The sequence below is a fragment of the Microcaecilia unicolor genome, chromosome 2 (genome assembly GCF_901765095.1).
Source record: "Microcaecilia unicolor chromosome 2, aMicUni1.1, whole genome shotgun sequence".
NCBI lineage: Eukaryota > Metazoa > Chordata > Amphibia > Gymnophiona > Siphonopidae > Microcaecilia > Microcaecilia unicolor.
In genome coordinates, this window is record NC_044032.1 from 339,840,391 (window position 1) to 339,984,569 (window position 144,179).

General features: G+C 46.5%; 1 protein-coding gene and 1 long non-coding RNA gene across 9 annotated transcripts; one reads left to right on the plus strand and one right to left on the minus strand.

The window, feature by feature from the left end:
* The first annotated feature begins 3,949 nt into the window (after positions 1-3,949).
* On the plus strand, positions 3,950-109,268 carry LOC115463679 (alpha-1,4-N-acetylglucosaminyltransferase-like). 8 transcript variants are annotated; one of them, XM_030194391.1, is made up of 4 exons: positions 3,950-4,148; positions 11,210-11,353; positions 54,459-54,926; positions 108,492-109,268. In XM_030194391.1, exons 3-4 carry the CDS (start codon positions 54,489-54,491, stop codon positions 109,080-109,082), a joined length of 1,029 nt encoding a protein of 342 aa, XP_030050251.1. In that variant the 5' UTR covers positions 3,950-4,148; positions 11,210-11,353; positions 54,459-54,488; the 3' UTR covers positions 109,083-109,268. The 8 variants fall into 8 exon arrangements, with proteins under 8 accessions (XP_030050251.1, XP_030050258.1, XP_030050253.1 ...); XM_030194398.1 differs by lacking the exon at positions 108,492-109,268 and adding an exon at positions 70,907-71,460; XM_030194392.1 differs by lacking the exon at positions 3,950-4,148 and adding an exon at positions 6,636-6,689.
* Positions 38,103-54,538, minus strand: LOC115463680. The gene is made up of 3 exons (XR_003941060.1): positions 54,457-54,538; positions 50,112-50,119; positions 38,103-38,113 (listed from the first exon to the last, which is right to left on the minus strand). It is a non-coding gene; the product is annotated as an uncharacterized LOC115463680 (long non-coding RNA).
* Positions 109,269-144,179: the final 34,911 nt, after the last annotated feature.

Genomic DNA, 144,179 nt, shown 5'->3' on the forward strand with positions numbered 1-144,179 from the left:
TTCTCCCCTCCTTTCTCCTCCTCCAGTTCCATTCTCTCCTCCCCTTCCTCCCGGTCTAGGGGCTCCTCCCTTCTCCCATCTGATTCCATCTCCCAATCACACCCCGGCTCCTCCCCCCCTTGCATAGATTCTTCTCCCTTCCCCTGATCTGTCTGCTGGTGCTGCACTGCCTTCTGGGGCTTGTAGTTTCTTAGCTCCTGGCTTCTCTGACGTTGCCCTGCCTTCTGGGCTTTGTAGTTCCTTGGTTCTGAATCTCTCTGGTGCTGCACTGCCTTCTGGGGCTTGTAGTTTCTTTGCTCTTCACAATAGGCATCATGGGTGGAAACTGGGTAGCGGGCACACACATCTATGATCTCCCCCTGGGCGTCACATACCACTTGCATATTCATCGAGTGAAATGCTTTTCGGTTTCTGTAAGTGGCCTCTCGTGCCCGGGGGGGGGGGGGGGGGGGTCTCAGTGCAATATGTGTGCAGTCGATCACACCTATGACTGAGGGGAAGTGAGCTACAGAGTAGAAGGCAGCCATGTTGTTCTGCAGGGCCTGGGGGGTGCTGGGGAAGGTGATGTATTGAGAGGTGTGGGTAAGGAAAGCATCAAGGAAGACAGTTTGAAATAGAAGCCTGGGTGAGACCTGTGTTAACAGCTAGTACAGACTGGAAACTCCCAGGGCCAGATGCACTAAACTTTAACGACCCTTTTACAACCCTTTAACGAACAAGTTTTAAACAGTGACATGCTTTAAAGGCCTTTTTCCGAAGACGACAGCAGCTAACGAAAACGGAATGCAGATGAGCAAATTGTTTAGAAACCCTATTGGAATGATATGCATCAAAGTTTACCGCTTACCCTAATGCAGGAAAACCACCGGAAAGCTAATGAGAGGTCTGTACCTCTCGTTAGGGCTGCCCAGCTGTAATGTAAAAAAAAAAAATTGGGAGGGAGGGGGCAAAAACACTCGTCAGGAGCGTCCTTGCCCCCCCACGCCCGAGGCGGGAGGCGGAGCTGGGGAGAAGAGAGGAAGGGAGGGGGGCCGGGGCAGCTTAAAGTTTTGATTTTTGGGAAGCGGGCGGAAGCGGGGAGCTCCTGACGAGCGCCTTTGCCCCCTCCCGAAACACACGTGTTTGTGTTTTGGTTTTTTTTTTGGTTGGTTTGACATTTGTGGCATGCGCAGAGCAGCCAGCATAACGCTTGGCTGCTCTGCGCATGCTTTACTACTACTACTACTTAGGGACCAATTACCGATGGGGATTGCACCAGTTTAATGCATTGTACTTTACAATACCGCACCGAACATGTGCGATTTGTTTTTTTGGTGCATTCTTCGTTTTTTCAAATTCGTTAGGGACTTTTACGTTTTATATTTTTTTACGTTTGGTTGATGCATCTGCCCGCCAGTGGCCAGAACAGAGAGAGATACGGAGGGGCATAATCGAACAGAAACGCCTATCTCCATGGGCGTTTATCTCCGAGAACGGGTCCGTGAAGGGGCGGGGCGGATCGTATTTTTTAAAAGAAAAAGACGCCCATGTTTTATTCATCAAGGTGTGAGCTGGGCGTTTTTGCTTTTCAGCGATAATGGAAAATGAAATCGCCCAGCTCAAAAACGAATAAATCCAAGACATTTATTCGTGGGAGGGGCCAGGATTCATAGTGCACTGGTCCCCCTCACATGCCAGGACACCAACCGGGCACCCTAGGGGGCACTTTTACAAAACCAAAAAAACAGGTAAAAGAGCTCCCAGGTGCATAGCACCCTTCCCTTGGGTGTTGAGCCCCCCAAATCCCCCTCAAAACCCACTGCCCACAAGTCTACACCATTACTATAGCCCTAAGAGGTGAAGGGGGGCACCTACATGTGGGTACAGTGGGTTTGGGGGGGTTGGACGACTAGTAGCATTAAGCAGCACAATTGTAACAGGTAGGGGGGGGATGGGCCTGGGTCCACCTGCCTGACGTCCACTGCACCCCCTAACAACTGCTCCAGGGACCTGCATACTGCTGCTTGGGAGGAGGGTATGACATTTGAGGGTGAAAGTAAAAAGTTGTGAAACATCATTTGTTGTGGTGGGAGGGGGTTAGTGACCACTGGGGGAGTCAGGGGAGGTCATCCCCGACTCCCTCTGGGGGTCATCTGGTCATTTAGGGCACTTTTGGGGGCCTTATTCGTGAAAAAACAGGGTCCAGGAAAAGTGTCCTAAATTCTAGCTCAAAACTGTTCCATTATCGGCGAAGGGCGCCCATCTCTGTTCGCCCGATAACCACGCCCCAGTTCCGCCTTCACCACGCCTCCGACACGCCCCCGTCAACTTTGTCCGCACCCGCGACGGAGTGCAGTTGAAAGCGTCCAAAGTTCGGCTTTCGATTATACCGCTTTATTTGTTTTTGTGAGAAGAACGCCCATCTCCCGATTTAGGTCGGAACTTGGGCGTTATTCTCGTTCGATTATAAGCTGGACAGTGATTTAGAGGTGGACAGGGATGGGGTTATTCCTACGGGTCCTGGGCTAAAGGAGGGGTTGGAGCTGCTCACAAAGCTGCTGAATGGTAGCCCTATCGAAATGGTACCTTGTCAGACACTGCTGGTCAGTGAGGTCTAGGAAAGTGGTGTGGGCCCTGAACACTCGGGCACAACAGAAAAAAGAAGGGTGGAGAGGGCCCAATGTCAAGAGATCAGTCACCACACTCAAGGGTAAGATGCTCCAGAAAAGCCTTTATTAGGTCCCAACGCGCCGCGTGTATTTTTTAAAAATTTTGTTTACATTTGTCAGCAGTGCGATACACGAGGCGCCTGTCAAGGCTTTATGTGACTTTTATTAATTGATCAGTAAATGCTCCATCAATCAATATATTACAGAACATCCATTGATTGACCCCTGAGGAAGGCTGATACAGCCGAAACACGGACCGTGTTGGGTCCTAATAAAGGCTTTTCTGGAGCATCTTACCCTTGAGTGTGGTGACAGATCTCTTGACATTGGGCCCTCTCCAACCTTCTTTTTTCTGTTGTGTTCGATTGCTGTGGACAGGGCCGTCCGGACGTGCCAACACGGTAAGCCAGGTAAGCGCCGCAGGGGGACGCCTGCCTTCAAGGGCGCCGTCGAGTTGAATTAAAAAAAAAAACCTTACCGCGTTGGCGAACTGGCGGGCGGGGCACCAGTAGTAAAAGCAACAAGCAGGCACGCTCGTCTCAGTCTGCTTCCCTGCCCTCTCAGTGTCCATCAGAGGAAGGCGGGACGCAGAGAGGGCAGGGAAGCAGACGGAGAGACGAGCGTGCCTGCCAGGGCGTAGCCAGACACCCAATTTTTGGGTGGGCCTGGGCCCAAGATGGGTGGGCAGAACTCTGCCTTGTCCCACAAGTGATTTGGTCTCTCCCTCTCTCGCCTGCATGCCATATGGTCTCTCAAATATCCCCCTCCCCTGCACAGATTTAAAATAGCAGATTTTCACTGGCAGCGAGAAGCAACTCCTGCTCATGTTGGCCTCACAGCCTTCCCTCTGATGCAACTCCTGTTTCCAGGAATACATCAGAGGGGAAGGCTGTGGGGCTTGTGCGAGCAGTATGTATCAGTTGCTGCAGGCGAAGATCTGTTGGGGAGTTTTCAGCTGGTGGGGCTTGGGGATACCTGCCAGCCACATCATAGGTGTGTTGCTACTGGGTGGGCCTCGGACCACCAGGGCCCACCCTTGGCTACGCCACTGGTGCCTGCTTGCTGCTTTTACAACCTTCCTTCCTCGTGCACGTATTGATGTTACAAAACTGTGACTCACAATAGGAGAAAAGTTGCTGCTCTAGTATTAGGTCAGATCAGATTTCAGTTTCACAGGCTGCTTGCAGCAGGAGAGAGGCTGCCTGCGCCTTTAAGTGGTTCAGGAAGTGTGACGCACAGCCCCCCCCCCCCCCCCCCCCCCCCCCCCCCGTCTTTACTTCTGTGTTAACAGAGAGTGCTGCTGCTGCTGTGCCCATTGCTAAGCTGCACAGACACAATGTGGCTGTTTATCACATTTGGCATTGGTCCAATTGGTACTACTGCTTTTGAAAGCATGTTTTTCCAGGAAGAAGTCCCTGAATCCATTTGCTTTAGACTCCCAGAGACCTCCTGCATCGCTGGTGATTGACAAATCAGAGAGGAGAAAAGTGATCAAACAAGGTAAATGTCACAGGCTGGACTGGGCACTCTCGTGTCCTGGAGAGGTGCTGATAGAGCTTAAGAAGACGATCATAATTCCAAATCCAAAAAAGTTCAAAGTTGAGGTTGGGGATTATTTCACTTATCAGCCTATTCCTTTCCTTATTGTCTAAAGTTTTAGAAAGGTTTGCACTTGGACAACTGGCTGATTATGTTGAAAGGAACCAGTTATTGCACAGCCGACAATCAGACTATAGACGTCATCATAGTACTGAATCTTTGTTATTGGCAATTGTGGATGGTATCTTAGTGAAAGCAGATCATGGTTGCAGCTTGATTTAACTGTGGCTTTTGATACTGTATTTCATCCCATACTGTTAAAATATTTGCAGGATATGGGGCTAGGTTCCACAGTTTTAACATGGTTTAGTTCTTATTTTACTGATTGCAAAACAAACTGTGCAATGAAACAACACAATTTCTTCCCAGAAAACTTTGTCAAGGGTTGTTTCCCCACTAATATTTGAACTCTATCTGGCATCATTAGCTAAGATAATTGGAAACTGGGAAGTAGAGTTTCATTTCTTGTGATGATATTCAGTTGATTTTTTGTGTAAAAGATAAGCAAGTGCAATGATCCCATGCCGATCCATGGCACGGAGGAGAACGAAGTGCCCCCTGATCATAAATATTTATTTATGTATTCATTTAGGATTTATTTACGCCTTCTAAATTTCATAATTATTTACTATTACTTAAGCAGCTATTTTAAAGAATAAGCATTAATTTATGGTTTGAAGGTACTATTCCCAAAATTTAATCAGTCCCCCATTCTCAAGAGTTAGTGATCAGAAGAAAATTGAAATTATGAAGAAAGGCAGGGCATCCTGCTTAAATAATGAATGACAAGTGCATATAAGAGACTACATTTTACTGTTAGTATGCCAAGGTATTTTGTTTCGGACATATATGGTATAAGCATAGCAAGCAAGCTTTCCTGTTCAATTTTGCTACTTAAAACAACAATTACTGTACTTTTAACAGTGCAATAACTGATTCTACATGATCCTTACAGTTCTGCAGCCCTGTGATTCAGGAAAAAAAGGAAAACAGGTTTTCTCCTTTGCAAAACAAACAGAGCCCAAGGCTGTGATTGACAAAGTAGGGCATTGACCCTGGATGAAACATAGAACAGACACTGATCATTTTAAAAACACTTTACATGTTGATAGTAAGGAAATTTGCTAACACTGCTAGCCGAAATTCACCAAAGTGTGTTCTATAGAATATGCTAATATGCTCCGCCCCATCCTTTGCCCCCCCCCCCCCCCAAATGAAACAGTCAAACTACGCCCATGGCTGCTGCTGCCTTCCCGCACGCAGCGCTCGGCTCTTTGGCACCGCCCAGCTCTTCCACGCGCCTTGGAGCCAGGCAGGTCCGGGGGGGGGGGGGGCGCCCCAACTGATAGTCTGCAGGGGGGTGCCAGAGACCCTAGGCACGGCCCTGGCTGTGGAGAGTGTGAATCCCATTCTGTTTTTCTGTGCCCTGAACAGTCGGGGCCATGAGTCCCTCCTGCGGTGTGCGGCCTCTTCCTGCAACATGCAAGCCACCAGTGAATTTAGTCCCTCCATTTCCCCACCAGTGCTCCCCTCCCCCTACCGATGTCTCTTTGCTGCTAATATGCTGTGGGGGGGGGGGGGGGGAAGGGTTTGTTGCAAGAGAGAGAGAGAGAGAGAGTGAGTGTGTGTGAATGAGAGAGGTTTGTGGGTTTCCTCTGTATGGGGCTGAGTGATGCATTGCTCTGATGTCTCTTTGCTGCTAATATGCTCCGTCTGTGTGTGTGTGTGTGTGTGGGGGGGGGGGGGTTGGTTGAGTGAGAGAGAGAGAGAGTGAGTGTGTGTGTGTGAATGAGAGAGGTTTGTGGGTTTCCTCTGTATGGGGCTGAGTGATGCTCTGATGTCTCTTTGCTGCTAATATGCTCTGTCTGTGTGTGTGGGGGGGGGGGGGGGGGGTTGGTTGAGAGAGAGAGAGAGAGAGACAGAGACTGTGTGTGTGTGTGAATGAGAGAGGTTTGTGGGTTTCTTCTGTATGGGGCTGAGTGACGCTCTGTCTCTTTGCTGCTAATATGCTCTGTGTGTGTGTGTGTGTGTGTGTGTGTGTGGGGGGGGGGGGGGGTGGTTGAGAGAGAGAGAGAGAGAGTGTGTGTGTGTGTGAATGAGAGAGGTTTGTGGGTTTCCTCTGTATGGGGCTGATCTGAGTGATGCTCCGATGGTGCAAGCCCTGAACACTTGGGGCTGTGAGTACCTCCTGCGGTGTGTGGCCTCTTCCTCCAACACATGCATGCTACCAGTGAATTTAGTGCCTCCATTTCCCCACCAGTGCTCACCTCTCCCTACCTACTTAGCTATAGAAATGATAAGTAGTAGAATTAGTAGTCAAACAACAGCAACACACAGAAGCTCACTCCCACCACACCCTCTGGCCACTCACTGGCCAAACAGGAAATGATTGTGTTTAGACACAGAGCTGCAGCAGTACAGAGGAGAAAGAGACAAACAGAGGTAAGGGAATGCAATATGAACTTGGGAACAGTGAATGGTGAGGGGAAGGGGCTGATAGAGGAAGGCGTAGTGGTATCTGGGTTTGGGGGCTAGAAAGGGTAGTAGTAGGGAAAGGTGAAAAGGTAAAACACAAAAGAGGCAGGTGCTCTTCACTTCCCACAAGGGAGGGGGAGAATCAAAATGGGCTCTACCTTAGGAAATGGGATTGGGGGTAAGGATCAAACTTGGGAAAGGAGGATTAGGTGATTGGAAGTAGGGAGGGAGTAATTTTTTACTGTACCTGCCAGGTCCTTGGTGCCAGCTATCTTTGTGTTGTGGCTAGGAATGCACAATATTCTCGGATACAGCAATGCAAAATTCAATTTACTGAGCAAGTCACTAGCCTGCAGTATTGAGGTACTCATATGGTAAATTTTTCAGCAGTAAAATAGCACAGTTTACTGCAGTTTAGTAACTAACTAAACCTTGGAGTAAATAGAACTTTTTATCTTTGCTATTGTACTTTGGGGATTTAAATGTGGAAGTATAACTCTTCAAATATTTTTTCACATTTATTAAGCAGCAGTTATATCTGTTTAGAGATTTATTTCCACAGATTTCAACAGTGGTTTTTTGATTTGATTAATTGTAAGAGTTTTATATTATTTTGTTAAATTGCTTTCTTCTCTTGTCTATAATAATGGATGTACTAGGAAGTTAAAGGAGTGACTCATTACAGGTGGAGCTTCGATTCTTATGTGTTTACTAGTAAAAAAAAGGCCGTTTCTGAAACAAATGAAACGGGCGCTAGCAAGGTTATCATCTAATGGCGAGTATGTTTTTAAGGGAATTGTTAGGAGAAATGTGCTGTGATGTTAAGGAATAATTGGGAAGGGTGTATAATGAGAAATATGTTCCAGGGGTATGAGATGCTGTTGGTTTTTTAAAAATCCGTGTGTTGTGGTCTGTATAGGGCTGAGCGATGCTCCAACGCCTCTGCTGTGCTGCTGATATGTTTGGGGGGGGGGGGTGCCTGAGAGAGAGTGTGTGTGTGTGTGTGAGAGAGAGACAGAAAGAGTGTGTTTCTGTGAAAGAGGTTTGTGGGTGTCCTCTGTATGGGGCTGAGCGATGCTCCAACGCCTCTGCTTTACTGCTAATGTGCTGTTGAGGTGGTGGTGGTGGGGGGGGGGGTTGATTAATAGAGGGAGTGTGTGTGTGTGTGTGTCACAGAGAGTGAGTCTGTGTATGTGTGAAAGAGAGAGGTTTGTGGGTGTCCTCTGTATGGGGCTGAGTGATGCTCCGACGCCTCTGCTTTGCTGCTAATATTGTGTGTGTGTGTGGAGGGGGGTTGTTTGGTTGAGAGAGAGAGTGTGTGTGTGTGTGTGAATGAGAGAGGTTTGTGGGTTTCCTCTGTATGGGGCTGAGCGATGCTCCGATGTCTCTTTGCTGCTAATATGCTGTGTGTGTGGGGGGGAGGAGGGAGGGTTGTTGAGAGAGAGAGAGAGTGAGTGTGTGTGTGTGAATGAGAGAGGTTTGTAGGTTTACTCTATATGGGGCTGAGTGATGCTCTGATGTCTCTTTGCTGCTAATATGCTTTGTCTGTGTGTGTGTGTGTGTGTGTGTGTATGTGTGTGTGTGTGTGGGGGGGGGGGGTGTTGGTTGAGAGAGAGAGAGAGAGTGAATGAGAGAGGTTTGTGGGTTTCCTCTATGGGGCTCAGCAATGCTCTGATGTCTCTTTGCTGCTAATATGCTGTGTGTGTGTGGGGGGGGGGGGGGGTTAGTTGAGAGAGTGTGTGGGGGTGTGTGAATGATAGAGGTTTGTGGGTTTCCTCTGTATGGTGCTGAGCGATGCTCCGATGTGTATTTGCTGCTAATATGCTGTGGTGGTAGGGGGGGTGCTGAGAGAGAGAGAGAGAGAGAGAGAGAGAGAGAGAGTGTGTGTGTGTGTGTGTCAGAGAGAGAAAGTGAATTTGTGTGTGTGTGTGTAAGAGAGAGGTTTGTGCTTCAACTTTGCAGCGCCCTCCCCGCTGCTGTCCCTGCATCTCCCAGATGTCCTTCGCGTACCTCATGCTAACGGGAGCCCACGCTCTTTCCCTATTCACCAACGCGATGTACGCAAGCTCTTCCAGCCAGCTCGTGCGCTCCCCAGCGCCATCGACTCCCCACGTGCTGATGGGTGGCTGGCGTTGCTCGGGGCTGACAACCGACTGACTGTCTGACTGAGCGCCTGCAGGCTGCGACCGAGAGGGAGGGTTGCAGGGGCGGCGACCTCAGGGGAAGTTTCTTTCGTTAGGCTTAGTGTGAGCTAGAGAGAGAGAGGGTTTGTTACAGGCCCTGCCCTCTGACGTAATGACGTTTTCACGCGAGGACGGGGCGTGTTACGAACCCAGCGTGTGCCACTTCATTGGATTCTGTCAGCAGTGTGACGTCACTCTGATCTACCGATGGAAGCAGACCACCTCCGAGGGATCCACGGTCCCAGGCAGCGTCAGAACGTTGGAGGTGAGAATTATGATATAGGATAAATTGTGAATTTAATTTTCATCTGAGCAAGGCTAAAGCAGCCTACTTCTGTCATCGCATTAAAACTACACCTTGCCCATCTAGGGAACTCTTCAGCATTTATAAGTCTCTTACTGTTTCTCCAAATACTTCAGCTGCACTGCTTAGACCTTCAGCAGATGTCTTAGCTCAATTTTTATGTTCTAAAATTTCTGCTCTTAAAGATTTGTTACAGTCTCAACAATCTCATCCTTTGCGCCCTCTGTCTCTTTCTTCTCCTTCTTCTTTTAGGACCACTGGTTCTACCACTTGATGTTTGATTTCCATGTATATCTATGCGGACAATATCCTTCTTTTATATTACACAGATTCAGTTACCTCCTGTGTTACTCCTTTTCAAACCTGTTTGGATGCTGTAGCCCGATGGTTGTTCTTAATCCTAATAAGAATGTTGCCTGTTGGATCATCGGTTATGCTCCTTGCCCTACTGAAGATCTTCATCCACTAGGCACTACTATTACCCCAGTCTAATCCTTTTGATATTAGCAGTGATTTTAGACTCTCAACTATCATTTGATTTCCATATTTTCTCCGTTTCGCAATCTGGATTTTTCATTCTAAGACAGTTGCGATGTGTGCAAAATTTTTGGATCAAGATTCTTTTCACACCTTTGTCTTTATTGATTTCCAAGCTGGATTACTGTAATATTATCTTTGCTGGACTAACACGGGCAACATGAAAAAGCTCCAAACCCTTCAAAATACAGCAATACAAGATATGACTCTATTTCACCTCTTCTCAAAGACCATCACTGGCTACCAGGGCCTTATCGAATACAATACAAAGTTCTTATGCTTGCCTTCAAAGCCTTTTACCTGGGTCTTCTGCTATGTTTATCTTCTTTAACAATTCCTTATTTTTCTACATGATTGCTGTGCTCTATTAATCATCACCATAGGGTATTTCCCATTCCTAAAATTGGTAAACATGAGAGAACACAACACAGTGCTATTTATTTTTTAGCCCCTGCAACCTGGAATAGTCTCCCCTTAGAAATTTGTTGTGAATTATCCCTTCCAAGCTTCAAAACACCTAATTAAAACATGACTATTTAGGCAGGCTTGTGGTCTGTGACTGGGCAGAGTTCTAATGACTTCCATTCTTTCCCTTTCTACCTTTCTTCTCCCTCTGATCTGTCTCCATGGTCTTCCTTGGTTTGTTTGGTATATGTGCATTCTGTTTCTTTCCCCATCTGTCCTATATGATGTTAGAGTTCCTTTTCCTGTCTTTTTTGTTCTTCATTAATATGTAAACCACATTGTTGTGTGCCAGCTAAAGCGGTGTAGTAAGTATTAACAAAGAATAAAGAATTGACATGTTTATTTTCCAGCTCATTAGGTGTTCTTTGAGGGTAAAATAATCAGTGTTTATAGATGTTTATGAACAATAGGTATTGTTGCTGACTACCCTTTCCACTTCAAATATGTATACGTGTGTCACCTTAGAGTCATCAACACAGAAAAGACATAAAAATTGTTATTGACCCATAGACTGTTATTGAGATGGACTTGAGGGAAGCAACTGCTTATCCTAGGATTGGTAGCATGGAATGGTGCTACTAACTGGGTTTCTGCCAGGTACTTGTGACATGGATTGACCACTGTTGGAAGCAGGATATTGGGCTAGATGGACCATTGATCTGACCCAGAATGGCTATTCTTATATTCTTAACTGATTGGAGGATACAAGACAAGCCAAGGAAGGGGTGAGAAAGTACCAGGGAAAGTGCTGTTCTTCCAGTGTTTATCTAATAAACACTTTTTTTTGTTTGCATTGAGTTTTTTTTATTGGTATTTATTGGTTAGAAACTAAAATCAGAAGTCCTAATTATAGGTAGATAGGTTTGGTACTCAGATTATCTATATTGTTTGATGCACGCTACTTTCCAGTTTTAATCCATTTAATTCATCCAGGGATATTATGCATTTCAGAGAGAATTTCTTAATTACTATGTTCCCTATTACTTCTTTTTGATAAGGAACACATTGTAAAAGGCAAAGACAAACAGGTGAGGCGGATTGAAAACAGATGACGGTTGAAGGCAAACTGTAGTATCCAAGAGACAGTGAAAGGATAAGGAGAGGATTTTGAATACATCTGCAATAAATTTTGTTCCAAAAGGGTAAGATGATTTTTCTTAACCTTTGTAATGTTTTTATTGTTTTTTCAAAATCTTCAGATCCAAAAGAGATTGGAGGCCATTTTAGAAGTGTTGTGTAAGTTTAAGTATTGACATTTTATGTGTAAGTTTTTTGAAGCAGGGTGGCATTTTTGTGTTCATGTCTTATCTGCACTGTTCGCTGTGATTACAGTGTAGTAAAGGTTCATTTTTCCTTGTGCACCAGTTATATTCATTTTTTTTCAAATATATTTTATTGCCTTTTTCAAAGTATACAAGAAATGTGAAAACATAACAAGAAAGTTATTCAGAGCCATAATAATACAAAGTGACATATCTATAGGATTTGATTAGTCCAAAACAGAGATTAATTAGGTAATGTGGATCACAACATATTTGGCATAGCTGACAATGAGAAAAGAGAAATGGCATAAAGAACTAAGTAACTAATTCAACCAAGGAAAGGTAACCTAAGTTAAGTGAGACTGAGAGGAAAGATGTCAACCCTGTAGATATTAGTAAGCAAGGAAAAACAAAAACCAAATCATTACAGTATGAAAAATTCTACAATAGGAAACAATTAATACAATCTTAGGAGAAATCTAAGCATACACTGAATAATTACATAATTAAATGTAGTGCAGTAATCAATGTTGGCCTCAACATGTAAATGGAGTGGAGGAGTGGCCTAGTGGTTAGAGTGGTGGACTTTGGTCCTGGGGAACTGGGTTCAATTCCCACTGCAGGCAGAGGCAGCTCCTTGTGACTCTGGGCAAGTCACTTAACCCTCCATTGCCCCAGGTACAAATAAGTACCTAAGCTGCATTGAGCCTGCCATGAGTAGGAAAGTGCAGGGTACAAATAAAAAAAAAATGCTATATTAAATCCAAGGAGGAGGGTGGCATTCTCCCTTGCAAGGCCTCTTCTGGTGATGGAGGATCAATTTTGGTTTGCTTTGATCTGGCCTGAAGCAGGCTAGGAGATTCAGATTTGTTCAGTTTAGATAAAGACATAGAGGGGCATAATTGAACGAAAACGTCTCAGTGTTATGGATTCAGCAATGGCTTCTGTTGTGAAGTGGGATTGGTAGATTAAGGCGATGCCCCCACCCTTTTTTTTTCCTTTCTAGTCCAGTGTAACGTTTTGAATCCTGGGGGGGCATAGGTCTACGATTATAGGATCTACATTGTTGTGAATTCATGTTTCATTAATGAATACTAGTTTGAGGTCTTCCTCTGTAATCCAATCTTTTATGGTTTCTGTTTTATTCACTACTGATCTGGCATTGATGTATCCCACTTGAATTGATTGGTGATTTTCTTCTATAATCGAGATTGTGGAGATTTTTGTTAGTTGTCGATTATTTGTCTTGTTGTTTAGTTTTGCTCCCATTTTTGTTGTCTGCTGTGTTTGGCTCATGGGTGAGTTCTTTCTTTTGTTTGATCTATTTTTACCTTGGTTGGAAGGTGGTGTATCTGGGTGTGTGGTGTTGGTTGTACAGTATGGGTATAATGTTGTGGTTTTCTTGTGGTGTGGCTTCTGTTGTGTTAATTAGTGTTAGTGTGTAGAGGCCTAGAAGTAGTTTTATGGTGTTCATTGTGTCTACTTTTTTATGTGTGGGGTACATGAGGAATCAGCAGGAATGTATTCACCTGCAGTTATGAAAATTTGCCTTTTGTTTTTTGGCTAGTGTGTGAAGAGTTTCAGGTTGGTACATGAAACTTGTCTGAGGACAACATTCTGGCGTACAGTCACCTGCAGGTATGGAAGGTTGCCTTTAGTCTTCAGACTAGGATGTAAACTCTACAGGAGAACAAGACATTCAGCAAATAGAAGTTAGGTCTTTTTTACTTGTCTTGATAAGTACCTGATTTCAGGTTAGTATGTGGAATCCACAGTAAAACCTGTCCTCAAATAGTGATTCTAGATCCATTGTGACCTGCTTGATGTTTTCCAGTTTGTTCAGAAAGTCTGTCGTGCTTTGAAGGGTTTAAGATTCCCCTCTATAAGTCCAGTGGAGTGGAGGAGTGGCCTAGTGGTTAGGGTGGTGAACTTTGGTCCTAGGGAACTGAGGAACTGTGTTTGATTCCCACTTCAGGCACAGGCAGCTCCTTGTGACTCTGGGCAAGTCACTTAACCCTCCATTGCCCCATGTAAGCCGCATTGAGCCTGCCATGAGTGGGAAAGCGCAAGGTACAAATGTAACAAAAATAAAATAGATACTATTGGAGATTCTACATGGAATGTTGCTACTATTGGAGATTCTACATGGAATGTTGCTATTCCACTAGCAACATTCCATGTAGAAGGCTGCGCAGGCTTCTGTTTCTGTGAGTCTGACGTCCTGCACGTATGTGCGGGACGTCGGACTCACAGAGGCAGAGGCCTGCGCGGCCACATTGGTGATCTGCAAGGGCCAACTTCTACATGGAATGTTGCTAGTGGAATAGCAACATTCCATGTAGAATCTCAAATAGTAGCAACAGTGGAGGAGTGGCCTAGTGGTTAGGGTGGTGGACTTTGGTCCTGAGGAACTGAGTTTGATTCCCACTTCAGGCACAGGCAGCTCCTTGTGACTCTGGGCAAGTCACTTAACCCTCCATTGCCCCATGGAAGCTGCATTGAGCCTGCCATGAGTGGGAATGCGTGGGGTACAAATATAACAAAAATAACAAAAAATAAATAATTTCCTTTGTGAGTGTGCCAGTACCAGATATGATTGGTCTGCTGGGTTTCCAGGTTTATGGGTTTTAGGCAGCTTGTAATAAATAGAAATAAAACCAAGAAAATAAAATAGTGATGTATTTTTATTGGACTGATTTTGTTAGCTTTCAAAGGCAATACCACCTTATTCAGATCAGAAATGAATAAATGTTGGCAAAATGTCAATATCTAAGTGAAACAAATCATTCCAATAACAGTCTTACAGGAAGAGGGTGGAGTGAGAAATGGAAGGGTGATCAGAGGGTGACAAAGCAGTATAATTTTATGACAGTTCTGCCTTCAAAAGTTAGTCAACAAATAAGTTAGTCATGGTGTGATTTGCCAGGCTAGCTCTGCAGCTCCTCCGAAGGGAGCCTGAGGAAATGGAGCGTAGAACAAAAAAAGAGAATCTATAAACATTTGGTTGCTTCAGTAATCTGGTGACTATAGGCAACGGTAACGGAATTCAAACATGCGTGGGATAAACATAAAGGAATCCTGTTCAGAAGGAATGGATCCTCAGGAGCTTAACCGAGATTGGATAGCGGAGCCGGTAGTGGGAGGCGGGGCTGGAGGTTGGGAGGCGGGGATAGTGCTGGGCAGACTTATACGGTCTGTGCCAGAGCCAGTGGTGGGAGGCGGGACTGGAGGTTGGGAGGCAGGGATTGTGCTGGGCAGACTTATACAGTCTGTGCCAGAGCCGGTGGTGGGAGGCGGGGATAGTGCTGGGCAGACTTATACGGTCTGTGCCAGAGCCGGTGGTTGGGAGGCGGGACTGGTGGTTGGGAGGCGGGGATAGTGCTGGGCAGACTTATACGGTCTGTGCCAGAGCCGGTGGTGGGAGACAGGGATAGTGCTGGGCAGACTTATACGGTCTGTGCCAGAGCCGGTGGTGGGAGGCAGGGATAGTGCTGGGCAGACTTATACGGTCTGTGCCAGAGCTGGTGTTTGAGAGGCGGGGATAGTGCTGGGCAGACTTATACGGTCTGTGCCCTGAAGAGCATAGGTACAAATCAAAGTAGGGTATACATAAAAAGTAGCACACATGAGTTGTCTTGTTGGGCAGATTGGATGGACCGTGCAGGTCTTTTTCTGCTGTCATCTACTATATGTTACTATATATGTCTATCTCCATGGGCGTTTATCTCCGAGAACGGGTCCGTGAAGGGGCGGACCGAACCGTATTTTCAAAAAAAATAGACGTCCATGTTTTATTCGACAATTTGTGAGCTGGGCGTTTTTGTTTTTCAGTGATAATGGAAAATGAAAGCGCCCAGCTCAAAAACAAATAAATCCAAGGCATTTGTTCGTGGGAGGGGCCAGGAGTCATAGTGCACTGGTCCCCCTCACATGCCAGGACACCAACCAGGCACCCTAGGGGGCACTTTTACAAAAACAAAAAAAAAGGTAAAAGAGCTCCCAGGTGCATAGCACCCTTCCCTTGTGTGTTGAGCCCCCCAAATCCCCCTCAAAACCCACTGCCCACAAGTCTACACCATTACTATAGCCCTAAGGGGTGAAGGGGGGCACCTACATGTGGATACAGTGGGTTTGGGGGGGGGGTTGGACGACTAAGCATTAAGCAGCACAATTGTAACAGGTGGGGGGGGGGATGGGCCTGGGTCCACCTGCCTGAAGTCCACTGCACCCCCTAACAACTGCTCCAGGGACCTGCATACTGCTGCCAGGGAGGTGGGTATGACATTTGAGGGTGAAAATAAAAAGTTATGAAACATCATTTTTTGTGGTGGGAGGGGGTTAGTGACCACTGGGGGAGTCAGGGGAGGTCATCCCCGATTCCCTCTCGTGGTAATCTGGTCATTTAGGGCACTTTTTGGGGCCTTATTCGTGAAAAAACAGGGTCCAGGAAAAGTGCCCTAAATTCTAACTACAAACGCATACTTTTTTTCCATTATTGGCGAAAGGCACCCATCTCTCCTCGGCCGATAACCACGCCCCAGTTCCACCTTCGCCACACCTCCGACACGCCCCCGTCAACTTTGTACGCTTCCGCGATGGAGTGCAGTTGAAAACGTCCAAAATCTGCTTTCCATTATACCGATTTATTCGTTTTTGTGAGATAAACGTCTATCTCCCGATTTGGGTCGAAATCTAGGCGTTTTTCTCTTTCAATTATAAGGTGGATAGCGACCAACGATAATGGCATAGGCGTTGCAGGAGAAAAAGAAGAAAAAATTCTAAAAAAAGGACAGTTTGGAACGATTTTCTAGCATAAACAGGGGAGAGAGATCTTCAAGCGTCCGTTCTCATTGGTGGCTCAACAGCACCCCCACACCAGTTATATTTATTACCCTTCCATCCAGAGTTCCTTATTACTTCTTTTTGATAAGGATTACATTGTCCTTGTAAAAGGCGAGGACAAACAGGTGGGGCAGGTTGAAAACTGATGACGGTTGAAGGCAAACTCTAATATCCAAGATACTGTGAAAGGATAAGGAGAGGATTTTGAATACGTCTGCAATAAATTTTGTTCCAAAAGGGTAAGATGATTTTTCTTAACCTATGTAATGTTTTTATTGTTTATTCAAAATCTTCAGATCCAAAAGAGATTGGAGGCCATTTTAGAAGTGTTGTGTAAGTTTTTTGAAGCAGGGTGGCATTTTTGTGTTCGTGTCTTTTCTGCACTGTTTGCTGTGATTACAGTGTAGTAAAGGTTCATTTTTCTTTGTGCACCAGTTATATTCATTTTTTTTCCAAATATATTTTATTGTCTTTTTAGCAAAGTATAGAAGAAATGTGAAAACATAACAAGAAAAGGAGAAATACAGTGTTAGTATGCTAATACAAACATTATCTATGCAAGAAAGGAGACAATTGTCTGTAGCAAAACATTTGGACTAAAATGCAATTTGTAAAGTTTGTACATATTGTTCCAAAGGGGCCCAGACTTTTCTCTTGGTGAATATTGTTCGATATTTTCCTGCCAAAGCAAACTCAAATTTTTGATGTTGTAGCACAGAATTCCACCAAAAATGAATATTTTATAAATGTGCAGATTTCCATTTTGCAAAACATGTTTTTGAGCAATTGTGAGTAGGATGTCAAATAATTTTGCTTGAGAGTCCAATAAGTTGAACTGCTGACAGCAGGGTTTAAAGATTATTATTGAAGGATAAGAAGAATCTTCTGTATAACACATGAGATTTCCTGCCAGAATTTAAATGTGAGATTACATTCATAAAGCATGTGAAGTAAGGTACCAACATGCTGAAAGCAGAAGGAAGGAGTTCTGCATTAGCAAACTTGCGAGGTGTCCAGTTGGTTTTATGGTATAAGAAGTACATAGATTGAAGTATCAAAGCAGAGGACAAAGGTTTAATAAACTTTAGACCAAAATTGAGACCATTTTTCTTCTGATAATGTATGAGCTAAGTCTGCTCACCAGGTATTTTTGAAGTACTAAGCTGAATGGAGACTTAATCAATTGTTTGTAAATATTGGATGCAGTATGACCATTAACAAGTAAATTTTAAGCATTGGAAATTAGTGAAGGCATCTGATGCTACAATTGAGAAAAAAAAGGTGACGTAGTGATACAATGACAATTGGAGCCATCTGAAGTTTGCAGAGGATAGCGGAGAGAATCTTTCCTTTAATTCTGAGAAAGACAGGATTGTTTTATCTTTAGTTACTATATTTCTTTATTTATTTATTTGTAGCATTTGTATCCCACATTTTCCCACCAATTTGCAGGCTCAATGTGTCTTACATTTGCCGTAATGGTGATTGCCATTTCCGGTTAACAGAATTACAAATGGTATTACATTAGGATGCATGCATACATTGTAAATAAGAATACATTATGGTATTACATATACGTACCTGAGTGATAGATTGGATTGTAACATACATTAGGTCATCAACTATAGGGAAATCATTTTCGACATGAGGATTAAAGTGGTAGTGCTTATTCATTAATAGCAATGTGGTTGGTCAGACAATAATAAGAGTTCGGTTTTGTCTAGTTCATGTACAGTCTTATTATTTAGTATTTAGGATGGATGTTTATGGTATGCCTTCTTGAACAGGTCAGTTTTCAGTAGCTTTTGGAAGGTAGTTAGGTCTTGCGTTGTTTTTATGTCCTTCGGTAGTGCATTCCATAGTTGCGTGCAAATGTAGGAGAAACTGGTTGCGTATGTGGATTTGTATTTTAGTCCTTTACAGTTGGGGTAGTGGAGATTGAGGAATGTGCGTGCTAATCTTTTTACGTTCCTAGTAGGCAGGTCTATAAGGTCTGACATATAGGTTGGGGCTTCCCCGTGAATAATTTTGTGGGCCAGGGTGCAGACTTTGAACGCAGTTCGTTCTTTTAAAGGGAGCCAGTGTAGTTTTTCCCTTAGGGGTTTGGCGCTTTCGTATTTCGCTTTCCCAAATATGAGTCTGGCTGCTGTGTTTTGAGCGGTTTGACGCTTCTTAATGATTTGTTCTTTGCATCCGGCATAGATGGCATTGCAGTAGTCTAGATGGCTTAGCATCATTGATTGTACTAGGCTGCGGAATATTTCCCTAGGGAAGAAAGGTTTGATTCTTTTAAGTTTCCAAATTGAGTGGAACATTTTCTTTGCTGTATTTTTCGCATGGCCTTCGAGTGTGAGATTTTGGTCAATTGTGACTCCCAGAATTTTCAGACTGTCAGAGGCCGAAAGGGTGTAATCTGGGGTGTTTATGGTATTGGGTTTGTTTGTATTATATTGTGAGGATAGGATGAGACATTGTGTTTTTTCTGCATTTAGCTTTAGTTAGAATGCGTCCGCCCATGAGTTCATTATTTGGAGGCTCTGTTTGATTTCATTTGTGATTTCGGTTAGATCATGTTTGAACGGGATGTATATCGTCACATCGTCTGCATAGATGTACGGGTTGAGTCCTTGTTTGGATAGCGATTTGGCTAAAGGTGTCATCATTAAGTTAAAAAGGGTTGGTGAGAGCGGTGATCCTTGTGGTACTCCACATTTGGGTTTCCATGGTGTTGACGTTTGTGATTTTGAAATTACTTGGTAAGTTCTTGCTGTTAGGAAGCCATTAAACCATCTTAGTACGTTTCCTCCAATTCCGAAGTAATCTAGGATGTTCGAGAGTATTTGGTGACTGACCATGTCAAACGCTGGACATGTCAAATTGTAGGAGCAGCACATTGAGATAGTTCAGATTCCCTTATCAATCCATTCTTTCAAAAAGAAAGGAACTTTGTTTATTAATTCATGAGGATTGTACCATAGTGACATACTGAGAGATAAAGTGAAGGGATGTGTTTGTAGCTTGTCCTACTCATTCGTACATTTAACCATAGAAATTATTACTGGATCAAGCCTATGAGATGGAAAGGAGGTAGAGGAGAGCAGAAGAGAAGGTTGAAAAGGATGTTTAATAGCTTCCTCCAACAACAACCAGATTGGTTTATAGTCACAATTTTGATATAACCAATTACAGCCTTTCTGAGAAATAAAGTATTTATGTTAAGTAAGAAAATCAGGAAATAATACACCTCCAGAGTCTCTTGTCCCTTTAATTTTTTAAAGAGCAATTTTAGGCTTTGTTTTTCCATAAAAAGTACTCAGCATCTTATCTATTTGGGCGTACAAAGGGAGAAGAAAAATTATTGGGAGCGTACTCAAGATATAATTAATCTTGGGAAATACCATCATTTTAATAGTTTCAAGATGACCCCACCCAGACAAGATAAGTGGGTGCCAAGAAAGTAATAAAGATGTAAGGAATTTGAGGATAGCGTCAGCATTGTACTGTATAGTATCTTGCAGAGATGTATATAAATCAGTTCCAAGATATCTAATTTTAGGACTTGCCCAAACTAAATCAAAAGAATTAGCAATATCAGGAACAGCATACAAATTAAGTGGGAGAAGTTCATTTTTTTGTTGATTAATCTTGTAACCAGGAAATTGAGAAAAATTAGTGATTAACTGGAGAAGATTGGGTATTGATTAGTATGGATTGGAGAGAATTAACAAGACATCAGCAGCATATTCTGAAAATTTTATTTCTAGATCATGATAAATAGCACCCTTCATGCGTGAATGAGATCTAATAGCAATTAATAGGGGCTCAAGTGTGATATTAAATAGATAAGGAAAGAGGTGGCAACCCTGTCTAGTGCCACGCTTAAGAGTGATTAGGTCTGACAAAGAGTTATTGGCAAAAACCCTGGCAATGGGATTAGTATATAACATTTTAATTTTTTGAAGAAATTCAGGAGACAGCCAAACCAAGACAAAACTATAAAGAGGTACTCCCATTCCACCCTAGCAAAGGCCTTCTCCGCATCTAAAGAAAGGGCCACGACAGGGTGAGAATAAGAAGCAGCTATATGAGAGTTCTCCGAGGACAAGCAGGCTGCTTGTTCTCACGTTTGGGTGAAGTCCACGGCAGCCCCAGGATCGGAAGATCTTCCTAGCAACAGAAGTTTGCTAGCTCTCGTGTGGCCCGCGCAAATCGCGCATGTGTGACCGTCTTCCCACCCGTAGCGCGAACGTGCTCCTCATTCTCTTTTTCCGCAGTTCAGAACAGCCGTGTATCGTTCATTGTCTGCCCCAGAGAGGCCTTCGCTGCGTTCTTCGCCTTTTCGGCTTCTTTCTTCTACCTCGTGTGTTCTTTAAAAAAAAAAAAGGAAAAGAAAGTTTGTCTTCCGTTACTTCATAGAAGTTTTTCCCATAAGTTTCCTTTCTTTGGCGTGAGCGGCTTTTCTCGCTGCCTGTACGGGCCTTTTTCCCCCCTTTTTGGTGCCCTTTTTTCGGCATCATCGCGTTTGACCTCGTTGGCGCGATTTTTCTGCCCATGTCATCGAAGCCTGCCAGCGGCTTCAAGAAGTGCACGTGGTGCAACCGGATGATCTCGCTCACTGATAGGCACGTTTCGTGTCTTCTATGTCTCGGGGCTGGTCATCGCCCTAATGCCTGTACTTTGTGCCTCCAGCTCAAGAAGAGGACCCAGGCGGCGAGATTGGCTCAGTGGAACATTCTGTTCGGAGCCTCGTCCCATCCTTCGACGTCGGCGGAGCCAGCGGTACCAAGGTCATCGCCGGTATCGATGTTGGCATCGGAGGGTGCATCGACGTCCGGAGTGCAGGTGATGGCTGTCCAGAGGTCCCATTCTGGTAGCAGTGAGCCATCGAGTGGGTCTCCATCTGCCTTGAGGGCTCCTGCGGTACAGGCCCCCCGGGACCGACCACCTTCGGACCCGGCCACGAGGAGACGTCTGGATTCCACGTCATCCTCTTCGGTACCGCTGGCGTGCTTCGAGCGAAGGCGAAGAAGCATCGCCATCAGTCACCTTCCCGACACATTACCGAGAGCTCCGGGACACCGAGGGATTCGGTACCCACAAAGCGTCGACACCGGGAGGACCGCTCACCCTCCATACAGGAGGTGACGATGCGCTCTGCTCCGGACAGCCCGGTACTGCCTCCACGCCCCAGGCAAGTTCTGACTTCGTCACCGGTACCGGCCCCACTGCCTTGCTCGACAGCCACTCTGGACGAGCGCCTCGAGGCCATTCTTCCAGGTATCCTGGAAAGGCTGCTGCGTTCATCTGCTCCGGTACCATCGGTGCCTGCGCTGCCGGTACCATCAAGAGATGCGGCAGTTGGCTCTCTGCCCGTGGTGAAGACGGCGACGCCAGTACCGCTTGCGGCATCAGCCTCTGCTGCCACCCAGGTTGACTCCCCATCGACGTCGCTGGAGGGAGCTTCGTCGCCGGCGGCGCGGGAGTCTTCTTCTCGGCATCGCCATTGAGGACCTAGTTCCTCAGCGTCGAGACGGGCTCGGCTTCAGACTGAAGTTCGTGAACTTGTGTCCGATACCGAAGGTGAGGCCTCGTGGGAGGCAGAGGAAGATCCCAGATATTTCTCTGACGAGGAGTCTTGTGGTCTTCCTTCTGATCCCACTCCTTCGCCAGAGAGAAAGCTTTCTTCCCCTGAGAGTCTGTCTTTCTCGTCCTTTGTCCGGGAAATGTCTACGGCCATTCCCTTCCCAGTGGTTACTGAGGATGAGCCCAGGACTGAGATGTTCGAGGTCCTGGACTATCCTTCGCCACCTAAGGAGTCGTCCACTGTTCCCCTTCATAATGTCCTGAAGCAGACATTGATGGTGAACTGGACGAAACCCTTAACTAATCCCACTATTCCGAAAAAGATTGAGTCCCAGTATCGGATCCATGGGGACCCGGAGTTGATGAAGACCCAGTTGCCTCATGACTCTGGAGTTGTGGATCTGGCTCTCAAGAAAGTCAAGAGTACTAGGGATTATGCCTCGGCGCCCCCGGGGCGGGAGTCTAGGACTCTGGACTCTTTTGGGAGGAAGGCCTACCATTCTGCTATGTCGTGTCCAAGATCCAATCCTACCAGCTCTACACGAGCATCCACATGCGGAACAATGTGCGGCAACTGATGGACTTGGCCGATAAGCTCCCGGCGGAGCAAGCCAAGCCTTTTCAGGAGGTGGTCAGGCAGCTGAAGGCGTGTCGCAAATTCCTGTCCAGGGGTGTTTACGACACTTTTGATGTTGCGTCCAGGGCCGCTGCTCAAGATATAGTGATGCGCAGACTCTCATGGCTGCATGCCTCTGACCTGGAGAATAGAGTCCAGCAGCGGATTGCGGATGCTCCTTGCCGGGGGGATAACATTTTTGGTGAGCGGGTCGAACAGGTGGTAGAACAGCTCTACCAGCGGGACACCGCATTCGACAAGCTCTCCCACCGGATGCCTTCAGCATCTACCTCATCAGGTAGACGTTTTTTATGAGGGAAGGAGGAATGCTCCTTACGCTTATAATAAGCATAGGTACAATCCACCTGCCCGCCAGTCTGCTCAGGCTAAGCCCCAGTGCACTCATTCACGACAACAGCGTGTGCCTCCTCAGGCCCCTGCAGCTCCCCAGCAAAAGCAAGGGACGGGCTTTTGACTGGCTCCAGGCGAGCATAGCCGAGATAAAAGTGTCTGTGCCGGACGATCTGCCAGTCGGAGGGAGGTTAAAGTTTTTTCACCAAAGGTGGCCTCTTGTAACCTCCGACCGTTGGGTTCTTCAAATAGTCCGGCTAGGATACGCCCTCAATTTGATCTCAACACCTCCAAATTGCCCTCCAGGAGCTCAGTCTTTCAGCTTCCAGCACAAGCAGGTACTTGCAGAGGAACTCTCCGCCCTTCTCAGCGCCAATGCGGTCGAGCCTGTGCCACCGGGGCAGGAAGGGCTGGGATTCTATTCCAGGGACTTTCTTGTGCAAAAGAAAACAGGGGGGATGCGTCCCATCCTAGACCTAAGGGCCCTGAACAAATATCTGGTCCGAGAAAAGTTCAGGATGCTTTCCCTGGGCACCCTTCTTCCCATGATTCAGAAAAACGATTGACTATGCTCTCTGGACTTAAAGAATGCTTATACTCACATTCCAATACTGCCAGCTCACAGGCAGTATCTTCGATTCCGTCTGGGAACACGGCATTTTCAGTACTGTGTGCTACCCTTTGGTCTTGCCTCTGCACCCAGAATGTTCACGAAATCCCTGGCAGTAGTGGTGGCGTCTCTACGCAGACTGGGAGTGCAGGTGTTCCCTTTTATGTCAACGATTGGCTGGTAAAGAACACCTCGGAGGCAGGAGCTCTGCAGTCCATGCAGGTGACTATTCAACTCCTGGAGCTACTAGGGTTTGTGATAAATTATCCAAAGTCCCACCTTCTTCCAGTTCAAAGACTAGAATTTCTTAGGAGCTCTGCTGGACTCCCAGACTGCTCATGCCTACCTCCCCAAGACCAGGGCAGACCATCTTTTGTCCCTGGTTTCCTGGGTACAAGTGTCTCAGCGGATCACAGCTCGGCAGATGTTGAGATTGCTCGGCCACATGGCCTCCACAGTTCACGTGACTCCCATGGCCCGCCTCCACATGAGATCAGCTCAATGGACCCTAGCTTCCCAGTGGTACCAAGCTGCGGGGGATCTGGAAGACGTGATTCAGTTGTCCACAGTTTTTTCTCAAATCCCTCCATTGGTGGACAATTCGCTCCAATTTGACCTTGGGACGTCCCTTTCAAATTCCTCAGTCGCAAAAAGTGCTGACTACGGATGCGTCTCTCCTGGGGTGGGGAGCTCATGTCGATGGGCTTCACATCCATGGATGTTGGTCCCTCCAGGAGACAGGTTTTCAGATCAACCTCCTGGGGTTACGAGCGGTCTGGAACGCGCTAAAGGCTTTCAGAGATCGGCTATCCAACCAAATTATCCAAATTCAGACAGACAATCAGGTTGTCATGTATTACAACAACAAGCAGGGGGACACCGGATCTCGCCCCCTGAGTCAGGAAGTCATCGGGATGTGGCTTTGGGCTCGCCTTCATGGCATGTTTCTCCAAGCCACGTATCTGTCAGGCGTAAACAACAGTGGCCGACAGGTTGAGCAGGATAATGCAACCTCACAAGTGGTCCCTCAACTCGAGAGTTGTCCGCAAGATCTTTCAAGCGTGGGGCACCCCCTTGGTAGATCTTTTTGCCACTCAGACCAGTCACAAAGTCCCTCAGTTCTGTTCCAGACTTCAGGCTCACGGCAGACTAGCGTCGGATGCCTTTCTTCTACACTGGGGGAAGGGCCTCCTGTATGCGTATCCTCCCATACCCTTGGTAGGGAAGACTTTGCTGAAACTCAAGCAGGACCATGGAACTATGATTCTCATCACTCCGTTCTGGCCGTGCCAGATCTGGTTCCCTCTTCTTCTGGAGTTGTCCTCCGAAGAACCGTGGAGATTGGAGTGTTTTCCAACCCTCATCACTCAGAACGAGGGGGCGCTTCTGCATCCCAACCTCCAGTCCCTGGGTATCGGTCACACACGTCTATAATCTCCCCCTGGCGTCACACACAACTTGCATATTCATGGAGTGGAATGCTTTCCTGTTTCCTGTTCCTATAATTGGCCTCTCGTGCCCGGGGGGGGGGGGGGGGGGGGGGGGTCTAAGTGCGACATGTGTGCAGTCAATGGCGCCTATGACCGAGGGGAAGCGAGCTACGGCATAGAAGTCAGCCATGTTGTTCTTCAGGGCCTGGGGGGGTGGTGGAGAAGGTGATGTACTAAGAAGTGTGGGAAAGGAAGGCATCAAGGAACTGGGTGAGGCAGTTAGAAATGGAAGACTGGGTGAGACCCATGTTCACAGCTAGGACAGACTGGAAAATCCCAGTGGCCAGAAAAGAGAGAGAAGCAGTGATCTTTAGGTGCACAGAGATGGGGTTGTTCCTACGGGTCCTGGCCTGCGGGAGGGGTTGGAGCTGGTCAAAAAGGTGCTGAATGGCAGCCCTATCAAAGCGGTACCTATTGAGACACTGCAGGTCAGTGAGGTCTAGGAAACTGCTATGGGGCCTGAAAACTCTGAGGCGTACCTCCTGCGGTGCCTCCCCTCTTCCTCCAGCATGTAAGCCACCTGTGCATTTAGTACCAACATTTCTCCATACTACAGGTGCAATGCAGTGCCACCAGTGCTCACCTCTCCCTACCAACTTGGTGAAACACAGCAGGAACAAACAGAAGCTGACACTCACTCTGCCACCACCGACAAACAATGCAGTGACAAACAGCAGAGCCACACTGCAAGCACTCCTGCCACACCCTTTAGCCAATCACTCTCCAAGCAGTCTTCACAAACACGGTGCAGCAGTACACAGGACAAAGAGACAAACAGAGACTACAAACAGGTAAGGGAATGAAATATGAACTTGGGGGCAGTGAATGGAGAGGGATGGGGGAGGTTGAGGAAGGAGTAGTGGTGTCTGGGTTTGGGGCCTAGAAGGGGTAGGTAGGGAAAGGTGAAAAGGGAAAACACAAATGAGACTGAAAACGTTTCAACCACAGCACACAGACAAAGGTAACAGGTACTCAACAAACTCTCAGCTTTCTCTGCAAACAACAATTCAGCTCTCCCAACAAGGATCTTGCCATGCTCCAACTCCACAAAATCGCTAATGGGTCTAAAGACGACTTCCCCCTTACTCTAGTTGCTTTTATTTCAGGTCTAATTAAAAACGCCCATGTTCTGACCCATGCGAAACCATTTTGCATGCCTTTATATGCTGGGGGCGCCCATCACGTAACACCGCCCCTAACACGCCCCCTGTGGGGGCGACCATAAATGGGCATCCTTGCATTGAGGACGCCCTTACCACCCATTTTTGATTATTTGATTTGGCCGACCTTCTTTCACGGAGACGTCCATCTGCCTTTTGTGTCGCTTTTTGGCCATCCTTCTCCTTCAAAAATAAGCAGGATAGTTCTTTATGTCGTTTCTCTTTTCTCATTGTCAGCTATGCCAAATATGTTTTGATCCACATTACCTAATTAATCTCTGTTTTGGACTAATCAAATCCTATAGATATTTCTCTTTGTATTGTTATGGCTCAGAATAACTTTAATTTTTCACTTAACATAGTGACATGGAATGTTATTGGATTAAGACACCCAATTAAAAGAAAGAAGGTACTTATATACCTTAAAAATCTTAAACCAGGAATAATATTTTTACAAGAAATCCATTCTCCTAATACTACCCTAAAATATTTTTACAAGAAACCCATTCTCCTATTACTACCCTTGACGCCTATATATTGCAGCACTCAGGAATCTTCCGCAGGTTTGACCGAGGGGAAATCAATGGCGGATGGCTCCTAGGTAAGTGCAGCATGGATCTGCCCAAACTATACCTCCTCCAACAGGCAGCCCTCAGCACTGTCTCCCTCCAACTCACTCCACAACCAACTATTCACCCCCACCTCCACATGGTACCCGCTCCAAACAATACACACTCATCTTTCTCATCCTGCGTCTCTCCAAAAGTGACAGAGGCTGCCCACAGCGGAGTTGGCTCATGACCCCCATAGTGCACCCAAAAAGAAGGTCAGAGGAGAACTACATCAGTAGATATCGACCCACCCGTGGCATCATCGAATGCACCTTTGGACAACTTAAGAACAGGTTCCGATGTCTGGACCGTTCTGGAGGGGAGCTCCTGTACAGCCCCCAAAAGGTGGCAAAGATATTCCTGGCCTGCTCCATGCTACATAATTTGGCAATGCGCAGAGGACAGGCCCTCCCAGAAGAGCCACAGCCACCAGAGCAGCAGGCCCCAGATGAAGAGGATGATGAGCTCCCTCCACCTCCTGCCCACAGAGCAGAGCAGAGTGCACACCAGCTGGGGGTCAGAGTCAGGCAAAGACTCATCGAGACAAGTTTTCTGTGAGAGTAAGATAACATTTATTTATATCACACAGTATTTACACACCAACACCACCACCACCCCCCTCCCACTACCATCACCCGCTGTGTGCACTTTCCCCGCCCCCTCACCTGGCCCCATCCCCGTCCTTTTGGAAACAGGTTTATTGGCATATTCACCATTGTTCTGGGGTGACTAATGACAAACAACTTCAATATATGGTGGTGCTTCGATTGTACTGGACTGCTACCTCAGTCAATACAGAAGGCCTTTGCTGGTGACGGTGTGGGAGGTTGGGCACCTATGAACATCTTTGGTAGGCTTGTGTTAAAATCAAAAGATTTTCAGGCTTATTTTCAAAAGAGAAGGGCGTCCATCTTTCGACACAAATCAGGAGATGGGCGTCCTTCTCCCAGGGTCGCCCAAATCGGCATAATCGAAAGCCGATTTTGGGCATCGTCAACTGCTTTCCGTCGCGGGGACGACCAAAGTTCATGGGGGCATGTCGGAACCATAGAGAAGGCGGGACTGGGGCTTGCCTAACACATGGGCATCCTCGACCGATAATGGAAAAAAGAAGGGCGTCCCTGACGAGCACTTGGGCGACTTTACTTGGTCCATTTGTTTTTACGACCAAGCCTCAAAAAGGTGCCCAAACTGACCAGATGACCACAGGAGGGAATTGGGGATGACCTCCCCTTACTCTCCCAGTGGTCACAAACCTCCTCTCACCCTAAAAAAGTTTTTAAAATATTTTTGTCAGCCTCTATGCCAGCCTCAAATGTCATACCCAGCTCCATGACAGTAGTATGCAGGTCCCTGGAGCAGTTTTAGTGGGTACTGCAGTGCACTTCAGGCAGGTGGACCCAGGCCCATCCACCCCTTACCTGTTGCACTTGTGGTGGTAAATGTGAGCCCTTCAAAACCCACCAGAAACCCACTGTACCCACATGTAGGTGCCCCTGCTTCACCCCTGGTAGTGGTGTACAGTTGTGGGGAGTGGGTTTTGGGGGAATTCTGGGGGGCTCAGCACACTAGGTAAGGGAGCTATGCACCTGGGAGCAATTTGTGGTCCACTGCAGTGCCCCCTAGAGTGCCCGGTTGGTGTCCTGGCATGTCAGGGGGACCAGTGCACTACGAATGCTGGCTCCTCCTATGACCAAAGGACTTGCATTTGGTCGTTTCTGAGATGGGCGTCCTCGGTTTCCATTATGGCCGAAAATCGGGGATGACCATCTCTAAGGACTACCATCTCTAAGGTCGACCTAAATTTCGCGATTTGGGTGTCCCCGACCGTACTATCGAAACGAAAGATGGACGCCCATCTTGTTTTGATAATACAGGTTTCCCCGCCCCTTCGCTGGGATGTCCTGCGAGGACGTCCTCAGGAAATCTTGGGCACCCCTTTCAATTATGCCCCTTCATGTGACCTAATATAGACAGGGATTTCCTGGCCAAACTCTCTGGATATTTGTTTAATGGGGTACTTCCCTGATGGAGTAGAGAAGGATATGAAAGGATGGCTGTAGTCTGATCTTGGAAGGAGGTCCAAGGTCCTACCTTGCAATCCTGGAAACTGGTTTGCGAAGAACTATGCAGGTATGAGAAGATTACAGCAACACTGTGTGGACAGAAGGATAAATATAAGCAAAATGGGATCCAGTCATTTGATTGAGGATAGCCTCATACATTTGTGCTGCAGGCTAATAAATGGAGCTTGCTGACTGGCCTGATCTTTGGAAGATTGTGGGGTAATGAGCATATGGGCATGGGGCCTTCTCAGCAGGTTCCTACTACTGAGTAGTTGCATGGAGGTTTTTTTCCTAGTGTTTTATGCTTTATAATATTATATTTGATTTCTATTATTTATATTTTTCTTATACTTCATATAATGGTTTTGTGAAATTCTGTAGGGGCTCGATGGTGGGAACATTAGGAGGGATATTATCTTTGTTTAGGATTCATTAGGTTTGTTTAGCTGATTATGTTTAGTTGATTTTTGTTATGGTACTATACACTGTATTGCATACCTTCCCCTTCAGCTCAGCTATGACCAGTTCAGTATCTGCATTAACTGAGGCTGCCATCCAAGAGAGGAAGTCAACATTCTGATGCTCCCAGTCAGCCTGGTGCTATCAAACTGGAAAGGTTGAGAACCTCTGCATGAATCATGCATTAGATTCTTTATGGCAGGCCAGCCACTTGAGGGTCCATTATTAAGGTAAAGGGAGAATCCAGCAAATAGTATTTGAAAGATTCCTGGGCCCACTTGACAGCCAAGGCTTCCTTTTCAATTACAGTGTATTTCTTCTCATGAGGAAGCAATTTTCGACTAATGAAAACCATGAGGTGTTCTTCCCCATCTTCTGGTCACACAATTGAGGCTGAGTGGATGGGGGTGGGGAGGCTGTACCTGGGGGGGGGGTGGGGGGGAGTACAAAAAGGAAGTAAGAGAGATTTTGGTTCCCAAGGAGGGGGACAGGAGGGAAAAAAAGATATGCTAGACCCAGAGTGGGGATGAGGGACAGGTACGAAGGAAGAGAGGCTGACTCCTGGGGGGGGGGGGGGGCAGTAGGGAAGAAAAAAGGAGCAGAGATGGTGGCCCTGAGGGGTTGTAGGAGGAAGGGAGGAGTGAGGGGATGTAGAGCAAGTTTAACAAATAAAGGTGAGACATGCCCAGGTGCAGGACTAGGCTGTGGTTTATATTTCCTATGATACAAGAGTCACAACCTTTAAGCTTAAAAACAAGTACTGCTGTAAAGTCATTTTTACAGCCAGTTTGAACAGGTTTAGAAGAGACAGCTAGCAAAGGAAGCACATATAGGAAATGCACATAAGGAAATCAAGTAAAAAATTTTAGTATATGTGCTTAGAACCAGGAAAACGGGCATTGCATGTCTGGATTCCTTGATTAGTGAGTAGAAATTGCAATGCTCCCTCAAGAACCTTCATATACTTGCTTCTTGAGCCTTTGAAACCACTGAATAAGACATGACATAAGCATCACCACACTGGGACAGACCAAAGGTCCATCTAGCCCAGCACCCTGTCTCCGACAGTGGCCAATCCAGGTCACAATCACCCGACAATATCCACGGAGCAAAGCATTTTGTACTGCTTGTCCCAGGAATAGTGGATTTTTCCCTACGTCCATTTAATAACATTCTATGCCTTTTCCTTCAGGAAGCTGTCCAAACCTTTGTTAAACTCTGCTAAGCTAACCGCCTTAACCACATTCTCCGGCAACGAGTTCCAGAGTCAAATTACACGCCGAGTAAAGAAAACTTTCTCTTATTTGTTTTAAACTTACTGCACTCCAGCTTCATCACATGCCCCCTTGTTCTAGTATTTTTGCAAAGCGTAAAGAGACGCTCCATATCTATCTTTTCCACTCCACTCATTATTTTATATACCTCTATCATATCACCCCTCAGCCGCCTTTTCCCCAAGCTGAAGAGCCCCAGCCGCTTTAGCCTCTCCTCATAGGAAAGTCTTCCCATCCCCTTAATCATCTTTGTCGTCCTTTTCTACACCTTTTCTAATTCCACTATATCTTTTTTGAGGTGCGGCGACCAGAATTGAACACAATACTCTAGGTGCGGTCGCACCATGGACCGATACAGTGGCATTATAATAGCCTCATTTTTGTTTTCCATCCCTTTCCTAATAATACCTAACATTCTGTTTGCTTTCTTAGCTGCAGCAGCACACTGAGCAGAAGATTTCAACATATCATCAATGATGACTCCCAGGTCCCTTTATTGTTCTGTGACTCCTAACGCTGAACCTTGCATGACTTAGCTATAGTTTGGGTTCCTCTTTCCCACATGCATCACTTTGCATTTGCTCACATTGAACGTCATCTGCCATTTAGACGCCCAGTCTCCTAGTCTCGTAATATCTTCTTGCAACTTTTCACAATTTTCCCGTGATTTGATGACCTTAAACATCTTTGTGTCATCAGCAAATTTGATAACCTCGCTAGTTACCCCCACCTCCAGGTCATTTTTGAAAATGTTAAAAAGCAACGGTCCCAGCACAGATCCCTGAGGGACTCCACTAACTACCCTTCTGTATAGCGAATAGTGACCATTTAACCCTACTCTCTGTTTCCTATCTTTCAACCAGTTTTTAATCCATAACAATACACTACCTCCGATCCCATGACTCTCTAATTTCCTCTGGAGCCTTTCATGAGGGACTTTGTCAAACACTTTCTGAAAATCCATATACACAATATCCACCGGCTCACCTTTGTCGACATGTTTGTTTACCCCTTCAAAGAAATGCAGTAGATTGGTGAGGCAAGACTTCCCTTCACTAAATCCATGCTGACTTTCTCTCATCAGTCTGTGCTTTAGAATGTGCTCTGTTATTTTGTTCTTAATGATAGTCTCTACCATTTTGCCCGGTACCGACGTCAGACTCACCGGTCTATAATTCCCCGGATCTCCCCTGGAACCTTTCTTAAAAATCGGCGTTACATTAGCGACCCTCCAATCTTCCGGTACCATGGTTGATTTTAAGGATAAATTACATATCAACAACAACAGTAGCTCCACAAGCTCATTTTTTAGTTCCATCAGTACCCTGGGATGAATGCCATCTGGCCCAGGAGATTTGCTACTCTTTAGTTTGCAGAACTGCCCCATTGCATCCTCCAGGTTTACAGAGATTTCATTAAGTTTCTCTGACTCGTCAGCCTCGAGTACCCTGTCTGGCACCGGTATCCCAACCAAATCTTCCTCGGTGAAGACCGAGGCAAAGAACTCATTTAATCTTTCAGCTATTTCTTTATCTTCCCTGAGTGCCCCTTTTACTCCCCGGTCATCCAGTGGCTCAACTGATTCTTTTGCCGGTTTTCTGCTTTTTATATACTATGTGTTTTTGCCTCTACCGTTAACTTCCTTTCAAAGTCCTTCTTAGCCTTTCTTATCAGCGCTTTGCATCTGATTTGACATTTCTTATGCCACTTTTTATTATCTTCAGTCGGTTCTTTCTTCCATTTTCTGAAGGATTCTCTTTTTGTTCCAATAGCCTCCTTCACCACTCTTTTTAACCACGCCGGTTGTCGTTTGCTCTTCTGCTCTCCTTTACTGATACATGGAATATATTTGGCCTGGGCTTCCAGGACGGTGTTTTTGAACAGCATCCATGCCTCATTTTATCATAGCTCCCTTTTTTGAAGTTAAACACCAACATATTTGACTTCCGTTGTCTACATTTTTGAAAGTAGATTTCAAAGCTGAATAAATCTTGCTTGATTTGATTTTTGTTGTAGATCCTATTTATTTCAGGTTTACGAGCCTAGGGTCTCAGAAGGCTTTGTCCACCTTAGACCCTCAACAGGGAGAAGCTGGACATGGGGAGGGATATGGACACAGAGGGGAGATGTCAAACAGAGCAAGAATAAGGACTCAGAGAAGGGAGATATTCAACAGGGCAGGAACACAGATGAGATATACTGGACAGGATGGATAGGGATGCCGAGAGAAAACGAATGATGAATTTAAGAGAGAGAAGAAGGTTTTGGGTGTTAACTTCGAAACCATCATTTCTTTTGAACCACTTGTTAATCATATTGTTCACACTGTGTTTTTTTAACTCCGGCAATTATGTAATGTTTGACATTACTTTAATGAAAGGCATTTTAGTTTATTTGTCCAGGCTCTTATCTTATCACACCTGGATTATTACAATAGTCTTTTCTCTTCTCTCTCAATTAAATTACGCACTAAACTTCAGTTACTGCTAAACTTATTTTTGATTTGAAAAAAATTGACAGTGTTGCTCCAGTATTGATTTCTCTTCACTGGCTCCCAGTTTAAGCCACATTCTTTTTAAATGAACCTTTTTGGATTTTACGATTTTTGATGGAACTAGTCCAGAGTATCTTACTGCTTTACACTTGTTTCCTTCTAACAGTCAATTTTCTAAGTCTAGGGACCCTTACCTTCTGTTTTATCCTTCTTTCTCTGGAGTGAGGTTTAAAAAAATTCTGGAAGACTTGTTCTGATATCAAGCTGTTCATATTTGGCTTTCTTTACCTTTACACTTACGAGCCTCTCCCTCCTAAGAATCTGAGAACTTACTTATTCAAAATATTTTTTGGTTTGACTAATTGAATGTATTCTTCTCTTTTAATATATATATTTCTTTTTGTTACCCACTCTGAACCTCTCTTTTAGTGAGAGTTAGCAGGAGAACAAAAGCCATATTACACAACATACAAGAAATACCAAATGGACCCTGGCAAGAGAGTTCAGAAAAGAAAGCAGAAAGCAGAGACACTGACCAACACAATTAGAAAAATAAAATGTCCAGACAACAAAGTGTCATGACCACAGCACGGTGAGCCTTTGGACTGCAGCCAGAGTTGCGGCAGACAAGTCAGGACTGGAACAAGGCAGGAACTGAGGCAAGAAATGGGCAGACAGTACTAGGCAGGACAAGGCAAGGTAAATGAGACAGGACAGGGCTAGACTCAGCAAGGCAGAACAAGGCAAAGCTAGGCTGGGCACAACTAGACAAGGCAAGACAGACGACAGGAACTGGATCCAGATGAGGCAAAGTAAGCAAGGCAACGGGGTTAGAACTGAACCTAGCCAGGAACAAGGGAAGACAAGGAAACAAGGTTAGAACTGGGTTCAGACAAGGCAGAACAAGGCAGGGCAAGAACTAGATCCAGACACAACAAGGAACAAGACAAGACCAGGCAAGGCTAAATAGGACACGGACTGGATCCAGACAGGACAAGGAAAGCAAGGCAGTGGGGATAGAACTGGATCCCAGACAGGATAAGGTAAGACATGGAACAAGGATAAAACTGGGTCCAGATAGGGATGAGGGCAAGGCCAGAACTAGATCCAGGTGGGACACAACAAGGTATCAAACAAGACAGACAAGGCAGGGACTAGACACAAAAGTCAAAGCAAGGCAGGGCTTTGGAGAAGAGGCAGGGCTCTGAGCTCGGCAGGACCTCAGAGACAAGGCAGGGCTTGGTGCTCGGCAGGAGGTGGGAGACAAAGCAGGACTGCAGCTTGGCAGGAGCTCAGTGACAAGGCAGGGCTGGAACAGCATCAGGAACAGGAACAAGGTAGGAGCTGGACTACAGAAGGCAGGAACAGGATCAAGACTGTAGCTAGAACAAGCCTAGAGACCTTGTTGCGAAGGCATCTGTGGGAAGTAGGAACCTCCCTCAAATACCTATCCTCATCCTTCTCAATCTATCTGCTGCTTTTGACGCTGTTGATCACAGCCTACTCCTTGATACGCTGTCCTCACTTGGATTTCAGGGCTCTGTTCTTTCCTGCTTTTCTTATTATCTCTCTCCTCATACTTTTAGTGTATACTCTGGTGGATCCTCCTCCACTTCTATCTCACTGTCATTTGGTGTACCTCAGGAATCTGTCCTGGGACCTCTTCTTTTCTCCATCTTCCCTTGGTACTCTGATCTCATCCCATGGTTTTCAGTATCATCTTTACGCTGATGGCTCCCAGATCTACCTCTCCACACCAGAAATCTCAGCAGGAATCCAAGCCAAAGTATCAGCCTGCCTGTCTGACATTGCTGCCTGGATGTCTCACCGCCATCTTAAACTAAACATAACCAAGACTGAGCTTCTTATCTTTCCCCCTAAACCAACCTCTCCTCTTTCCCCCTTCTCTATTTCTGTGGATCACACTCTCATCCTCCCTGTCTCATCAGCTCGTAACCTTGGAGTCATCTTCGACTCCTCTCTCTTCTTCTCTGCACATATTCAACAGACTGCTAAAACCTGTCATTTCTTTCTCTATAATATCACCAAAATTTGCCCTTTCCTTTCTGAGCATACTACCAGAACCCTTATCCACACTCTTATCACCTCTCGCTTAGACAATTGCAACTTGCTTCTCATAGGTCTCCCACTTAGCCATCTCTCACCTCTTCAATCTGTTCAAAATTCTGCTGCATGACTTATATTCTGCCAGCGTCGCTATGCTCATATTAGCCTTCTCCTCAAGTCACTTCACTGGCTTCCTATCCGTTTCCACATACAGTTCAAACTTCTCTTATTGACTTATAAGTGCATTCACTCTACAGCTCCTCAGTACCTCTCCACTCTCATCTCTCCCTACACTCCTCCCCGGGAACTCTGTTCACTGGGTAAATCTCTCTTATCTGCACCCTTCTCCTCCACTGCTAACTCCAGACTCAGTTCCTTTTATCTTGCTGCACCATATGCCTGGAATAGACTTCCTGAACCAGTACATCAAGCTCCATCCCTGGCCGTCTTCAAATCTAGGCTAAAAGTCCAACTTTTTGATGCTGCTTTAAATCCTAACCCTTACTCACTTATTCAGCACCCTTATTTTATCATCCTCTCCTTAGTAATTCTCTTATCTCTTATTTGTCCTGTTTGTCTGTCCTAATTAGATTTAAGCTCTGTCGAGCAGGGACTGCCTCTTCATGTTCAAGTGCACAGCACTGTGTACGTCTTGTATCGCTATAGAAATGGTAAGTAGTAGTAGTAAATACCCCACATAATCCAAATGTTAATTATTCAGTTCTGGGTGGCTTACAATAATTAAGACTAGAAATGTGTACAATACATTTTTTTCATAAATGACTGTGGTCAGCTTCTAGTTCTTGTTCAAAGAGTGAGGGATGCTTGATTACGTTACTTAAGTTAAAATATAGACTTTTTTCTTGCCTTTGCAATTATACATTACCAGGGTAACATAGTAAGTGACGCATTACTTGCCTACAGTAGAGCTGAGGTATGTAACCATGTGAGCAAGGGTGTTCTGGACGAGGACAGCCTCCATCGCTCTGACCTTCTTTTATGGAGTTTCCTGGCTTGATGGTGGCTTCCTCTCTTTGGGGTGCTCAACCTCAGTTTTATCTTTTTGCTCTCCAGGGCTCCCAGCTGGTTTCCTCTCCTTCCCTGGTTCAGGGGCTGGATTGGTTGCACCTGGTGAAATACTTCTGCCACTTCCAAGGCAGTTTCCAGTGTCAGTTTGGATTTGCTACCTCAACCATTGTCTTGTAGCCTGAGGCAGCCCATCCAGAAACTGCTCCAGGGGAACTACATTCACTACTTACACAATGGATTTTTTCCTCTGGTTGTAGCCACCTCTATGAAATCTCTTTCAGTCTACAGAAAAACCGCAAGGATTTTCTTTTGCATGGAGATTGCTTTTCTTGACTTGTTGCCTATAGGCTTCCAAAGTATGCCCCACCCACTCTAGGACGGTTAAATTAACATCCTTATAGGCAGCCTAGCCATCAGGATTTGCAATTTGGAATGCATTTTGAGTGCTGCTGGATAATATATTTCCCAGATATAATACATTTTCCAAATATGTAGTCCATGTTGCCTCTGACCAACCATCCATGCAAGCAGTCCTTTATAATTTCACCAGGAAGTGATCTGGGTCATCTTCCAGGGCCATTTTAGGAAACATAGGTACAGGTACATTTGCATTTGCATGAGATGCTAGTCTCTGTAGTGGGAACGTCTGGGCAGCGAATTCTGTTGCAGCTCTACCAACTATTGTAAAACCTGTTGCTGCCACTGTTGTTCCAAGTGCACCGGCATGAACTGCTGCTGTTACTGTTGCTGAGTTTGAAGAAATTCCTGCAGCTGTTGCTGGCCCTCCACTAGGGCCTGGATTATTTTCTCCATATTTTCCTTGCAACCTAGTGCATCTGTCTGACTCTTGCTACTCTTCTTCGGGTCCCTGTCTGTGGGCAGAATTAATCTCTTTAGCCCCAAAGTATTTGTTTTGTACTGGTTGCAAGGTCCAGAGCCCTGGAGACTGAGCATTCTAGCTTCTTCTGTCTTCAAAAGCTGAAATCCCACCACTGACATAATATGTAACTGTTCGGGCAAGAGTGGGCTTGTGAGCCTTGAAAACACAGCCACACAAAGGTTGGAAGGTGAAATAAAAATTGATTTATTTATGTGCAGCGGAATGGGTGACCTGTTGCCTTCACAGGTTAGGGCAAATAAAAACAAAACCCCAGTCTGTATACATATATAACATTTCTCTCTCTCTCTCTCTCTTGAAGCCTTCTCTAGCAAGGCCACAGCATGCACTAGCCTCTGAACTAGAGTCCCAGAGTTAAGTGCTGTATCTCAGTATTCAACATATTTGGGCACAGGCTTAGCCCTTAATTCCAACAATATAATTCAGCAGGGTTCAGGATAAAATGGGCCTACATGAGTAGAGTTTCTGCAGCAGCTTACTGTCCGTGCTGACGGCATAAGGTAGAAGGCTTCTCCTCTGTCCTCTGGGCCTCCCTGACTGATTTGTGTTGAGGGTTTTTATTGTAGATGGGGTATTAAAAAAATAAATAGATAAAATGCTGGGTGTCCCCTGTAAATGAGCCATCCTGGGTCTGCTAGGGCTGCCCCGGAGTCTGCTGGCACTTTGGGGGGGGGGGGGGTTACCTGCAAATGATGTGAAATGGTGCTTGCTTATGGTTTAAAAAAATAGAACATGGATTGGATTCAGGAAAATGTGGCCTGGATGATGGTATAATTCTTATTAAAGTGTAATGTAATTTATCGTGTCTTTTGTGTGGAAATCCATTTTCTCCATACACTTTAATGGGAAAATTTGATTTCAAAATGGAGTTTGTGAAAAGTTTCCAAACTGTAAAACTTGGTTCACCTGCCGCAAGCTAGCGACTGATTGATGCTGCTAGGTCAGATGGCCTAGCTGCAGTCCTGTTGCTAGGGGGAGGCAGAGCTGGATACAAGCAGAGGAACTGAAGACACAGGAGAAGACAGACCTGTGTGTGTAGAAGGTGCTGTGCCTGTGTATGTGTAAGAGTTGATTTATACAGGAGAGAGAGCTTAAATAAAGAGTTGTCTGATACAAGGTGAGAGGAACTGAAGACCCAGGAGAGACAGGACCGGTATGAGAGGTGCTCTGTGTGCTTGGAAAATTGAGTGTGGATGAGGAGGAAAACCTCAATAGAGTATAATTTGACTGTATCAGAACACCTGGTGGTATAGAGAGAGTGGAATTCAGTAAAGCTGAGAGACTGAAGGTACAAGGGAGATATACCTGCATGAAAGATGCTCTGCCCGTATATGTATAAGAGACAAGCTGATAACCACAGCACACCTGACTGGCACTGAGGGAGTGCATATGTGTTAATTTGCTAAGTGGTTATACAGAAAGGCTTGCCTGAGTTGAAATAGGCTATAAGCTGTATAATAACCTGCTGGTAACAAGTGAAGGTGGCTAGTGACAGTGAGTGTGCAGGAAAACTGTTGTGTTTCCGCTGATCTGTCTCAGAGCAGAGTTGTGGCCACAGTGCATTTGACTGACACTTTGAGTGCAATGCATATGTGTTAATGGGTGGTTGTACTGAGGGGTCTGCCTGAGTTTTGAGGGGCTACAAATTGTGTAGAAGCCTGTTGGTGAAGGGTGAGTGTGCAAATCTGGTGTGTTCCCACTGACCTGCCACGAAGCAGGGTTGTGATCACCTTGCACCGGTCTGCAGTGAGACTTGGTGCTGATTAAAAATTGAAACAGGACTGTTGTCCTTAGCTGAACTGCTGTGTATGAGGGCAGTGAGGTATGAAATGTATGACTGGTTACAATGTGTGATTAACATACATGGAAGAGTGTTCCTCATTAGGCAGGGAAAAGTAATAAGGCAGGTCCTGCAATAGGGAACATTAATTATCTATTGATTTACTCTAGATAGGTTGGCCACAGTTTTGATAACAAAAATCCCTATAAAAATTTCCACAGGATAGGGAGACAGGGTTTCAATTTCTTTTGGTTAACCAGAGTACAGGTACAGAGGCTGTTGGGCAACACAGTAGGACCATCGCAGGAGCGACACGTGCACCAACTACCACAAAAGACCAAAGTTACCATCATACAAGAAAGTTCAACTCAAGCAGCTAAGTACAAAAATCACCACCTACACCGTTTCAGAGACTTTAAACTTACATGTAAATACTTACCTGGAGGTTTATGCTGAGATTCAGTTACATTGCAAAGTGAAGGAAGTGGACATCTGTAAGAAAGCAATTGACACAAAGAATCAATTTTCTTGTTAAAATTTCATAGTTAAAGTAAATTCTGAGTAACAGAGAAAGTAATTATTTGTACTACTTATCTGATTTGTAGTGTTGAGAATTTCAGAGGAAAATTTATTGATTGAAAGTTGATACATTTTCTGAAAAGTTAAAAAGAAACATCTTGTGCAAGAAATTATTATAATTTAAAAGTTAGTGTGCAATATTGTCATCATTAAAATTTTGTAATATCTAGGGAAATTCGCTTAACATCTTGAATTGTACACTGTATAATATACAAAATACAGAATTTCCCCAACTTTCTTTGTACCTTCCCTAAGTGGTGAGTGTTTAGCATGGGACCCTTACACCGTGATTTTATTATTGCACCACCCTCTTTTAAAAACCTCACCCATAGGGGATCTACATTATCCTGCCTTGATCATGCCCTCTCTGCTCTGCTCCTGCTGAGCCATCCCTTGCCTACTCTATGCCCTGCCTCTTAAGGTAGCTCTGTATTTGTGAGAAGTGGTAATTTCTTACGGACTCCCTCACAAGGTGCTAATAACTGTTCTACCTCTTCTCCTTTGAGGATTCCTTTTGCTACCCTATAAGATATATCAGGTTTCATTATAAAATGCAGGAGGCCTGCCTTAGAGGAGTCTTGGCTGTCTATAGATTTCCCATTTATCTCTAGCACCTTAGCTCAGGTGTCCCTAAAGGACTTCTCTTCCATATGGGCTCTCTTGAAATTCCTAGGATTTTCCTCCTTACTCCATTCAGGCAAGTTTTCTAAGGGTTCTGGTGTATCTTCAGTGGCCTCCTCTGTATCTTGGTCCCCGTCTATGGCAACCCTAGATTTTGGCTATAACATGATTTCTCTATCTGAGGTTGCTGCTATAGAGCGGTCGCTTTAGAGTTTTCTACATATCTCTGGAATGGATTTCTTTCTCAACTTTTCTGGCGAGGCATTTAGAAGTACATAAGTACATAAGTAATGCCAAACTGGGAAAAGACCAAGGGTCCATCGAGCCCAGTATCCTGTCCACGACAGCGGCCAATCTAGGCCAAGGGCACCTGGCAAGCTTCCCAAACGTACAAACATCCTATACATGTTATTCCTGGAATTGTGGATTTTTCCTAAGTCCATTTAGTAGTGGTTTATGGACTTGTCCTTTAGGAAACTGTCTAACCCCTTTTTAAACTCTGTCAAGCTAACCGCCTTCTCTGATTTGTTTTAAATTTACTACACTGTAGTTTCATCGCATGCCCCCTAGTCCTAGTATTTTTGGAAAGTGTGAACAGACGCTTCACATCCACCTGTTCCACTCCACTCATTATTTTATATACCTCTCATGTCTCCCCTCAGCCGTCTCTTCTCCAAGCTGAAAAGCCCTAACCTCCTTAGTCTTTCTTCATAGGGAAGGCGTCCCATCCCAGCTATCATTTTAGTCGCCCTTCGCTGCACCTTTTCCAATTCTGCTATATCTTTCTTGAGATGCGGCGACCAGAATTGAACACAATACTCAAGTTGCGGTCACACCATGGAGCGATATAACGGCATTATGACATCCTCACACCTGTTTTCCATACCTTTCCTAATACCCAACATTCTATTCGCTTTCCTAGCCGCAGCAGCACACTGAGCAGAAGGTTTCAGTGTATTATCGACGACGACACCCAGATCCCTTTCTTGGTCCGTAACTCCTAACGTGGAAACCTTGCATGACGTAGCTATAATTCGGGTTCTTTTTTCCCACATGCATCACCTTGCACTTGCTCACATTAAATGTCATCTGCCATTTAGCCGCCCAGTCTCCCAGTCTCGTAAGGTCCTTCTGTAATTTTTCACAATCCTGTCGCGAGTTAACAACTTTGAATAACTTTGTGTCATCAGCAAATTTAATGACCTCGCTAGTTACTCACATCTCTAAATCATTTATAAATATATTAAAAAGCAGCGGTCCTAGCACAGACCCCTGAGGAACCCCACTAACTACCCTTCTCCATTATGAATACTGCCCATTTAACCCCACTCTCTGTTTCCTATCCTTCAACCAGTTTTTAATCCACAATAGGACATTTCCTCCTATCCCATGACCCTCCAATTTCCTCTGTAGTAGCCTTTCATGAGGTACCTTGTCAAACGCCTTTTGAAAATCCAGATACACAATATCAACCGGCTCCCCTTTGTCCACATGTTTGTTTACTCTTTCAAAGAATTGAAGTAAATTGGTCAGGCAAGATTTCCCCACACAAAAGCCGTGCTGACTTGGTCTCAGTAATCCATGTCCTTGGATGTGCTCTGTAATTTTGTTTTTAATAATAGCCTCTACCATTTTCCCTGGCACCGACGTCAGACTCACCAGTCTATAATTTCCCGGATCTCCCCTGGAACCTTTTTTTAAAAAATCGGCGTTACATTGGCCACCCTCCAATCTTCCGGACCACGCTCAATTATAAGGATAAATTGCATATCACTAGCAGTAGCTCTGCAAGCTCATTTTTCAGTTCTATCAGTACTCTAGGATGAATACCATCCGGTCCAGGAGATTTGCTGAACTGCCCCATTACGTCCTCCAGGTTTACCGTGAAGTAAGTAAGTTTCTCCGAGTTGTCCGCTTGAAATGCCATTTCTGACACCGGTATCCCACCCAAATCTTCCTCAGTGAAGACCGAAGCAAAGAATTCATTCAATCTCTCCGCTACGTCATTGTCTTCCTTGATTGCCCCTTTTACCCCTCGGTCATCCAGCGGCCCAACCGATAGCTGCAAAGTATGGATAGTCCATACTGCTCTTTGAGCCCAGTTTAACCCTATATGTGATTTTGAAATCTAAATTTAAGTACATAAGTATTGCCATACTGGGACAGACCAAAGGTTCATCATGCACAGCATCCTGTTTCCAACAGTGGCCAATCCAGGTTACAGGTCCCTGGCAAGATCCCAAAACAGTACAGTACATTTTATACTGCTTATCCTAGAAATAAGCAGTAGATTTTCCCCAAGTCCATCTTAATAATGGTCTATAGACTTTTCCTTTAGGAAGCCGTCCAAACCTTTTTTAAACCCCGCTAAGCTAACCACCGTTACCACATTCTTTTTTAATTTCAAGTTGAGTGAAGAAAAATTATCTCCAGTTTGCTTTAAGTTTACTACTTTGTAGCATCATCGAACGCCCCCTAGTCCTAGTATTTTTGGAAAGAGTAGTGATTCACATCTACCCATTTCACTCCACTCATTATTTTATAGACCTCTATCATATCTCCTCTCAGCCGTCTTTTCTCTGAGCTGAAGAGCCCTAGCCGCTTTAGCCTGTCCTCGTAGAGAAGTTGTCCCATCCCCTTTATTATTTTCATCGCCCTTCTCTGTACCTTTTCTAATTCCACTATATCTTTTTTGAGGTGCGGTGACCAGAATTGCACACAGTATTTGAGGTGTTGTTGCACAATGGAGTGATACAAAGGCATTATGACATCCTCATTTTTGTTTTCCATTCCTTTCCTAATAATACCTAACATTCTATTTGCTTTCTTAGCCACCGCTGCACACTGAGCAGAGGGTTTCAACATATTATCAACGATGACACCTAGATCCCTTTCCTGGTCAGTGACTCCTAATGTGGAACCTTGTATAAGTATGTAAATATTGCCATACTGGACAGACCGAAAGACCATCAAGCCTAGCATCCTGTTTCTAACCAGTGGCCAATCCAGGTCACAAGTACCTGGCAAGACGTAGCTATAGTTCAGGTTCCTCTTTCCCACATGTATCACTTCTTGCATTTTTTCACATTAAACGTCATCTGCCATTTGGATGCCCTGTCTCTCAGTCTCGTAAAGTCCTCTTGCAATTTTTCACAATCTTCTTACAATTTACAACTTTAAGTACATAAGTAGTGCCATACTGGGAAAGACCAAAGGTCCATCTAGCCCAGCATCCTGTCACCGACAGTGGCCAATCCAGGTCAAGGGCACCTGGCACGCTCCCCAAACGTAAAAACATTCCAGACAAGTTATACCTAAAAATGCGGAATTTTTCCAAGTCCATTTAATAGCGGTCTATGGACTTGTCCTTTAGGAATCTATCTAACCCCTTTTTAAACTCCATCAAGCTAACTTTGACTAACCTTGTGTCGTCAGCAAATTACCTCACTAGTTACTCCCATGTTTAGATCATTTATAAATATGTTAAAAAGCAGCGGTCCCAGCACAAACCCCTAGGGAGCCTCACTATCTACCCTTCTTCATTTAACCCTACTCTCTGTTTTCCATCTCTTAACCAGGTTTTAATCCACAATAGAACACTACCTCCAGATCTGATCTTTCCCTGCCAAGGTTTGTCGCTACTAAAAAGTAATTTTTTTTAAAACTTGGATTCCACTTGCCTATAGATTGACTGCTCCAGAACTCTGTAAACTGTGTGGTACTACAGGTAGCACATTCTCTCTGACTCATTTTCTTGATTTTATAATTTTGTTTATAATAATTAATTTTCTGGCAATAACTGACTGACTATGCTCTTTCCTGTTTTTAACCTAACTGGAGTTCCTTTCCGTCGTTTATACTGATTTTATGTAAACCACTTTGATCTTTTAAAAAGTAAAGGCAGTATATCAAGCTTTGGAATAAATGTAGACATAGAGGGGCATAATCGAACGCCGCCGGCAAAATAGATCACCGGCGATCTATTTTGGCGGCGACGCAACAGCTGGCCAGAACCTTACTTTCCTTGTCATCAAGCAGATGAAGCCATTACGTATGGGTTATGTCCATCAACCAGCAGGGGAGATAGAGAGCACTCAAACTTTCACAGTGCCCTCTTGGCCAGCTAGCTCCACTGCCTCTTCAGTATTCTCTATCTCCCCTAGCAGGGTGGCTGCAGCTTGTTCGAGCTCCAGAAAAATCTGCTGGGAGGTGGTTCCTGGCTTGCCAGTTGTTAACCGGGGTGTTGGAGGCTATAGCAGCTTCACTTTAAAGGCACATAGGTTAGCCCTTTCCCTGCCTTACCCATACCTCTGTGGATGTGGACATATTGCCTTGCTTTCCCTGTCCTTTCCCACCAACAGGGGATGCAGGCATATAGGTTCGCCCTTTCCCTGCATTTCCCACTCATCTGAGCCTCCGGAGTCTTCAATACCTCTGCTTTCCTCACAGCTTAAAAAAAAAAAAAAAGAACAGAGGTTTTTGATCTGATTTTCATCAGGATCGTAGTTGTACACTAGATCCTTCGAGGTAAGAGTGTTTTCCAACTCCTCCGGGGTGGGCCCGCGATCGGGGCGATTTTGGCGCGAAACCGCCATTTTGGATTTTACTGCTGTTTTTCGGCAATGGCTGCGGACAATGTAAAGCGCTGTTCCACTTGTGGCAAGCGCAAATCAGCAGCAGGGCTCTGTAAATCGTGCTGTACTGGCGTAGGAGCCGGCCCGAGCATGGCGAGCAATGTTTCTTCCCGCTCTGAGCTGGCAGCGGGCGCCATTTTGCTTACACCGCATGGCGCGGCCTCCGTGGACACGGAGAGACCTGAGCCGGGTGGGGCACCTCGAGATGAGGTTATTTCAGGAGCGGCTGGCACCGGACAGGATTTGGGTGCCCAGGGTGAGATTTTCTCCCCGGATTTTGTGCTTTTGCTGCATAAAGCATACATGATGAAAAGAGCCCTTCCTCAGGGGTCGCCTGAGGCTCCTCTGATTGCCCCCCCGATGGATTCTGGCCTGGGACTGCCCAGTGAGGCTTTTTTCCCGGATGCTTGGCCTAAAGATAAGCGCAGAAGGGTTAATTCCCCTTCAGATTGTGGTGCACCTTTCCCCCCCCCCCCCCCCCCCCGTGGTCGGGGTGTGAGGATTCGGAGAACTCTGACAGACGTTCTTGGTCTGAGGAACCAGAGTCAGGTGCGGATTTACCACAGGATCTGGATGATCCCTCCGCGGTGAGGATTTTCCACCGTGATGAGCTGCCAACGCTTATTTCAGATACCCTGCAGGCCCTCTCGATTGAAGATCCTGACAGTGGCATGGCCTCCTCGGGTAATCCCAGGATGGCTAGTACCAAGAAAGCTGCTCGGGCCTTCCCTTTGCATGACTCCATCCTAGAGCTTGTTTCGGCTCAGTGGGCTGACCCCGAGGGACCTTTGAGAGTTTCCAGGGCTATGGGGCAGTTATACCCTTTGCGTGAGGGGCATTTAGCTCGTTTTCAAATGCCTTCAGTGGATGCCCTAGTCACTGCGGTGACAAAGAGAACTACCCTCCCTGTTGAAGGAGGTGTTGCCCTGAAGGATGTTCAAGACCGTAGGCTGGAAACAGCATTGAAACAGTCCTTTGAAATTGCAGGTCTCACTGTTCGGGCGTCTGCATGCAGCTGTTATGCTGTTAGAGCCTGCCTAGCTTGGCTGCAACAGGCAGTGGCTCAGCCCGGAGGTGGAGCGGAGCCCTTCTTGGATGTGGCTCCGTGGATGGAGGTGGCCTTGTCCTTTCTGGCTGATGCCCTTTATGACCTTGTCAGAGCTTCGGCTAAACAAATGGCAGTAGCAGTGGCGGCTCGCCGTCGTCTGTGGCTACGACACTGGGCAGCGGACATGGCCTCTAAGCAAAGGTTGGTGAAGTTGCCTTTTCAAGGACTTCTCCTATTTGGTGAGGAGTTGGAGAAAATTGTGAAAGGCCTGGGTGATCCTAAACCCCAGCGCTTGCCCGAAGATAGGCAGAGGCCTTCCTCTAAGGGCCAGGCGGTCCACTCCTCGTACAGACCTCGCTTCCGTGAAGCTAGAAGGTACCGCCCGGGGCGTTCTGCTGGGTTCACTTCACGTGCCCGTGGTCAGCAGAAGAACTCCTTTCGCTCGGACAAGCGTTCCGCAGCCGGTGGCTCAAGACCAGGAGTTCAGGGGCGACCCTCTCAATGATGGTGCGCCGGCCCTCTCCTCGATGCCTGTCATCGGAGGACGGCTTTCCCTCTTTGCCGAGGAGTGGGCCAAGATTTCCTCAGATCAGTGGGTTCTGGACCTGATCAGAGATGGATACAGAATAGAATTCAACGCCCCAGTAAGAGACGTGTTTGTGGAGTCCCGATGCGGTTCTGCCGTCAAACGGGCGGCGGTGGAGGAGACTTTGCAAGGTCTGATTCTGTTAGGGGCTGTGACCCCGGTGCCTTCCGCCGAGCAAGGCTGCTGCCGATACTCCATCTACTTTGTGGTGCCGCGAAAAGGTGGGTCCTTTCGCCCTATTCTGGACTTAAAAGAAGTGAACAAGTCCCTGAGAGTGCGGCATTTCCACATGGAATCCCTGCGCTCCGTCATTGCGGCGGTACAGCCAGGAGAGTTTCTCACATCTCTAGACCTGAAAGAAGCTTACTTGCACATACCGATTTGGCCCCCGCACCAGAAGTTTCTGAGGTTTGCGGTGTTGGGAAAGCATTTCCAGTTCAGGGCCTTGCCTTTTGGCCTCGCCACAGCTCCCCGAACCTTTTCGAAGGTAATGGTGGTAGTAGCTGCTTTTCTCAGGCGAGAGGGTATCAGGGTTCACCCGTACCTAGACGACTGGCTCATCAGAGCAGACTCTGCAACAGAGAGCTTACAAGCTACAGCCAGAGTGGTCTCAGTACTGCAATCTCTAGGCTGGGTCGTCAATATGGCCAAAAGTCACCTGACCCCTTCTCAATCTCTAGAATTTTTGGGGGCCAGGTTCGACACAGTCTCGGGCTATGTGTTCCTACCCGAGCTAAGGCGGTGCAAGCTTCAGAATCAGGTCCGTCTGCTCCTGAGGATGCCCCGCCCGCGAGCTTGGGACATTGTCCAGCTGCTGGGATCGATGACAGCCACGATGGAAGTGGTACCCTGGGCGAGAGCGCAACCTGAGACCTCTACAGTATTCCCTACTCCGGAGACGGTCTCCTATTTCTCAGGATTACCAATGCAGACTTACTTGGCTCCCTGCGGCCTGACTCAGCATGGAGTGGTGGCTCTCGGACAGCATGCTGTGGTGAGGAATGCCGCTGACGCTCCCCGTTTGGTGCCTAGTGGTAACAGATGCCAGCCTGAAGGGCTGGGGCGCACATTGCAAGGGGAAGCATGCCCAGGGTCTATGGACACCCGAGGAGTCGGAGTGGTCCATCAACCGCCTAGAGTTGAAAGCGGTGTTTCAGGCGCTTCTGGCCTTTCAAGTGACCCTGGAAGGATTGGCTGTCAGAGTGATGTCGGACAACACGACAACGGTGGCCTATATAAATCGACAAGGCGGAACACGGTGCAGAGCACTAGCCGCGCAGGCCGAACTGATTTGCCACTGGGCCGAGCTGCATCTTCAGTGTCTGTCGGCAGCTCATATTGCAGGTCAGAGCAATGTGCAGGCCGATTATCTGAGCAGGCATCAGATCGATCCAGCAGAATGGAATCTGGCAGACGAAGTATTCCTGCAGATCTGTGCCAAATGGGGCAAGCCCGTGATGGATCTAATGGCGACAAGTGCCAATACCAAAGTCTCGTGTTTCTTCAGCAGTCGGAGAGATCCTCGCTCTGCGGGGTTGGATGCCTTGGCTCAACCCTGGCCTCCAGGTCTACTTAATGTGTTTCCCCCATGGCCCTTGATAGGGCGCCTGCTCTTGCAGATTCGGCTGCACCCAGGAGAAGTGGTCCTCATTGCCCCGGATTGGCCAAGGAGACCTTGGTATGCAGACCTCCGACAGATACTCCTGGAGGCTCCTCTGCCGTTACCTCTGGTACCGAACCTGTTGACTCAAGGACCGGTAGCCATGGAGGACGCCGGCCGCTTTGGTCTTACGGCATGGCTATTGAGAGGGCGCAATTGAGGGATAAAGGTTATTCCAATAAAGTTATTTCCACTCTCCTGCAAGCCCGCAAGCGGTCCACTTCCGTGGCTTATGCCAGGATTTGGTGCCTGTTTGAGTCTTGGTGTGCTTCCAGAGCCATTGCTCCAATGCGGGCTCCTGTCTCGCCGATTCTGGACTTTTTGCAGGAAGATGTACAAAAAGGCTTGGCCTATAATTCCCTGCAGGTGCAGGTGGCAGCGTTGGCCTCCCTTCATGGTAAGGTGGAAGGCATGTCTTTGGCTGCTCACCCAGATGTGGCACGGTTTCTTAGAGGGGTGCTTCGGCTCCGACCTCCAGTGCGAGCACCCTGTCCAGCTTGGAACCTGGGGCTAGTTTTGAAAACCCTGCAGGCATCTCCTTTTGAGCTGCTTCAGCGAGCATCGGAGAAAGATTTGACACTGAAGGCCGTTTTTCTGGTGGCCATTACCTCGGCGAGACGGGTGTCAGAGCTCCAGGCGCTGTCCTGTAGAGACCCATTTCTGCAATTTTCAGAGTCCGGAGTCACAGTTCGGACCGTGCCTTCGTTTATGCTAAGGTGGTTTCAGCCTTTCACCTAAACCAGCCCATTTTCTTGCCCTCTTTTTCAGAGGAAGAGTTTCCAGAATCTTTTGGGCAGCTGCACCTTTTGGATGTGCGCAGGACTCTGCTGCAGTATCTGCGAGTTCCTAACTCTTTCAGGACTTCTGATCATCTGTTTGTTTTGCTATCCGGTTCTCGCAGAGGGTCTCCAGCGTCTAAAGCCACTATTGCCCGCTGGCTCAAAGAAACTATCTTTTCAGCTTATCTGCTGGCCGGCAGGGTTCCGCCTGTAGCCTTTAAGGCGCATTCTACTAGAGCGATTTCTTCCTCTTGGGCTGAAACTGGAGCACTCTCTCTTCAAGAGATCTGCAGTGCAGCAACATGGGCTTCTAAGCTCTCCTTTGCCCGACATTACAGGCTGGATGTGGCTGCCAGGAGGGATGCGCGTTTTGGTGCACAAGTGCTAGCGCGTGGTGTGGCTTGTTCCCACCCTATCTAGGGATTGCTTTGTTACATCCCATACGTAATGGCTTCATCTGCTTGATGACAAGGAAGGGAAAATTAGGTTCTTACCTTGGTAATTTTCTTTCCTTTAGTCATAGCAGATGAAGCCATGAGCCCTCCCTGTATGATTGTCTGTATGCTGTGAATCTGTTTTTCAGGTTCTGTTCTAATTTCCTGAAGTTCCTTCCTTGGGAGAAAGTTGGAAAACAATCTTCAGGATTCATGTTCAGTTTAAATTTAGGAGGATGTGTTCATTCCCTCCAGTGTGTTGGGAGGATGTGTGATTCCCTCCAGGAGGCGCGTGTGTTCCCCTCCAGTTCTATAAATAGGAGGATGAGTTCATTCCCTCCAGTGTGTTGGGAGGATGTGTGATTCCCTCCAGGAGGCGCGTGTGTTCCCCTCCACTTATACAATAAGGAGGATGAGTTTATTCCCTCCAGGAGGATGTGCATTCCCTCCTTTATGAGTTCATGCCCTTGTGATGGGCCATCGTTCGCTGTGAGGAAAGCTCTTGTGATTCCCATTGCGGTTTGCCATACTGCTTTGGAAGCTTCAAATACTGAAGAGGCAGTGGAGCTAGCTGGCCAAGAGGGCACTGTGAAAGTTTGAGTGCTCTCTATCTCCCCTGCTGGTTGATGGACATAACCCATACGTAATGGCTTCATCTGCTATGACTAAAGGAAAGAAAATTACCAAGGTAAGAACCTAATTTTCCCATCGAAAACGATGGCCGGCTATCTTTTCTTTCGATAATACGGTTTGGCCCGGGCAAATGCCAGAGTTCGCCGGGTTTGAGATCGCCGGTTTTGTTTTTCAGGGATAATGGAAAAAAATGCCGGCCATCTCAAACCCGGCGAAATCCAAGGCATTTGGTAATGGGAGGAGCCAGCATTTGTAGTGCACTGGTCCCCCTCACATGCCAGGACACCAACCGGGCACCATAGGGGGCACTTTTAAAAATTAAAAACAAAAATACACAAATAGCTCCCAGGTGCATAGCTCCCTTACCTTGGATGCTGAGCCCCCCAAATCCCCCCCAAACCCACTCCCCACAACTCTACACCATTACCATAGCCCTTATGGGTGAAGAAGGGGAGCACCTATATGTGGGTACAGAGGGTTTTGGGGGGGTTTGGAGGGCTCAAAACTTAGCACCACAAGTGTAACAGGTAGGGGGGGGATGGACCTGGGTCTGCCTGCCTGAAGTGCACTGCACCCATTAAAAACTGCTCCAGGGACTTGCAAACTGCTGTCAGGGGGTATGATATTTGAGGCTGGCATACAGGCTGGCAAAAAAAACGTTTTTAATTTTTATTTTTTTAGTGTGGGAGGGGGTTGATGACCATTGGGGGAGTATGGGGAGGTCATCCCCCATTCCGTCCGGTGGTCATCTGGTGAGTTGGGGCACCTTTTTGAGGCTTGGTCAGGAAAATAAAAGGACCAAGTAAAGCCGGCGAAATACTGATTAATGCCGCTTTTTTACCCATTATCCGTGAAAGCCGACCATCTGGTAGCCATGCCCATGCCCGCCCATGTCCTGCCTTCGATACGCCGCCGACACGCCCCCTTGAACTTTCGCTGGCTCTGCGACGGGAAAGTGGCGATGGTGTCAAAAAAGCAGCTTTTGATTATATCGATTTCCCCGCTTTTGAGAGATTGCTGGCCATCTCCCGATTTATGTCGGAAGATGGCCGGCGATCACTTTCGAAAATAAGCCTGATAAACATTTCATCCTGGCTTAAGGAAAATCAGCTCATTTTCAACCCCTCGAAAATGATTGCATGTTGGATTACAGGCAACCACACTCCATTGCCAAGTAGTCTTACATTCCGTGATCATCCAATTACTCTTTTGACATACTTCAGATACATGTTGCATCTTTGACCAGAGCATATTTCATCTCTTTCTGGCAATTCAGGATTGAATGTCCGTTTCTTGACTTTACCTCTCAGAGTACTTTTTTTTTTTTAATTATTTATTTATTAATTTTCATTAAATAACAAGCTGTTACACATGACAGGTAATTCAGAAAGGAAAATTTTACAAAATTTAACCACAGTTTAAAGATAAACAATATTAATTTCTTCTTTAGACCTCAAACATAAAGGAGAGCGTACGGAAAAAGAAGACTTCTTAAATCAATAATATCTATCCCAAAGGAAATATGCTTAACACACTTTACCGGTCCCATAATTCAAATTTCTATCATCAAAACTGGGAAATGACATTAGCCAACATTTTTCAGTTATAAACTCCTTCAATTGTTCCGGTTGGAAAAAGATGTATTTTATACCCGTGTATTTGATGACACATTTACACGGGTAATTCAAATAAAAAGACGCTCCCAGTTTTACCACTTCAGCACTCATAGAAAGAAAAAGTTTTCTCCTTTCTTGTGTTTGCTTGGTTATATCTGGGTACATCCACACTCTTTTCCCCCAGAACAAAACATGCATCTTTTTAAAATACATTCTCTTTACTGCTTCCAGATCTTGTTGGAAGACAAAAGACACTATTAAAGTCATTCTTTGAGAGTCCACAGTTAGAGAGGTTTCTAATAACTCAGATATATTTAATTCTTCCTCTCGTACCTCTGATGGTAATGCTTGAAGGGGATCATCCACTGGTTTTTTTTAGTATTTATGTAATATATTTTATTCAGAGGAGGCAAAGACTCTGGGGTAAAGTTTAAAGTTTCTAGTAGATATGTTTTAAAGACTTCCAGTGGGTTTATTCCAAACTCCTGAGGAAAATTCAAAAAATGTAAGTTCAGCCTACGGTTATAATTTTTGATTTGTTCAAGCCTACGATGGATTATAGTATTGTCCTTAATCACCGAGGCTGATACTCCTTGTAACTGAGAAATGTCTTTTTTAACAATATTAAATTGCTCTGCAGTTTCTTGTTTAGATGTATTTAAAGAGAGTTTTAAGTTTTCAACAGTACCTAATAAGGCTGTAATCTCTTGTGCTGACCTGGCCGTTGTTATTTCCACTCTCTGGAGAGCGTCCCCAATGCTCTCCAGAGTCACCGCAGTCGATCTGTTTTTCTGAGCTCCCGGCTCAGCCAGGGTTTTCCCCAACTCCTGGCCTCCTGAATGGATCGCCTCTCGAGTTCCTCGATCGTCGACCGATACCCCTTCCACTTCCGGGTCGGGCAGGTCTCGCCTAGGAAGACGACCATCGGGTGGCTGCAGTGGATGATAATCCAGAGGGGAGAGTGAAACATCAAGCCCCAAGATTCCAAGGGTGTCTTCCCCCGTGGCTTCAGCAGGGCCCCTCTCGGTAAGTTGGACCGGTTGTCTCGTGGCGTAGCGCTCAATTGTTTGTTGTTGTGGGGACAACGATACAGCAGTCGAGGAAACTGCTCTAACAGTCCCCTTACGCTTTGTATGGGGCATATTTCTAAGAGGAAACAGTTTTGTTCTCCAAACTTTCGAGAGCCCGCACCAAGAGAAGTTAGCATGCCGCCATCTTCGACTTAGTTTTCAGTTTACCTCTCAGAGTACTTTTGATGTCATGATTAGATTACTGTAACATAATATAGTCTGGCTTTCTGCAACATTTGATTCATTGTCTTCAAACTATAGAGAATACCACTATCTGTATTCTCTCGAATGCTACTAGATTTGATCGTATCACCTCTTTACTAATACAACAGCGCTGGCTGTCTATTCCTTTCTGTGTCCAGTTTAAAATTCTCACACTAACTCATAAAGCTATTCATACTGACATATCCTGTTACCCTTCCTTGTTAATTCTACTTTACTCACCTTCCAGGTCTCTCCATTCAGCTAATGATCTACGTCTTCATATTCCATCGGTACATCGTGTTCACTATCAAACCACAAGGGCTTTCTTTTGTACTGTACCTGCATTATGGAACTCCTTTCCTCATTACCTGAGACCTGAACCCTCTTTCCAAAATTTAGATCTTCCTTGAAAACCTATCTGTTTGAGAAAGCCTTAAATTTACATCCAGGTGAATCAGCATCCTCTGAGATTCACTAGTGTCTGCAAGTCCTTTCCCTAAGTTTCTTGTCTCCTTTCTCTCATTACTGGTTGCCTTCTCTTGTCCTTTTGTTTACCATTTTACCCCTCCTCCTCTTCATTTCTACATTGTCTCCTTTGTTTTAAGTATGCTTTCCTGTCATGGTATGGCATTCTTTTTTTCTTGTTTTTAATATTGGTTTTAGTTATTGTTTGAAGGAAAAGCGGTCTATCAAATGAAACAAACCATAAACCATACCAGCATTCCTGAGATTTTAGGGGAAGTTCATATTTCCTAAATGGTTTTTTGAAGTCAGGTACCTATCTTCTTGTTGAGAACCCACAGAATCTCTGTTTTACTTGGGTTCAAACAGAGTTTGTTGGTTTTTTTTTTTTTTTTTTGCCGTTTCTTGAGCTGCTGTTAGACAGGCGGTCAGTTTACTGAAAGCTGTGAGTAGATCTGGTTCAATGAGTATGAGTAGCTGCACATTATCTTGAAGATTGATGATCATTTGTACTACCAATAATCCCTGATTTATTTATTTAAGGATCTTTTTTCATTACACATTGTGGGGTCCTTTTACAAAGGGCTATTGCATGTGTAGTATGTCAAATCGATACTACCGTTTGGTTAGCGTGCCCACCCGGTGGTAACGTCAAAGTTGGCACATGTTTCTCGTGGTAGAAAATATTTTTCAATTTTCTACCAAGGGGGCATTCCCGGTGGTAACTGACAGTACGGCCACATTGGCGTGCACTGCATGAGTACTGCGCATGAGTCCTTACTGCTAGGTCAATGGGCGGCAGTAAGGGCTCATGCAGTAAATAGCCATGCACGGCCATTTACTGCCCCCTTTGAAAAAAATTCTTTTTTCCCAGTCACAGTAAAACGTGGCCCAGAATGTGCCAAAAACACACGCCCATACTACCGTAGGCCACTTTTTACCATGGCTTAATAAAAGAGACCTCTATATATGGTTGTTTAATTGTTATTTTTGTATTTTCTTAAATTTGTATTAGGAGTGTTGTGTTGGGGTACGATGGATATTCTGGAATGGAATTGTAGCTTATTTTATCTTTTTTTGCTCTGTTGTTTTCTGTGCATTGCTGAATTGGAATAAACAAATAATAAATAATATTCTTTCCCAAGAGTTATATACTCAGGTGGGAAAATGTGAGATACAAATGCTGCAAATAAATAAATAAATAATAATTGTCCATATCAATTAATGGCAGTTTTTTTCAAAGGCAAGTATGAATATAACAACCTTTTAATAGGCATTTTTTTATTTCTAATGCTAGATCACTTTCTTTTTATCTCATTATTTGAACAGGTCCCACAGAACTGACTCCAAGAATCAACCATGAAATCAATGATACTGTGTCCACTTCTTTTCTTTTTCATATTTGCTTGTTCTGCTGTCTACTGGATGAAAACGGACTCTTTATGGACATTGCACAGATTCTTAAATAGGCAGTTCACAGCTGAAGACATTATTAAATCTAGGCAGTTCACAGCTGAAGACATTATTAAATCAAACATGGGAATCTTTATGGTTGAGACCACAGAGAAACTGGAGCTTTCCCCTTTAGCAGCATGTGCTATAGAATCAGCAGCTCAGACGTACCCCGACAGAAGTGTTTATTTCTTCATGAAAGGGCTGACCAAAGACATGACTATCACCAAGAGTTCCTTCTACAAGGCCATTCCACTGCTATCATCTATTGAAAATGTCTACATCCTTCCCTTATACTTTGAAGACATTTTTAAAGACACTCCTCTCGATCCTTGGTACCAAAAGGTAACTGTTTTTATTTTTTTTATCATATTTAACTGAACATAGAAGATCAGTGTGAAGCATACAGTATATCTACTATAATAAAATTCACCCTCAACGTTCTGAGGACACTGACGTCAGTGAAGCCAAGCTCTGACTTCCTTCAAAAGGTTCGAAGGTTCGTGGTGGTGAAGCCACCAAAATTGCTCCGGGCCCCGCCCTCGAGGACGGAACAATGGCAGAACAATGAAGGGGTTGGCAGGGAGGGAGGCAGGGAGGCGTGGGGGTGGGACATCGCTCCGGGCCCCGCCCTCGAGGATGGAGCAATGGCAGAACAACGAAGGGGTTGGCAGGGAGGGAGGCAGGGAGGCGGGGGAGGGGTGGGAAATCGCTCCAGGCCCCGCCCTCGAGGGCGGAGCAATGGCAGAACAACGAAGGGGGAGGCGGGGGTGTGTGGGAAATCGCTCCGGGCCCCGCCCTCGCGTCTAACGTCATGACATTGGGGGCGGAGCAATGTCAGAACAATGAAGGGGTTGGCCAGGGAGGGAGGGAGAGGGGTGTTGGCGACTAAAACCTTGCTAGCGCCTGTTTCATTTGCTCTGAAACGGGCTTCTTTTACTAGTTTATTCATAATAGCATTGTCAATTTAGTATAACTTTTCTTAGTTTCAGTTTCTTTCATTCCAGTTCTATAATTTTGTCTCTTTGTAATTTGTTTTAAAAAAAATAGTCCCCTGTAGTGTTCTTTCTACAGTTCTAAATGATGAAGATTCAGGTGTCCCTGTTCCTGATCTAACTTTAGATGTGATGAGATAATGGAGGCTGGGCCACCCTACCCATCAAGGGGTGAGGGTGTATCCTCCATTACTTTAGAGGGAGCCTCCATGGGCCAGGAGTCTATGTGAAAGGAGAGGTGTGGCAGAAGCCCAGGGGAATCAGAAGGCATCCATGGAGGTCTATAAAATAATGAGTGGAGTAGAACATGATCACTTGTTTACTCTTTCCAAAAATAATAGGACTAGGGGGCACGCAATGAAGCTACAAAGTTTTAATTTAAAATGAAGCCGAGAAAAGTTTTCTTCACTCAATGTGTAATTAAACTCTGGAATTCGTTGCCAGAGAATGTAGTAAAAGCAGTTAGCTTAGCGGGGTTTAAAAAAAAGGTTTGGATGGCTTCCTAAAGGAAAAGTCCATAGACCATTATTAAAATAGACTTGGGGAAAGCCCACTGCTTATTTCTCGGATTCGCCACTGTTGAAAACAGGATACTGAGCTTGATGGATCTTCGGTCAGTCCCAGTATGGCAATACTTATGTACTTATACTTATGGGAACAGCCACACCCGATGGTCAGCTAAATCATCTAGCCAGGGAGAACTATTGCCCCTAAACCAGCTACAATAGATTAGCAAAGGAGATGTTTTGCTAAGAGACAGAAAGCAGGAGAAACACAAGGGTGTCTATGCTGGAAAATCAGCCAAGAAGACAGTCCAGGAGCAGCCAGGGTACCAAGAATTTTGGTTAGGAGTACCCAGGGACCAGCTGCCATAGGGTTGTTCATTCTCATTAAAGTGAGTAGAATGGAAGAGGCTCATCTCATCTGTCCTACAGTGGTGAGGTGCAAGAGACTGGTCATACTTGTGCATCCCAACACCTAGACAATAGAATTTTTGAGATTTTTGTTTGCAAGGAACTCCTGATTTTAATTTTTTTGGTAGAAGAGTGCTTGTGTGTGTGTGTGTGGGGGGGGGGGGGGGGGGGGGAATTTTGTGCAGAAAAATGTAAATCTTATAATTTTGTCTCCCTCCTGGAGATATCCTATGCCACAAGTTTTTGGATGCTTTCACTTGACACTGACAGTATCTGATGTGCATTCAGGGCCTTGAACTGTGAGATGTGAGTAGCTTCACAGAATTCACTGATAGCAGGTTGGGGTACCCAGCCTGGGAATTCTGAGAAAAAAAAAGAAGATGGGGAATCTGAACCAGAGCCCCAGAAGAGGAGTTTTAGTAAGGAGGTAACCAAGAAAGTTGCCCCAGAGTCTAAGGATACAAGTGAAGTACTGAGCAGGGGCGTAGCTAGACTTCGGCGAAGGGGGTCCAGAGCCCGAGGTGAGGAAGCACATTTTAGCCCCCCCCCCGGCGCCGCCGACCCCCCCCCAGCCATTATCGACCCACCGACCCCCCCCCCCCCCCCGCCATTTCCGAACCCCCCCCCCCCCCCCCGCCGACGGCCCCCCCCCCTCCTGCCGCCAACCCTCTCCCACCATCGCCTACCTTTGCTGGTGGGGGACCCCAATCCCCGCCAGCCGAGAAGGTCCTCTTCTTCCCCCGAAGGCGTCGTTCTGTTTCTGATGTCCTGCAAGTTGTACATCCAGGACGTGAGACTCACAGAAATAGAATGAAGCCTGACTGCAAGGCTTTGTTCTGTTTCTGTGAGTCTGATGTCCTGCACATACAACGTGCAGGATGTCAGATACAGAACGACGCCTTCGGGGGAAGAAGAGGACCTCCTCGGCTGGCGGGGATTGGGGTCCCCCGCCAGCAAAAGTAGCCCACGGCGAGGCGGGGGAGGATTGGAGGCGGGAGGGGGGGAGTCGAGAGTGTCGTTGGCAGGGGGTCCAGGGCCAAATCTACTGGGGCCCAGGCACCCCTGGCTCCACATAGCTACGCCACTGGTACTAAGTATGGTATTTTGTGTTTTGAGAGCCCTGTTCTATTCTTTTTCTATACCCTGCTTTTGTACTGTAAGTTTTGTTTTTTTGGAGAGCCAGCAATAAAGGTGTTTTTCTTATTTTTACCCCAGGGGTGGATTTGTGGGTTTTCTAAGCTTTTGAGGCTCTTGCATTCAGTAAAGGTCGGAGGCAATTGCCTCCCTCACAGCTTTTTTACTGTCCTTAACTTTATCTGCATATCTATCTGGATAGTGGCTGAATTTTGCCGACTATCTGTAGAGTTTTATGCAATGCCCATGCTCTGCCCTCACTGTGTTGTGACACTATCCATATAGGGCCATTGCTAATTCACAGACAGGGCCACATAGGGCATTTATCCGACTAGTGACAGCTGCTATCCAGATAAGTGCTTTTGAATATTGAGGCATTAATACTTTGTTTGTTTCTCAATTCTTTCCTCCTTTATATCTCTCTCTGTAGCTTCGTTCACCCCACCTTTGGAGCGTGGCTACATTAACTTACATTCTCCTACATAAGTACATAAGTATTGCCACACTGGCCCAGCATCCTGTTCTGTTCTCTGAGTCTGACGTCCTGCACGTACAACGTGCAGGACGTCAGCATGCAACAGAAGAACGAAGACTTTTTTCACTGCAGGACGAAGAGGACGTCGGCTGGCGGGGATTGGGGTCCCCCGCCAGCAAAACCGAAGGTAGGCGACGGCGGGGGAGGGTTCGCGGGGGGAGACGGTCATTGGGAGAGAGGGGTCCAGGAGGAAATCTAGGGGGGCCCAGGCCCCCTCAGGCCCCACGTAGCTACGCCACTGCCCACAACCAAACCACATTGGTGAGGGCCAGGAAGGAGCTACAAACAGCTGGGTCATCTTTTCACAATGAGGTTATGAGCAATGGTATATAGTGCTGAGGAGAAAAGGGAAACCAAGGGTAAAAGCATTAGATGGATGTTTACTTCATCACAATTGCAATATAATACATCAGGTACAGAAGGGCACAGGCTAGGGGAATTATATAGGCACCGGGCTGTAGCCACCTGCAGGTAATTTAGAATAGGAACTGTAACCAGAACCCCTCTCAATCACCATGACTTAAGGGCTCAAGGCCGTGGTAGGCACCAGGGCCGTGCCTAAGGTCTCTGGCGCCCCCCTGCAGACTATCAGTTGGCGGCGGCGGCGGCTCCCCCCCCCCCCCCCCCCGTGAAAATGATCGCTCACCACTTGCCACACTGACAGGAATTGTCAGCAATATTCTTAGAAACAAATTGCTATACATTGCAAAATAAGATAGCAGATGTAAATTCTCAAAGTGGACATATTCCAAACACTAAAATGAAAATAAAATGATTTTTTTCTACCTTTGTTGTCTGGTGACTTTCTTTTTCTGATCATGCTGGCCCAGTATCTGATTCTGCTGCTATCTGTCCTCTTAACTCCGTTTCCAGGGCTTCCTTTCCATTTATTTCTTTCCTTTCCTCCTTTCTTCTTCATTTCTGGTCCTCAGCTTCTGCCTATTTTCTTCATCCATGTGCAGTTTTTCTCCTCTCTTCCTTTTCCCTCATTTCATCTCCTTCATCTCTCTTCCCTCCCCTCTATGTCCAGCAATTCCTCCTCTCTCCCTGAGCCCTGCCCTCCCAATCCATGCCCATCCATGCTCCTCTGTCCCCTGCCTCCTCCATTCATCCCTTTCCAGCAATTCCCCTCTCTCCCTGAGCCCTGCCTTCCCAATCCATGCCCCTCTGTCCCCTGCCCCCTCCATTCATCCTTTTCCAGCAATTCCCCTCTCTCCCTGAGCCCTGCCCTCCCAATCCATGCCCATCCATGCTCCTCTGTCCCCTGCCCCCTCCATTCATCCCTTTCCAGCAATTCCCCTCTCTCCCTGAGCCCTGCCCTCCCAATCCATGCCCATCCATGCTCCTCTGTCCCCTGCCCCCTCCATTCATCCTTTTCCAGCAATTCCCCTCTCTCCCTGAGCCCTGCCCCTCCCATCCATGCTCCTCTGTCACCCTCCATTAATCCCTATCCAGCAATTCCCCTCTCTCCCTTCCATGACCCCCCCCCTCGCATCTATGCTCCTCTCTCTCCTCTCGCTCCCATGTCCCATCATGTCCCAGTTGGCCTGGCCTGGCCCGCCCTCTTCTCCCCTCCCCCTTCGCATCCATGCTCTCGTCTCTCCCCTGCCCTCCCGCTCCCATTGTTCAACTGCCCACCCTCTTCTCTCCCCCCAACATCCCTTTTCTTTTTTTTCTTTTTAAATTTACCTCCGTGGCGGTTCCGGCAGCGCAGCGTCAGTGAAGGAGGCGGCGCTCCCGACGTCTCTAGCCTTCCCTTCGCTGTGTTCCGCCTTCTTCTGACGTCAAGGAAATGACGTCAGAAGAAGGCGGAACACAGCGAAGGGAAGGCTAGAGACGTCGGGAGCGCCGCCTCCTTCACTGACGCTGCGCTGCCGGAACCGCCACGGAGGTAAATTTAAAAAGGAAAAAAAAAAGAAAAGGGATGTTGAGGGGGGAGGGCGAGCGAGGTGAGCATGGTGCGGCGGCGCCCCCCAGAGGGAAGCGCCCCCCTGCCATGCTTACCTCGCTTACCGTGTTGGCACGGCCCTGGTAGGCACGCACCTGTGGCCACCTTGAAAATAGTTTGCAGGATAGAATATAGAAATGTTGTTCCATAACTATGGAGGATTGTAGGACTGTGTTGAATAATGCAGAAAAGACATTCAGGACATATATGCTTCCCCCCCTCCCCACCCCTAACAACCCTAAGAATGGGTGGGCACTTCATAACAGGGGACTGGGGTTCACCATATAAAGAAGGATGGAACCTAGCAGGGAGACACATGAGGTGCAAAGCGGGAGAAAAACTATCAGCTGTGGATGCCCATGAAACTGGTGAAAATAGAGGTAAGATTTGAATACAGAGAACATAGAGAGAATGGGGAACCCTTGACCATGAGGGATGCATACATCCATTCTCAGGGCCTCTTCCCCTCCCCCACCCCACAACTGAGTGTGCCCAATAGAGAACAAGTCATCTGTACAATGAATTGGGTAGAAACAATCATGGCTCTCAGAGTCCAGTATATTACAGTCCACTGCTGTCTCTTGCAATCTTCTTGACCAGCTGTCCTGCAAGATGCAAGAAGTGTTTGTTTAGCACCTACATAGCAGAAAGGGAAGAGGTGGCTGAGAGGTATGAGCTTACCTTGAACTTGTGGTACAAGAATCTGTTGGCTCCAAGGGACCAGAGGCTGCCTGCTTCAACAAAGGAGAGAGAGAATGGGGGGCAGTGAGGGAGCACATCACACAGACCAAGGAGCTCCTGGAGGGTAGAGAATAGAGAGTTGGTCAGATGTAGAAAATGCAGAGTATATGCTAAGCTACCAGCTAACACCCAGTCTGAAACAAAACCCACACACCAGTTATCTTTCAAGAACTGGCAAAAAAAAGTCCCCCCCCCCCCAAAAAAAAAAAAAAAACCAAAACAAAACCAAGAACAAACAGGTGTACAAAAGCATACAGTGGGAAAAACAAGGTTTACTATAACTGGAGCTAAAACGCTTTGAAATACCACCCCATAATGTAAAGAAATACCTCTAAAGTGCAAGACAGAGAAAGCTGTTTTAAAGAGGCGCCAATAAAGCAAATGCAAACTTCCAAATGGGAAGAGCAGCTGCGGATGTTTATCATTATCACCCTTAATCGAAATGAGGACACCGAAAACACAGAGCAGCTGGGGCCGCCCATAGTCCCTGCCTATAATCAAAATTAGGCCGACCATCTCGGCGAAGAAGCTGGGGGCGTTTAAGGATTTTGTCAATAATCGAAATTAGGCTGCCCGTCTCAGAAACGCCCATCTCATTCTCACATGGGCATCCCTGAGAGCGTATTTATGTTTCAACGGTTTTTATTGATGACAAAGCAAGAAGTACTTTCCACCTTAGCATAAGGATGTATATGCAATAATGTTACAGTCACAATGGTGAAACAACAAATAAACACTCTTATTTACAATCATCAGTCTTTTAACCTTATGTACCTTCCCCCCTCTCTATCCCACTATGCTTTGTATCTGATTTCAGCAATAACTCTTAGATGGTTCAATAGTTACAATACAAACGCTAAATTCTAGGTTCGGGAATCTGTAAGGGTCAAACAGATGCCAACCACATTGCATTGTTAGCTCCAGTCACATACTTTTGGAGCCTTTTAGTACATCTTTCCAACATGTACTGTCTTATTTCAAGTGTAATGGTAACCGTGCTCCGATTAGGGTAGCCTACCCCCGTTTTGTGTTCCTTGTTTCCATATGTAAAGATTGGGGGGGAATGAATATATCATATACATTTGCATTAGACCAATGTTTCGTTTTAAGACCAATAAAGGGTTCATGTTAATCCTACTCCTTCCGGCAGCCCGACACAATCTCTCCCCCCTCCCTCCCCCCAAACCCCTTGAGTACTACCATCCCCCCCCTTCCCCTCCATTCATTCTCCATTCATCCCAACTCATTCAAAACCTGGCTTCTAACTTTAGGAGCTATAACATTCAAATATGCTTTCCATATTTTAATAAACTGCTGCCTACGTTTTGGCGTGTATCGAGCACCTTTTGCCTCCCAGAGCATAAGCGCATGTAGTTTATTCCTCCAATACCAGTATGAGGGCGGTATGTCCATCAGCCAGTGATTCAGTATACATTTTTTCCCCAGAATACAGGATTTACTTAGAAATATCTTCTCTTCCCTCGTCCCTGTTATCCACACCAAGGATGAACTAAACATTATCCGCTCAAATGTGAGTTGTACCCTAAATCCCAAAGTCCCTGAAACAAACCTAGCAAGAGCCGTCCAGAACCTCCAAATGGGTCTACACTGCCACATCCCATGTGCCAAAGAGGGCATTCCTTCTCCACACTTTTGACATTTATCTGCCCCTTCCACCCCTGCATGCCATGCTTGTTTGCCCGAGAAATATGCCCTATGTATTGTTCTAAATTGGCATTCCTGCAACTCCGCACTATGTACTATCCCTGTAGCCCCTTTAAGTGCCGCCATCACCCTCTCTTCTGCTATAGTGCCCCCCACCTCTTGTTCCCACCTCCTCACTACTTCACCTATATTCTTTTTAGATTTGAATTCTCCTAATGCTTTATGAAACCAGGATATGGAAGTTTGTCCCACTGCATCCCCTCTTAGGAAGTCCCGAACTTTCCCCCCAAACTCCAATGTGAGTGCTGATCGGGGCAATCCTCTATGATAATGTGCCAACTGTAAATATGCCATCCTAGTCATTGGGCCTCCCGCGCATCTTCTTTCAAATTCCTCGTAGGATAACAATGATCCATCCGACTGGAGAAAACCCTCCAGCAGCGTTACCCCCTGCCTCTCCAGATCCCTAAAAACTCGGTTTTCTCTTCCTGCTGGGAATTCTACATTGCCCGTTATGGACAATAGCACACTGGTTTCCGGATTCTGCCCCCAATGGCCCAATAGCACTCTCCAAATTTGTCTCAAGGGCCGCAACAACACACTATTTTTCACCAGTGGTGGCAGCTTCTTCCCCCCCAAGTGTAATAAACAATTCAGGGACCATGGTTGGAAATATGCTTGTTCCCACTTCATATCAGTATATGTGGATGTGTCCAGGACCCAGTCTTTCACATGCCTTATCAGACAGGCATGGTTATAATCCTTCATATCAGGCATGCCCAACCCACCTCCAACCTGCGTCCCATATACATGTTGCCACCTCATTTTTGATTTTTTCCCCGCCCAGCAAAATCGTGCTACGTGTCTCTGTAGGGCCCTCAGATCTTTAATCAACAATTTAATTGGCAGAGTCTGTAGTACATATAACCATTTTGGGAATATAATCATCCTATACAAGTGTATCCTGCCCATCAATGACAGCGGTAATGACATCCATCTTTCCAATTGTGTCTTAGTTTCTCTAAGCAAGCCTGGGACATTGGTTTTATATAATTGTGTTGGGTCTATTGGCATGTTGATCCCCAGGTATCCAAATGTCGTTTTTGCTTGACGTAACTTTGTCTGACTCCATACCTCTTGTCCTATTCCCTCGTGTGCCAGGGCCTCTGACTTCTCTAGGTTCAACTTGAACCCCGAGAAGTCCCCATATTCTTGTAGGCTCTCCATCAACCTCTCCAATGACCCACGGGGCTCCGTAAGCAACACCAGTAAATCATCCGCGAAGGCTGCAGTTTTGAACTCCTGGTCTTGTATTCGTACTCCCCTGATATCTACATTGTTTTTTATTTCTCGCAGTAATGGATCCAGAGTCAACACGAATAGAAGTGGTGAAAGTGGGCAGCCCTGCCTTGTTCCCCTGCCTATATTAAACCATTCTGAGCACAGCCCGTTTACATTGACTCTCGCCCTGGGATCCTCATACAACGTCTCTATGGCCTGTGCAAAGAACCCCTTTATGCCATATGCCCTTAGTGTCGCAAACATGAAGCCCCAGTCCACTCTATCAAAGGCCTTCTCGGCATCAAAGCTAATTAACATGGTTTGCAAGCCCTCACTCTTCACTCTCTCTAATGCCCCTATTATCCGTCTCAGATTTTTAACTACTTTCCGGTCTTTCACAAAGCCCACTTGTGACTCCTCTAGCAAATCCGGCAAAAATCGAGCCAGTCGATTCGCCAATATCTTTGCCATGAATTTTGTTTCTGAGTTTAGCAGGGATATAGGCCTGTACGACTCTGGTAAATGTGCCTGCTTGCCCGGTTTCAGAATGACCGTTATGTTAGCTCGATTCAAGTGGCTAGGCATTTGTCTACGCTCAATCACCGAATTAAATACCTCTGAAATTGTGTGTCCGATTTCCGGCCGGAGTATTTTGTAAAATTCATTACAAAGCCCATCCGGGCCTGGTGCCTTTCCAAGAGGGCTTTGTTTTAATACCCAGTCTACCTCATCTGCGGTTATTGCAGCGTTCAAAATCTTTAAATCATCAGCCTGCACCCCTGGTACATCAACACTTCTAAGGTATGTTGCGCTAGGTTTCACTATTTCATCTTGTGGTTTATATAACTCTTCATAAAAGTGTTTAAAGATCTCTGCTATTTCATTATCTTTATGTTTCAATTCTTTTTGTCTGTTCACCAGTGTAATCACTTTCCTGGAGCCCACCTGCTTATTTATTAAGTTCGCCAAGAATTTCCCTCCCTTATTGGCAAATTTATACAGTTGATATTTATAATACACTGCTGATTTCTGGGCCTGTTGTTGTAATAGCTCATTGAGGGTTTGCTGCGCCTCTAGCAACCTAGCCCGCAATTCTATCGTCTGATTATGGCCATATTGTCTCCGTAATGCTACCACCCTCCGTTCCCATCCTAACACCTCCCGTTTCCGCGCCTTCTTCTGAAAACTGTTATAGGCTATTATTTCCCCTCGGAGAACCGCTTTAGCGGCCTCCCAGAAGAGGACCGGGTCCTCCCTGTGCACTTCAATCTCCTTCTGGTATTGTGCCCACCTGTTCAGTAGTTGCGAATGAAACTTACAATCCCTGTATAGGTAGGTAGGAAATCGCCATGGGAAGGTTCCCTGTGACTCTCTTTCCAGCCTCAAGTCTACTGATACCCAAGCGTGGTCGGAAACCACTATTGGCCCAATCCTGGTCCCCCTTACGTGTGTTAACATCTCCCGTGCGATCATTATGTAGTCAATGCGTGATAACGTGGCTTGGGCCCTGGACAAGTGTGTATAGTCTCGTTCTAATGGATTTAGGGTTCTCCATACATCCACTAACTCCAGGGCCTCCTCCAACAACCCCAGACCCCTCTGGCTCCTGGAGAGCTCCCGTCCAGTCGGATTAGATCTATCCATTCTTGGCTCTCGTACCTCATTAAAATCGCCCCCCATTATAATAGGACCCTCTCCCATGTTCCGCACTTTATGCAAAAGCTGTTTATAGAATGATTTCTCAAAGTTATTAGGCGCATATATGTTGCATAGTAATAAAGGCTGCCTCTCTATTTCTAGAGCCACCAGGACATACCGCCCTCCCTCGTCCTTGATTTGCTTTTTAATTTTCACATGTAATCCCTTGCGTATCAGGATTATAACCCCACCTTTCCCATCCACTGCTGGGGCCTCCATGATTTCACCCACCCACCAACTCTTCAATTTGCCATGCTCTTCTCGCGTTAAGTGTGTTTCTTGTAAGAGGGCTATTGTTGTTTTTTGATCATTTAGTACTTTTAAAATTTTGTGTCTCTTTATTGGGGAATGTATACCCCCAACATTCCATGTTATAATCTTTATGTCTGACACCTCTCAATATTTGCTTGATCCTCCACCTTCCGTTTCCAACTTTTAATCACTCGAGAGATGTCCCAGCCTCCACCTCCCAAGCTTCCCAGCCAGCATATTTTCTTTTTCTCACCATTCCTACTGCTCCTCATCCGGTCCCAACATTCATACATCTCATTCGTCCACATTCGACACTTCCTTTTATCCCCCCCTGCCCATTCCCCTTATTTCTGCCCGACCCTCCCTCCCCCTCTCCTCCCACCCCCATCCCTTCTTTAATCCCTCTTACATACTTTACCCCAAACATGCCCTAAGGCAGTACGACTTCCGTGTCCCCAGGATTAGGACACTCTCCTTCTGCGCTTAGGGCTCCATCCCCTTGTGTGTCCTTATCACCTATACCAATTTTTCATTATTTGAAAAGTCATACGAGTCTCAACTTCAAAACCGGCACCAACATGTGCAACATCCCTCTGGTAACCTTCTCCAGCCTTCTATTAGTGTGGGTTTAACGTCATCTCCGTCTGGTTCTGCAGGGTCTAACTCTTTCAGCCAGTATTCCCTTCTTGTTCACCGCCTCCTGTTTTTATTAATTTGTCACAAGAGAGAAGCAAGTGGAAACAACGTTTCAAGAGATCAAACCAGGATCAGGGTTGAGATGCTCCAAAAAACTTTATTGAGGACCCTCAATAAAGTTTTTTGGAGCATCTCAACCCTGATCCTGGTTTGATCTCTTGAAACGTTGTTTCCACTTGCTTCTCTCTTGTGTTGAACTTCTGTGGAAACTTTTGGACCTTTCATTGCTACGTTTATTAATTTGTCAACATATTCTTCAGCCTCCCGCACTTTATCAAAGTACATCACTTGTCCGTTGTTAATCACCTTCAACCGCGCTGGATAAAGGAGGCTGAATCTGTATTTATGACCAAACAATTTGGTACAGATGGGCCCGAATTCTCTTCTTGCTGCAGAAACCTTCATTGAGTAGTCTTGAAAGCACAGCACTTTCTTGCCTTGATATTGTAGCTGCTTCCCGGCTCTTAGGCTTTGTAAGATCTCTGCTTTGTGCGCATAGTTCAGTATCTTTAGTATTGCTACCCGTGGTCTGTCAGAATTTTCTCTCCGGGCCCCCAATCTATGAGCTCTCTCAATTTTCAGGTTGCCGACGAGGCCTTGTTTCTCCACCGCTTCCGGCAGCCATTTTTCCAGGAACGTGGCGAGGTTCCGTTCCGACACATTTTCTGGCAAACCAACCAGTCTCAGGTTGTTCCGCCGCGAGCGGTTTTCCAGATCTTCCAGTCTCGCCTCCACTTCTTCCAACCTGCCGATTATTTTCGGGCGCTCCTCCACCACCTTCCGGATCTCTTCCTCTGCTTGTCCCAACCGCTGCTGTGCCTCGTGGAGCTCTGTGACCAACGTGGCCTGCCTCTCCTCCATCCCGTCCAGCTTGTCTAGGATCTGTTGCAGTTTCTGTCCTACTGTTTGTTCCACCGCCGCCTTCACTTCTTCCGTGATTTCGGCGGCCCACAGTGAGCTGGGCGATGGTGAGTCAGGGGCGCCTGCCTCCGCCATTTTGCTGTCTCCTGGGCGTGCTCCTGAGAGCGTATTTAAGTGCCCTTCTCTGTATTTTTGATTCTTTGCATCACATTGGTACAATGGCACCAAAGCAAGCACCCACCAGCAAGGGTAATTTCACCAACCCTGAAATTGAACTGCTGGTTCAAGAAATCCAGAGGAGGCACATGCATCTGTTTGCTCCCACGGGCCAGAGGCTAGCTGCTACAACAAAGTAGCGAGAATGGGAAGCAGGGGCGTAGCTACGGGTGGGCCTGGGTGGGCCCAGGCCCACCCAATCTCAGTTCAGGCCCACCCAATCAGGAGGATCTTCTAGGGGTGCTAGATAGGCAGGCGCTTGTCAGTTCTGCTGCGCCGGTACTGGCAGCAAAAACAGCACCTCTCCCACCTGTGCCTTGCTTCATTTTTAAATCCGGGTCAGAATGGTAAACGTCGGCAGGGAACAGGCTGTTTCAGCCAATCCCGGGGCCTCTCTTCAACCCTCCGGGGTGGGACAAGCTGAAGGAAGGCTCCTGGGATTGGCTGAAGTAGCCTGTTCCCTGCCGATGTATACCCGCGGGTCCCGCAGCACTGCTTTAAAAAAAAAACTGATCGCGCAGCGGCCGAGTGCGTGTGTGCTCGCTTGCGCGCTTTCTCAACTTGCCGGTGTGCCCCCTTGATCACAGCTTTTTTGGCCTGGTCCTCTTGGCTGTGCTGCAGCGCGGAGACAGACGGCGAAGCCCAGATGGAAGGTGTCTGTGGTGGCGGGTCCGCTCCCGATCTGCTCTTATTGTCAGAGAGAGCAGATCATCAGGAGAGAGGGACCTGCAGTGCCACCAGAGAGGACGAAGTCGGAGGAGCCACAGAAAGTGTGAGTCTGGGATGGAGGGTGGAGGGAGCCGGAGCAGATTGGATTGAATAAGAGCTGCTGCTTCCACATTGTTTAATTGTTGGTAGCATTTTTATTTAATTTTATTTATATTTTAAGACATACCAGCCAGCTGCTGCAGCATACGGATGTACTAGAGAAAGTATAACTTTTTATAGGTAGAGTAGTAATTTGTTATAAATCGTAATTAGTGTGTCATTTGGAGGGAGGGGCTGGTTACAGGGACACCCTAGCATGTGTTATATACTTGCAGATATTTTTTTTCTCCTGCTAAAAGGTCCACTAAAACAGACATCATATTATGAGAATCAGGTGCTCAACATTCAGAGTTTCTATCTACTTATTTTTGGTATTTTATCCCACATTAAACATGAATTAGATTGGAACCAGGGAGCATTTAAAATCTTTCTTTTTTTCTGGAGAGAGTAATGCATTGCCCCCTCCCAGGCTCTCTCTCTGGGTTTAGCCAGCCTTGCAATTTGGGGGGCGCAGAGGTAGACTGGGGCCTCTGCGCCCCCCCCCCAACAAAAAAAATTGCAGGCTATACCCGGGGAGAGAGCCTGTTAAAAAATTTACCAGCACACCACTGCCTTGGTACCACCTCTTAGGTATGCAAAAGTTATATAAAAGCCCAGCCCTAATTATGTGCGCTATACTGGTGGCGACAGAAGTGTGACGGGGTAGTGTGCTGGTGGATCCAGCAGGAAGGCATGGGCAACAGAGTAATTAGGGAGCATTTTGAATGAGTTTATACCAATCAACCCCACACTCAACGAAGGAAAGAAATACTAGGTAGGATCGCCTTGCAAAATGAGTATGGTCGCCTGCCTTGCATTCCCCCCCCCCCCCCCCCCCCCCCCGTGCTCCTCAGTGAAGGGCCCACCTTCACCCAGAAACCCACCAACTATAAATTTTAATAAAGGCGAGTTTCTGGGTGGGGGTGGGCTCTACAGTGCCCAGGTTAAAATAAAAAAACAAGTTTTGTATTTAATGTAGGCAGTTTTCTGGGTGTGGGTAGACTCTACAGTGCAAAGGACATTTAAAAACCCAAAATGTTTTATATTTAATGCTGGTGTGCTTCAGGGTGGGGGAGGGGTAGAAGTAGGACAGGGCTGAGGCTATAGGTAGGGGTGAGAGTAGGATAGGGCTGATGCCTAGCTATGGGAAGGATGGTGAGGAAGGGAAAGGCTGATGCTGGGCTATGTGGATGGATGGGGAAGTAGGGGAGAGCAGGGGAGGGCTGATGCTGGGCCAATGGGATGGATGGGAGGGGGGGTAGGGAAAGGAAGGACTACAGGACAAATTTAAATTTTTGGTCCTTTATTTTGTAATTGATAAGGTTGGTCTGTGTTCTACCTGTGACCAAGCAGGTGAGAGATTCTGCTGGCATGTGGTTTGTGTGAGGATCTATGACTTGTCTGGCTATTCCAATGGGATGTGTATTGCTGTTATATTCACTGCTGCCTTTTTAAAGGTACTGTTACTGGTATTCCTATTCAGAATTGGTGTTAAGGTTTGCAGCATAGGCTCTAAGAAGCTTCTTTGCAGGATATAGTGTTACTTCACAAAGTACCTGGCAGTGAAGGGATTTTGTGTTGCTATTATTGAGGTGCTATCAGAATTTGAATACATTTTTCCTATGGAAAGCTGTTAGAGGAAACATTCTAGCTATGTTCTGTATGTATCCCAAGAAAGGCTACTCATAACCTATATACATAGTGCCCACCCATGTTAGCTATGGGCCCACCCAAAATGTCAGGTCTGGCTACGCCACTGATGGGAAGCAGTAAGAGACCGGCTCAATGCGGTCTTCCACTGTGGCAGGAATGTGGAAGACTGCAAACAAAAGTGGCGCCGGCTGAGGCAAGATGTTAGGAGGTAGGCTGGTGCCAACCCCCAAGCAGATGACACCACTAACTTGACCCCCATTGAGCGCATCATTCATGGGCTCTTGCCCCAGGAGGGGATCCATGGCATTGGATCCCTTGACACATCAGCACAGCCTGAGGGCTCAGGTAGGTTCACCATTAGGAAGCTGGGGTATCTGTTGTGCTGGACTACAGTCTGTTTTGCACAAGTGGGGAACGGTGTGGTGCTCCTCAGTAGGGAAATCACTATTCATTACAGATCATGACACAGGGAGTAACAGGGAGGGAGGGGGGAGGGGGAGAGTGGAGGGTTTCTAGCAATGTATATAATATATGTAAGTAATATAGTTAAAATATAAATCTAAATAAAATAATTAAACTGTGTGTAGGTTAGCACTATTTCACAGCTTTGCAGGCCTTCCCCATCACCAAACTCTGCATATCTCCTTCCCACACCTCTGTACTGTAGCCACTGTGTCCTCTGCACTCCTTCCACATTTCTATGTCTACCCACCTGCCTGTGTGGCTCTCTTGCACATCAGTCTCTGTAGTACACTGCGCTCCTTGTCTCCAGCTCTGTACCATGTACAATGACATCTGTGGCTTGCCTGCAGATCCTATTCCTCACCATCTCTTTGCTGGGTATTTGCGTGTGGGGCTATGTATATGAATGCTGAAAAACAAAAGCGGGTTATTTTGATAAACACACTTCCTCCCCTTTTGCTAAGCAGGTGATGACAGGCAGTCGGAGGAAGAAGCTGGCCCTAGTGGCCACCAGCCCCAGCACACAAAGCAGCAAACCAGTGGGCCGGCACAAGACACCACACAGGACCATAGGGTGGAACCACAGAACCCAGCAGCAGCAGAGGCTCTCCCTCCACCACCCGCAGCCTTTGCTGACGATGCAGAAGGGGAGGCACCTTCTCAGCAGAGGCCATCCAGCCAGAGGAGGTAGCTACTGCACCTCGCCACACAATTGCTGGGCCAGAATGTGCAGATGGAAGACTACTGGGGCCAGAAATTGGAGCCCCAACGGGAAGCGCTCCAGTCCCAACGGGAAGCGCTCCAGGTGCAACGGGAAGCGATACAGGCCCAACGTGATGTGATACAGCAGCTCCAATGGCTGGAGCAGAGCATCGAGGGCCTACGCCATGACCTAAGAGCACCTAATACAGCTCTGTTGCAGCAACAGCAACTGGCGTTGACTTCCACCACTGCACAGCAACCACCTGTTAAGAAGTGGAGCTTGAGATCCTCAGCCTCCCCAGCCACTGGTCCAGCAGCCACCACACCAGCTCCCCTTCTGGGTCCTGTGCCCAGGTTGCAGGGCAAGCCACAGAGCGCAAGGTGGCCGGACTTCCACAGGGCAGCCGAGGCAGCAGGCTGCCTTTTGGGCACAGAGGAGCAGAATGGGAGCTCATCAGAGGACTCTCAACAGAGTTCCCCTGTAGCACCAGCTGCAAAGAAGCACAGTAGGAGGGGACGGGGATGGGGCATGCTGGGGGGTGACGGTTGGAGGGAGGGGAATATGCACAGAGCGGGTGATGGTGGTGTGAGGGGGTGGTGGTGGTGGTGTTGGTGTGTAAATACTGTGTGATATAAATAAATGTCATCTTACTCTCACAGAAAACTTGTCTCGATGAGTCTTTGCCTGGCTCTGACCCCCAGCTAGTGTGCACTCTGCTCTGCTCTGTGGGCGGGAGGTGGAGAGAGCTCCTCATTCTCTTCATCTGGGGCCTGCTACTCTGGTGGCTATGGCTCTTCTGGGAGGGCCTGTCCTCTGCGCATTGCCAAATTATGTAGCATGGAGCAGGCCAGGAATATCTTTGCCACCTTTTGGGGGCTGTACAGGAGCTCCCCTCCAGAACGGTCCAGACATCGGAACCTGTTCTTAAGTAGTCCAAAGGTGTGTTTGATGATGCCACGGGTGGTTCGATGTCTACTGATGTAGTTCTCCTCTGACCTTCTTTTTGGGTGCACTACGGGGGTCATGAGCCAACTCCGCTGTGGGCAGCCTCTATCACCTTTGGAGAGAAGCAGGATGAGAAAGATGAGTGTGTATTGTTTGGAGCGGGTACCTTGTGGAGGTGGAGGTTGGTTGTGGAGTGAGCTGGAGGGAGACAGTGCTGAGGGCTGCCTGTTGGAGGAAGTATAGTTTGGGCAGATCCATGCTGCACTTACCTAGGAGCCATCCGCCATTGATTTCCCCTCGGTCAAACCTGCGGAAGATTCCTGAGTGCTGCAATATATAGGCGTCATGGGTGGAACCTGGGTATCGGGCACACACGTTTATAATCTCCCCCTAGGCGTCACACACAACTTGCATATTCATGCAGTGGAATGCTTTCCTGTTTCCTGTTCCTATAAGTGGCCTCTCGTGCCGGAGGGGGGGGGGGGTCTGAGTGCGACATGTGTGCAGTCAATGGCACCTATGACCAAGGGGAAGCGAGCTACGGCGTAGAAGTCAGCCATGTTGTTCTGCAGGGCCTGGGGGTGGGGAAGGTGATGTCCTCAGAGGTGTGGATAAGAAAGGCATCAAGGAACTGGTGAGGCAGTTAGAAATGGAAGGCTGGGTGAGACCCGTGTTCACAGCTAGGACAGACTGGAAACTCCCAGTGGCCAGAAAAGAGAGAGAAGAAGTGATCTTTAGGTGCACAGGGAAGGGGTAGTTCCTACGGGTCCCGACCTGCAGGAGGGGTTGGAGCTGGTCACAAAGGTGATGAATGGCAGCCCTATCAAAGCGGTACCTAGTGAGACACTGCAGGTCAGTGAGATCTAGGAAACTTCTACGGGGCCTGAAAACTCTGGGGTGTGTGTAACTCCTGCGGTGCCTCCCCTCTTCCTCCAACATGTAAGCCACCTGTGCATTTAGTGCCTCCATTTCCTCACACTACAGGTGCAATGCAGTGACACCAGTGCTCACCTCTCCCTACTAACTTGGTGAAACACAGCAGGAACAAACAGAAGCTGACACTCACTCTGCCACCACTGACAAACAATGCAGTCACACACAGCAGAGCCACACTGCAAGCACTCCTGCCACACCCTCTAGCCAATCACTCTCCAAGCAGCCTTCACAAACACGGTGCAGCAGTACACAGGACAAAGAGACAGAGACTACAAACAGGTAAGGGAATGAAATATGAACTTGGGGACAGTGAATGGAGAGGGATAGGGGGAGGGGATGGGGGAGATAGAGGAAGGAGTAGTGGTGTCTGGGTTTGGGGGCTAGAATGGGTAGGTAGGGAAAGGTGAAAAAGGAAAACACAAATGAGGCAGGTAAGGCTGAAAACATTCCGACCACATTACACAGACAAAGGTAACAGGTACTCAACAAACTCTCAGCTTTCTCTGCAAACAACAATTCAGCTTTCTCTCCCAACAACGATCTCGCCATGCTCCAACTCCACAAAATCGCTAATGGGTCTAAAGACGACTTCCCCCTTACTCTGGTCGCTTTTATTTCAGGTCTAATTAAAAACGCCTGTTCCGACCATGGGCGTAGACTGGGGGGCGAGGGGGGCATTGCCCCCCCCCCCAAACTCTTCTTACCGGAAGTCGCGTTTTTACCGGAAGTTGCGGGGCTAGTAGCGCTGCGCTAGTAGAAAATCACCAAAACAGGCAGCTCGACGACTCCGTCCTTCGCTTCCCTGCCCTCAGCGTTCCGCCGCCCAAAGGAAATGACATCAGAGGAAGGCGGGACCGGACGCTGAGGGTAGGGAAGCGAAGGACGGAGTTCGAGGTGCTTCCTGTTTGGCGTTACTACCGCCAGTTCGGAATCGGAGTTCTCACTTCACCCTGGAACGAAGTTAGTGAGCCACAGAGCCAGCAGCAGTCCAGTCCTCATAAGGTAAAAATTAAATATAATCTTTAGTCTGTGTATCCATTTTCCTCCACTCCCCCGCGGGCCGCGCAAACGTCGCCGTTGAACAGCAAGCAAACCTGCTGCTGCCTGCCTGAATCCACCACCACGTGTTGTTTCTTCATTGTTGGTCCATGATTCCTCAGGACGGAGTTGCCAGTTTGGATGTAGATCGGGACGGGGGTTATCTTATCAAGGTATGGTCATTTTTAACCCCTTGATGCAGACAAAGGCTTCATCCATTTCTAAATCTCCTCTGCTTTCTTTAGAGTGGGCAGCAAAACGTGACAGACTGAGACTGGTGAGTGATAATCACATACTTCTGCTGTTTTCCCCATGGAAATCCATTCATGCGGGCCTTATGTTTCACAGAAATTCATTCTGCACTGCATTTACGTTTTAGCAGTAGTCCAGTTTACTGGTCCACAGATTCTGCGTATGTTGCAGGATGCTGGCTGTAGTACTCCATGACTGACTAATAACACATGAGCTACAGTACTGAGGAAGTTTGTGAACCCCAGTGTAATAGCCAAAATTAGAAGTACTTAACCACCATTCTTTAATTGAAACCAGCCTTTTCTTTTGCAATAAGAGGTATAAATTAAACTATTATATATTTAATGAGATATAGAGACATATTTTCAAAGCACTTGTAATCTATGGAACTTTGTAAGTCTTAAGTGCGTAGAAAATGAACTCCTTAGTATACAGCAGGGGTTTCCAACATTGGCCCTCGCCACGGGTTTTCAGGATTTCCCCAATGAATATGCATGAGATCTCGTGCATATTCATTGGGCAAATCCTGAAAACCCAACTGGATTGTGACCCATGAGGACCAAGATTGGACAGTACAGTACCTCTCCACTCTCATCTCTCCCTACATTCCTCCACGGGAACTCCGTTCCCTGGGTAAATCTCTCTTATTTATTTATTTTATTGCATTTGTACCCCACATTTTCCCACCTATTTCAGGCTCAATGTGGCTTACAGTGTTGTTATGACAAAGTCATGACAGGATCTTAGATACATGCGCTTATCCGACATGCACTTAAATGGAGTGCACTGTATATATATTTTTAATGTGTATATATATATATATATATATATACGCACTACTTTCTCATGTTTATAGAAACACTACTTTGTAGCTGCTTGAACCTTTAAAGAATCAGCAGCATTTTTATAAACATAGAAAGTAATGATGATGATATAGAGGGGGATAATCGAACGGGGGCACCCATCTCTAAGGATGGCCCCGTAAAGGGGTGGGGCAACCCGTATTATCGAAATAAGATGGACGTCCATTTTTTGTTTCAGGGACGCCCAAATCATGAAATTTAGGTTGACCTTAGAGATGGTCGTCCCCGGTTTTTGGCGATAATGGAAAGTGAGGATGCCCATCTTAGAAACGACCAAATCCAAGCCATTTGGTCATGGGAGGATCCAGCATTAGTAGTGCACTGGTCCAACTAACTGAATGGAAAAAGCCCTTCCCTTACTGATCCTGAAAGGAACGGGCATGCATGAAGGAAATCGCATGCAAATGAGCTGCTCGCTGTTAGCTCATTTGCACATGATTTCCTTCCTAAGGAGGGAACAGCAGTTGAGGGTGTCCAAAATGTGGATGTTTCCGTGAGAAGGATGTCCATGCCTTTATTATGTCTCAAACTCCCTCTTTATTTATTTATTTGGATGTTGGATCACAAGTAGGAGCAGTGGGATTTGAACTGGCCACCTCAAGATTGCAAGCTCAGAGCTCTAACCACTGTACCACTCTGCCTCTCCTCCACTCGCTTGAAATTTGGCCATCCTTGTGGGAGGCAGTTGAGGACGTCCAAAATGTTTGAACAAAGGAGCAGCAATAACGCCTTTGTTATGCCTCCGCTGACACACATACCTCCCCCCCCCCCCCCCCCCCCCCCGAGGGACCAGCATAATGCCCCACAGGGATGGCCAAACTTCATGGAAGGGACATGGAGGAGTGGCAGAGTGGTCTAGTGGTTAGAGCACTGGTCTTGCAATCCAGAGATGCCTGGTTCAAACCCCACTGCTGCTACTTGTGATCCAAAATCCTAATAAATAAATGAAGAGGGTGTCAGAGGCATAGCAAAGGCATGGATGTCCTTCTCACAGAACCATCCACGTTTTGGACATCCTCAACTGCCATAGCAGGGAGGAAGACATAGCGAAGGACATACTAAAAAAAAAAAAGACAAAACCTTTTGAAGTTTTTTTCGGGGTGGGAGGTGGTTAGTGACCACTGGGGAAGTTAGAGGATGTCATCCCCGATTCCCTCCGGTGGTCATCTGTTCAGTTCGGGCACCTTTTTGATGCTTGGTCATGAAAAAAAATGGACCAAGTAAAGTCGGCCAAATGCTCGTCAGGGACGCCCATCTTTTTTCCATTATTGGCCGAGGACGCCCATCTGTTAACCACACCCCCGTCCCTCCTTCGGTACACTGCCAACACGCCCCCTTGAACTTTGGTCATCCCCGCGACGGAAAGCAGTTGAGGACGCCCAAAATCGGCTTTCGATTATGCTGATTTGGGCGACCTTAGGAGAAGGACGCCCATCTCCCGATTTGTGTCGGAAGATGGGCGCCCTTCTCCTTCGAAAATAAGCAGGATAGTGAGTCACTGGGCTGTGTCTTAGTGTGAAAAGAGTCACTGTCAGACTCCTGTTGTTCATGCATATATTTCTATGTGTTTGGGTTTGAGTGATTATTTGGATTATTACCCCCACTTGTGAATTTTGAGCATTGAAATTTGATTTACAGGTAACATCATCCACAGCACATGGGTGACGCCAGAGAAAGCGACTGACAAAAGAGTGCGACTAAAGAGCTCCTTAGGGCACTCCTTTGTGCGGACTTTCCACACCTTGGGAGTTTGGAATTGGAGTTTCAGGTAGTGGCCATTCTGACTCACTCCCTTCAAGGCATTTTGGATCTCGGGTGGGTGGTTATTTTACTGTTATTCCCACCATGTCTGAGCAGGCCATGTTTGACACTGGTATGTTACAAATAGGTCTGTTAAATGTATGTTCTGTGGCAAATAAGATTTCATTAATATTTGACTTGTTCTCTCAGCATTCTATTGATATTCTTGGGGTCACTGATTCATAGTTAGAGCCCTCTGATGTTGTATTGGTTCAGCAGTGTTGTCCTTTTGGTTTTATCTAGGGTTGGGTTTATAGAGATTTAAAGTGTGAAGGTTGCTCTTAATTTATGGAGAAACTATGCATTTTCAGAGGGTTATTGCTGGTAATGTTGATTTAGCTGATCTTTTAATATTGAACAATGATGAGCTGTCTGTCTAGCTTATAGCCTGCCAATGATGTTACAACATGATTGTTCTTCTTTATTGGACTTGTTTGTTACTCTTTCTGTTGACGTGTCTCGATTGATACTTTTGGATGATTACAATTTGCCTTTAAAGCGGGGTATTGATTTTAGTTTTGTGCTGTTTGATGTCCTTTCTGCTCTGGGCTTATGTCAAATTGTGAATCAGGTCACACATTCAGCAGGTCACATTTTAGATTTAATTTTTATTCCCTCTGGTTGGGTATTGATACTGTAACCAGCCTGTCGATGGTGTGGACTAACTATTTTTTACTGTTGTTCAAGCTTTTACAAGTGACCTCTCTAGGGGTTCCTCCTCTTCTAGGTGGAAGCTACCCAATTGATGAATGTTTGGGCCCCATTATTGGGTGATGTTGGTACTATGGGGGTCACTGATGCTGTGGCTCATTGAAATTGCTCACATTGTGCTGCTTTGGATCAAGTGGCTCCCTTGAAAGTTGTCTGTAATGGTGGCTCTTGTAAAAACATTTTTGCCATGGTTTTCTTTTGCTCTGAGGATCCTTAGATGTGAGCTTCACCAATCGGAGTGGAGGAGTAGTGGGGATACAGAAGCAAAGGATTCTTATTTGATTAAGTTGAATGAGTAGAAATTGACTGTAGCCAATGAGGAAACTTGTTTTTACAAAGGGAAGATGCAGGAATCCCTGAACCATCCTAAGGAGCGTTACGCTGTTGTTTACTCTTTAATACAAGTAAAGGAGGATTTGGAGTCTTGTGCTCTGTTTCAGATGGAAGGCTTTAGTGTGTTTTGTTTAGTCTACAATACAACATATAATTTATTTATTTGGATTTTGTTCACACCTTTTTCAGTATTAGCTCAAGGTGAGTTACATTTAGGTACATTAGGTAGTTCCCTGTCCCAACTCACAACTAAGTTTGTACCTGAGGCAATGGAGAGTTAAGTAACTTGTGCAAGATCACAAGCAGCAGCAGTGGGATTTGAACCAGGCACTTCTGGATGTCAAGACCAGTACTCTAACCACTAAGCCACTCCTCCACTCTCTACCGCTTGGTGAGCCATTGATGAAGGACTTGGAAGCAGCAGAAAGCATCTGGGATATGTTTGCTGCTGTGATTTAAAAGGAAGTAAGGGTGAATTTGCATTTGTGTCTTAAGACTGCCTCCTCTTGTGATTTTTCTTTCACCCTTGCCTGTTGGGTGTGATGGATGGTCTTCTTGTGCATACATTGACTGTGATTGTTAATCAGTCTTTGCAAGAAGGGTTTCTCCCTGATGATTTGAAAAGAGCCACTGTATGTCCTATTTTGAAATCTCAGGCTTTGGACTATAGCGAGTTGCCAAATTTTTGCCCTATTTCTATATTGCTTTTATTGGAAAAAGTGATTGAGTGCTCAGTTTATTATCAGCTAAGTGAGTATGTAGATCAAGCATCCCTTTTGGATCCTTATCAATATAGTTTTCACAAGGCACGCGTGGCGGCTACTTTGGATTAACTACATCATGAGTTATTTTTTGTGTTTTTTAAAGATATTTCTGTTGCCTTTGATACTTTGGATCATGGGATATTGTTACAGCGTCTATGTAGTTCTGGCCTTGTGAGAGCTGTTTTGAATGTGTTTGTTTCCTTTTTATCTGGCTGTAGCCACAAGGTGCGTGTGAGGGATAGAATTTCCAGTGCAATGTTTCTAGCAAAAAAGGTGCCGGTACTCAAATGCCAGGCCACCCTCCAGGGGTGGGGTGATCACTGAGGGACTCACTCCACAATAGCCAGGCCCCCTGCAACCAGTCACAGAATCTATGACAAAGCAGAATTGGTGTGTTCAGCCTGAGCTCTTTCATTAAAACTTGGGATCCATGGGTCAATTTTAGCAGACACTGGAAAAGGTGCCGGTACTCAGTACCCCCGAGTACCCCCTCAAAAAAAGCCCTGAAAATTTCTAAGGCCTATTTGCTGCATACCGAAGTGCCACAGGATTAGTCTCTGTCAGTGTTGTTGTTTAATTTATACCTTTTACCTTTTTATTGTCTGTTAAGTTCTTTTAGGGTCTCATACCACATATATGTGGATGACATCCAGTTTTTTCTTTCACTGACAGTTGACATTCCTTCTGCGACTCTCCAGTTACAGACCATTTTGGATAGTGTTTCAAACTGGATGAAGGATAATCGACTTTCTTTGAATGTTGGTAAGACTGAGCTATTGTTTGTTTCAGCTGATGATGCTGCTGAAATTCCTTCTGAAGTCTCTATTTCAGGATGCGTAATTTGGGCGTGTTCTTGGATTCTAGTTTGTCATTTACATCCCAAGTGCAGGCTGTGGTCCGAAATTCTTACTTTAAGTTATGTTTGGATCATCTCGAAAGACTTGTTCAGCATACTATGCCATGGTCTGAAAAGTTGTGTTTACTGGACCTAGATGATGATTTAGAATTGTCCAGTGAGGAGCAGGTGTTGTTTGTGCGGAAATGCTGCTTGATGGCGAAACATAGCTTCTTGTTGCAGTAGATACATCCCGAGCCTCCTCCTCTGTTACTCTGGAAAAACAAAGTGCACCATTTGCTCTGGATGGAGCGTCTCTTAGTTATGGGAACTACTCATAAGAATATTGCTCACTTTATTTAAGTGTGAGCTCTATTCCTAGACTCTTTGACAGCTAGATTATGGTGGACTCTTAAACATATTACAGTGTTGATAATTGGGACTGGACACCACTTTCCCAGTATCATCTCATCTTGTGTTGTAATGTAATGTGTTGGGGTTAGGGTTGTTTCATTTCATTGTTGTTTATTTGCGATCATCCGGTTTTGTTTTTCTGGTTTATAAAAATTCAATAAACATGATGTATTAAAAAATTTAAAAAAGTTACAGTTGGTAAATTAGTTGCTCCCTTGTTAGCATGTTCAGACTTTCAGGCTGTCTTGCATTCCATGATTTTGAGTGGTTTGGACTACTGCAATATTGCATACCTGGGTTTGCCAGTCTTGTGTGTTCAGTCTTTGCAGATTGTTCTAAATTTAGCAGCACGATTGCTGTACGATTTGATGAAATTTGAACGTTACCCCTTATGTGATTTCATTGCATTGGCTTCCTGTAGCCTATTGCATTAAACATAAATTGTTGTTGCTTGTTCATATGTGTTTGTACCAAGACTTTTCTTTATATCTGAGTTCTGGATTGCAGCAATATGTTCCATCTAGCACACTGCACTCTACAACTATTTGTAGGCTAGTGGTACTGGATTTTTATGCTTTCCGTCTAGAAAGCATGAGAAGCAGTATTTTTACTGTTGCTGGTCCTCTGGATTGGAATGCACTGCCATTGGAGATTCAATGTGAGAGAATCCTGACAGCTTTTAAATGTTTGTTAAAACAGCATTTATTACATCTGCCATATCATGACTGGGCTGACAGCCATCATTTTGACTTAATATACCTGCAGGTCTAATTTTTGTGAAGATTGTTTTTATTGTCATTGTTGTTTGTATTTATGATTATCTATGTTTGATTGTTCCCCACGCTGGATAAAGGCAGATTATAAATAATAAATCTAACTTGTAGTAAATTTAAAATGAATTGGAGGAAATTTTTCTTCACTCAACGCATAGTTAGACTCTGGAATTCGTTGCCGGAAAAAGTGGTTAAGGCAGTTGACTAGCCAGCTTATTTTCGAAAGTCAAAGGCGTCCAAAAAGCGACCCAAAAGGCATATGTGCATCTCCATGACCAAAGTGCGCCCAAACCAAATAATCGAAACACGACTTTAAAGACGCTCTCTGCACGCGAACTCCCATCGATGGGCGACGTCATAAGGGGCGTTTCGGGGGCGTGTTAGAGGTGGTGTTACCAGATAGACGTTTCAAAGGTATAACGGATAGCGAAATGGTTTGGCATGGGCGGGGACATGGGCGTTCGTAGTTCGACCTGAAATAAAAGCGACCAGAGTAAGGGCGAAATCGTCTTTAGACCCATTAGCGATTGTGCGGAGTTGGAGAGTGGTGAGATCGTTGTTGGGAGAGCTGAATTGTTGTTTAGAGAGAAGGCTGAGAGTTTGTTGAGTACCTGTTACCTTTGTCTGTGTGCCCTAGTCCGAATGTTTTCACCCTCACCTGCGTCTTCTGTGTTTTACCTTTTGACCTTTCCCTACCCCTTCTAGCCCCCAAACCCAGATACCACTACTCCTTCCTCTATCTCCCCCATCCCGTCCCCCTATCCCTCTCCATTCACTGTTCCCAAGTTACTATTTGTATTCCCTTACCTCTGTAGTGCTGCAGCTGTGTGTGGGTCAGTGAGAGTGCTTGCAATTACTGCGTGTTTGTCGGTGGGCGGAGTGAGGTACTGTTTGTTGTTGTTGTTTCACGTGAAGTCGGTAGGGGGAGCTGAGCACTGGTGGGGAAATGGAGGCACTAAATTCACTGGTGGCTTGCATGGTGGAGGAAGAGGACACACATCGCAGGAGGTACTCACAGCCCCGAGTGTTCAGAGCCCGCACCACTTTCCTAGACCTCACTGACCAGCAGTGTCTCACAAGGTTCCGGTTCGATAGGGCTACCATTCAGCAGCTTTGTGAGCAGCTGCAACCCCTCCTTCAGCCCAGGACCCGTAGGAATAACCCCATCCCTGTCCACCTCAAAGTCACTGCCTCTCTCTCTGTTCTGGCCACTGGGAGTTTCCAGTCTGTACTAGCTGTTAACACAGGTCTCACCCAGGCTTCTATTTCAAACTGTCTCACCCAGTTCCTTGCTGCTTTCCTTACCCACACCTCTCAATACATCACCTTCCCCAGCACCCCCCAGGCCCTGCAGAACAACATGACTGCCTTCTATGCTATGGCTCACTTCCCCTCAATCATAGGTGTGATAGACTGCACACATGTTGCACTGAGACCCCCCCCCCCCCCCCGGGCATGAGAGGCCACTTACAGAAACCCCAAAGCATTTCACTCCATGAATATGCAAGTGGTGTGTGATGCCCAGGGGGAGATCATAGATATGTGTGCCCGCTACCCAGGGTCCACTCACGATGCGTATATCCTGCAGCATTCGGAAATCTTCCAGATGTTTGAGCGAGGGGAGTTCACTGGTGGATGGCTACTAGGTAAGTGCAGCATGGACCTGACCAAACTATACCTCCTGCACAACCCACTATAACCCCCTCCCCCCCCCCCCCCCCCCCCACCACCACCACCACAAGGTACCTGCTCCAAACAACACACACTCATCTTTCTCATTCTGCTTCTCCCCAAAGGTGACTGAGGCTACCCACAGAGGACATGGCTCATGACCCCTGTGGTGAACCCACAACCAGGGTCAGAAGAGACATACAACGCCAGACATCGCAGCACCCGTGGGATCATTGAGCGGATGTTTGGACTACTCAAGAACCGTTTTCGCTGTCTGGACCAGTGTAGAGGGGAGCTCCTCTACAGCCCCCAAAAGGTGGCCAAGATCTTTGTGGCCTACTGCATGTTGCACAATTTGGCCCAGTGCAGAGGACATGCCCTCCCAGAAGAGCCACAGCTACCAGAGGAGCAGGCCCCAGATGAGCCGGATGAGGAGCCCCCTCCACCTCCCGCCCACAGAGCAAAGCTCACTGCTCACCAGCTGGGGGTCAGAGCCAGACAAAGACTCATCGAAACAAGTTTTCTGTGAGAGTAAGTGCACATTTCTTTCTCTTTTTTTTTTAATTTATAGTTTTTATTGAAAAATCAGTACAACCAGCACAGATATACAATGTCATTGTCTAACAGTTAAATCCTATTGTCTGTCAACAAACATTTAACATACAACCATCCTACTTAAGATTTTTCCCTCATTTAGCTCCCCCCCCCCTCCCTTCAACCCCCCTCCCTTCCCCCTTACCCAAACATCCCCCTTCTCCTCCTTGACGTTCACAGCCCTGGCTCAGATATTATGTCCCAAGATTTCATTTAAATGTACCCATTCGTCTGCCGCCGTGTTTAATTTCCCCCAGCGACGGTCTGTCAGCTTTTCCAATGAGGATACCACTCTAAGTTTCTGTATCCAGTGACTTATAGTTGGACCCTCTTTCTGCTTCCAATTGACAGCAATGATTGTTTTCGCCGCTGCCAGGCCCACCCGTTTTATTCTACATTGCCTTCTCTTCCCCTTTTCTGTTTCCCCAGCCCATTAAACACCACTTGTGATCACACAGGAACACCACCCCCAAAGCCTTAGTAAGTAAGTTTGTTACTTCTCCCCAAAATTTCTGCAATGGTGCACAGTCCCACCATATATGATAGCATGTGCATCTCCAACATGTATCGGAAGCCTCCGGATACATCATTTTTAACCTATCCGGAGTATAGTACCACCTGCTTAGAATATTATAAGCATTCTCTTTTATTAAAACACAGACAGAAGTCTTTTTGACCTCGATACACACTCTTTTCCATTCTGGGATACTGAGTACGGTTCCTAAATCCTGTTCCCATGCCAACATGTATGGCAACTTCTCCATTTCCTGACCTTTCAAATATCCATATAGTCTGGAGATCCCCTTTCCACTACAAGCCATTGCCCCCTACAAATTCTCAAATCTTTCCCTGTCCAGTGAATTTTCCTTTGCCCAATTCTCTTTAACCATATAATGTTTAACCTGAAGGTAAGCAAAGCGATCCGCCTCAGGGAGTTCATATTCTGTCTGTAGCTCCTCAAAACTCTTAATAGCCCCCACTCCCATTAACTCACGAAAGCGGATCAACCCTTTCTGAGCCCATGTGTGGAAAATCCTACTCCCTCCCCCCACTGGGAACCCCGGTTCCTGGGTGATCCAAGCATATGTCGAGCTCTTCTGCGAACCCCGTAACTTACTCTTCAGGGATCCCCAGAGCTCCAGTAAGTGTGAAACAAAAGGATTTAAGGTCAATTTCTTATAATTACCCTCTGGGACTGATGCCCATAAGAGCCCGTCTAACTTTCCTTCCTGCACAAAGATCTGCTCCAATCTAGTCACTGGAGATAAATCCACTTTGCTCCATTCCTCTATTTGTTTTAATTGTGCTGCCCAGTAGTACCAAAGTACATTAGGCATGCCCCTTCCCCCTTGTTCCACTGCCTTCCACATAATCTTTCTGGACAATCTTGCTGGCCGCCCCTCCCACACAAACCTCCCTAATTCAGCCTGTATCTTTATTAGCTCCCCTTTAGGAACCTGTATGGGCAAGGTTTGGAATAAAAACAACAACCTGGGTAGTATATTCATTTTGATGGCGGCAATCCTCCCCCACCATGATAGCCACCCTTTTTGCCATCTATTCAAATCTTCTCTGATAATTTTTAGCAAAGACACATAATTCACCAGGTATAAGGTTTCTAACTCCAATGGGATCCAAATTCCCAGATAATGAAATTTTTTAATTGCCATCTTGAAGGTAAATCTCTCCCCCATTTGGCGAGTCTCTAACCTCGTGACCGTCACCCCCATTAATTCCGATTTATCTATATTTATTGTAAACCCTGAGAACTCCCCAAACCCCTTAAGCTCTGTGACTATTGCCAGTACTGTCATTAGAGGGGATGCAACGTAGAACAAAATGTCATCGGCAAATAAGGCCACTTTATGCTCTCTTCCCCCCATCCGAACCCCCTGAATGTCATCTAAGGACCTAATTTTCTGCGCCAAAGGTTCTATAGAGATGGCAAACAGTAATGGTGATAATGGACACCCCTGCCGTGTCCCCCTTTGAATGTTTAGTTGTTCAGACCAGCTCCCATTCACTTTAATTCTTGCCACCAGCGATTTATATAACCCTTGTACCCATCCGACAAACGCTTTCCCAAACCCCATTTCGATCATGACCTCCCACAAGTAATCGCATTCCACCCGGTCAAATGCTTTTTCTGCATCAACCGTGAGTATCGTCAGAGTCCCCCCTCCTCTGAGCTCCCCACATGATATTCAATGTTCGCCGGATATTGTCTGCCACTTGCCTATGCTCTATGAACCCCGATTGGTCTTCATGTATTAAGTGGGGCAGGATTTTCTTCAACCTATTGGCCATGACCTTTGCCAAAATTTTAACATCGGTATTTAACAAGGATATCGGCCTGTAAGATCCACACACAGTCGGACCTGACTTTAACAACACCGATATCCCTGCCTCATACATACTAGCCGGCAGGCCCCCTTCTACCGGACAAGCATTTCAAATCCATGCCAACAATGGTCCTAGTTCTTGACTGAAAATTTTATAGTATTTAGCGGTGAACCCATCAAGCCCTGACGCTTTTCCTCCTTTTAATCCCTTAATTACATTTAAGATTTCTTCTAATGTAATGGCCGCCTCCATCTCCGCCCTTTGCTGCTCCGTAACCCTACGCAGGCCCATTCCTTGTATGTAGTTCCGTATCTCTACCCTGGGAGCCTTCGTCTCTTTAGTGTATAGTCCCTTATAGTAATTCACAAACTGCTCTTTTATTTCCGCCTCTAGATAAAACATTTTACCTCCCATCCCCTTAATCTTCATGATGGTATTCTTTGTACGTCTTTGACGTAGGCCCCTGGCCTACATGCTTCCCGCTCTATTACTAAATTCATAAAACTTTTGATTTAATAGGTTCCTATGGTATTCCATCCTTGAAATCTGTATCTTCTGCAACTCAGTTCTCCACTTCAACAGTTCTGCATAACTACTAGAATCCCCCTCACGCTGATGCACCGCTTCGAAGTGTGCCAGATTTTGACGCACTTCCATCTCCCTGGCTATCCCCTCTCTTTTCTGCCGCGCCCCCCAACTAATAAGATGACCCCTCACCACCGATTTCAGTGCATCCCAAAGTATCCCATCTGAAACGTCTCCCTTGTCATTAAGGTCAAAATATTCCTTTATAATCGCCCAAAGCATTTTACACTCCTGTTCCCCATCTAGGAGCGATTCATTAAGACGCCAACTTGTCTCCCCTCCCTTTGTTCCCATTCCTTTCAATGATATCCAAATAGAAGCATGGTCTGAGGCGTGGATATTTTCAATCTCTGAGCCCTGTATTCCGCCCCAAAGTTCCCGACTACACCAAAGTGCATCGATCCTAGTGTAAATCTGTTGTGCATGCGAATAGTGTGTAAAAGTCCTCTGCCCAGGATGCTGTAGTCTCCAAACGTCTATCAAATCCATCTCCTTCATTAACGTAAGGAATTGCCTCTTTGTCTGGGAGCCCCCTTCCCCGCGCCCCCTAGAGTGATCAGTCCTCCTGTACGGGAAAGTTGAAGTCACCTCCCATAATCACTCGCCTTCCCACAAAGGCCACTAATTCCTCCCTCAAGGATTCAAAATATCCTCCCTGCCCTACATTCGTGGCAGATACATTCACAAATGTAATAGGGGTATTATAAATCTTCCCTTTCAGGGCTATACATCTCCCCGCCTTATCTTTATATACTGCTTCTTTTACAAATTGCAGGCCATCTCTGACATAGATAATTAATCCCCCTGTCTTGCCTCCTTTCAGATCTGCCACTGGGAAACCCTCTCCTAAGCCTTTATTCAATATTAAAGATACATCCCGTTGTCTTATATGTGTCTCTTGCAGCATTACTACATCCCATTTCATCCTTCTCAGTTTCCTAAAAACAATACTCCTTTTCCCCGGACTGTTTAAACCATTCATGTTCCATGATCCCACCCTAATCCCTCCCACCCCCTGCCCCTCCCACTTTCTCTCCTCCCACCCAACCCCCTCAACTGGCCTGTGTATTCGCCAGCCAGTTTGAATTCTGAGGAAGCTGGTCTTCGCCAGAGGCCCTCTATATTGCTCATTTATCCCCTACCCAATATTTCCCACTTCAGTATCTCCTTTCCCCCACCCCTTGCAGAGCCCACCATCCTGTAACTCCCACTCAATTCAAATCTTATAACAGCTCAAACCTAAATTTAAACCCTTCAACTCTGTTACCTCCTCCTTTCACTTGAGGAGATATTCCCAAAGTTCAATCAAGTCATATTGTCCGGCTGAGATCTCCTTTTTGCTCTATCCACTTTGACCCATCTGGAGGCGGTCCTGCTGCTACCCTCCTTCCGGGGACTAGACGAAGCTCTGAAGTCGGCTGGCAAATTCATACATCCCAGCTCTGGCAGGATTTTCCAGGATCCTTCCGTTTTTTGTATCTGCCGTGATTTGTCACCTACAGTGACCTGGAGCCCAAAGGGAAACAGCCACTTGTATCTCAACCCTTCCTTCTGTAAATAGGAAGTAACCTCCCTAAAGTCATGTCTCTTTTGGAGAGTCAATGTAGCCAAATCTTGAAAAACTTGTGGCTTACAGCCTTTCCAATGTATCTCCCCTAGAGCTCTAGCTTTCCTCCATATTCGTTCCTTCACCGAAATGTCGTGGTAGCACACAATAATATCTCTGGGTACATTCCCTCTTTGTGGGCCCAGGCTCCTGTGTGCCCTATCAATTTTAATCGTCTCCTGCTCTTGTTCCTCTGTGGTTGCCTCACCAGCTTGCAATATATGAACTTAAGTCTCTCACCACCTCCGCTGCATCTTTAAACTGTTCCTCTTCCGGCACTCCTTTGATGCGCAGGTTACACCTCCGTGTTCTGTTCTCCAAATCCTCGATTGCCCTCTCCAGCTCTTCCCGCCTTTGCTGCTTAGTCCCCAGTCCTGCCTGAAGATTGCCCACCTCCTCCGCCATCGCCTCTACCTTATCCTCCATCTCCGCCACCTGTCCTCTGATCTCTTTCACCTCTGCATGCAGCTCTGCCACCGCAGTTTGTATGCTTTTCCGGGTCGTTATGAGCACTGCTTTCATCTCCTTGAACCAGTGGGAGATATCTCTCATGTTCACCTCCCCGTTACTGGCTTCCCCAACGTCAGGGTCCACATCTGATTCCAATTCTTCAGGCACCATTTTTGCGCCTCGTGTCTCAGCTCTCTGGGCCCCGCTCTGCCCAGCTCCCGCCTTCTATGCAGTATATTTATACTTAGAAAGCTTTTTCCTCGTAGCCATCATGGCCTGGAACGGGGTCCTCCTCCTTTCAAATTAAATCAGCTCTCTGACTCGAGGATTAAAGCCCTTATTTTTCGGACTCCAGCAGAGCTCCGTTTCTAAGCGGTCATTCGCTAGCTCCGACGTCCCTTCCTCTCATGCATATTTATTTCTATCAATCACATAAGTATTTACAGACCACCCCACCCCCCTCCCACCAACCCTCACCCTCCAGCATGTCCCATCACTTTCCACATCCGCTCCCCCATCCCCTCCTACCCCTCCCACCGTTTTCCTTTGCAGCTGGTTCTGCAAGGGAAGTCTGTTCACACTTCTCTGATGTGCTGCTCCCACTGTCCTCCTCTGTATCCACACAGCAGCCTGCTGCCTCGGCTGCCCTGTGGAAGTCCAGCCACCTTGTGGACTGCAACTTTTGCACAGGACCCAGAACGGGAGCTGGTGGGGTGGGTGCTGCACCAGTGGCTGGGGAGGCAGACGATGTCAAGGTCCTCCTCTTAGCCGGTGGTTGCTATGCACTGGAGGAAGTGGATGCCAGTTCTTGGTGCTGCATCAGGGCTGGAGTTGGTGGTGTGAGGTCACGGTGCAGGCCCTCGATGCTATGCTCCAGCCATTGGAGTTGCTGGAGTATAGCAAGTTGGGCCTTTACCGCTTCCTGGTGGGCTTCCATCTGAGCCTGGAGTGCCTCGTGGTGGGCTTCCCTCTGAGCCTGGAGTGCCGCTTGGTGTGCCTCCCTCTGAGCCTGGAGTGCCTCCTGGTGTGCCTCCCTCTGAGCCTGGAGGGCGTCCCGCTGCAGCTGTAATTTCTGCCGCCGGTACTCGTGCATGTGTACATTATGCCGCAGCAATTCAGTGGTCATATGCAGTAGTTGCCTCCTCTGGCTGGATGGCCTCTGCCGATGAGGTGCCTCCCTTTCTGCATCTTCATCAGCAGAGGGTACAGGTGGTGCAGGTACACCCTCTACTGCTGCTGGTGCAGGTGGTGGAGGTAGAGCCTCTACTGGTGTTTCTGCTGCTTCTGCAGATGGTGGAGGTAGAGCCTCTACTGCTGCTGTAGTGCTTTGCTGAGACTGGAGGCCACTAGGGCCAGCCTCATCAGAGTCATCACCTGTATAGCAAAAGGGGTGGAAGTGTGTTGGTGAAAATAGCCTTCTTTTGCTTTTCAGCATTCATATACATTGCCCCACACTTGATGACCCAACAAAGAGATGGTGAGGAGGAATGGGATTGGCACCGATGTGAAAGACAGCCACACAGGCAGCTGGGTAGAGGTGGTGGACAGAGAGCCAAGAGAAGGACACCGCTCACAAATTGTGGTCAAGCTTTTTGTTGTATATTTGTTTAAGTGAAGGACATTTGTGCATGTCTTCTTTTACTACTGACTTGCTAGACTGCCTAGAACTGCTTTATGAACCAGGTTGCTGGCTCCTTTACTTTAATGCTTGTGGGCCACAGTGGCTACAGCACAGAGGTGTGGGAAGGAAATATGCAGAGTTTGATGATGGGAAAAGAGGAGGGAGTGGGGAAGGGTCCCCAAGCTGTGAAGCACTGGTAACCTACACACACTACTACTACTACTAATCAAATAGAGCTTACAATCTAATGAAGACAGACAGACAGGACAAGTAAGAGGTAAGGGAATGACTAAGGTGGGGATAGTGAGTAAGGGTACTGAGCAAGTGAGTAGTGGTTAGGAGTTAAAGGCAGCATCATAAAGGTGGCCTTTTAGTCTACATTTCAACACACTCAGAGACACACATTGCTGAAACTCCAACCCCCACCTCCCTCCTCCTGTCCCCCACTTGTGTAACACAGTGTAGTGCAGCACAACAGATACCCCAGCTTCATAATGGTCAACCTACCTCAGGCTGTGTTGAGGTGTCAAGGGCCCCGATCCCATGGATCCTCTCCTGGGGTAAGAGGCCGTGAATCCTGCGCTCCAAGGGGGTGAGGTTACCGGTGTCATCAGCTGGGGAGTTGGCACCAGCCTTCTTCCTCACATCCTGCCTCAGCTTCTGCCACTTGCGTTTGCAGTCTTCCACGTCTCGCCCACAATGAAAGTGCATTCAGCCAGTCCCTTACCACCTCCCATTCCCACTGCTTTGTAGTGGCAGCGAGCCTCTGGCCTGTGGGAGCGAAGAGATTGGTGTGTCTTCGCTCGATCTCCTGCACCAGTAGCTCCACTTCACCATCACTGAAATTACCCTTTTGGGTCAGGGGCTGACGTGGTGCCATTGTACCAATGCGATTCGAAAATACGGAGAGGGGTGCCTAAATACTCGCCAGGGATGCCCATGTAGGAACGAGATAGGCGGGCCTGAGATGGGCGGACTAATTTCGATTATACACAAAATCCCTAAACGTCCCCAGCTGCTCTAGCGATTTGGGCCGCCTCATTTCGATTATGGGTGGAGAACTATGGGCGTTCACAGCTGCATACCCTTTATTAACATAGTAACATAGTAGATGATAGCAGAAAAAGACACGTATGGTCCATCTAGTCTGCCCAACAAGATAAATTCATATGTGCTACTTTTTGTGTATACCTTACCTTGATTTGCATCTGTCATTTTCAGGGCACAGACTGTATAAGTCTGTCCAGCACTATCCCCGCCTCCCACCACCCAATCTCGGCTAAGCTTCTGAGGATCCATTCCCTCGGAACAGGATTCCTTTATGTTTATCCCATGCATGTTTGAATTCCGTTACCGTTTTCCTCTCCACCACCTCCCGCGGGAGAGCATTCCAAGCATCCACCACTCTCTCCGTGAAAAAATACTTCTTGACATTTTTCTTGAGTCTGCCCCCCTTCAATCTCGTATCATGCCCTCTAGTTCTACCGCCTTCCCATCTCCGGAAAAGGTTCGTTTGCGGATTAATACCTTTCAGATATTTGAACGTCTGTATCATATCACCCCTGTTTCTCCTTTCCTCCAGGGTATACATGTTCAGGTCCGCAAGTCTCTCCTCATACGTCTTGTAACGCAAATCCCATACCATTCTCGTAGCTTTTCTTTGCACCGCTTCAATTCTTTTTACATCCTTAGTGAAATACGGCCTCCAGAATTGAACACAATACTCCAGGTGGGGCCTCACCAACGACTTATACAGGGGCATTAAAACCTCTTTTCTTCTGCTGGTCACTCCCCTCTCTATACAGACTAGCAACCTTCTACTTAGGGCCACCGCCTTGTCACACTGTTTCGTCGCCTTCAGATCCTCAGATACTATCACCCCAAGATCCCTCTCCCCATCGGTACCTATTAGACTCTCACCGCCTAACACATACGTCTCCCGTGGATTTCTACTCCCTAAGTGCATCACTTTGCATTTCTTCGCATTGAATTTTAATTGCCAAACCTTAGACCATTCTTCTAGCTTCCTCAGATCCTTTTTCATGTTTTCCACTCCCTCCTGGGTGTCCACTCTGTTACAAATCTTAGTATCATCCGCAAAAAGACAAACTTTACCTTCTAAGCCTTCAGCAATGTCACTCACAAATATATTGAACAGAATCGGTCCCAGCACCGATCCCTGAGGCACTCCACTACTCACCTTTCCCTCCTCTGAGCGAATTCCATTTACCACCACCCTCTGTCGTCTGTCCGTCAACCAGTTCCTAATCCAGTTCACCACTTCGGGTCCTATCTTCAGCCCATCCAGTTTGTTCAAGAGCCTCCTGTGGGGAACCGTGTCAAAAGCTTTGCTGAAATCTAGGTAGATTACGTCTATAGCACATCCCTGATTTAATTCTCCAGTCACCCAGTCAAAGAATTCAATGAGATTCGTTTGGCACGATTTACCTTTGGTAAAACCATGTTGTCTCGGATCTTGCAACTTATTGTGTTCCAGGAAATTCACTATCCTTTCCTTCAGCATCGCTTTCATTACTTTTCCAATAATTGAAGTGAGGCTTACCGGCCTGTAGTTTCCAGCTTCTTCCCTATCACCACTTTTGTGCAGAGGGACCACATCCGCCGTTCTCCAATCCCACGGAATTGATGGCCCTTTAAAACGCCATTCTCTGTGCTTGCACCTTTCCGGTTTTTCGTTACATTATGCGGTGGTATTTCAAAGCGTTTTAGCTTCACTTATAGTAACCTTTGTGTTTGCCACTGTATGCTGTTGTACACCTGTTTATTTTGGGGGTTCTTAATTTTGGCGGCGGCCACCACTTCCGTTTGCACTCTTCCACATCCCTTGAGCTGCTCCCTTACTGTCTCCCATTCTCTGTGCCTGGTTGTAGCAGCCAGTCTGTGGGAACGAAGAGATTGGTACAATGGCACCAAAGCAAGCACCCACCGGTAAGGGTCATTTCACTGCTCCAGAAATCTAGCTACTGGTCTGGGAGATAAAAGACACACCAATCATCTACACAATCTTGAAACAGAAGTTCAAGGTAAGCTCATACTTCTCAGCCACCTCTTCTCTTTCTCCTCATGATCAAGGACTCTCCATTCACTGTATGTACTGTGCATTCAACTGTTACCTCTCTTTTCACCAGGTTGCTGTGCAATGGGTGTAGCAGTGATGGTTGGAGACCATCAGGGCTGTACTGTGTGGTTTAGCCGTAGGTCCTCAATGCTGTGGGCCAGCTGTTGGAGCTGCTGTACTGCTTCCCGGTAGGTTCCATCCTTCTTTATGTGATGAACCCCAGGCCCCATTTATGAAGTGCCCACCCATTCTCAAGTTTGCTGCGAGGGGGAGGGGGGAATAATATATGCAATGAATGTCTTTACCATATTATCAAACACAGTCCTACAATCCTCCATAGTTATGGAACAACAACATTTCTAACATATAGCCTGCAAACTAGTTTCAAGGTGGCCACAGGTACTGCCTACTGAACCCTTAAGTCATGGTGAGGGAGAGGGTTTGTGGTTACAGGTCCCAACCCAAATTACTTGCAGGTGGCTATATCCTGGTGGCTGCAGTGGCCTAGTGGTTAGAGCACTAGCCTTGTAATCCAAAGGTTGCCAGTTCAATTCCCACTGTTGCTCCTTGTGATCTTGGCCAAGTCACTTAACCCTCCATTGCCTCAGGTACAAACTTAGAGCCACCCTGGGACAGAGAAATACCCAGAATACCTGAATGTAACTCACCTTGAGCTACTACTGAAAAAAGTGTGAGCATAATCAAAATAAATAAAAACATATTTATTTATGTGGCCTTGTGTACATGTTGTATTATATTGCAATTGTGCTGACATAACCATCCATCTAATGTTTTTAACACTCTATTCCCTTTTCTCCTCAGCACTATATACCATTGCTGATGCATTGAATGTGAAAAGATGAGCCAGCTGTTTGTAGCTCCTTCGTGGGCCCCCACCAGTGTGGTGTGGTGTGGTTGTGGGTAAGGGTGTCTGGTGATCAGAGAGCAAACATCGTCTATGCTCTACCTAGGGTTATCTGCAAGTTTCTACTTGGCAGATCACTAGTGCTAGACAACAAATCTATTCTTTACAGCACTCTGTGCTGTGGGGCTCTATGGTAAGGGGGGAGAGAGGCTGGATGGCCATTTGTGTTCCTCAACAGTACTGGCCACCCAGCCTCCCCCCCCCCTGCACATACAGCCATGCAGGTTGGAATGAACAGGTGGCCTTCTGTATGGCCACAATTATCACAGATATGCATCAAATTTCTCTTTCACACTTCACATTTCATGCAATCCATATTGCTGCCTCCTCTCACATCAACACCAGCATTTGATAATATGTAATGCACAAGGTACAGACACACACACCCTGTTATATGCAATATATACATTGTATATTTATTGACAAATGGGGACACATTCCCCCCCAACCCTACTAATCCCCCCACCCCAACCCTACAAATCCCCTCACCCCCCAACCCTACTAATCCCCCCACCCCAACCTTACAACCCCCCCCCCCCTCAAAACCCCAAAGTCTTTCAAGGGCGGCCACACCATGTGCGTAATGCCCTTTGTAGCAGAGTAATGAGCAGCACCACAAGCACCCTCAGTGGCCTGTGGAGCTGCTCATTACCCTGCCTTATGGCTGCGAGCTCCTGCAGCACCTGGTTCTGGCCATCTACCAGCTGCTGCAGGAGGCGCAGGGCTGGGGCTGGAGCTGCAGGTGGTGAGGGTTCCTCCATAATGGCCTCCTCCTCCTCCTCCTGCTGGCCCTCCTCAGCCTCCTCCTGCTGGGCCTCCTCGGCCGCCTCGTCCTCCTCCTGCTGGCCCTCCTCGGCCTCCTCCTCCTCTTGCTGGGCCTCCTTGGCCGCCTCCTCCTCCTCCTCCTGATGGGCCTCCTCCTCCTGCTGCTGCTGGAGCCCTGTGTATGTAAAAGGATTGTGGTTGAGATCAGCACATCCAACATGGCTTGCATAGTGCAGGAGCTGGGTGGCCTGAGGCGGGGGATGGGGAAAGGTGTGGTGAGGCATGACCTATACCCATGGGGACTGAGATGCATCAGATGACATGACAGGGAAGCTGGTCTGACACAGAACACAGAGGACATGTTGGCAGACCACACTCATTGGTGACCAGCATGTTTGCATTATGATATGTGACTAGGGTTGGCTGACCTGTGTTTATTCTTTGTATTGTTTTTTGGTTTTTTTTTTGGGGGGGGGAGGGGGTTTAGCACATAACTTTAATATGAGGCAGTGACATCCACTAAGAGTAGGACCTCAGGCAGGACTACCAAGAAACAGTATCCACCCACCCTAGAAAGGGGATACTAAAGTGAGGCATGTCATCTCATTCTTCTCGGAGGAGGTTCGTTGGAAGTTGCAGCCACGCTCATTGGAGGGCACCTGCAACCTGAGGCCTTGATCTGGGACAGAGGTGTTATGACTACCAGTTGCCTATTAGCCACATGGAAACTGATATTGTACAGTACATTTGCATTATTCAATAAATACATTTACAAATGAGTACAGGTGTCCTGTTTTGAAGACTTACGTCGAGCCCTCAGGTGCCATCGCACTGCCCTGATGATGTCAGAGCTCTCCCTCCTTACACGCCGGAACCTCCTGTGTAGGGTCTCTAAGTCCCTGTGAATGCCGAACCGTCTGTAAAATATAAGTTTGTACAGCAGGAGTCAGGGGATGGTCCTTCTTGCCTTCAGCACACAAATTAATTTGTACATCAAATAGCAGAGAGGCATAACACTCACTGTGGGGGGGGGGGGGGACATTCCGTTGGTACAGATGATGTCATAGAGGTGGCCATGAGGCCAGAAAGTACCGTTTGTATGCATTATTGTAGGGATGTGGGAATGGTTTTCCTTTGTAGTACATACATTTTATTACTGATTGTGTATGTACACATATTACTCATTATCCTGGAATGCAGACTCCAGTTAGTGCTTACATTGATGACGGAGTTCTAATATGTGTAGCTACAGGAGGGGGACCTGATGGGGGGGGGGGGCACACACTTACCTTTCCAGCCTGTCCCTTATGCGGGACCAGGCTCTCATTGCCTGTATTCTGGGAGGCAGGTGGTGGTGGTGAACGAATAGCCTGTGCTGGTGCCTAAGGCACAGCTGCACCAGCAGCAGGCTTTCGGCCTCACTGTAGTTCGGCTCTCTACGGAGCTCCTCTATATTTCTTAGTGAATAAGCGTTGCAAAACATGGCATCGCCTTATATGGACGCCCTTGCATGACGGATGTCGTTTTTTGCACAGCTCCATATATGGATTACCATCCCATATATGGCCGAGTGAGCACGTGGACGCCGTCGTAAGCATAGACGTCCCTGACGTGCATGAATGGTTGTCATGCATGCGGGCCCTTACATAAGTACATAAGTAATGCCATACTGGGAAAAGACCAAGGGTCCATCGAGCCCAGCATCTTGTCCACGACAGCGGCCAATCCAGGCCAAGGGCACCTGGCAAGCTTCCCAAACGTACAAACATTCTATACATGTTATTCCTGGGATTTTGGATTTTTCCAAGTCCGTTTAGTAGCGGTTTATGGACTTGTCCTTTAGGAAACTGTCCAACCCCTTTTTAAACTCTGCTAAGCTAACCGCCTTCACCACATTTTCCGGCAATGAATTCCAGAGTTTAATTACACGTTGGGTGAAGAAAAATTTTCTCCGATTTGTTTTAAATTTACTACACTGTAGTTTAATCGCATGCCCCCTAGTCCTAGTATTTTTGGAAAGCGTGAACAGACGCTTCACATCCACCTGTTCCACTCCACTCATTATTTTATATACCTCTATCATGTCTCCCCTCAGCCGTCTCTTCTCCAAGCTGAATAGCCCTAGCCTCCTTAGTCTTTCTTCATAGGGAAGTCGTCCCATCCCCGCTATCATTTTAGTCGCCCTTCGCTGCACCTTTTCCAATTCTACTATATCTTTCTTGAGATGCGGCGACCAGAATTGAACACAATACTCAAGGTGCGGTCGCACCATGGAGCGATACAACGGCATTATAACATCCTCACACCTGTTTTCCATACCTTTCCTAATAATACCCAACATTCTATTCGCTTTCCTAGCCACAGTAGCACACTGAGCAGAAGGTTTCAGTGTGTTATCGACGATGACACCCAGATCCCTTTCTTGGTCCGTAACTCCTAACGTGGAACCTTGCATGACGTAGCTATAATTCGGGTTCTTTTTTCCCACATGCATCACCTTGCACTTGCTCACATTAAACGTCATCTGCCATTTAGCCGCCCAGTCTCCCAGTCTCGTAAGGTCCTCTTGTAATTTTTCACAATCCTGTCGCGAGTTAATGACTTTGAATAACTTTGTGTCATCAGCAAATTTAATGACCTCGCTAGTTACTCCCATCTCTAAATCATTTATAAATATATTAAAAAGCAGCAGTCCTAGCACAGACCCCTGAGGAACCCCACTAACTACCCTTCTCCATTGTGAATACTGCCCATTTAACCCCACTCTCTGTTTCCTATCCTTCAACCAGTTTTTAATCCACAATAGGACATTTCCTCCTATCCCATGACCCTCCAATTTCCTCTGTAGTAGCCTTTCATGAGGTACCTTGTCAAACGCCTTTTGAAAATCCAGATACACAATATCAACCAGCTCCCCTTTGTCCACGTTTGTTTACTCCTTCAAAGAATTGAAGTAAATTGGTCAGGCAAGATTTCCCCACACAAAAGCTGTGCTGACTCGGTCTCAGTAATCCATGTCCTCGGATGTGCACTGTAATTTTGTTTTTAATAATAGCCTCTACCATTTTCCCCGGCACCGACGTCAGACTCACCGGTCTATAATTTCCCGGATCTCCCCTGGAGCCTTTTTTTAAAAATGGGCGTTACATTGGCCACCCTCCAATCTTCCGGTACCACGCTCGATTTTAAGGATAAGTTGCATATCACAAGCAGTAGCTCCGCAAGCTCATTTTTCAGTTCTATCAGTACTCTAGGATGAATACCATCCGGTCCAGGAGATTTGCTACTCTTCAGTTTGCCGAACTGCCCCATTACGTCCTCCAGGTTTACCGTGAAGTCAGTAAGTTTCTCCAACTCGTCCGCTTGAAATACCATTTCCGACACCGGTATCCCACCCAAATCTTCCTCGGTGAAGACCGAAACAAGGAATTCATTCAGTCTCTCCGCTACGTCTTTGTCTTCCTTGATCGCCCCTTTTACCCCTCGGTCATCCAGCGGCCCAACCGATTCTTTTGCCAGCTTCCTGCTTTTATTTTTTTTTTCATTTATGAAATTTTTATTGATCAAACAAGTTTACAACATTCAAGAACCACAGGTTCTTTCAAAAATTCAACTTATAAATATACCAACATTTTTCCACACGCCTCTTTTTCCCCCCCCCCTTGCCCCCTCCCCTCCCCTTCCCCCCCCCTTCTCTGTTTCTTTAGTTTATCCCACCCTCCTCATTAAACTTCTCTTCAACCAGAAAGAAAAAACTTTTCCAAATGTACCCATTCCTCTGCATTAGGGTTATATCGCCCCTTGCGTCTATCTGTCAACTTTTCCATAGCAGCCACCAATCTAAGTTTCTCTATCCACTCTGTCTTTGTGGGTCCCCTAGTTTGTTTCCATTTTAGTGCCACCATTGTCTTTGCAGCAGCCAGACCCATACGTAATATTCTGTTTTGCCATTTCTTCCGCCCTCTGTTTCCCCAACCTAGAAGACACCATTTTGGATCGCGGGGAAACGCTATACCCACCATCTTAGTTAATGAATTTATTACTTCTTTCCAGAACACCTGTAAAACTGGGCATTCCCACCAAATATGAAAATAGGTGCCCTTCTCTTTCTCACATCTCCAACATGTGTCTGAGGCATTGGGAAACATTGCCTTTATTTTATCTGGCGTGTAATACCATCTACTCAATATTTTGTAAGCATTTTCTTTGATAAGAACACAAATGGATGCTCTCTTAACTTCCATACATATTTTCTGCCATTCTGCTTCTGTAAATTCGGTCTCGAGGTCTCGCTCCCATGCATACATAAATGGCAACTTTACAAAATCCCTTCCCTTGATATATTCGTAAAGTTTAGTGATCCCTTTCCCTCTCAGGTCTATATCCCCCCACAAATTTTCAAACTTTTCACTTTTAATTGGGCCCTCTTTCATCCCCTTCTCTCTTATAATATAATCTTTCACTTGAAGATATGCATACATGTCCGTCTCAGGTAAATCATATTCCCTTCTAAGGTCCGTAAAGTTTTTAATTGAACCATTGTCTAGGAAATCCCGGAATCTAATCAAGCCCTTTTGGAACCATGTGGAAAATATCCTACCTTCCCTCCCACCTGGAAATCCAGGTTCCTGGGTAATCCAAGCATAAGTAGATCTGTGCTGTGTTCCCCGTAACCTTTTCTTGAGCATTCCCCACAGCGTAAGTAGGTGTGAAACAAAAGGGTTTAATGCCATCTTCCTATAATTAACTTCTGGGGTAGAACCCCATAGAAGGGCATCAAGCCGCCCCCCCTGAACAAAAATCTGTTCCAGCCTTGTAATAGGCGATAGATCCACTTTGCTCCAAACACCAATTTGTTTCAGTTGAGCTGCCCAGTAATACCAAAAAATATTTGGCATACCTCTCCCTCCCTGCTCCACTGCCCTCCATAGGGTCCTCCGGGAAAGTCTAGCTCGTTGCCCTCCCCACACAAACCCACCCAACTCTGTTTGTATCTTTTGAAGCTCCCCCTTTGGGACTGGGATTGGTAGGGTTTGGAACAAGAACAGCAATCTAGGTAAAATGTTCATCTTTATGGCTGCTATCCTGCCCCACCATGACAGCCAGCTCATCTTCCATCTATTTAGGTCCTTTCGTATTTCTCTGATCAGGGGAACATAGTTCAACACAAATAAGTCATCTAAGTTACAAGGAATCCAAATACCCAAGTATTTAAAACTAGTGGTTACTACCCGGAATGCAAAATGTCTTCCCATTTGTTCTTTTTCATGTTCTGATATTGTTATTCCCATTATTTCAGATTTGTCAAAATTTACTTTGAATCCCGACAATGTTCCAAATGCATCTAATTCCCTCACAATTATAGGTAATGTCAGCAGTGGTACTCCCACATAAAACAAGATGTCATCTGCAAATAATGCTATTTTGTGATCCCTCCCCCCCATCCTAACCCCTTTAACATCCCTTAATTCTCTAATTCTTTGGGCCAGCGGCTCTATCGAGATCGCAAATAGTAGTGGGGACAAAGGGCACCCCTGCCTAGTTCCCCTTTGAATAGCAAATTGACTTGACCAGCCCCCGTTTACCTTAATCTTCGCCACCGGAGTGGAGTATAGGCCTTTTACCCATCCCACGAAAACACTTCCCAATCCCATCTCCAGCATTACTTCCCACAAATACTCCCATTCAACCCGATCAAACGCTTTCTCAGCGTCGACCGTGAGGAGTGCGAGGGAGTCCCCCCTTTTCTGTGCCCCCCAGGTGAGATTTAGGGTGCGCCTAATGTTATCTGCTACCTGTCTTCGTGCTATGAAGCCTGATTGGTCCTCATGTATCAGGGTGGGAAGTATCTCCTTTAACCTCTCAGCCATAATTTTAGCTAGGATCTTAACATCTATATTGATAAGGGAGATTGGTCTGTAGGACCCGCACACTGTTGGATCTCGGCCAGGTTTTAACAATACTGAAATCCCTGCTTCTCGCATACTAAGTGGCGGGTTGCCCTCTACAAAGCAGGCATTCCCAATCCTCACCAATAACGGTCCTAACTCCTGTTGGAAAACTTTATAAAATTTTGCCGTGTACCCATCTAGACCAGGTGATTTCCCTCCCTTTAGGCCTTTTATGACAGACAGTACTTCTTGTAAGTCAATCGGTGCTTCCAGAGCCTCCCTTTGCTCAGGTGTAATCCTCTGCAATTCTAAGTCCTGCAAATATTCTTGTAGTACCTCTTTCTGGTGCTCTTTTCCTTTAGTATACAATTTTGTATAGTATTTCACAAATTGTTCTCTAATGTCCTCATCCCTATAAAACATTGCATCTTTTGTTCCTTTTATTTTAACAATTGTGTTTTTTACCCTTTTCTCACGCAGCCTCCTAGCAAGCATATTTCCCGCCCTATTGCTAAATTCAAAAAATCGCTGTTGCATCAAGCGTCTCTGAAATTCCATCTTTTTCATCTGTATAGTTTGCAGCTCTGATCTCCACTTAAGGAGTTCCTGTAACTGTTGTGTGCCCCCTTCCCGTTGGTGCCTGGCCTCATGCCTCACCAATTCTCTACGCACCTCCATTTCATGCTGTTCCCGTGTCCTTTTCTGATATGTTCCCTTTCGAATAAGATGTCCCCTGATTACCGCCTTTAAGGCATCCCATAAGGTCCCCTCCTTCACCTCCCCATTGTCATTGATTTCTAAATATTCTTTAATCGCTGTTCGAATCTCCTGACAATCCCCCTCCTGATCCAGTAATGTCTCATTAAGCCGCCAGACCCGTCCACTAACTCGGTGTCCCATGCCCCCCAATGAGATCCATACTGGGGCGTGGTCAGATGCATGTATACTTTCAATTTCTGCATTATTCACCACTCCCCATAGCTCCCTACTACACCAAATCGCATCAATCCTTGAATAAGAGTTTTGGGCATGTGAATAGTGAGTGAATGTTTTTTGGGCTGGATGGTGGAGTCGCCACACATCAATTAGATCTAATTCCCTCATCAATTTTAGTAGTAGGCGTCTACTATTCCCTCCCCCTCCCCTCCGTCCTTTGGAGTGATCCATTTCATCAACCGGGAAATTAAAGTCCCCCCCCAAAATGACCTTGCCTTCTACAAAGTTCGTCAATTCTGCTCTAATATGTTCATAAAACTTTCCCTGACCTACATTAGGTGCATAAACATTTATTAATGTGAGCGGACCACTATTAGTCTTCCCCTTAATTGCAATACATCTTCCTTCTCCATCTTTATAGATGGCCTCTTTAACAAATTGCAAGTGTTCTTTCACGTAAATGACCAAACCTCCTGTTTTACTCCCTCTGGGGTCAGCCAATGTAAAACCTTCTCCTATACCCTTATTCAGAATTAATGGTGTGTCCTGTGTCCTCACATGGGTTTCTTGCAACATAGCAATATCCCATTTCATTCTGCGCAATTCTCTAAAGATAATACTTCTCTTTTTTGGGCAGTTTAACCCATTTATATTCCAGGATCCCACTTTTAACCCCCCTCCCGCCCCTCCCCCCCTCCCCAGAGCCCCCCCTCCCCCCCTCCCCCCATTGGGCCTGTCCCGCAACTGGCTGCTACCCTCTCCAGCCAGTTTGCCCTTAAGGAAGTGAATCCCCCCCAGATCCGGGCCAAACAGCCTTTAAAGTAAAGACTTTCTCTAATCAGCACTCCCCCTCAGTTTTCCACTCTAAACATTTTCCCCTCATGCCAATGTCACAATTACTCCCCCCTTCCTTCCCCTTCCAGCTTTCCCTCTAACCAAAATTATGTCCTGAAAATCCGCACTCTATACTGTTCAGATTCCATCTTCAGTCTCATGGTCCTGTCGCTCCGCACTCTGTGGAAGGCGCTCCCGCCGCCCCTGCACCTTCTGCCAGCCATTCTGCTCCTTTCTGCCTGGACTTCGTTGTTGCTGCTGCTGTGTCCCAGCCATTTCTTTCGGGAGGTCTGTACATCCCATTTCACTCAGTACTTTCCAGGCCCCCACATGCGAATGTAACCTCCGTGTGATATTGCCAGCTGTTATTTGTATTCCAAACGGGTGCAACCAGCGTTACCGCAGCCCTGCTTTCTGTAAATAAGTCGTGACTTCTTTAAAATCTCTCCGCCTTTGCAAAGTTTTTCGCGCCAAGTCCTGAAATACTGCAATTTTCCCTGTTTTCCACTCGACTACTCCCATGGCTCTCGCTTTCCGCCATATTGCCTCTTTAATTGGGAATTTGTGGAAACAAGCTATTATGTCTCTCGGTGTTCCACCTCTCTGCGGGCCTAAACTTCTATGTGCCCTTTCTATTTCCACAGTCTCCATTTCCACTGCCTCACCAGAGCTACTGCCTTGTTGGAACAGGAATGTGCAGAAATCTTTAACTGTTTGTACTGCGTCTTTAAATTGATCTTCCTCTGGTATTCCCTTAAAGCGCAGGTTGCATCGTCGTGTGCGATTTTCTAGGTCTTCCAATATTGCCTCCATCTCTTTTGTGGTTTGCTTCTCTGCTTTTAATGATTTCTGTAGTTCTGTCACCTCTTCCGTTAAGGCCTCCGCCTTTTCCTCCGTCTCTGCCAGCCTGTTCCCGATCTCCCGCATCTCTTCTCGCAGCTCCGAAACTGCAGTATGAATACTGCGTCTCGTCGTTACCAGCTCCGTTTTGAGTTCTTTGAACCAGCGTACAAAATCTTGCTTACTGATCTCAGTATCACTAGTCGCGTTCTCCTCGAGGTCTGGCTCCGAGTCATAGTCTTCAGCCGCCATCTTGGTCCCTCGTGTTACCGCCCGGGAACCTGCTGCTTTGCTCGCATTCGGGGTCTCAGACGTAAATTTAAATTTGGCCAATTTTTTCTTCGCTGCCATCGCTTCCGCGATTGATGTGTTTGAGGGGTTTTCCGCTTCGTTTTATCGGGGAAGCGCTGAGAATCGTCCCGGAATGGACGGAGCTCTGCAATTAGGCAGCCATCTCCAGGGGCTGACGTCACTTCCTCAGCTTCCTGCTTTTAATATACCGAAAAAATTTTTTACTATGTTTTTTTGCCTCTAATGCTATCTTTTTTTTTCGTAATCCCTCTTGGCCTTCTTTATCTGCGCCTTGCATTTGCTTTGACACTCCTTATGCTGCTTCTTGTTATTTTCAGACGGTTCCTTCTTCCATTTTCTGAAGGTGTTTCTTTTAGCCCTAATAGCTTCCTTCACCTCACTTTTCAACCAGGCCGGCTGTCTTTTTAGAGTTCCGTCTTTCTTTTCTCATTCGCGGAATATATATGGCCTGGGCTTGCGGAGCTTGCCTTATATAGATCAGTATGAAGAATGCAAACCTTTTCACATATACACAATATGCATATAGCTGCATGTTCTGTAGGTACAGTGCATGCAGTTCCGGACATCCAGATACGGGAAATATGAGGAACATTCGGTGGAACAGCATGATCCTCCTGTATTTGACACTTATGAACGTTCCTCATATTTCCCGTACCTGGATGTCCAGAACTACATGCACTGTACTTGCGGAACAACTATATACATTCTTTTATTATACTTTCTGATTTGGTCGTTTTCACCTGCGATAATCGAATGTGTAAGGGCACCCTTTTTACTAACCTTTGTGCGCCCCTCATTTGGTCGTTTGGAACTGCGATAATCGAATGTCGAAGAACATCCATAGTATTTTTCGATTATACCTGCCTGATTTTGCACGATTTTGTGAGGACGTCCTAATTCGTACTTGGATGACCTTTCGATTATGCCCCTCTTAGCGGACTTTAAAAAAGGGTTGGACGGCTTCCTGGAGGAAAAGGCCATAGAATGTTATTGAATGGACGTGGGAATAATCCACTATTTCTGGTATGGGCGGGACAAATTGTTTGTTCTTTTGGCCACTGTCAGAGACAGGGTTCTGGGCTCGATGGACCCTTGGTCTATCCCAGCATGGCGATGCTTATGTATTTATGTACTTAAGGTAAGGGAGCTATGCACCTGGGAGCAATTTCTGAAGTCCACTGCAATGCCCCCTAGGGTGCCCGGTTGGTGTCCTGGCATGTCAGGGGAACCAGTGCACTACGAATTCTGGCTCCTCCCATGACCAAAGGGCTTGGATTTGGTCGTTTTTGAGATGGGCATCCTCAGTTTCCATTATGGCCGAAAACCGGGGATGACCATCTCTAAGGACAAACTAAGGATGACCATCTCTAAGGTCGACCTAAATGTTGAGATTTGGGCGTCCCCGATGGTATTATCAAAACAAAAGATGGCCGCCCATCTTGTTTCGATAATATGGGTTTCCCCGTCCCTTCGCGGGGCCATCCTGCGAGGACGCCCTCATGAAAACTTGGGCACCCCATTCGATTATGCCCCTCCACGAATCCTAAAAAGCTTATCTTTGGTTCATTGACATTAGACCATTCTTCAGATGTTCACAAATCTGTACTTTTTGACACATTGAAAGTAATTACCCTTAAATACGTACTATCAAAATGGAAAGATAATTCACAACTTAATATACATTTTGGGTGGAATAATGTCTTACAAATTCATAGATATCATACAGCCATTAATGGTAATTTTCACATATCTAGTCATAAAATTTGGTTACCTTTATAACAATTTTTGGAGTCAAATTCAACTAACTAGCCACCTGAGCATAACATCCAAGTTTTGTTTGTTTTTTTTTACATGAAAGTACGTTGTTAATTTCAGCTGTATATTTGTTGAGATTATTTCTCATATGGAATGGAAGTTGGAAAACATTGTTATTTAGTATTGTATTGGATATTTTTTATCCTTAAAATTTTAATAAAATTTACTTTAATATGTGGTTTGTTTTGATTGTATGCAATGATAAAAAAAGGTTGTCCTTCTATGAGTGAATTTATAGGCACAAAATTTTTCTAAATAGATTTTAGTTAATGTATGTGTTGATATTATTTTTTAGTATTTTAAAAATAATAATAAAATAATATTTTGGAATAAATTTACCCAAACTGAAGGTTTTGTTTATGCTCATACTCTTGCCAAGCCTCCCTCAAGAATGTATAAAAGTCTTGATCAGAATAGAGGCTAGATGAAATTTTCTAAATGAAATCTGTGTTCTATTCTGCAAACTTCAATTCCATTGTCACAGGGGCATGGTCTGATAAATCAGACATTTTTATCATTGCAGACTGAACTGTAACAAAAGCATTTCTGCTGCTAAGTTACAGTCCAGTCTGGAGTAGACCCCGTGTGCATTAGAAACATAGAAACATGACAGCAGATAAAGACCATATGACCCATCCAGTCTACCCATCCTCTGTAACCCCCAATTCTACCTGTTCCTAAGCAATCCCACATGCTTATCCCATGCCTTTTTAAATTCTGGAACAGTCCTAGACTCCACCACCTCCACCGGGAGGCCATTCCACACCTCCACCACCCTTTCTGTGAAATAATACTTCCTTAGGTTACTCCTAAGCCTATTCCCTCTTAACTTTGTCATATGCCCCTCATTCCAGAGCTCTCCTTCATTTGAAAAAGGCTCTCTTCCTGTACATAAATGCCCTTGAGATATTTAAACATTTCTATCATGTCTCCTCTCTCCCTCCTCTCTTCCAGCGTATACATGTTGAGGTTCATAAGCTTGTCCCTATAATTTTTGCATTCAAGCAGTGGCGATCCTAGGTCGGCTGCCACCTGGGGCAGATCTCCGCTGCACCCCCCCCCCCCCCGCCGGGTGCAGTGGTGTCCGTCCCACCCATGGTGCAGCACGACACCCCCCTCCCCGGCGCATCAAGCCCCCCCCCCGGCGCAATGACACCCCCTCCCCCGTGTATGAAGCCCCCCCCCCCCCACCCGGGTGCATTTTTGGCTGCTGGAGAGTGCAGAGAGCAGCCATGCGCCTGTCGGCTCCACTGTCTCCCTGCTCCCTCTGCCCCGGAACAGGAAGTAACCTGTTCCGGGGCAGAGGGAGCAGGGAACCAGCGGAGCCGACAGGCGCACGGCTGCTCTCTGCACCCTCCAGCAGCCAAAAATGCAACTGGGGCGAACCGCCCCCCCCCCCTTGCTATGCCGCTGCATTCAAGACCGCTTACTAATTTTGTAGCCGCCATCTGGACCGACTCCATCCTGTTTATATCTTTCCGTAGGTGCGGTCTCCAGAACTGCACGCAGTACTCCAAATGAGGCCTCACCAGAGACTTATACAACGGCACTATCACCTCCTTTTTCCTGCTGGTCATGCCTCGCTTTATGCACCCAAGCATCCTTCTGGCTTTGGCTGTCGCTTTTTCTACCTGTTTGAAAGCTTTAAGGTCATCAGACAGAGTCACCCCCAAGTCCCGCTCTTCCTTCGCACACTGAAGCACTTCACCCCCTATACTGTACCGTTCCCTCGGATTTTTGCGACCTATGTGCATGACCCTGATTTTTTGGGATTAAACCTTAGTTGCCAAATATCGGTCCTTTCCTCTAGGTTTGCTAGGTCCTTCCTCATGTCATTCACACCCTCCAGGGTGTTCATCCTGTTGCAGAGTTTAGTATAATCCACAAATAGACAAACTTTACCAGAGAGCCCTTCCGCAATATCGCTCACAAAGACATTAAAAAGAGCCGGCCCCAGGACCGATCCCTGCGGTACTCCACTGACGACCTCCTTTTCTTCAGAGCAAGCTCCATTTACCACCACCCTCTGTCTCTTACCATTCAACCAATTTTTAGTTTCAACAGTTTTTATTAATGAAGCACAAAAATTATGTTTGCATGTTATAAGTACCATTACAATCAACCAACGAACATTAGCTTCAATAAATGTTGAATAATACACACTTTCATTAATCTTTTTACTTTTATCCCCCCTCCTTCCTAATACTTAACATTCTATTCAACAAGATTTATTTATTAATAACAATTGACAGTCAGTTACTCTAGGTCCCATACTGAGGGCACTAAATTTATTTATCAGTCGCCTGTGCGGAACCATGTCAAAGGCTTTTTTGAAATCCAAGTATACCAAATCAAGCGCCCCTCCCACATCCAACTGTTTGGTCACCCAGTCGAAGAAGACAGTCAGATTTGTCTGACATGACCTGCCATTTGTAACTCTCTACCAGATAATGGCGATCGCCATTACGGCATCATGTAAGCCACATTAAGCCTGCGAATTGGTGGGAAAATGTGGGATACATATGCTACAAATAAATAAAAACTGGAATTTGTTGCCAGAGAATGTAGTAAAAGCAGTTAGCTTAGCGGGGTTTTAAAAAGGTTTGGCTGGCTTCCTAAAGGAAAAGTCCATAGACCATTATTAAAGTGGACTTGGGGAAAATCCACTGCTTATTTCTAGAATAAGCAGCATAAAATTTATTGTAGTGTTTTGGGATCTTGCTAGGTACTTGTGACCTGAACTGGCCACTGTTGGAAACAGGATGCTGGGCTTGATGGACCTTTGGTCTGTCCCAGTATGGCAATACTTATGTACTTAGTCTGTGCCAGGATAGTCCAGGATTGCAGTTGGGTCAGTCCCAGAAGTGAGCCAGACACTGCTGATATTTAATGGTGGTGCCTGGATAATGATACATAACAGGACACAAAGGACTGTATAAATAGCTGTCCTAAAAATGCCCATTTAGTTATCTGGTACCACACTGAATATCAGCACTATTTGGATAACTTCCTGGAGCCACTGAGTTCCCGTATATCCAGTGCTGGTACCTGGATAGGGGCTGGCACTGAATATCAAGATCCAAATCAGCTCGAGGCAGTCAGCACCGTTAAATACCACAATGCACTAGCAAACTGTAAAACGACTAATATATATCTTCTGTTGACAATATATATATATAGTATGTGCAGGGCTGGCATTAGGGGTGGGCAAACAGGGCAATTGTCCTGGGCCCTCATGTTAAAGGGGGCCCTAAACCTGCCTGAAGTTGAAAGAGTGATGGCCTGCAAGCAAGCTTTGGGGCCCCCTCTCTAGCGTCTGCCCTGAGCCCCATCATGTCTAGCACCAGTTTTGAGTATGTGTTAATCTCTCCTGATTGTATACCAATAATGAAAAAAACTCTACATCTTTCGTTTACAGGTAAACCCAGCCAAGGAGAAATACTGGGCACATGTCAGCTCTGATGCCTTCAGATTAGCAATGGTTTGGAAGTATGGTGGGATTTACATGGACTCAGATATGATATCCTTGAGGCCTATCCCAAAAGTCGATTTCCTGGCATTGGAGGACCCTAATTTCTGCAACAATGCGGCATTTGGTTTCCAAAGGCACTATCAGTTTCTCTGGGATTGCATGGAGGACTTTGTGAAGAACTACAGAGGAGAGATATGGGGACAACAAGGCCCTAAACTACTTACTAGAATGGTAGAAAGGCAATGTGGGATGCCAGTTGTCAAGGGTACAGAAGATGCCACATGTGGAAATTTTTCCATTCTGAACCCACAACGATTTTATCCAATTCCCTGTTCTGCATGGGAAAAGTACTTTCAGGTCTGGAATCCCAGTGACACTTTTAATAGCTCTTATGCTTTGCACTTGTGGAATTACATGAACCACAATAACAAGATGGTGATTGCTGGAAGTGGTTCTGTGGCTGAGAATCTCTTTAAAAAACACTGTCCAGTTACTTATGATTTTATTGTAAAACCCACATCAAGGAAATACACATAGGAGAGCAACGTACTAACAGCTTCTTAATATTTTCCTTAAACATAGAGTGAATGACAAGTATACAAAACTATTTAAACTTTCTTCTTTTCTTCCTTGTTTATTGCTTTTAATCTTATAAGTTTTCCTTGATTTAAGTTTGATGCAAATCGTAAAACTGTAATACAGAAGTTGTAAAAATATTAATCTATATAAATAATTCTCACCTCCAACGTTCTGAAGCTCACTCTGTGGCAGGGAAACACTGAAGCTCTGTACTGTTGGTAGGCTAGGCTGTCAGCAGGGTTGCCAGGTAGAAATTTTTTTTCCAGCCCAATCCGGGCCAGAAACCAGCCCAAAACCCGCCCAAACACAAACCCCGCCCCTGACACCCCCACCCCCGCGTCACCGGCCCCGCCCCCGCCGTCACCGGCCCCGCCTCCCACGTCATCGGGCCCGCCTCCCCGTCATCAGCCCCGCCTCCCACGTCATCGGGCCCGCCTCCCCGTCATCAGCCCCGCCTCCCCGTCATCGGCCCCGCCTCCCACGTCATCGGCCCCGCCTCCCACGTCATCGGCCCCGCCCAAAACGTCACTAACCCCGCCCAAAAACGTCACTAACCCCGCCCCCCGCGGCCGAAAAAAATCAAAAAGCCGCCCAAAAAGCCGCCCGGAAGCCTAAAAAACCGCCCAAAAAACCGCAACCCGCCGCGGGCAAAAATTTCCCGCGGCGGGGCGCGGAAAACCGCCCAATTGGGCGGTAAAACCGCCCACCTGGCAACACTGGCTGTCAGCACAACTCACTCTCACTCATAGACCCGCCCTCAGCCACGCCCCATCCAGACATAATTCACAACCCCAACGTTCTAATGAAGCCTCCAACATTTCAACGTTCTAAATTTGTAGTTGTGTAGATCCCATGAGTGTCTGCCCCGCCCTCACATCAAACGTGATGACGTTAGGGCAGAGCACAGACACTCAATGAATCAAGGAAGCCCATTGGTTAATCTCTGTTTCTACATACACTCATTCCCGTCATTCCCATACACTCAAAACCAAACAAAATCGCCACTGCACACCGTCCCCCCGCCCACAGTCCCCCTCACCCACCGTCCCGCAGCCGCTCGTTCACCGTTCCGCCGCACCCCCTCTCCTCTCCGACTCTGGCCATGCAGCAGGACAATTGCTACACACGAGTGGAAGTGACCCAATCAACTACACTGTAAGCAAGGAAGCCCATTGGTTAATCTCTGTTTCCACTCCCCAACACAGCCATCATTCCCATACACTCAAAACCAAGCACACCTAGGAGCTGCTGATCCACATTGTCGGTTTTTTTTTTTTCTTCTTACATCTGAAATACGTCTAAAGCTGTTTCTACTGGATAAACTGTACCTTAACAGGTAAAGGACAAAAGGTTTTTGTTTTCTTACTGCACACCTTTTTAATTTATTTGAAAGTTACCCATCTGTACATATGAATGTCATGAAATCTAAATTAAATATCACTAAAACAGCTTTAAAAATTATTCTACCTGGTAGAAACAGCAATTTTAAACTCTGTATTTTCACATCATTTGTCAACAATACAAAGTTTATCCAGGGTGCCCGTGGCTGCGTCAGCCCCGCCGTTGCCTGCCAATGTGTGTCATTGAAACAGTATGAGGGACCTCCAGCTGCCTGTGGGTCACGACAGGACTTAGCTGCTGGACGCCAGAAGCAGTGTCTCCTTATGTTGACAGCAAATAGCAACCCCCCCCCTCCCCACCAAGCCCCTCAGAGGGAAGGAGGGACAGGACCGTGGAACTGGGAGGGAGGGAGAGGGAGCGACCCTTGAACTGGTAGGGAGGACCGTGGAACTGGGAGGGGGACTATGGAACTGGGTGGGAGGAAGGGAAGGTGACCCTGGAACTAGGACGGTGCGGATCCTGAAACTGGAAGGGACCCTAGAACTCGGAGGGAGGGAGGATGACTCTGGAACTCGGAGGGGGGGATGACCCTGGAACTCGGAGGGAGGGATGGAGGGGGGACCCTGGAACTGGGACGGAGCAGGAAGGGGCCCCTGGCACACACTCTGATTCTCACACACACACACTTTCTCTCTCACGGACACACTCGCACCCAGTCTCACTCTCTGTCACACACACACACTCACACTTTCACTCTCTCTCACATAGTCACTCTCACACACACACTCTCAAACATACACACTCCGAGGAAAACCTTGCTAGCGCCCGTTTCATTTCTGTCAGAAACGGGACTTTTTCACTAGTATTATATAAGAGACAGAGCTTCACTAATGCATCTCGGATACCTCTAGTCTAATTTCCCTGATTCAGCTCCTGATATGTAAGTGCATTTTATGCAACTCATGAAGGCCTCCAAGGGGTTCTAGGTCAGTCCCCACTTGGACATTCCCCTCCCCCCTCCCCAGACAATTCCCACTCACCAATTACTTCCTGGATAATTCCCAACTAGGTTAATTTCCCCCTAATTCCACCCCTCTAACAAAGACAATTCCCCCCCCCCCCCCCACACACACACATATTAACATTTATGTTGCCAAATATACTTTAAACATAGTGCATATGTAACAACAAAAATATTACTTGGTAAACCATTAGAAAGAAGGAAGAGGGATAGACAGATATAAGGCTGAATCGGATGTATCTCTAGTTTCCTTTTTAAATCTAGTATTTATAGTGGAACCCAATATTCAGTTTTAATAGTTTGCAGACTGTGTTCTAGGCCCATAGCAATGAGTTTGCTACACCACAACCATTTTCCCACCTCTTCTAGACCTACGCTCTTGTCTTCCACTCCACCCCCCCCCCCCCCGCCCTTCAGTTTCCTGCATATCACTCTTGCCCTGCCCTTTGCCAGCGCTTCTGTCTCTCTCCTGATGACTGTCATTGCTCTTACCATGAGTTCTTTCTTCGTCTCATGCTGACACCAATGCTGTGTGTTGTACATAGTGCATAGCATTGGTATCAGCGTGAGAAGAAGTAAGAGCAATGCTGGTCATTGGGGGAGGGGGTTGAGGATGGATACTATAGGGAGGGATGGGAGGAGTGAAACGCCAGTAATCGTGGCGGGGCAAGGCAAGAATGAAATTCAGGTAACTGGGGGTGGGGTGTAGTGAAATGCCGGTAACTGCAGGGAGGGTAGGAGGGAGGAAGATCAAAGACTCCAACAGCAGAACAAGGAGCGAGTGAGCACTGAAAAAGCAGATGAGGGTGGTGGGGAATTAACCAGGTGGGAATTGACACATTGGAGGGAAGAATTATCCAGAGGGTAATTGATCTAGATGACAATTGTCCAGAGGGTAACTGGTGGTTTGGAATTGTCCAGGGAGAACTGTCCAGTTGAGAACTCGCTGGATACCCTCCAAGGATAGTATGGCCTTATTTTAGAAACTCTATTCATGCTCTAAATGTCTGAAAACTGGAATTTAGGCATCTATATTGCATGGACATGCAAATCCCGATTTTATAAAGTGGGGATACATATGTCTAAACCTGCAATACATCTTTATAGCAAGAGGGTGTATTTAGGACAGGACTAGAGAAGGGCCAAAATATGGATGTTCAACTCTGATTTCAGAAGGGGAAGCGATGTCTATATCCAACAAGAAAGATATTGGTATTTAGACCTGGTACTTGACACATCCAGGTTACAGAAAGATGCTCTGATTGAGCAGCAGTCCAGTGGACGAATTACAACTCGTTACCTCCTGTTATTCTACTTCTTTTATTCCACTCCTCTATACATCCGGACAACCCATTCCCATGGGGATGAAGTGTGGATCTCAGAGGACCGCATTTTAGCACGGAGGTGTAGAGGGGGTGGCAGATGGCGCAGTTCAAATCTAAGACCCAGGACCTCGGCTTTCTGATTTCTGGGGTCTAGGTGAATCTTTGGCCATCTATTCTCCTACATAATGTAAAAGATAATTTACTTATGTGAACACTATTTATGTAAGAATGTTCAAGGAAACAGATAGATAATCAAGAGATTGAGACACAGACTAGAAAGAGGTAGTGATAGAAATAGTCTTTATTCTACTACTACTACTACTACTACTACTACTTAACATTTCTAGAGCGCTACTAGGGTTACGCAGCGCTGTACAATTTAACAAAGAGAGACAGTCCCTGCTCAAAGAGCTTACAATCTAATAGACAAGTGAACGGTCGGTCCGATAGGGGCAGTCAAATTGGGGCAGTCTGGATTCACTGAACGGTAAGGGTTAGGTGCCAAACGCAGCATTGAAGAGGTGGGCTTTAAGCAAAGACTTGAAGACGGGCAGGTAGGGGGCTTGGCGTAAGGATTCAGGAAGGTTGTTCCAAGCATAGGGTGAGGCGAGGCAGAATGAGCGGAGCCTGGAGTTGGCGGTGGTGGAGAAGGGTACTGAGAGGAGGGATTTATCCTGTGAACGGAGGTTACGGGCGGGAACGTAAGGGGAGATGAGGGTAGAAAGATAGTGAGGGGCAGCAGACTGAGTGCATTTGTAGGTAAGAAGGAGAAGCTTGAATTGAATGCGGTATCTGATCGGAAGCCAGTGAAGTGACCTGAGGAGAGGGGTGATATGAGTATATCGGTTCTGGCGGAATATGAGACGTGCAGCAGAGTTCTGAACAGACTGAAGGGGGGATAGATGGCTAAGTGGGAAGCCGGTGAGGAGTAAGTTGCAGTAGTCCAGGCGAGAGGTAATGAGAGCGTGGACGAGAGTTCGGGTAGTGTGTTCAGAGAGGAAAGGGCGAATTTTGCTGATGTTAAAGAGGAAGAAGCGACAGGTCTTGGCTATCTGCTGGATATGTGCAGAGAAGGAGAGAGAGGAGTCAAAGATGACTCAGAGGTTGCGGGCAGATGAGACGGGGAGGATGAGGGTGTTATCAACTGAGATAGAAAGTGGAGGAAGAAGAGAAGTGGGTTTTGGTGGAAAGACGATAAGCTCGGTCTTGGACATGTTCAGTTTCAGGTGGCGGTTGGACATCCAGGCAGCAATGTTGGATAAGCAGGCCGATACCTTTGCCTGGGTCTCCGCGGTGATGTCTGGTGTGGAGAGATACAGTTGGGTGTCATCAGCATAGAGATGATACTGGAAACCATGAGATGAGATCAGGGAGCCCAGGGAAGAGGTGTAGATTGAGAAGAGAAGGGGTCCAAGGACCGATCCCTGGGGAACACCAACAGATAAGGGGATGGGGGTGGAGGAAGATCCATGAGAGTGAACTTTGAAGTCTAAAATGTAGAGACAGAGCTGCAGCACAGCCAGTTAATCTGTAAAAAACGTGGATTTCTCAAGAAAAACTGGTATAGAAGACTGCCCCTCTAACAGAGAATCATGTCACACCCACTAAGTTTGAATTTGTGGGGGAGATTCAGAGACAGAGCTGTTAAGTCTAAAATGTAGAGACAGAGCTGCAGCACCAATTGAAACTTCAAGCTGGTACACACATCAGTCAGATTCTCAGTTCAACCGACCGTAGCTCTGCCTCTGGGTAGCGTTGGGGAAAAACTCCGAATTCTACTCAAATTTTCATTTCTTATATAGTGTCTACCATCCATACAATTCAATAGAGAGAGACTTTTTTTTTCATCTGTGAATCATACTTAACCGCAGGTCAGGTGCCCACCTGCTCCCTCTCCCCCCCCCCCCCCCCCTTTATAATATTTCTTAATAACGGCAATTTCTGGACTTGTAAACATCTTTCCTAATATAGAGAGAACAGTATTCAGATCTTGTGATCCTGGGTGCCATCTTTACAAAGACAGACTCCATCTTATGAACCAAACTTCTTACAATCTTTGCCATTAATTCCTCCATCTTAGCACTTACACTGTATTTGACTATCACACAATTTTTTAATAAGGCTCACCAAGCGGCCCTGCTTTCGCTGGCGCTCAGCTACAAGGCCATCATCAGATTTTCAGGCCTAGTCAGTGCTTTTCTGCAGTTTAAGTCATATAACTTGGCCCACCACTATTCCAGTGGATGGATCTCAAGCTGGGACACATATTAACATTCCTTAGTTCCCCGGTGGTTGCTGCCCTCTCCCTTCCCCAAATATGAAATTAGCAAGAGATACCGGAATCTGTGACAGCTTCAGAAACTATAGACATTCACGTTACTAAAATTTTTTAATTAATTTCCTATATACCATCTGCAAACCTGAGGGCTATTGAAGCAATATACATTCAGATACGGTAGGCATTTTTCTCTCCCTGGAGGGCTTACAATTTGAACCAAGGTTTCCAAATACCCTGGTTCTCAGCCTACTGCTCCAACCATTAAGCTACTCCTCCATTCCACATTAACATCTATGTGGACATTCCTATGCTACCACAGTGATGGCCATGCCCCTTGTTTTGCGCCCTTCATAGTTTGGACATTTCATTTTGTAAAATGGATGTTCATACAGGATATAACCCTCACATGAATGTTCATTTCTCATGAATTTTAGAACAGGCTATACATCCATCCCAGAATACTGAGGGAGCTCAGAGAGGATCTGGCAGGTTCTCTTAAAGATGTTTAATAAATCCTTGGAGACGGAAGAGGTTCCATGGGATTAGAGAAGAGTGGATGTGGTCCCTTTTCACAAAAGTGGTGATGGAGAGCTTCCGTTTTACATGTACGAATGTTACTTACATGCTCACCAATGCGAGTTTTAAATTTTCTGGTCATATGACCAATATAGAACAATTTGCACAGGCACCATATACAATATACAACACCACGCGAGTTACAATTAGTTCTTTTACGCATGTGAAACTCACGCTGGTTGTTAGGGAGCCGAATTGTGTTGCCCTCAAAAATGTATTGACAGTACATGCACAGCCCGCATTTAAAATGACCCGACTGCTCACGATTGTCATATTTCCGACTAGACAGAATCTCGCCCACATTGCATCCCCTCTTGTATGCAAAGCAGGGCAGATCTTCAAATGGAGCATGCTCCTGTAAAACATGCCAATGCTTGTAAATTACTTGTCTAATAGAACTGGACATACTGGAGAAAGGGAGTACACAAACCAGTGATTTCATATCCTCTTTACTTTTAGATTGCAAAAGCCATTGCCGGTCCGCATTGGTCGCTCTCTTGTATGCCCTCCGTACAACACTTCCTGCAGAGGGGGGGCAATTTGAGTGAAATGCTTTTCCAAAAGGAATGTTTTATTTTTACATGGGACACGGTCCACCCTCGTGGGCTGAATAGAGAGGTTGAGTGGGCATGATTTGGGGTTGATTTCAAGTAAATTTTTTTATGAGTACTAGTGCTTTAAGATAGGATATGTTTCAGCTGGTTGTGATAATTCTGTTATTGAACCAATAGGGGTGCCCGTATGGGTATTTAAATGGAGCATTGGGCTTTGACGTCACATGCTCTTAACTGTGAGAGGGAGGGCCCAGACGCGAACCCGCTCGAGGTTATGTGTTCGATAATGAAGTTTCATTAGCGGTTTGTTTTGTAAGTACTGAGTTCTTGAATATTCAGATTATTGTATGCAATGTTTAAATATACCCTAGTAAGTGGGGATAAATAAGTTTGTAAATTAGTTGTTTATGTTTGCAGTTCCCTTTCTGGTGAAGATATTCGAAACTCGGCCAGAGTTAGAGGGATTTTTTTTGATTGAGTTGGTGAGAATGAAGAGCATGAATGGATTAACAATGGACGTTTGAATCACACGCACGGGTTGTTTTCTCAAGGGAAGTGACCATCATATGTATTATGCTATAGTGCTGTTATATTTCATCCGGGTCATACACTTTGCTCTCAGATAGCTGTGGTTGTACTGAACTGCATATATGCCAATATTTATTTAGATTTGATGGTGGAGCAACATATATGCATAGATTTAAGAGTAAGCAGTTAGTAATGCAATATTTGGCAATGCAATATCTAGTATGTTGTATTAAAGTTGTTTTTGATACTAAGTACGCTCAGCTGCTGTAGATGTATGTACATACACCATAAGGAGGCGGAACATTCAATGTGCTATGATGGTTCCAAAAATCTGTGATACTACCACATATTCCTCTTGAGGATATAATTTATTTATTTATGCAGATCATTTATACCCCGCTTTATACCACTGAAAGCGGCCTCTAAGCGGCTTACAATGAACTGTTAAAATTCAATGACAGTTGAGAGGGTAGAAGGAACAGAGGAAGAAGGGAAGGGAGGAGAAATAGAGTCTAAAATGGACTGCGGAAGTCCAGAGGCTGAAAGGCATCAGAGTAGCTGGAACAGCTCCCAACAAGGCACTGTAGTGAGATCCAGCCTGCACAGCCAAAGCGCAGAAGAAGCAGCATGCAGCCTGGAAAGCGAAGGTGGTCACCGGAGGCAGAAGACAGCAGGCGATCAAAGCTGGCGGGGGCCAATGGATCCAGCACCAGCACTGACGAGGTATAAGAGACGCAGTCCACCGGAACCAAAGGCAGCAGCCCCTAGCATCAACTGGCGTCCCAGAAGGAAGCAAGTCCCCCACCAGATGCAGCAGTGCACAAGAGATCTCCCCGTCGCGAAGAAGGCCTCGATGCCCAACTGCCAGCTACAAGCAGCGCAGTAGACGAACGCGGACTAGAGCAGTCCGATGGAAAGGCAGAAGGAGAACTGGTTCAAATCAACATCGGGAAGGAGCCAACCAGCAGCCACACCAGCGCCCCGCATCATGAGGAGCCAGTCCCCACACTCCCACACCCAGCAACGGTCCATCAATGAAATCGAGTGCGCAGCCGGACCGCCGACACAGCAAGCAAGGACAGAAAACCGCGCCCTCCGGAGTTTCTGTCCGAAACAGGTGCCGGGGAGAAAAGCAGACCACTGCGGTACCCAATGAAGCCAGTTTGTACAAAATTGGGCCAGGGTTCAGCTAGGCAACGGGGTTGTAATGGATACGGACTGAGCACATTCATCACATATTTATAAATTAATTTAAAATGTAGGATACATAAGGCAGCGGTGACGATTTGGTTCCACTGTGTGGGTTACTGTATTTGATCTAAGTTATTATAAGTTAATTCTTTTGACTTAGGTGTTTCTTGATAGATCTTCCGTTTATATATTTACAATTAAATTTTAACTGCCAGACCCTCAACCATTCTTCTAACGTTCAAAGATCCCTTCTCATCATTTCTACTCTCTCCAGGGTATCCACACTATTGGCTATTTTTGTGTCATCCGTAAAAAGGCACACCTTTCCTTCCAACCCTTCAGCAATATCTCCCACAAATATATTAAACAGAATAGGCCCCAGCACCAACTCCACTGCTCACCTTCCTTTCCTCCGAGCGGATTCCATTTACCACCACCCTCTGCCACCTGTCAGTCAACCAGTCTCTTATCCAGTTCACCACTTTCGGTCCTAAGTTCAACCCTTTCAGCTTATTCATGAGTCTTCTGTGGGGGACTGTATCAAAGGCTTTGCTGAAGTCCAAGTAGATTACATCTAGCGCACGTCCCTCATCCAGTTCTTTGGTCACCCAGTCAAAAAAGTCGTTAAGATTCATTTGGCAGGATTTTCCTTTGGTAAAGCCATGTTGCCTTGGGTCCTGTAACCCGTCGGCTTCTAGAAAGTTAACTATCCTTTCTTTTCAGCAGCGACTCCATTATTTTTCCTACCACCGACGTGAGACTTACCGGTCTGTAGTTTCCCACTTCTTCCCTGTCTCCACTTTTGTAAAGAGGGACCACATCCGCTCATCTCCAATCTTGCGGAACCTCTCCTATCTCTAAAGATCTATTAAATAAATCTTTAAGAGGTCCCACCAGGACCTCTCTGAGCTCCTTCAGTATCCTGGGATGTATCCCATCTGGCCCCATAGCTTTGTTCACCTTCAGATTCTCCAGCTGTTTATAAACTCTTTCTTCCGTAAACGGCGCAGTATCCACTCCATTCCCAGATGTTCCTTCGGCAGCCAACCGCAGTCCTTCTCCAGGATTTTCCTCCGTGAACACCGAAGTGAAATAATTGTTTAGCACGTTCACTTTATCTTCATCACTCTCCACATAGCCATTATCTTTCAGTCTTGCAATTCCATTCCTATCTCTTCTCCTTTATCCAATATATCTGAAAAAGTCTTGTCACTTCTCTTTACATCTTTAGCCATTTTTTCTTCCACTTGCACTTTCGCTAGCCATATTTCCCTCTTCACTTCTTTCAGTTTAATCCGATAATCTTTTCCGTGATCCTCTCGTTGCGTTCGTTTGTATTTCTTGAACAAAGGCTCTTTTGCTCTTATTTTTTCAGCTACTTGTTTGGAGAACTATATAGGCTTCCTGCTTCTCTTGTTTTTGTTTACTTTCCTCACAAAAAGATCATTCGCCATATTTATAGCAGCCTTTAGCTTGGACCACTGTTTTTGCACTTCTCCTACGCCTTCCCACGCCAACAGCTCCTTCTTCAGGTATTCCCCCATTTTATCAAAATCAATACATCTGAAATCCAGTACTTTGAGTTTTGTGCGTCCGTGTTATGTTCCGTACCTGCTGTGTGGGCCGCACAACTGAGATACCTTCGGTCTCACTCCCGGTAGCGGTGGTCGGCCATCGGTCCATTCGCGATGGTTGGCCGTACCGGTTGGTCTTGGAGGCTGGCCTTGGGCCCGATGGCCGGCCTGCTAGGCTGGCCATACCTATTCGCCTGCCACGATGATTATTGGCGTCTGCAGAGGCGGGGCTTCCTTCCAGCGTGGTTCCTTCACCGTGCCAGATTATTACGGGATTGGCCACCTTCCGCTGTCACTCCACCTCTCTCCGGAGACCAACCGATCCCGGACCGCTCTCCCTAGCTGACTGAGGTTAAGGCCGACAAGGGAACTGTTTAAGGACTGCAGTTGCCTTCAGTCTTCGCTTCGGCTTCTATTGCTATAGAGGTTTGGTGCTCGATATCGTGTGTTCTACTGTTGGTGTTCCTGTGTTACCTGACTTCCGGATTGGACCTGACGATTCTCTGTATTGCTGCCTGTCTTGACCCTTGGACTGAACTTGGACTACCCGTTATATTGCTGCCTGCCTTGACCCTTGGACTGAACCTTGACTACCCGTTGTATTGCTGCCTGTCTTGACCCCAGGACCAAACTCTGACTACCTGTGCTCTTGCTGCCTGGCCTGACCCTTGGACTGTTCCTGTCTGTTCCCTGCCTTGTGGCTGGGCCAGATCCTTGGAGGACCCTTCACTATCTCTTCCAGCTGTTGTCCCGACTCATAGAGTAGACCAGGTTTCCCACCGCTACCATCAGCCAGGTATGTGGCTGCCCAACCCCGTTCGTTCCCGAAGTCCTAGTGGCTGCCTGAACCTGGGGGCTCAACTCCTGGGGAACAGTGGTCGCTTTCCAGGTGAAGCTAGGGGTTGTCTGGCTGCCGGACCAAGTGCGGCGCTGCTCTTCCTCCACCGTGCTCACTCATGGCACAAGGGCTCACTTCCCAGTTCTAACAGTCCGCACTCCACCTTCGCCCTTATATCAAACCATACGGTGTGATTACATAGGTGGGCACCTACCCGGATATCGGAAACACTACCTCCATTAGTGAGCACTAGATCCATCATCGACCCTTCCCTCGTGGGTTCCGTAACCATTTGTCTGAGCAAGGCACTTTGACAGGCATCCACAATCTCCCTACTTCTTTCCGATTCCGCAGACGGGACGTTCCAATCCACGTCAGACAAATTGAAATCTCCCAACAGTAGCACCTCCCCTTTCATACCAATCTTTTGAATATCTTCTATCAGATCCTTGTCTAACTTCTCCATTTGCGCAGGAGGTCTGTAGATAACTCCCGTGTGGAAACAGGTTCTGTCTTCTCTTTCCAGGACGATCCATAAAGCTTCTTCTTTTCCCCAGGTTCCCGCATTTCAGCCACTCTGATATTTTTTCTCACATACAGAGCCACTCCTCCAACTCTTTGGCCCTCTCTATCCTTCCTAGAAAGATTATAGCCCGGTACGGTCACATCCCATTCATGAGAATCATTGAACCACATCTCCGTAATAGCAACAATATCCAAGTTTTCTTCAAACATCAGGGCTTGCAAGTCTTGAACCTTTTTACTTAGACTACAAGCATTTGTGTACATAGCTTTCCATGTGCTTAGTGAGTGTAGGTGGTTTACTATACTTACATAACCTTTCCCTCTGCCATCATGTTTATTCTGGGGGTGAGTTTTCCAAAATCCCCTGTTTCCTTTTGTCACCCCCACCCTCTAGTTTAAATGTCTAGAAACATACTGTCTGAATTAATCCCCAAGGATCCTTTTTCCCATCACAGAAAGATGTAGCCCATCATTACAGTACAGCCTGTTATTTTTCCACGTATTATCCCATTCTCCTATGTATCTAAAACCTTCTTCTTTACACCAAGACTCAAGCCACTTATTGAAGTCCTCTGTTTTGAATAGTCTTTCCTCTCCCCTCCCCAACGTAGGAATTACTTCAGAAAAAGCCACAGTCTGAACCAAAGATTTCAGTCCCTCCCCAAACTTCTGGAACGCTCTCTGTGCTATAAACTTGCTATTGTTAGCCAGGTCATTTGTCCCCAAGTGAATTACAACATCAGCGTTAGAAGCCTCACTCTCTTCTTGGATCACTTTCAGTATTTGATCTTCTCTGTAAATGCACCACCCACCGCCTGCATGCACGTGACGCACTGGCACCTGATGTGACCTGACCTCCTTTGTCTTCTGACTTGACCTGACCTTAGTTGCCCACCAACGCGATACTTGCACTGCACGAGGACCTTGTGCGCAGGTCCCAAAGCAGAAGAATTCACACGCATGTGCCAGTAGATCAGCTGATCAGGTTAGGTGACCGCTCTACTGGTGCAAACATGGGAAACCCAGACAAATTATGAAAATTTAAAAACCCGCCCGGACTCCCGATGGTACCCTCAAAAAGAGGACATGTCCGGGGAAAACCCAGACATATGGTAACCCTAACCAACAGCTCAATGTGTTTGAGCCTTAAGTGTGTATAGTCTGGCACTATTCTTAGAAAATGAAATGTGAGCTCAGCAGGAGAGTACAGGCACCCTGTGGATCAAATACACTGAGAGTTGCATTGCATGCACAACAAAAAGGCTGCAAATAGAGCAAAGGAGAAGAATTAACTGGTGAGGAGACCCACCACTTTTACTTTCTTTGATCCCAGCAGCTGGTTTCTGCTTTTTCTGTGGGAGGGGTTGGGGAGGAGGGGAAGAGTGAACTGACTGTTTGTGTGTGTGTGGGGGGGGGGGGGGGAGCATGGTCACTAAGGCCCTGATGATCAAAAGTAAACCCTTACAGTAGAGGCCACTAGCGCCATACAAGTGCCTGCATTTACCAGCACAGAATGATCAGAGGTCTAGCACAGCAAACAATCAGCATGCCAGGCATTAGCGCAGATAAGCTCATTTAAATGAGGTAATTTTGTATTTCTCCCCAAGTCTATGGTTGTAGTAACAGTTATCCTAAGGCCAAATACCTAAAAAAAAGGTAAGATAAAAGAACACCATTAAGCTCCTTTGCTATAAAGCTACAAGTGTGAAGTATCACGGAACCAACACATGCTGAGAGCTTGAAAAGAAAGCTGGGACCTCAGTATACATAACATTAATAATTACTTTAAAAAAAAAAGCAGACTCAAAGGTGAAAGAAAAAAAAGACAGACAAATTTCCCAAACCTTTCTCCTGCCTTTTAAAAAATCATTGTCTCATGCCTGCACCATTCTCTTTAAACCAGTGTGAGAAGAGAAATACCCAGGCCCTCATGATCAAAAGCCCCGCTCTGTTCCAAACAGCGCCCTAAAAATAGCGCCTGGACAGCGCAGGGCTTTTCTGCATCGATGATCAAAGATAATGCATGCTAACCCAAGCAGCGCTATTATCTTTGATTATCGTGTTGAAGTGCGGGAGAATTGCGCCTGAGCATGCGCTCAGCACAATCCTTCCGCACTTGTTTGACAGGTCTGGGCTGTCAAAAGCCCAAACCTGTAAAACAGTTGTCTCCAGCCCCCTCTCAAACCCCCAGAAAACGTTGAGGCCGCCGCCGGCCAAACCCTCTCCCACCCTCCCATCCAGCGACGGGGGGGGGGGGGGCTGTACGTCCCCCGACGATCCGACCCCCTCCATGCCCAGGGAGAGTTGGAGATCCGGTGGGTCTCCAGCCCCCCCCCCCCCGAACCCCCATAAATCCTGGTGGCCGCCTCCGGCCAAACGCTCCAGCCCCCCAAACCCCAAGAAATTGTTGTGGCCGCCACCCTGTTATCCATCCACAGAGGGGGGTGGGGGCTGGAGGTCCGGTGGGGGCTGGAGGTCCCTTACATGGTCTGTTGCCCCGCCCACCGCATCCCAGGATGCAATGGGCAGGGCTGGGCGCCGCCATTTTGCATCGGCGTCAACAGGAAGAGGAGGGAGGCAGGCAGGCTGCGTCCCTCCTCCAACAAAAGGTAGGGGGGCCAGCCGGGAGGGCCAGCAGGGAGGGTGGGTGACCACGGACCACCAGGGATTCTGAACGCTGGGGGAGGGGAGGAGTTGGGGTGGGCTGGAGGTCCACCGGACCTCCAGCCCCCACCTCCCTCCGTCGATGGATAACAGGGTGGCGGCCACAACAATTTCTTGGGGTTTGGGGGGCTGGAGACCCACCGAACCTCCACCCACCCCCCCTCCCGTCGCTGAGTGGGAGGGAGGGTGGGATAGCGTTTGGCCGGAGGCGGCCACCAGGATTTATGGGGGTTCGGGGGGGGGGGCTGGAGACCCACCGGATCTCCAGCCCTCCCTGAGCATGGAAGGGGTCGGATCGTTTGGGGGGACCTCCTGTCCCCTGTTTACGTTTGCTTTAGGGGGGAACGGGGGCCTGCCAGCATGCAACTGCATGCTGGACAGGGCTCACCATTCCTCCCCAATGATCCGCAAAGTCTAACGCCAGCTCAGAGCTGGCGTTGATTTTGCCGCGGCCAGCAACCAAATCTTTGGCGCGCTGGCCGCTGATCATTGGGGATGAATGCATTAAGCGCTGATTAGCATGCATTTGCAAGCTAATTGCGCTCGAAGCCCTGTTTAGCATGCATTTGCATGCTACTTGTGCTAAGAGCCCTCGAGTGCGTTGTTTCAGGCGCTCGAGGGCTCTGATCATGGATCGGCAGCAAACTCCGGCGCTTGTATGGCGTTAACAGCCTCTAGCGCCGGAGTTTGCTTTTGATCATGAGGGCCCCAGTGAATGTTATTCTGAATGCCTTTTCTTCAGCTACTTTTTCTCACTCTCTCTTTGCTCTCTCTATTTCTTCATCAATCTCACTCTCTCTCTCTCTGTCACTTTATTTCTCTCTGTCTCTCATCTGTTCTTGTGTTTGACTTCTTGTCACTATATAAATGTGCATCAGTATTCCAGCAGAAATGAAAAATGTGGATATCCCTCCCCTATGCAGATGACTCTGGTCTGAAGGTCCTAGGAAGTTCATCTGTGGTTTCACCTAGGGTCATGAAGTCTTGCAGCTAAATTTCAGTCCCTTCCCCCATCCTCTATATGTACTAGGAGAAGAGAGAGGGGAGAATTTCAGTGGCATTACAGCACGTTCCCTCTGCTCTGGTAGACATACTTTTCTACTTTTTAAGAGCAAATGTGATATGCACAGTGCAGTGGAGAACCATAGAGTTCATGGGTACAAAAGGATTACACTAAAGCAATGGATTCAACTAGAAGGAGAATGTGTATTCACTAAACTGCATTATCATATGTTACATTGGATTTATACCAGTAGTGCAACATGATCAAGCTCCTGGCAAATTTAGAATTATTTGCATGAATGTTAAATGCTTAAACCCAAAATTCTAATGAGCATGAAGATGCCAGCTCTACTTTAAAAATGACCTGGTCAATCTTGGAAACTTTGGGGATAGTGTTATAAAAGGACATGAAGACAGAATAGTGTGTTTTGGCCTTGCCGTATAGTCTTTCTAAACAGATAACTGAAGATGGCCAAACCTGAAATGGCCTACTAGCAGAAATGGTAGTGGCCATCTCTGGGACAGTTTTGGTCCTATTTTGACAGATATTGAGAGCACTAGTGGGAAGAAGGTTTGAGATGACAAAACGATCATTGATTGGGTGAACGATAGTGCTACGTTATTTGTGGCAATTAATGTGAATTTAATTAATACAGACAAAATTTCAATTGGGCAAAAAGGGATAGATCATTTTGGTGCTGATTTACCATATTTTCCTAAGATAATGCCAGCATTTTGAAGCCCACAGTGCTGTCTAGATTTCTATGGAGCACCACAGGATTAAAATCATGATTAGAGGCTACAATGAATCATCTAGAAGAGGAGAGAACTGTCAGCAGGAGCAGCGAAACATACAAGGTTGCAGGGAGAGGATGCCAAAAAGAAAAAGAGACCTTGGCAGATGCGGAAAAATCATTCTGAAGTTCTGGACAGAGGGATGCAGAGGGGAGACTAGGAAAGAGAGGGTAGGTGGAAGGGACGGAGGGACTTTGCTTCATTGTGATTGGGGTGTGAGAGAAAGGTCTGCAAATTACATTGGAATGTCTCATACCTGCCCTGCTTCCCAGAATGCTGCCTGAATCTTACTCCAGGGAAGGGCTATGATCACCCACTCATAAGAAGCCATTGGTCTCATAGTTTCTTGTCTTCTCTGTGTTTCTAAAGGAGAAGGATTGAGGAGAGACAGAGATAAAGAGAGAGAGAGAGAGAGAGAGAGAGAAAATAAAATGAAATGAAAAAGGAAAGATCAATGCCTGACACCTATATCATGGGGGGGGGGGGGGGGGGGGAGTTATAAAGAATACAGAAGGAGAAAGGTGAGTGAACACTTGTAAAGGAGACCCTGGTACTGAATTAAAGGGATATAGTTGCAGTGAGGTCACAACAGACCGTGACCTCACTGCCTAGGTGACTACTGGTCCTGGAAATTCTCTAGTAACAGCAAGGTGAAAAGTGCACATGGAGGACAGTGACTAAGCTACTCTCACTGGACATTGCAGCTTGGCAACACCTTCACCCTGATGACTGCACAATCAACAGTTTTGCCCATCTACTCTGGTATGACCTTTCTGAGGGAGAGGATAGAGGAGGCTAGCTCTGAGGAATGGATGACCAACATTGTGGTGGGTGCAAAGGCAAGAGCCTCAGCAGCAATGGACATTTAGGTATCCTTACTTAAGAAAGGAAAAATTAGGGCTTACCTGATAAATTTCTTTCCTTTAGTCGCAGCAGATGACTCCAGGAACTGGTGGGTTGTATCCGTCTACCAGCAGGTGGAGATAGAGAACACTGAAAGAAGGCAGTGATCCAGAGAACCCAGGTCCTTCCCTCTTTAGTTTATCATTCATTCCAAAGCAGATAAAAGCACATAGCATCCAAACTTACTCACAACAAAACACTCACTGAAAGACAGTGAATAAAACTTCAACGCATAAAACATGGAACTCTTCTATTTCTTAGCTTCTGAACAAATATACACAGCATGAAACAAGGGAGGGGCCCTGGATTCATCTGCTGTGACTAAAGGAAAGAAAATTATCAGGTAAGCCCTAATTTTTCCTTCCTTAGCTAGCTTCAGCAGTAGATGAATCCAGGAACTGGTGGGATGTACCCAAGCAATCCCTAAACTGGGTGGGAAGCCATTGCTCCTTGCGAGAGGACTGTTGCCCCAAAACTAGCATCGTTACGGGCTGCTACATCGAGCCTATAATGCTTCACATACGATAGATGAGAAGCCCATGTAGCCACCCGACAGATTTCCAGGACCAAAAACATAGAAGTTTCTGCCCAGGAAGAAGCCTGTACCCGCGTGGAATGCGCCTTCAAAACCTCTGGAGGGGACTTCCCTGCCAGGATATAAACAGAGATAATTGCTTCCCTAAGCCAGCGAGCAATGGTGGCCTTGGACGCTGGAAAACCTTTTTGCGGACTCGTCAAAAGAACAAAAAGGTGATCTGAACACCGAAAATCGTTCAACATCTGCAAATACTGCAACAGAATGTGCCTAACATCCAAACATCCAAACAACGCAGAAGCCGGAAGGATTCCGGGCAGTCTTCCCTCCAGAAGGCAGGAAGAAACAGAGGCTGGTTGATATGAAATGCTGAAACCACTTTAGGCAAGAACAATGGAACCGTCCGTATGGTAATCCCAGACTTAGAAAACTGCAAAAAAGGATCCCGACATGAAAGGGCCTGAAGCTCAGACACTCTATGCGCCGACACCATGGCTACCAAAAACACCGTCTTAAGAGTCAGGAGAGGCTAGCCGAATTGGTTCAAACGGCACCCTCTGCAAGGCCCGCAGTACCAGCCTCAAACTCCAAGAAGGGCACGGACTGCGCAACGGAGGATGAAGGTGTAAGGGCCCCTGCAAAAATCAGCCCACATCCGGATGAGCAGCCAAGGACGAACCTGCCACATGCCCCCGAAAACACGCTAGTGCAGCCACTTGAACCCGCAGAGAATTGTAAGCGAGCCCTTTCTTCAAACCTTCCTGCAAGAAGGCCAGCATTTGAGACACGGATGCCTGAAAGGCTGACCAAGAATGGCCTGTGCACCACGCCTCAAAAGTCCGCCACACTCGCGCATACGCCGTAGTCGTAGACTGCTTCTGTGCGCGCAGCAATGTAGCAATGACGTCCTCAGAGTAACCTTTCCTCCTCAATTTTGTCCTTTCAAGAGCCAGGCCGTAAGATCAAAGCGGCAAGGATCTTCCATAACTACCGGACCCTGATGAAGAAGGTTGGGCAGCAGAGGAAGACGGAAGGGGGACTCCACTAGTAACTGAACCAAATCCGCATACCAAGGATGTCGTGTCCAGTCCGGCGCTATCAAAATCACCCGACCTGGGTGGCATCGAACTCGATGAAGAACCCATCCTATGAAGGGCCATGGAGGAAACACATAGAGGACAAAAGGTCACAGCTGCGCTAGAGCGTCCAACCCTGCGGATCCTGGTTCCCTTCATCTGCAGAAGAACTGCTTCACTTTGGCATTCTTGCTGGATGTCATGATGTTGATTCGAGGAGTGCCCCATTTGAGACAAATCTGCTGAAACACCTCCATCGCCAATTCCCATTCTACTGGATCGAGAAATGGCAACTGAGAAAATCGGCCTGTACATTGCTGACGCCTGCAATGTGTGCTGCTGACATGAACAGAAGATGTTGCTCTGCCCAGGACAGAATGGCTGCTGCCTTTTGAGTGCCACCTTGCCGGTTGATATAGGCCACTGCTGTTGTATTGTCCGACAGCACCCGCATGGTGTGGCCCTCCAGAATTGCCTGGAATGCAAGAAAGGCTTGCCGAACAGTTCTCAACTCCAAGCGGTTGATAGACCAACTGAACTCCAGCACTGTCCAAAGGCCCTGAGCACAGTGAAGGCAGTGAGCCCCCCCCAACTCGAGAGACTGGCATCGGTGGTCACCAGAATCCATTGTGGAGTAGCAAGTGGCATCCCTCACCGGAGATTGGTTTGGGATAGCCACCAAGCCATATTGCATATGGCCTGCGGCTTCCAAGGAGGATGCTTCTAATAGTCCTGAGACATCGGAGACCACCGACTGAGCAGGGCATGTTGAAGGGACCTCATGTGAAATCTCGCCCAAGGTACCCCTTCCAAGGTTGCTGCCATCAATCCGAGCACCTGAACATAATCCCAAGCCCGGGGACGAGGTAGCCCAAGCAAATGGCGAATGTGAACCTGCAACTTGCACCACCTGTCTTCGGGAAGAAAAATGCAGCCCATTGCTGTGTTGAAGGACACTCCCAAATATTTGAGTGACTGCAAGGGAATCAGCCGACTCTTGGTGAAATTGACGACCCAACCAAGGGCCTGAAGAAGCTCGAAAACCCAGGCTGTGGCCCGCCAGCTCTCCTGTTTGGAGTCCGCCCGGATTAGCCAATCATCCAAATACGGATTGACTCTAATTCCTTGTTTCCGCAGAAATGCAGCCACCACCACCATCATCTTTGAAAAGGTGCGCGGAGCTGTGGCCAGCCCAAATGGCAGAGCCTGAAACTGAAAATGCTGTCCTAGAATTGTGAAGTGTAGGAAACAGTGATGAGGAGGCCAAATTGGAATATGCAAATATGCCTCTTTGAGGTCCAGTGAAGTAAGAAACTCCCCCGGTTACACCGCGCACCGCTGCTATCACTGAACGCAGAGTTTCCATGCGGAAATGCCTCACTCTCAAGCACTTGTTTACTTTGCGCAAGTCAAGGACCGGTCTGAAAGATCCTCTTTTTCGAGGCAGCACAAAATAAATGTTGTAACGGCCTGCACCTCGCTCTGCCTGTGGAACGGGCACTACCGCTCCCAATTGCATCAGGTTTATCAACGTTTCGTGCACCGCCACCCGCTTGGCTGCCGTGATGCAACTGGATTCCAAAAAGGCGTTGCCAACTGGAGCTGCAAACTCCAACTTGTACCCTGTTCTGACCACGTCAAGAACCCATTGGTCCACGTGGTGATTTTGGCCCACTCTTCGAAATAGAGAGATAAACGACCCTCTATGCTTGGAACTGAAGAGTGGACCTGTACACTACAATTGTGTAGCCCGACCTGGGCCTCCCTGCTTCTGGGTAGCGGATCTTTTGTCCGAACGAAAGGAAGAGCACTGTTGAAATTTGGAGCGCTGAAAGACCTCACATCCCACCTAAATTACATGCTTCAGCAAGGTCTCTTCCCCAAGGAAAACGGAAATATCCTACTCACTCCGATACCAAAAGACACCAAGAAAAAAACAAATGAAATCACTAACTAACGTCCAGTAGCATTGATCCCATTATTAGTCAAACTGATGGAAAGCATGGTAACCAAACAACTTACAGATTATATAAACAAATTCTCAATATTACACAACTCAGTCAGGTTTTCGCCCCCTCCACAGCACTGAAACAGTGCTACTCACTCTCCTAGCCAAATTCAAGCAGGAAATAGCAATAGGCAAAAACATCCTTCTCCTCCAATTCGACATATCTAGTGCATTCGACATGGTAAATCACAATATATTAATTAGATTAGTAGATAAGTTCGGGATTGGTGGAAACATATTTAGCTGGGTCAAAGGCTTCCTAACCACAAGAACCTATCAAGTAAAATCAAACTCTAGCATATCATGCACCATGGAAAGCAGACTGTGGAGTACTACTACTACTACTACTACTACTACTTAACATTTCTAAAGCGCTACTAGGGTTACACAGCGCTGTACAATTTCACAAAGAAGGACAGTCCCTGCTCAAAGGAGCTTACAATCTAAAGGACAAAAAAATGTGCAATCAATCAATTTGGGGCAGTCTAGATTTCTTGAATAGGGGTATAATGGTTAGGTGCCGAAAGCGACATTGAAGAGGTGGGCTTTGAGTAAGGATTTGAAGATGGGCAGGGAGGGGGCTTGGCGTATGGGCTAAGGAAGTTTATTCCAAGCATAGGGTGAGGCGAGGCAGAAAGGGCGGAGCCTGGAGTTGGCGGTGATGGAGAAGGGTACTGAGAGGAGGGATTTGTCCTGTGAGCGGAGGTTTCGGGTAGGGGCGTAAGGGGAGATGAGGGTAGAGAGGTAATGAGGGGCTGCAGTTTGGGTGCATTTGTAGGTTAGTAAGAGAAGCTTGAACTGTATTCGGTACCTGATCGGAAGCCAGTGAAGTGACTTGAGGAGAGGGGTGATATGAGCATATCGGTCCAAGCGGAAGATAAGACGCGCAGCAGAGTTCTGAACGGATTGAAGGGGGGATACATAGACGGTCGGTAGCCCAACTGTTTGGGGAGGCTAAAGGGGGCGGAGCTTACCTCCATACGCTCCGTGGCAGCGACGTCAATGAAGAAAAAGACACTACAGGCTCGCCGCCAGCTTCTCCCTTCTCTCTGCACACAGTGTCCCGCCTTCGCGGAAACAGAAAATGCATCACCGCAGAAGGTGGGACACTGTGTGCAGAGAGAAGGGAGAAGCTGGCGGCGAGCCTGTAGTCTTTTTCTTCATTGACGTCGCTGCCACGGAAATAAAAGATCAAAATGCGCGGGGCGGGGGGGTGGGCTACATCACAAGCGGAAGTCCACGATTGGGCTGGGGAGGCTTATCCTCCCCAAGCCTCTTATACGGGGTGCCTATGGGGGGATAGATGGTTAAGTGGGAGGCCAGTGAGGAGTAGGTTGCACTAGTCAAGGCAAGAGGTAATGAGAGAGTGGATGAGAGTTTGGGTGGTGTTCTCAGAGAGGAAAGGGCGAATTTTGCTGATGTTATAGAGGAAGAAGCGAGAGGTCTTGGCTGTCTGCTGGATATGCGCAGAGAAGGAGAGGGAGGAGTCGAAGATGACTCTGAGGTTGCGGGCAGATGAGACGGGGAGGATGAGGGTGTTATCGACTGAAATAGAGAGGTGGAGGGAGAGGAGAAGTGGGTTTGGGTGGAAAGACAATAAGCTCGGTTTTGGCCATGTTCAGTTTCAGGTGCCGGTTGGAGTACCACAAGGATCACCGCTATCACCGATCCTCTTCAACCTAATGATGACCCCACTAGCCAAGTCCTTATCCACCCAAGGCCTTAACCCTTCCATATATGCAGATGATGTCATAATATACATTCCGTACAAATCCAAAATGACAGAAATCACCAACGAAATTAAGCTCAGCTTAAGCATCATGGACTCATGGGCAAATGCATTTCAACTAAAACTCAATAAAGAAAAAACACATTCTCATCCTCTCATCCCAACACAGCACGAACAACCCCACAACTATCAATACCCCAGACTACACCCTTCCTATCTCAGACAGCCTGAAAATCCTTGACGTTACAATAGACCGTAACTTAACACTAGAGAGCCAAGTGACATCCACAACAAAGAAAATGTTCCATTCAATGTGGAAACTCAAACGCTTAAAACAATTCTTCCTGAGGGAAACATTTTGCAACCTGGTACAATCAATGGTACTAAGCCACATAGACTACTGCAATGGAATTTATGCGGGATGCAAAGAACAGACCTTAAAGAAAATTCAGACCGCTCAAAACACGGCAGCTAGGCTCATATTTGGAAAAATGCGATTTGAAAGTGCAAAACCCCTCTGTGAAAAACTACACTGGCTCCCAATCAAAGAACGCATTGCCTTCAAAATCTGCATCCTGGGTCACAAAATTATCTACGGTGAAGCCCCAGGATACATGACAGACTTGATCGACTTACCAACTAGAAACACATCAGAATCAACACGAACATATCTAAATTTGCACTACCCAAGCTACAAAGGCCTCAAATACAAATCAACTTATGCATCCAGCTTTTCCTACATAAGCAGACAACTGTGGAACACATTACCAAAAGCCTTGAAAACGACACACGACCACCTAAACTTCCAGAAATCACTAAAAACTAACCTGTTTAAAAAGGCATACCCTACCGATCCAACCTAAATGCCTGATCTCTGTGACACAACAAAACTAAAGTACGTAATGGACATAACTCAACTCTTCCATTGTACGATTCCCTAATTGTGGCTGTCCAACACGAACTTTATCTTACCACAACATCACTTTGTATTTGTTCTCACCGAAGTCTGCAAACGCCTCTCCGGTACTATGTAAGCCACATTGAACCTACAAATATGTGGGGAAATGTGGGATACAAATGTAACAAATAAATAAATAAAACCCGAAACACGTCAAGGCCAGTATTGACTTGTGTCCTGAAACCTAGGTTTCAAAGAGGAACTTCTGAAAGTTGTCCGTGCTCGATCTTCAGGCAGCCGCTGAGATTTGGAATCCCCCAAATCTCTTACCAGCTTCTCCAAATCTTCACCAAATAAAAGCTTTCCCCTAAAGGGTAAGTTAGTAAGGCGTTGTTTAGAAGCCATAGCGTCTCGCTGTCACTGCCAACAGCATCTGTTTGGTGGAGGCCCTCACCAAATCATACAGGGCATCAGCCAAGAAAGCCAGACTAGACTCCATGCGAGGCGCCACCTCAGCCAAAGCGTCCGCGGAATCCATACTGGATTGGACTGCCTGCTACAGCCAGGCTAAGGATGCTCTGGCCTCATATGAACTGCAGATAGAAGCTTGCAGGGCAAGGGCTGACACTTCGAAAGAACGCTTCAAGGAAGCTTCCAATCGATGGTCCTGTATGTCCTTCAAAGCCACCCTTCCTTCCACCAGGAGTATGGTCTTCTTAGTGACAGCTGTCACTAGCAACCAGAAGATAAGTGGATATGAATAAATAAAGATAGATGTAACTTAAGAGAATTATATGTATCTTTTATAATTTCAGGCATTGCTCTCCTTTTTGGTCTTAAGTGTACTCACTGGACCCTTTGGCTGTTTACTGATCCCAGATGCTGCGTGTGAAGATTGCACCATATGCAATATGGGCTTGGAGAAGTGAAACTCAACCAAGATAACAGGATAATTTCCTTTGTAAAGCAAACAAGCTGTGTGTATCATAGCTAGCATTACATGCAGCCATTATAACTGGACTTTGTTTGCATGTAAGGTACAATTGAAAATAATAAAACTGGCCTACATTGTTGCTACTTTACACAACTGCTAGGGAAACTTTCTTCAGGAAGAATATTAGAACTCACACACACACACACACACACACATACATTTATATATATACAAGTAAATAAGGCCCGTTTCTGACACAAATGAATCGGGCGCTAGCAAGGTTTTCCTCGGAGTGTGTATGTTTAAGAGAGTGTGTGTGACAGAGACTGTGTGAAAGAGAGTGAATGTGCGAGTGTGTGTGTGTGACAGAGAGTGAGTCTGGGTGCGAGTGTGTCTGTGAGAGTGTGTGTGTGAGAATGAGAATGTGTGTGTTTGAATGAGAGTGTGTGCGAGTGCGTATGTGAGACAGTGGAACCTTTTCTAAAAATCGGCGTTACATTGGCCACCCTCCAGTCTTCTGGTACCACACTCAATTTTAAGGATAAATGACATATTTCTAACAATAGCTCTGCAAGCTCATTTTTCAGTTCTACCAGAGTACTGATAGAACTGAAAAATGAGCTTGCAGAGCTATTGTTAGAAATATGTAATTTATCCTTAAAGTCGAGTGTGGTACCAGAAGACTAGAGGGTGGCCAATGTAACACCGATTTTTAAAAAAGGTTCCAGAGGAGATACGGGAAATTATAGACCAGTGAGTCTGACGTCGGTGGTAGAGACTATTATTAAGAACAAAATTACAGAGCATATTCGAAAGCATGGATTAATGAGACAAAGTCAACATGGATTTAGTGAAGGGAAATCTTGCCTCACCAATCTACTACATTTCTTTGAAGGGGTGAACAAACATGTGGATAAAGGTGAGTCGGTTGATATTGTGTATCTGGATTTTCAAAAGGCGTTTGACAAAGTACCTCATGAAAGACTCCAGAGGAAATTGGAGAGTCATGGGATAGGAGGTAGTGTTCTATTGTGGATTAAAAACTGGTTAAAAGATAGAAAACAGAGAGTAGGGTTAAATGGTCAGTATTCTCAATGGAGAAGGGTAGTTAGTGGGGTTCCCCAGGGCTCTGTGCAGGGACTGCTGCTTTTTAACATATTTATAAATGACCAAGAGATGGGAGTAACTAGTGAGGTAATTAAATTTGTTGATGACACAAAGTTATTCAAAGTTGTTAAATCACGGGAGGATTGTGAAAAATTACAAGAGGACCTTACGAGACTGGGAGACTGGGCGTCTAAATGGCAGATGACGTTTAATGTGAGCAAGTGCAAGTGATGCATGTGGGAAAGAGGAATCCGAATTATAGCTACGTCATGCAAGGTTCCATGTTAGGAGTCACGGACCAAGAAAGGGATCTAGGTGTCGTCGTTGATGATACATTGAAACCTTCTGCTCAGTGTGCTGCTGTGGCTAAGAAAGCAAATAGAATGTTAGGTATTATTAGGAAAGGAATGGAAAACAAAAATGAGGATGTTATAATACCTTTGTATCGCTCCATGGTGTGACCGCACCTCGAATATTGTGTTCAATTCTGGTCGCCGCATCTCAAAAAAGATATAGTAGAATTAGAAAAGGTGCAGAGAAGGGCGACAAAAATGATAAAGGGGATGGGCGACTTCCCTATGAGGAAAGGCTAAAGCGGCTAGGGCTCTTCAGCTTGGAGAAAAAGCGGCTGAGGGGAGATATGATAGAGTTGAACGGGTAGATGTGAAGCGTCTGTTCACGCTTTCCAAAAATACTAGGACTAGGGGGCATGCGATGAAGCTACAATGTAGTAAATGTAAAACGAATCATAGAAAATGTTTCTTCACTCAACATGCAATTAAACTCTGGAATTCGTTGCCAGAGAATGTGGTAAAGGCGGTTAGCTTAGCGGAGTTTAAAAAAGGCTTGGACGGCTTCCTAAAGGAAAAGTCCATAGACCGTTATTAAATGGACTTGGGGAAAATCCATTATTTCTGGGATAAGCAGTATAAATGTTTTGTACTTTTTTGGGATCTTGCCAGGTATTTGTGATCTGGATTGGCCACTGTAGGAAACAGGATGCTGGGCTTGATGGGCCTTTGGTCTTTCCCAGTATGGCAATACTTATGTACTTATGTGAGAGAGAGAGTGTGTTTCACACAGATACACTGTGTGTGAGAGAGAGTGTGAGAGAGTATGTGTGCAATACACAGACTGTCTTTTAGACCGAGAGAGTGTATGAGATCGAGTGTTTGAAACCAAGAGTGTGTGAGAGTAACTGTGTGACACATAGAGAGTGAATGTGATACATTGTGAGACATAGTGTGAGAGACTGTGTGAGAGTGAGAGAAAGACACTGACTGTGAGAGAGTGTGTGTGAGACAGTGTGTGTGTGACAGAGATACCTCCCCCCTCCCTCTGTGGTCTCAGGACCCCCCTCCCCCTCTGGTCTGAGGATCCCCTCCCCCCTCTGGTCTCAGAATCCCCTCCCCCCCTCTCAGGTCTGAGGTCCCCCTCCCCCTATCAGGTCTGATGTCCCCCTCCCCCTCTGCATTCCCCTCCCCTCCCCTGTTGTCTCAGGACCCCCTGCCTCTCCCCCCCCCCTCTGCGTAGTTGGCAGCACCGTGTGAGTGTGTATGTGTGACAGAGAGAGAGTGAGACTGGGCGCAAGTGTGTCTGTGTGAGAGAGAGTGTGTGTGATTGTCCTCTCTCCCCTGCCCCCCTCCAGCCACCCAGCGATTCTCCTCTCTCCCTTGGCCCCCCTCCAGCTATCCAGCGATCCTTGTCTCCCCTGCCCCCCCTCTAGCCACCCAGCTATTCTCCTGTCTCCCCTGCCCCCCCTGAGCAATGCAGTAATTCTCCTCTCTCCCCTGTCCCCCCTCCAGCCACCCAGCGATTATGCTCTCTCCCCTGCTCCCCCTTCAGCCACCCAGCGATTGTGCTCTCTCCCCTGCCCCCCCCTTCAGCCACCCAGTGATTGTGCTCTCTCCCCTGCCTCACCTTCAGCCACCCAGTGATTGTGCTCTCTCCCCTGCCCCCCCCTCCAGCCACCCTGAGATTCTCTTCTTTCCCCTGCCCCCCCTCCAGCCACCCAGCGATTGTACTGTGTCCCCACATTAGCTCCGTCGAAGCAGCGGCGTTATTGAAAGACCTGGCCATCCACGGAGTCAGCTTCAGAACATTGGAGGTGAGTTCATTCCCTCAGTCCTGCCTTCTGATTACCCGCCCTCGATGTCATGTTTTGACGCGAGGGCGGGGCAGAGAGAGATGTGACAGACTTAAAAATGTTACGAACTCTTCACTGAAACCTCGGAGTCAGCTTCAGAATGTTGGAGGTGCTTTTTATTATAGTACTAGTGAAAAAGGCCCGTTTCTGACAGAAATGAAACGGGCGCTAGCAAGGTTTTCCTCGGAGTGTGTATGTTTGAAAGAGTGTGTGTGAGACTGACTGCGTGAGAGAGAGTGAAAGTGCGAGTATGTGTGTGTGACAGAGAGAGAGTGAGACTGGGTGCGAGTGTGTCCGTGAGAGAGAGAGTGTGTGTGTGAGAATCAGAATGTGTGCCAGGGGCCCCTTCCTGCTCCGTCTCAGTTCTAGGGTCCCCCCTCCATCCCTCCCTCCGAGTTCCAGGGTCATCCCCCCTCCGAGTTCCAGAGTCATCCCCCTCCCTCCGAGTTCTAGGGTCCCTTCCAGTTTCAGGGTCCCCCCCACCCTCCCTCAGAGTTTCAGGGTCCCACCCTCCCAGTTCCAGGGTCACCTTCCCTTCCTCCCTCCCAGTTCCATAGTCCCCCTCCCAGTTCCAGGGTCCCCCCTACCAGTTCAAGGGTTGCTCCCCCTCCCTCCCAGTTCCACGGTCCTGTCCCCTACCTTCCTCCTTCCCTCTGAGGTGCTTGGTGGGGGGGGGGGGGGGGGTTGCTATTTGCTGTCAACATAAGGAGACACTGCTTCTGGCGTCCAGCAGCTAAGTCCCGTCGTGACCCACAGGCAGCTGGAGGTCCCTCATACTGTTTCAATGACACACATTGGCAGGCAACGGCGGGGCTGACGCAGCCACGGGCACCCTGGATAAACTTTGTATTGTTGACAAATGATGTGAAAATACAAAGTTTAAAATTGCTGTTTCTACCTGGTAGAATAATTTTTAAAGCTGTTTTAGTGATATTTAATTTAGATTTCATGATATTCATATCTACAGATGGGTAGCTTTCAAATAAATTAAAAAGGTGTGCAGTAAGAAAACAAAAACCTTTTGTCCTTTACCTGTTAAGGTACAGTTTATCCAGTAGAAAGAGCTTTAGACATATTTCAGATGTAATAAGAAAGAAAAGCGACAATGTGGATCAGCAGCTCCTAGGTTTGCTTGGTTTTGAATGTATGGGAATGACGGCTGTTTTGGGGAGTGGAAACAGAGATTAACCAATGGGCTTCCTTGCTTACAGTGTAGTTGATTGGGTCACTTCCACTCGTGTGTAGCAATCATCCTGCTGCATGACCAGAGTCGGAGAGGAGAGGGGGTGCGGCGGAACGGTGAACGAGCGGCTGCGGGACGGTGGGTGAGGGGGACTGTGGGCGGGGGGACGGGGTGCAGTGGCAATTTTGTTTGGTTTTGAGTGTATGGGAATGATGGCTGCGTTGGGGAGTGGAAACAGAGATTAACCAATGGGCTTCCTTGATTCATTGAGTGTCTGTGCTCCGCCCTAACGTCATCACGTTTGATGTGAGAGCGGGGCAGACACTCAAGGGATCTACACAACTACAAATTTAGAACATTGAAATGTTGGAGGCTTCATTAGAACGTTGGGGTTGTGAATTATGTCTGGATGGGGCATGGCTGAGGGCAGGTCTATGAGTGAGAGTGAGTGGTGCTGACAGCCTAGCCTACCAACAGTACAGGGCTCCAGTGTTTCCCTGCCATAGAGTGAGCTTCAGAACGTTGGAGGTGAGAATTATATATATATATATATAAGTAAGCAGAGGAGCAATGAATATAACTCAAGTATGAAACAGGAAAATTTTCAGACTTTAATCTGTTTCAATGTCACCCCTATTTCAAATCACACTGTTCTATGGTTAGGTTATCTATCTATCTATCTATCTATCTATCTATCTATAATACAATTTACAACACAACTGGACTCATTTTTGAAAGAGAAGCATGCCCATCTTTTGACATAAATCAGAAGTTGGATGTCCTTCTCCCAGGGATGTCTAAATTGGTATAATTGAAACCGGATTAGGATGTCTCCAACTGCACTCCGTCGCAAGGACGGTCAAAGTTCAAGGGGGCATATCGGAGGCGTAGTGAAGGCGGGACTTGAGCGTGCCTACCACTTGGATGTCCTTGACCCATAATCGAAAAAAACAAGGACGTCCCTGACGAACTTGGACATTTTCACCCAGATGTATTTTTATTACGAATAAGGCATAAAAAGCTGCCCAAAATGACCAGATGACCACTGGATAGAATCGAGGATGACCTCCCGTTACTCCCCCAGTGGTCACTAACCCCCTCCCACCCTCAAAAAACATCTTTAAAAATATTTCGTGCCAGCCTCTATGCCAGCCTCAGATGTCATACTTAGGTCCATGACAGTGCATGCAGGTCCCAGGAGCAGTTTTAGTGGTACTGCAGTGCACTTCAGACAGGCAGACCCAGGCCCATACCCCCCCTACCTGTTACATTTGTGGAGGAAACAGTGAGCCCTACAAAACCCACCAGAAACCCACTGTACCCACAAATAGGTGCCCCCCTTAATCCGTAAGGTCTATGGTAGTGGTGTACAGTTGTGGGTTTTTTTGGGGGGGCTCAGCACACAAGGTAAGGGAGCTATGTACCTGGCAGCAATTTATGAAGTCCACTGCAGTTCCCCATAGGGTGCCCAGTTGATGTCCTGGCATGTCAGGGGGACCAGTGCACTACAAATGCTGGCTCCTCCCACGCCCAAATGTCTTGCATTAGGACATTTTTGACATGGATGTCTTTGGTTTTGAAAATCGCCGAAAGTCATAAACGTCCATGTCTCATGACGTCTAAATCTAGGGACATAGGCGGTCGATGGCCCAACTGTTTGGGGAGGCTAAAGGGTGTGGGGTTAGGGGTGGGGCCAGGGGCGGAGCTTACATCCATAATTGACAACAGAAAAAAATAAGTAAAAATAAAAGTCACAATTAATACCTTTTATTAAATGTAGATATTAGATATGTATCATATGTCAAAGAATAAAGTGGTTGCTCAAAGCATATACTAACCACAATCGCTCAACTGCAAAACATCAAGGTCAGGTATACATATAAAGTAGCGCATATGATTTTATCTTGTTGGGAAGACTGGATGAACCGTACAGGTCTTTTTCTGCCGTCAACTACTATGTATGTTATGTTACTATGCACAAATTTGTGCAAAAACACACTCAGAACCTTACTGTAACATAAATATTACACTGGGCAGACCCTAATACACCAATATACCACCCATACGGAAAATGCAGACCATCAACATGTATGTTTACCTGCAAAATATGCAAATATATGCAAGAGACATGAAGGTTTGTAAGGCATTTTTTGTGGATATCATGAAACCCTCTGTCTAGGGCATATTCCAAGACCTGCTTGAGAACCACTGCTATAGAAATAAAGTCGGTATTTCCTCTGTAATTTTAAATAATTACTTTGACTTCCGTGAACATGGGAATGCTTTCAAACATATATATTTGGACATCCTGAACTTAATATTTGACTTGGACATGGCTAAGAGGCTAAGACTGCAACAAGGTCTGGAAAAAGAACAAATCCTTTAGAAAGAACAATGTCTATGCTGAATCATTATCTGTATGAACCTAAAGCAGGGTTCACGGACACATTGTGAAATGCTCGCGTCCATTCACAGAGGAGGCAATCCAAGGACGAGAGAATAACTGAGTAGCTAAAATTTTCTCAACACCTTTCTCTCAGTTCCTTCATGCAGTGACCTCGTTGCATAAAATCCAGACCAAACCTCTGCAGGAACCCCACAAAGTGTGAAAAAAAAACCAGAACAAAAAAGAGAAATTCATTGTGTGTGCCATGACCCAGGTCATTATCTGCTGCTGCCCCCCCCCCCCCCCAAATGCAGGGCTGCTTGGCACTGCAGCCAAGCAGCTCTCGGAAGTTTCCTCCGATCCTTCCCGCCCTCAGCTGAGCTTCCCGATGACAGCCCTCCTCTCTCCGTCCCCCCAACCCCCGGCGCGTGTTTACCTGTTTTACTTTTAGTGGCAGCGAGTGGCGATGGCAGTAATGAAAAAGAAAGCACTGCGGGCTCCTCCAGCTTCTCCCTTCCCTCACACGTGTCCCGCCTTCTGCGATGATGTATTTCCTGTTTCCGCGAGGGCGGGACAACGTGTGAGGGAAGGGAAGGGAGAAGCTGGAGTAGCCCACAGTGCTTTCTTTTTCATCACTGCCGTCGCCACTCGCTGCCACTAAAAGTAAAACAGTAAACACGCGCTGGGGTGGGGGGGAATGGAGAGAGGAGGGCTGTCATCGGGAAGCTCAGCTGAGGGCGGGAAGGATCGGAGCGAGGAAACTTCCAAGAGCTGCTTGGCTGCAGTGCCAGGCAGCCCCGCGTTTGGGGGGCGGGGGGGGGGGGTAGCAGCAAGGGGAAGGTTACGGGTGGGCTGGGGAGGCTTAGCCTCCCCAAGCCTCTTATACGGGGCACCTATGTCTAGGGACGTCCAAATTAACAGAATTTGGATGTATCTGACAGTATTTTCGAAACGAAAGATGGACGTCCATCTTGTTTCAAAAATAGTGGTTTCCCTGCCCCTGGATTTCACCATTTTGCAAGGATGTCCAAATCACAACTTGGACATCTCTTTCGAAAATGCACCTCCACAACACGCACTCCCTCCATATTTGAATTAGCAGCTTTCACACATGGAGGGGCATTTTCGAATGGGGATGACCATCTCTAAGGGCGCCAAACTATAAGGATGGTGCCGCAAGGGGCGGAGCAACACGTATTATCGAAACAAGATGGACGTTCATCTTTTGTTTCGATAATACGGTCGGGGACGCCCAAATCTTGACATTTAGGTTGACCTTAGAGATGGTCGTTCTCGGTTTTCGGCGATAATGGAAACCAAAGACATCTATCTCAAAAACGTCCAAATCCAAGCCCTTTGGTCATGGGAGGAGCCAGCATTTGTAGTGCACTGGTCCCCCCTCACATGCCAGGTCACTGCAGTGGACTTCAGAAATTGCTTCCAGGTGCATAGCTCCCTTACCTTGGGTGCTGAGCCCCCCAACCCCCCCCCCCCCCCCAGGGCCACGTGCCTGAAGTACACTGTACCCACTACAACTGCTCCAGGGACCTGTATACTGCTGCGATGGACCAGAGTACGGCATTTGAGGCTGGCATAGAGGCTGGCAAAAAGTATTTTTAATCTTGTTTTTTATGGTGGGAGGGGGGTTAGTGACCACTGGGGGAGTAAGAGGAGATCATCCCCCATTCCCTCCGGTGGTCATCTGGTCAGTTTGGGCACCTTTTTGAGGCTTGGTCATGAAAAAAAATGGACCAAGTAAAGTTGACCAAGAGCTCGTCAGGGACGCCCTTCTTTTTTCTATTAGCAGCTGAGGACGACCATCTCCTAATCATGCCCCAGTTCCGCCTTCGCTACCCTGCTGACACGCCCCCGTGAACTTTGGTCGTCCCCGCAACAGAAAGCAGTCGAGGGTGTCAAAAAAAATCGTCTTTCGATTATGCCGATTTGGATGACCTTGCGAGAAGGACGCCCATCTCCCGATTTGTGTCGAAAGATGGGCGTTCTTCTCTTTCGAAAATAAGCGTGATAGTACCACTTCCACACATTTTAATGTAAGTTTTGCAGCCTTATCCCCCGTATACCATTATCGATTTGAATGTGTATGATATTCTGTTGGGAGGACTAGGAGCAGGCATGGGTACTTTGAATTCTATTGATATGGAAGTTTTAACTAATTGGTTAAAATTAACTGGCCAAGATATAGCACAAATGATCAATTTGCAGGCTCACTGGTACCCTAAAATTTGGGATAGTCAAACATTAAATGTACAATTATTAGGTACATTTAAAAGTCAATTTAATGTTACTCAATGGAATAATATTTAGATTGGTGAGAATGTTTCACAACTTTTTAATTGTACTGTTTGTTCCATACAAAGGTTATATGCAGACATGCAAAAACAAGGAGTACAGTTGGAATTAATAACTTACAATTACTATATACGGCAGACATTGTTCCACAAATGTCTACCCAATTTGGCTTGGATTTTGATTGTAAGGTCCCCCCTGTCCCTGGCCTCCTAAGAGTGGAGGACAGTTTAGCTCTCGGAGATAAACTCCTAGGCTTGAATAAGTGAGACAATTCAGACTTAGATTTGGCACAAGCAGTAAAAATCTTTATTGGTATTTCTCTAAGCCAATACAAAATAATTGTTCTCTCTGAAGCAGGTTGTCATCCAGAAAAGCCAGACGCAAAGACTGAATAATAAAATCTGCTCAGCAAAACTTTCTTTGTCTTCATTTATATACTGTTACAAGTTTCATTTCTTCTAAATCATGTGATTTCTCCTAATCTAACATTTTGTTCATATAAGGATTTTCCTGTTTCCTTCATTATACAAAAAAGACCATACTCCTCTGATATTATTTCTCATAATACATAAAAGGTAATTTCCTGTTCCTGTTTTCTTACCAACCTCTCCTGCTTCAATCACTTGCACACTATCAGGCTTATTTTCGAAAGAGAAGGGCACCCATCTTTCGACACAAATCGGGAGATGGGCGTCCTTCTCTCAGGGTTGCCCAAATCGGCATAATCAAAAGCTGATTTTGGGTGTCCCCAACTGCTTTCCATCGCGGGGACAACCAAAGTTCCCGGGGGTGTGTCAGAGGCATAGCGAAGGTGGGACTGGGGCATGCCTAACAGATGAGCGTCCTCGAGCGATAATGGAAAAAAGAAGAGCGTCCCTGATGAGCACTTGGGCGACTTTACGTGGTCCATTTTTCTTACGGCCAAGCCTCAAAAAGGTACCTGAACTGACCGGATGACCACCGGAGGGAATCGGGGATGACCTCCCCTGACTCCCCCAGTGGTCACTAACCACCTCCCACCCCGAAAAAAACAACTTTCAAAACTTTTTTGCCAGCCTGAAATGTCATACTCAGGTGCATCACAGTAGTATGCAGGTCCCTGGGGGGGAGGTATGTGTGTGTCAGCGGAGGCATAGCGAAGGCGTGGACATCCTTCTTTCAAACATTTTGGATATCCTGAACTGCCCCCCACACAGGGACGGCCAAATTTCAAGGGAGTGGAGTGGAGGAGTGGCCTAGTGGTTAGAGCACTGGTCTTGTAATGCAGAGGTGGCCAGTTCAAATCCCACTGCTGCTACCTGTGATCCAAAATCCAAATAAATAAAGGGGTGTTGGAGGCATAGCAAAGGCATGGACATCCTTCACACAGAAACATCCACATTTTGGACATCCTCAACTGCCTTCACAGGGACAGAGGCATAGCGAAGGATATCCTTCACCCATACGTCCCTGACGAGTACTTTGACTTGTATTTTTCTAAGGTTGTAGATGGCAATTTATTTAAGGTTGTAGACGGCTATTATATACGCAGCTTGTCTGTATGTATGAAGCTGTCTTTGGCATGTGCAGAGCAGCCACACATAATGCTTGGCTGCTCTGCACTGGCTTCCCCTCCTTAGGAAGGAAAT

Excerpts from the sequence above, each read along its gene's own strand:
- LOC115463679 (XM_030194391.1), top strand. The coding sequence starts at position 54,489 with ATGAAATCAATGATACTGTGTCCACTTCTTTTCTTTTTCATATTTGCT. Across the intron at positions 54,927-108,491 it reads TCGATCCTTGGTACCAAAAG|GTAAACCCAGCCAAGGAGAA; the intron begins GTAACTGTTTTT and ends TTTCGTTTACAG.